Below are 144,179 nucleotides of genomic sequence, written 5' to 3'. Positions count from 1 at the left end.
TTGTGCACACATCCCCACAGCTATGATCCAAAATCTAGTGGAAAGCAGTTTCAGAAGCATGGAAACCGTTACATCAGAAAACAGGGAATAATGACCATGGTTTTGAAATGGGATGTTCTATACACAGGTGTGCACATACTTTTGGTAATATAGTGAATCTGCGTGAGTGGTGCACAAAAAAATTTTTTTTGCACACATCTCTAAATGAGAACAATTATGAACTGGAGTGATGTAGCTGAGGTTGAAGTATGGTCAGAACCAGAATTCACATACCATGCTTACACAGCTGATATTTCTGTATCTGTTTTTTCAGTGTTTCAGTGGTTGTAGTGTATTGTTCATGTTTAATTAAAAAAAAGGAAAGAAAGAAAAAAACTTGCCCACACGAGTTTAAATCCGAACACACATACGAAAATTTAAAGCATTAAACAGATACTGTGGCATCTTCCGATCCTCCCCTGTAATTTAGGACTCTGCTTCCAGCCACGGTCACTGTTGCCATGGTGCTGCTGAGTTATACTTTCCAATAACAATAAGAGAGGAGAGAGGGTGGTGTCTACAGAGAGATTTATAACTATGTGGAATGTTTGTGTGTGTGTGTGTGTGTGTGTGTGTGTGTTAGCAATCTGGCTAACATGGTAGCAGTGAACAGTGCAGTGTACAGTGATGGAAACCTACTCAGGCCACAGGCCTGCTGGTCAGTAAACAGCAAGGAAGGTGAAAAAATCTGAGCAGATAATACAGAGGAATGAGGGTGCTACTGAGCAGCAACACACAGTAAGTTAAAGTTAACTATAGAGCTAAGAAGCAAACAGTGCATTATGTGATAGCAAAGGCTAGGGATGCTAACCAGGGAAAACAAAAACACTGTATCACTATAAAAACACTCACTGAAGCAGAATAGATTATCGGAGGGTATTTCCAGCTTTGAAAAACAGGTGGTCACAAGCTGCTAGATGGATAGTTCCATACGCTGTAGGAGTGATGGCCTTAAGAAAGTGTTATTTACTGCAAATAAGTCACTTTGTGACTTTGTTGAAAGATCTGGCATTGTTATGTCCCCTAGCTGTTTGGAAGGGGGAACTACCTTTGCATGAAATATGCACATTAAAGTTGGCAGAGTGAAAAAACACCCCATATCTATTTGGTGTTAGCAATGAGAAACCTGAACTTTAGACAGGTTTCTATGACAAATGTTCAAAGACATGTATAAAGAAACAAAGATGGACAAACTAAGGAAGAGTGTAGATCTGCTAACTGTATCTGCTATCTGCTAAAAGTCCACTCTAGAAATAGCAGGCTAGAGACTCTTGAGCCATCTGTAAATCAGAAAAGCAGGGAATGGAAGGAGGTGTACATGCAAAATGGTTGGGGGAAAAAAAAGACCGAGCAGTGAGAGGTGCCAAGTAAAAGCCATGTATGGTCCCATAAACCAAGTCCAAACAGAGCAGCAAGGTTTTCACTGAGTGCTGCTGCTTTATGGGCTATCAGGATTGGCTGCTAGCCCTGGATCAAAGACAGAAAATAAACCACAAAGGAAAGCAGGACCCTCAGTCCTCTCCCCATAGCAATCATACAAGTATCCAGTGAAATATATTTATAGCTACTACAGGCCCTGTGTCTATTCCTTCCTATAAGTGTGCATGTGTGTGCGTGTGTGTGCATGTATGCATATCTGCATGTGCTTATGGGAGCCAAGACGTCAGCTTCTTCATTTGTTTTTATACTATATGCTTCTCATTAATCACAAGACATAACAGGAGATTATCCTGGACAGATGTAAACATTATGCTGAGATTTAAGACAAAACAGGCTCATGATGAAAGAAAAGACTGAACTTAGTCAAATCTGAGAATGACCACATCTCCCATAGCAGTAGGTGTATGATAAATTATATGGACAAAAACTGCAGTGCATTTATATTTGCAGAAGAAATATTGCCAATTGGTAATTGGTGTTTGAAAGGAGAAGCAATCTGATAAAGATTACGTTAAAGATAAAGAATGGTTGGTGTGGGGGGATTATTCTTGTCAGTGAGAGCAAGATGTAGGTGGGGTAGGAGACCAGAAGAGAGAGGAGTAAAGGAGGGAGGATGCCTTTAGGGATGGATCAGCCTGGTAAATATGTGCTTCATGAAATGACCAAGCCCTAATACCATCTCCCCCCCTCTCTCTCTCTCTCTCTCTCTCTCTCACACACACACACAGACATACTGTTCAGTTCATACTTGTCTCTTGTTCCTACTGAAAACAGTTAGTTTAGTTTGACACTGTGACTTGTTTTCATATAATTTTGTTTCTATATATTTTTGTATATTTAATCATTATTTATGGCTTAAATCACATTCTCCATGCTTTTAGATTTACTTTGTGTACAAGTGTCATGTGTTGGAAAAGTATTATGATAACATTTCTAGCTATGCTTAAATAAGAGTAGTAGAGATTCAGTGGATGAATGAGTGTGCCATTATTTCAGGAAGAACTCAGTTACCTGATAAATTATCTTTGAGTTAAAAGGGAAGATTAAGCACTCTAGCTCCATAACAAACTTTATCAGAGTGAACAATCAGAAAAGGCTAGTTACAAAAAAAACCTCCCCAGTGCTCTCTAATTCAGCTATTATTTTCTTCAAAAAGTATTTCTCCTTATAAAACTAACTAATTAACTGAAAACATCTGCTTATATTCAAATACTTAAATTAGGTATAGATAACCAGTTTCATTATTAAAAGTGATTTCTGGCAAACATGGCTATCAGGCAAAACTATGTCGAAATTAGAGTTTACTGCTGTTCTAATTCTACGACGTTGCTACAGTATTCCCCTCCCCTCACTGTATGAGTCAGTATGTGGAAACTCTGAATATTCTTGTGTCACTGTGCAAAGCTGTAAGTTGTTACACATTTCAGCATTCAGATTCTAGCTAAAGACATATAACCTGGGCAAACCAAGCCAGCTGTCACTTAAACGCAAACTCTTTTTGTCTATTTCTCCATTACGCTACCTTTGCTTTTGCCTTCCTTCACTTTGTCACTACTTTTCTTTTTCTTTGCTGCTCTCCTCTCCCAGTTTTCTACCACAAATTTAACTGTTGTAAGCCACTTTACCCCTCCATATTTTTCATATTACCCTTGGTACTTCATAAGAAATCTTGACTCAAAACACACTTCTGGGACACATTTTCTTTGCTTTCTAGTAAGAAACATTACTGTTGCTATGTCATAAATATGCATGATTGAGTCTCTAAACAAAGTGCATCAGATCAAATGAGTCATAATGCTTCCATGAAAGTGTGCATTTGGGGGTTTGTCTGAAATGGGTGTGGTAGAAGGAATGGTCAGGAGGATCAGAATATTTCTCACATGACAATGACAAAGTTCATGTCCAAGAGTTCCACATTCACTATATATTTCTCATATTTTCTTCTACCCCAAATAGAACCTGTAAATTGATTTAATTTAACTTAATAACAGTATTTTGCTTAGTTATACTTTGCTCTTTTCAACACTCACCAAAGGAATCACACCAAAAGATAATATGTTTATATACACATAATCCCAAACACTATTTCACAATTCTCACCTGGTAAATCATGACTTTAAAGTTCCTCCTCTTGAGAAGCTCATTCTCATTGCTCTCTAGCCGCTTTATCTGGCTGCCCTGCTTCTCCAGGTTACTGCGCACTGTCTTTACATTCACGCTCACTTTACGCACTTTCTCAAGCATCTTGTTCACCGAGTTGGCTGTGGTCGTGTGACTCTTGGTCAACTTGGTGAGCTCCCCCTCAATCCCAGTGACTGAGCGCTCCATCTCTTGCTGCCGGGCTTCCAGACCAGCCTGCGTCTGCTGAATCTGGTCCACTCTGCCAATGATCTTATCCAGCAAAGCCAAAATCATCACCCCATTCATCTGCCCATTGCCTTTGTCTTCCTCCTCTGCCTCCTCTTTCTCCACAACTTCCTTTGATTTGGCCTCTGTGGTTGCTTCTTCCTCATCATCAGAGGGAGGAAGGTTGAGCTCATCATCTGAGACCTCAGTGAGGGTCTTGTGTTGCTCAGTGTCTGGCTGCAGGCTGGCTAGTACTTCCATGACAACAGTTTCAAACCACAGGTAAAAGAATGGAGTACTGAAAGAGATAGGCTTTTCTGTGTTTTATGTGTCCTTGTATGTGCTCTGGAGATTACCTTGGGTTGCCTCCTCTTGATTGAACACTTTCTGCTGTTTTCCTGAGAAATACCACACTTGTCAGCTCTCACTCTGTGCTTTCAAGGCTCTGTGCAGCAGGAGTACAGAGACACAAATGGTTGAATGCTCTGGAATATCCTTCTAACAAATTTCCTTCTTTCCCCTCCCACTTTGTCTCTCTCCCTCTCCCTGCTTCTGCCTTTCTCTCTCTCTCTCTCTCTGTCTGTCTGTCTCTCTCTCTCTCTCTCTCTCTCTCTCTCTCTCTCTCTTTCTCACACACACACACACACTCTTATTTTCCCTCTTTCTCTCTTTCCTGCTCTCTTATATGCATAGTTTGCATATGTTTGTATATGTGTGTGTGTTTGTGTGAAAGCATTACTCCACCCAAGTGGTCTGGTATGGGGAAGCCAAATATAGGGATTTTTTTTTTAATCGTTAACATGGGTATGTGTAGACAGGAGCAGAGGCAGGCAGGCACAGACACAGCTTGGAGTGGAATGCGGTTCCAGAGTTACAGGGTTTATGAAACCCAAAGGGATTTTCCCATTTCCCCAGGATTTTTCCATATAGCACAGTAATTGAGGAGAAAGTTATGGGAAAGTCTGTACAGATTAACATAGTGATCTCTCTACAATCTACATACTTCTAGCATTTATAAGATATGTTTTTTGTACCAGAAAGCTTTAAACAATTAAGTGAAATTACTAATAAATCAGTATTATACAGTGGCCTCCACAAATATTGGCAACCTTGGTAAATATGAGCAAAGAAGGCTGTGAAAAATTGTCTTTATTGTTTAACCTTTTGCTCTTTTGTTAAAAAAAGATTCACAAAACTACTCTGGTCTCATGGATATCAGACAATTGCAAATAAAACACAGGTTTATCCAAAAAATATCTTTGTTAAATACAGGTGTGCAACAATTATTGGCACTCCTTTAGTCAATACTTTGTGCTACCTCCCTTTGCAGAGTTAACAGCTATGAGTCTTCTCCTATAATGCCTGATGAGGTTGGAGAATACATGGCAAGGGACCTGAGATCATTCCTTAACTACTGCAGTTCTCTAGCTATGATTCTTGGAGATTTTTTGGCCACTCAAACCATCCCCTTCACAGTATGTTGAGACAATATAGACACACGTGCTCTTCCAGGTTGATTCATAGCATTTCCAGTTGATTGGAACTTCTTAACTATTGCCCTGATGGTGAAAATGGGCATTTTCAATGCTTTTACTATATTCTTATAGCCACTTCCCATTTTGTGAAGCTCAACAACCTTTTGCCACACATCACAGCTATATTCCTTGGTCTTACCCATTGTTCTGAATGACTAAGGAAATTTTGCCTATGTGTTACCTCATATTTATACCCATGTGAAACCAGAAGTCATGGTTGAACAATTTCCTGTTCCTAGTCACCCAGGTGTACTAAAAAATGTTTTTAAATATGAATGGGAATATGCTTCAAATATATTTTCTCATATGAATTCATAGAGGTGCCACTAATTGTTGCACGCCTATCTTTAACAAAGTTTTTTTTTTTGGATGAACTTGTGTTTGCAATTGTTTGATATCCATGAGTGCAGAATATTTTTGTGAATTTTTGTGAGCAAAAGGTTAAACAATAAAGTGTCACGTATTACATGTAATGAAGGTTAGGAAGGATGCAAGTGCATATAAGAGCTTTTAATAAAGAGAGACAGGCAGACAAGTCCAAATCATAAGACAATAGCATGGTCAAAAACAGGGTCAGGCAACCAACAAACAGGCATAAACGAGGCAAGGCAAGTACCAAGAATGAGAAACCAGAAACAAGATCAAAGACCATGAATCAAAATGAGGAACAGGGTACAAATGCTTGGTATGGTGATAACACTCAATACTTCACAAAGTCATTGTGTTCAAACAGTCTCTTTATACTGTGGCTGTGAGTGCTGTGAATTTGATACAGGTGTGCGTGATTAAAATGAATGTGAGACTTCTGGGAATTGCAGTCCATGGCGGCCATTTTTGTAGGCCACAGTGCAGGATGGAAAAGGTAGTCACTGGCTTGCTGTAACATGACATGAAGACAATTTTTCACAGCCTTCTTTGCTCATATTTACCAAGGGTGCCAATATTAGGTGAGGGTGCTGTCCATATATGTAAGTAAGAACAAGGGCTGATAGGTAAATGCTCCCTTAATGTATTTATTTGTAAATTTCTACAAGTCACGTGTGATTGTGTATATTCATAAATATACATTCAAGCACAGCATCTGACACCAAAAAAGGAAGGGGAAAACAACTGAATACACACAAAGAGGTAAGTGATTAATTACTTTAATACCAATCCTTACAAATAGGGTGTGGACCACACGGAAAAAAAAAATTACATCATGAATATAGTCAAATTAATCAGAATTCTTGTTGGGTGGGACAAAACCACTGTGTAAACATTAAACATGTGAATAATGGAGCAATCCAATAACACATGACAGAATTATGTTAGGTTTTTATTGTTTATTTCTCAAATTTACAATAATTGCTAAAATAGATGTCTGTTTCTCACATTAACCATCGTGTCTACTGCAGTGGCAGCCGCAGTGAAGAAATATTTAAGATGGAGTGCTGCATGTAGTCTCTGCTGCAATTGGCCCTGTAATATTTGCAGAAAAAAGTTTCATCTATGTATACAGCAACAGAAAGTGTAGTTGCCACACATGTGCTGAGTAAATACAAGTTTGGGAAAACTCCAGGATGTTTTGCCTAATATTAGGTTCCACAGGGCATGCTATAACCAATTTAAAAACGAGACAAACACCAAGCAAAGAGGAGAAAACAAAAGGTGTCCTGAGAAACAGAAGTTTTGTTTTTAGTCTGACAAAAAAATCTCCTTACAATTATTGTAAGGGTTGTATTCTATCCATAGGCAGGTTAATCCATTGTCAAATGTTAACACTGTATATTTATGCTTAGGTTATGTTTGATATATTGGTACTATTTTACAGTTGGTTAATCCATCCATTTTATGCTTCACAGGGTCAAGGGGTGCCTGGAGCCTATCCCAGGGGTCTAGGGGAACGAGGCAGGGGATACCCATCGCAAGGTATCACACACTACAGAAAATTTGGAAATGCCAACCAGCCTACAACACGTCTTTGGACTGGGGTAAGAAACTGGAGTACCAGGAGGAAACTCCCAAAGCATGGGGAGAACACGCAAACTCCGCGCACACACAGGGCAGCGGCGGGAATTGCTGGAGGTGTGAGGCAAACATGCTAACCACTAAGCTACCATGCCCCCTTACATTTGGTTAATATATTGACATAATTATACTGACAGAAGGGAAGTTTTTAACTAAATTTTTTATTTATTTGTTTTTTCCCAAAGGTTTGGTTTTGTATTTTAATAAAGATCAAGTGTCACTTGAAATCAGTTAGAGACAAGAAGTCAGTGAAGAAAGCATATGTAAAGACTCACAAGAAGAACAGAGTTCTTCATCATATGAGCAAGACTTTCCTAACGAGCCTCACACCCTCTTCCAATCAGCTGCATCATACCATTTAAAAGTCTTTGCATAGTCAGCTGGTAAAACTAGATTGTCTGTTTTTCGAAACAGAGAAAATCTCCAGGCTAACACAGTGCCATAACTGTTCACTTACAGGCTTTCTTCCTAATGCAAAATGAAGACAATGCAAGACCACTGATTGGTCATTTTGTTTAGCTTACGGCATTTGCATGATTAGCTTTATGACATTATAAAGTTGAAAAAAGAAATAATAATTCAGAATGCCAACAATCACCACTACAATCAAAAAGAAGTGACGTATGAGCCAATTTTTACTCTATCCTGAGACTTGGCCCACCACATTCAGTCTCATGTTCAGAAGTAGTTATCATACAGCTGTCATCAATTAATCTATTCTGATTAGCCCTAAATAAAGACCAGCTGTTTCTGTAGGATTTTCTTGACCTCTTCTTGGTTTCATCTGACTGCTGAAGCCATGGTCCACAAAGATCATACAAAGCATGTATGGTATCTCATTTGTCAAAAGATATCAATCAGTAGAGGAGTATTAAAGATTTTACAAAACATTAGATTTACCATAGAACATTGTGAAGGGCATCATCAAGTGACGAAAATGGTGCACCACAGTGACATTACCAAGAACAGAACATCCCTCCAAAAGTTACAAAAGGACAAGACAAAAACTTTCCAGGGAGGCTTCCAAGAGACTTACAACAACATTAAAGGAGTTTTACAACTGGGTGTTCGTGTGAATGCTATTAAATCCTCACAGATTGGTATTTCAGACATTAGTTTGCTGAGAAAAGGATATAGCTAATTTACTGTCATGAAACAAAAGTTCGTGATTTGAGGACGTCTTTTCTGATTCTTGTACTTTTTTTGTACTTTCCTTGTAAATTTAAGACTTTAATCTTTTATACACTGAGTAAAGAATATGAAGCTGTAGTTCAATTTTTAACCTGAAAATTAGTTTTGATGACTATTTGCACTTTAATTTTGTATTTATTTACTTGAGATAGTTATTTGTGCTTCTACCACCACTGAAAGATAGTGCTTGAGTTCATTACTGAAATAACTTAAATAAATTTCATTATAGACTATAGCTTAATTACTTTTTATCAAATAATTTACAACTGACTTATCTGTAAGCAGTGTAACATCACCAACATTCCATAAATTGGCCTCTGGCTTTTTGAAGTTTCTTATTTTTTGGATGTGTGTGGAAGGCAGGAGAGGGGTACAGACAGAGAGAAAGACTGAGTGCCACCATTGAACCATAAGTCTAAATATACACACCTCTCATTACAGGGTCTGTGACACATTTTTCTTTATGAACTTTGTGCTGCTGCCACATGATTGGCTGATTAGATAACTGCATGAATATGCAGGTGTAAATGTGTTCCTAATAAAGTGAATGAGTGTATTTATCTAATTGCAGAAATAATATTTTTTTATGATGTTGCAAGTACAAACAAGGGTGGAAGGGTGTGGTGTTGCACTTACTAACATGTCAATGTGTGAACACTGAACAGACAAAAATTTGAGCCAAGATTTCCTAACTTGGTAAAGCCCTGGTCAATATCCAAGCCTGATCTCTTATCTAAATTCCACTATCCAAGCAACAGGAGAAAGATGAGTCAGTATCATTCAACTGTCATGACAGGGGGCGTTTGGTCTGGAGAAGGAGCCGGTTTTGGACCGGTCCCACCGGACCCTTCAGCCAAAGCCCAAGCCTGGTGAACGACCACGAGCTATTGTGTACAGATTCCACTATTACAGTGACTGTGTTGATATTTTACGCCGTGCGAGAGAGCTCCAGCAGATTAAAACGAGGGATTTGACCATCTCCGTTTTCCCTGACTACACAGCCAAGAAAGCCCGGGCCGGGGCCGCTTAACGAGGTTCGGCATCAACTTCGTGGTATTGAGGGAGCTCGCTATGGAATACTTCACCCAGCTTGGCTTCGCATTACATATAACGGTGTTCAGAAGGACTTTATTTCAGCGGAGGAAGCAGGAGACTACGTTAAACTCTTGATATCGGGGTGAACTGCATCACCTATATAGTGGAGTTTTTTTCACTTTTATTCTTTTTTTGCACTCGGCCTTCCAGCTCTACAGAATTCGGATTCTTATTGAAGATATTGTCGGTGCATTACTTCGTCTAGATTTTGTGGACTCACTCCTCTTAAATCGGTACTTTTAATTTTGTTTTCCTTTGTTTTGTTTTTTTTTTGTTGTTGTTTTTTTCTTCTCAATGAAATATTTGGGAAAGGGAAAGGAGGAGAGAAGAGAAAAGGTAAATGAATCACATGAAAATGAATCACATGTAAATGAATCACATAAATATGAATCACATGAAAATGAATCACATGTAAATGAATCATATGAAAATGAATATATAAATGAAAACACAACCTGTTATGACTCTGTATTGTTGTACATTCTATGAGCTTTGGGGAAAAAATGGTTCCTTAAGCTTTCTTCAGATGGTTAAGTGTTCTATTTCAGTTCTACTGACCGCCAGACGCGATGCTTTCAGCACCTTGATGTCCTTCACATGTACGTGCAGGTCACGTGTTTATATCAACAAAGTCACCTGTGACCTGGGTGATGTGTGCCTTTTGCCACAAAGGCACTAAAGGCATGTTCACCCTGGAAACGACCTCTTGTTATCTTCTCGCGTTGGTAAGCAGGTTTCAGGAGTGCTGGTAGTCTTGTAACCCGAAGTAGGGTTGGAGCTACGAACTTTCGTCCGCCAAAGACTGCGGTTGGCCTTTTTTGTGATCATTTAACTTCAGATAGTACGCTATCCTGCAAGAGGTAAGTGACTCCGTTTTCAACGCCATTTAGGAGTGGGCACGCTTTAATTCGGCAAGCGGCAGTTTACAGTTTGTGATCAGTTTGGTGTTTCTCGCCGTAACGCTGATACAACACTAAATAATTGAGGTCGGGTTGGAATCTCCTCCCATAATTTTCTGTTTATACGTATTGTGGAGTTATTCCCCACGATTTTCGGTTGTTTCATTTTTTGAAAGTGCGCTGTCGGTAAGCAACGCACCCTGATTGGGCTTCATTGAATTGTTTTTCATTCCCATGATTTAGTTCGGGAATTTGTTTGATTATTGGCTATAGTGTGAGCATGTTCGCTCTTAAGTGCACCATATTGCATCACAGTGCATAGTGATCATAGAGGGACTGTTATTTGTTTAATTCTCATGATTGGCTCATTGTCGGTAGGACAGGCTACATAACGCACCCTGAAGGGGGGTGATCACGTGAAACGCATAAAGGTAGATTCCCTAGCCCAGAAGGTTATGAGTTACCTTGGCTTCTGAGTTTGCAGAGATTAAGTCTATCCTCCTTAATCTGCAACCACCCAGTGCACAACCTGCTAGTGGTCCTGCTGCAGCTGCACCGCAGTCTCCTCCCAGGGTGCTGCCTCCAATACTGTCACCAGCCTTTGAGACCCAGGAGGAGGATGCACTCTTCACTATTGCCTCGGAGAGCCTAGTTATTGGGGGAGGTTATGACAAGGAGGGGGCAGGTGAGAGCTCCCATTCATCTCATCCCAATTCACAGGGGATGAGCCACAGTAGACTGAAGGGCTTGGAGACCAGTCAGACATCAGTCAGGCCGGTGGTAAAAATGGCCTTGGCACGTCTAGGGTTAGACGCAGCACCTATCCAGGTGACTCCTCAGAGCGCCTTTTTCAGGAAGACCTCTCAGTCCTCAGCTCTCTGTGTCCCACCCTCATCTCCATATATCGAGGAGCTGCAGAGGTGCTGGGCAGACCCCATTCGTTTCTCTCATCTACTGACAGACTGTAGAGCACTAGCTAATATGCAGGATGCATCCGACCATGGCCTTGACTGCATGCCCAATGTAGAGCTGGCCGTTGCTGCCCTTGTGCTATCACCTGGTGAAGCACTTTGGCCCGATGCACGCTGCCCCCGGCCACAGTGCCGGTTGACAGATGCCTTCATTGTCAGAAGCTATGACACAGCAGCACGTATGGGACATATTGAGAATTCCATGTCACACCTTATGCTGGCCCTGTCCCAGATATTGCAGGCTTCGGAAGTTGACCCTTCTGCCCAGAGCCTGAGTGACGCCTCTTTGCAGGCATTCGCCTATATGACCAGGGAGTTGGGGAGGCTAATGTCTTTGTTAACCCTCACCTGATGCCAAATATGGCTGGCCCAGTCTCCACTTTTGGAACTCTGCAGGAGAGCCCTCCACTCTCTCCCGGTTACTCCTGGGGAACTGTTCAGCCCAGCTGCACAGCAAGCCCCGGAGCGCAGCCTACAGGTTATACAGGCCAGACAACAGTTTGCTAGTCTGCGTTGTGAACACCCCGCTAGACAGAGACCCTCTAGGGCAACAAATACGTCTCAGTACATACCACAGCCGATTACCCAGCCGAGAGTACAATGCCCAGAAAGGTTTTGTCAGCCAACCCCCACCCAGCCCCCTCGCTTGGCACAGCGAGGCCAGACTTCGGGCCATCACCCCTCCAGAAATTATCAGGCATAAAGGAGTAGACAATGACTTTACCACTCCCCTGGTCGGGTGCTTCACCAGCCAGTACCTCAGATGCTGGGAAGAGCTTACGTCAGACCCCTGGGTTGTATCAACCCTGTCACAGAGCTACAACATTCAATTCAGACGCCAACCACCGAGGTTCCAGGGAGTCAAATTGACCTTAGTCAAGGACCCAAACAAGGCTCTGGCCCTACGCCAGGAGGTCTGGGCTCTCCTGAAGAAGAGTGCCATTGAGCAGTTAGACAGCTCTTTACAGAACAGTGGATTCTATTCCACTTATTTTATTATCGCAAAAAGAAAGACGCCATACCCCACCCCATACTGGATTTAAGACCTCTGAACACACACCTCAAGGTTTTCAAGTTTCACATGCTATGTACAGTGGATGTGCTGCAAGGCATCAGGCAGAACAAATGGTTTACAACCATCAACCTGAAAGACGCATATTTTCACGCTCGAATCGCGCCCCAGCACAGGCAATTCCTCTGTTTCGCCTTCGAGGGAAGGGCTTACCAATTTTGTGTGCTTCCCTTCGAGATTTCACTGGCACCAAGGGTCTTCACCAGGTGTGTAGTAGCGACACTGTCTCCATTACAGGCCAGGGGGATTCGAATTTTCCCATACCTGGATAACCAGTTGATCTGTTCCCAGTCAAGGGTAGATGCCCTCAGAGAATCAGCATCCCATGTTACCAAGCTAGGGCTTACAGTGAATTGTGGAAAGAGCTCTCTGATGCCGAGTCAGCGAAGACTGTTTATTCGCATCCAGTTGGACTCACGGTTGATGATGGCTACCCCCTCTCAACAAAGAGTCAACAACATCCTCCAGCTCATCAGTCACTTCAGAAGAGGCAGGGCTCTGGTCCTCAAAGAATTTCTGAGACTGCTAGGTATGCTCACAGCAGCCTCATCGGTGGTCCCTTTGAGCCTTCTGTTATTGTGGCCTCTCCAGATCTGGCGGAACGACTTCTGCTTGCATCCCACTCAACACAGGCACAAGCTGGTCAGAGTCACTGCCAGTTGCCTAAGGTGCCTACGCCCATGGAGGATAAGAGCATATTTTACCCAGGGGGTTCCCTTAGGCTGGCACAGCCCCCACCCTGGCGAATGGAAGCTGCACCCCGAAGTAGTGCAAGCGATCTGGCACAGATATGGTAGGGCAGAGGTGGACCTTTTCACCTCACTGTCAATGACACACTGTCCCCTTTGGTTTTCACTGGGGGAACCAACAAGTCCCTTGGGCCAAGATGCACTGACCCATGCGTTGCCAAATCGACTGCTGTATGCTTTCCCTCCACTACTGTTGATACTGCCCTCCCTAGACCGGATCCTCAGGGGCAATCACAAGGTGCTACTAGTAGCCCCCAAATGGCCAGGGAGGGTGTGGTTTCCAATATTACACAGATTACTGTACAGGTAGCCTTGGTGCTTGGTGAGGAGGGATCTCCTCTCATGGCTGGAGGGTCGAATCTGGCACCCGAACCCATCCCAGCTGCAACTTTGGGTCTGGCCTCTGAAGAGCCAGAGCCATTGCTGTGTGATCCAGCAGTTGTTCAGACCATACACAACTCCCGAGCACCTTCCACCAATGCATTGTACACTAACAGGTGGAAGCTCTTTTCTGAGTTGTGCCAAGCACAAAATCAGGAACCAACATGCTGTCCCATACCGGTAATCCTCAGCTTTCTCCAGTTCCATCTTGATGGAGGCCTTGCAGCCTTGACCTTGATCTCAGCCATGCATAATAGAGTAGATGGTGTGATGATTGGGTCCCACACTCTTGTGACCCGCTTCCTTAAAGGTGCTCAACAACTGAGACCTCCTCGACAAAACCCAGTATCCTCTTGGGACTTGCCTCTTATATTAGAGGCACTGTGTCAGCGTCCATTTGAACCTCTAGAGAGGTCAGAATTGAGGTGGCTGTCTATGAAAACAGCTTTCCTCTTAGCCATGGCATCGGCTAGACAAGTAGGTGAGTTGCACGCCTTATCAGTAAGCCAAGAGTGCCTACACTGTAGTTCTGGGAACACAGGGGTAACTTTATGGCTGAACCCTTCATTTCTCCCAAAGACCTTTTCTTTGTCTTATACGAACCAGCCCCTCAGTCTGTCAGCTTTTGAACCCCCAACTCAGGAGGATGAGCAAAGGGTTGAGTGTGAGTCTGTTGTGCCCAGTATGAGCACTAAAGTGTTATATCCAAACGACTGCTGAATTCCTGCTGTCAGATTCACTGTTTGTCTGCCATACTGGGCATAGGCAAGGTCACGCTTTGTCCAAGCAGCGTCTGTCAAAATGGATTGTAGAGGCTATCATTTATGCCTGTAAGGGCAGGGGTCTCTGGATCCCTCCTCAGGTTCAAAGTCACTCAACCAGGAGTGTGTCTACTTCATGGGCAGCCCTACGAGGGGTCCCTCTTTCAGATATTTGTGTAGCTGCATCATGGGCATCCACCTGCACATTTGCAAGATTTTATAGGGTGAATGTGATCTCGCACAACCCAGTGGCTACAGCCATTTTTACCCCGGCTTCACAGCCATTGTTAAGGGGCACGTAGCACTTCCCCATGACCTTGTTGGTATTAGTCATCCAGGTGCTGAAAGCACCGCCTCTCGCTGTCAGTAGAAATTATATAGAACAATGGTTACGTATGTAACCGCAGTCCTATGAATTTCAGATGCGATGTGATGATAAAACAATTATTGATGGATCTTTTTTTTTCTACTGAATAATTCGGCGAAACCCGGAAATGTGCCAAATCACCATAACTGCTGTGGCGATCCCTCTTGTCACATAATGTAGGCGCAGGACAGAAGCAAGTTCAGGTATGGCAGTTTAATCAAACAATAAGGAGTGCAAAGGATCAGGCAGAAAACAAAGTCCAAGGCAGACTAGGGTCAAACGATCTGGCAGACAGGCTAAACAAGGCAGAGTAGAGAATCGAGGTCAACAGGGTAAACAAAGTCTATAACCAGAAAAGCAAACACAAGATAAAGCTTGGAAATACGACAGAGACTAGGCAACTGAGCGTAATACTTCACAAAATCCTTGTGTAGAACCAGTCTCATAGGTGTGGTTGTGAGTGCTGTGAATACGATGCAGGTGTGCGTGATTAGAGTGAATGTGAGTGTTCTGGGAATTGCAGTCCATGGTGGCCATGTTTGTAGGCTACCGTGCAGAATGGAAACTGTAGTCACTGGTTTGCTGTGATATGACACTTCCTCTGAAAATAGTTATGTATGATTCCTTTGTAACTGAATTCCACAGCTTTTAAGTCTGTCGTTTTTGTGTAAACCGAGTTAGAACAGAGACTTGTCAAAAATGTGTTATAACTGTGACCGTTGTCCCCTACAATTTACCACTACAGTCACAAATCACTTGCCAAATTGGTTTATACAGAATTTCTTTTTTCTCACTGTGTGACCACTTGGTACTTTTAAAGCAAATTATTTTTAGTGATAAGGAATTTACTTCCAACATCTTTTATTAATAAAACAAATGGAAGCGATGTGGCAAGTGAACTGGAAGGTTACATTTGCCTGCAGATATCCCAGCATTGCAAAGAACCAAAAAGGAACCAGGAAAAGAAATGTGTGCCTGTAGCAGCATGCATACTTAGTATATTAGTATAGATTTCAGCATATTCTGAATCACTAATATAAAATAGTCTTCTGACCAACATCCTCCTGTTATGTGACCAATATAATCCTTCAAACAAAAAAAACATTTTGTTGTACCAAAATCACACAGATTTCATACAAAAATATAGAATTATGTACTAGCAGCTCTCATACAAAAATAATGTTTGTGGACTTCAGCATAATCTGAATAACTAGTAACATACAAAGCTGTCCTAATACACAAATAAATAATAAAGATTCTAAGACCTCTGACTTCAAACAAGCATAAACTGAGCAAAGAATTCAAACTGAGCATAGAATCCCTCAGACAAAAAAAAAAAAAACCCAAAACATTTTGCTATATACCACAATAAAAAACAGATCCAAACAGATCCAAAATCAGATCTTGGACCCTAAATCAACATCTGCAGAGAGCAAAGTGAATATGTTGAATGTTCCAGATCTGTTTATAGCATATTGATGTCAAAGCTAAACATTACAGAAAGCAGTTCTCATACAAAAAAAAAAGTAATAATTAAATCATGCCAATGCATTGCAGTGCAAATATAAGCTTAGCTAGTGAGTGCTAATGTGTAAGTTCTCGTGTAAGAACAGGAGCTGGTATACATGTGCAGACGCAAGTGTGCTCTGCTGTGCAGTTACTATATCTCCTACTGTAGAAAAGACCCTCTCTGCAGAGACACTGGTGCCAGGAATACACAAGTATATCTTGGCCAGCTTGGAAATCAGAGGAACCATTTTCTGATTCTTACTCCACCAGCTGAGAGGGTTCTCAGAGAGAGGGAGTAATGGAGCACTACAGTACTTGGTCACTTCCTCCTCAGCTCTGGCATAGACTTTAGCATCAGTAAAGGTCTACCCCAGCAGATTTTTGGTCTTTCCTCCTCTTCTACTCTCACCTCTTGCTATAGGTAAACATGAAGAAGAACAGGTAAACACAAGCCTGATCTTAAATCAATATATTCAATCCCAACCACATTTGAACAAAATTAACAAAACACAAAGGTACTTGTTCTATTCAATATGAAAAACCTTGTTATAGAATTAGTTACTGCTATTATTATTATTATTATTATTATTATTATTATTATTGCATGTCTTAAGCCCAGAGTGAAATTTTACATGAAGTAAAATGGACTAATTACCTCTAGTGATGTAGCCTCAGCCTCCACTCGCTCCTCCTCAGAAAGGAAAGCAAGGCCCTTGAATTGCAAGTCCAGAGCAGAGGTTGTGAAAAGAGTATTTCTCTCCTGCTCGCTAATGTATCTCTTGCTGAGATCCCCATTGATGGCCTGCTTTATCTCCTGGACTATTGATGACACTCCAATACTGTCCTTAGTGTCCTGCATGAGTTGAGCTTGCAAAGGAGTAATCAAACAGATGGTGAGGCTGCTCTCCTCTGACATGATAGTAGTTGCATCGTTCATTGGCTATAGGGCCTTGATAATATCCTCCTCATTTGAGACGTCTGCTTCACTGAGTGTGCAACAGCATGTTGGATGTGTTATCAATAACTAAAACTAAATATTTCTTAGTGATCTGCCATTCCTCTGCTACATTCTCTAACAGCTCAGCCATATTTGCACCCGTGTGGCTCTCATTCACTGCTCTTGTTTGGAGCACATGGGACACTAGCTGGCACTCATCGGTGATAAAATGCGCAGTTATTGTGACCTAAGATTCTGTGGCAATGGATGTCCACGCATCACATGTTATAGCTATCCTATCCGCTTCGGATTTGGTCTCATTGTAGAGTGTGGGGATCGCTGTATCAGTAAAATATCTTCGAGATGGGACGTTATATCTCAGCTCCAAAGTGTGCAACATAATGCAAAAGCCCTGGTTCTCAACACCTGAATATAGACGCAAATCCTTGGCAATAAAAGTTCCGATAGAGTTTGTAATTCACTTTGCCCTTTCCAAATTGGGTGGAAGCTTTGACATTGTTTGCTCAATGGTCCTCTGGTTGGCAGCAACTAAAACCGGGTGTTTTTCTTCCTCCTCTGGGTGGAAACGTGTAATATGGTTTTTTATGTTTGTTGTGTTTCAAAAATATTTTAGATTAGTTTGACACAATTTGCATATAGTGTGGCTCTTGTCCAGGTCTTTTTTCCCTTCAACTTCATAGAGGCCAAAATACTTCCATACACTAGTTTTTAATGCAGAGGGTGCTGGTCGGATTTCTCTCTCAGCCATCGTGTGTCACTGTTATGTGCACACCACAGACTGTATGGGCGCTGCACTTCTGCATTCCACCTTTTGCGTTCTGTCAACATTACGTTATCAATTAACGTTTAGAAAATCGATTTTGGACATTTGTGACATTGCGATGCATCTAAGAATTGAATTTTCCCCCCACCCTTAGTTGGCTGCTGGTAGGTGGAGGAGCAGTGATGGCTGGCTGCTGGTCTGTGATGGCTGGCTGCTGGTAGGTAGAAGAGCAGTGATGGCTGGCTGCTGGTAGGTAGAGGAGCAGTGATGGCTGGCTGCTGTTAGGTAGAGGGGCAGTGATGGCTGGCTGCTGTTAGGTAGAGGGGCAGTGATGGCTGGCTGCTGGTAGGTAGAGGAGCAGTGATGGCTGGGTGCTGGTAGGTGGAGGATTAGTGATGGCTGGGTGCTGGTAGGTGAAGGATTAGTGATGGCTGGGTGCTGGTAGGTGGAGGAGCAGTGACGGGTTGGTGCTGGTAGGTGAAGGATTAGTGATGGCTGGGTGCTGGTAGGTGGAGGAGAAGTGATGGCTGGGTGCTGCTAGTGTGGCTTCTTAGAGCAAATAGCAGGTCAGAACACAGACACATGGAGGCAGACGTTGGGAATAAGTGCTCCTTTATTTTACAAAAAAATAGTCAGTGTGTTGAGGAGAAGTGCACTGGTCGTGCGTGTGTAGGAACGGGGTGCGGTCTGCCTGCCATGGATCTCGGCATGCGGCAGCGTCAAGGCGGTGCCCAGAGCGATGGGAGCAGTGCTTAAGCGTCAGTGGAAACCATTTGGAAGCCGGGGAGCGCTGATTTCGTTGATGACTGACGTTGTCGTCTTCCTGGTCCGTGTCTAGACAGGAGACAGAGAAACGTGTTATTAGATTTCGCACAGTAGACACGGATTACCCCAGCATGCTCGCGGTGTCCTTTTATATCCTCCTGAGTTCTCCGGATGGTTGAAGTGCCACTGCTCCACTCATTAGCTGCCAGCCCTGTGTGCTTCTGCCGCTCCGCCTCACAGCCATGTGCTTTCGTGCTGTCCAAAACATTTAGGGTGCTGAAGTGGTGCTGTACTTCTCGCACCCTGCCGGCAGTTGTGTGAGGAGTGCGGCATCTTTGATGTGTGTGGGCTGTAGGCTGAGGATTAGTGATGGCTGAGTGCTGGTAGGTGGAGGAGAAGTGATGTTGGCTGGGTGCACTTGGAGCAATAGTGTTTCTATTGCAATGATTAATTGGTTTGATAGCGCCTTTGGAGCTGTTAGTTGGTTGCTGGATGTTGAAGTTTGGCTGCTGTTGGTCATTTTCATCATTTTGGATTGTCATTTCACATTTTTTGCCTCAATATTCAACCTCAGTCGTATGAATGTTTTAATCATTTTTTATTGTACTCCACAGCATGATAGAAGCCCATTGGAGTGTGTTTTCTCCAGGAAGACTATCATCATTTTGCTGTGTTGCAGTTTTGCATTTTTCACAGATGCTGGCAAACCTGATGACTTTGTGGACAATGTAGCCTGCAAGATGGAAGAGAATGCATTTCTCAGTTTTTGTGAGGTCAAGTGCTGTTCTGTTCACCGCCATCAGCTGTTCGACTCTGACTGATGGACTGACACTTTGCTCCAATGTGTCCAGGAAGTCTGCCAAAAAGCTGCTGTCATCTTCCTGGTAGCTCCCAGACCTGATGGTGGTGAGGAACTGCCCCACAGATGAGTCTCAGTGCATGATGGAATTCCACTGGAGTTGGTACAGGATTTTTAGACCTCACACAGCTGAATGTATTTTCAAGGAAGTCTTGTGTGAACCTTGATGTTAGCACAAACCTGTGTCCTCATGTCAGCATTTCCTCTTGTATGGCCAAAATTTATGTTGTTGCCATTATCATCCCTGTTTGAACAGGCTTCCAACCTCCCTTTTGACCGATCTTCATCCCACGGAACAGATGGATGATGTCCTGGAGGAAGGTGATGGCCTTTGCTCCATCTTGAGCCTGCTCAGGGCTGTAATTGTGTGGCAAGATGACATGACATCAAACCAGTGATCAACTTGCTCCAGGAACCATGCTGTTGTCAGTTAGGACAGAGGGAGATTTTCTTGCTGAAGCATGTATTTCAGCCCTGCACTTGTTGCCTTATACTGAATACATTGAGAGCAGGGCCAACCTTCATTTTATCAAAGTGACTTGGCTCGATGGCTGCAGCTGATAGATGGGGAGCTATTTTTAATGCCATCTCTTCTTGAAAGGCCAATAAGTCCTTAATAGGGACCACTGTAACCTCATTGGTGGATAGGTTCTCTTTGTTGACAACATATTCTGGAATTTTGAATGCCTGTCCACAGACAAGGGCACTTTTTAGATTGGTAGAATTGCCACTGTAATGATATGCCACTACTTGCCTCCACCGTGTTGTGTTTCCAGCCGACATAAACACAGAAGCATGTGTTACTACTCCTGTGTGACCTGGTAAAGTGACATCACCATACAATTTGCCTGTGAGCATGTGCTACTCAAAACTTGGAGTGATTGCTATTTCATCCAAGGACAACACACAGTCCCTTTCAAGGTCTGTAAATCCATCTACCTTCAGCTTTAGGAAATCAAAGATATCTGTCAACACTCCAGGCTCAAACTTAACACATTGCATCTTTCTTTGCAGGGTTCTGATTACTGGCAGGAGACTCTGCAATTCCTTGTAACCTGTTGGACTGGCTGCAAAGTGAATTTTTAATGTCTTCTTAATTGTGTCATTGCTCCATTTCATCCATTTTGTGCTTAGTGTCCCTAATGCCTTAATTTTGTCACTTGAAAAAGCTTTCTTTACATTTTTTCACCTTATTTTCATTGTCTTCTTGAGATCTGCATTTTCCTTCCTTATTCTTCTTAGTGCTCCCTTTGCTTTTTTGGTGACTTTTTTCTTGTCTCTTTAATTTTTGTAAAAGATCCAATTGACTGGCTGGTGGCTCACTGCAATGCTGACTGGGTAGTATCAGTAGTCTCTGTCTCTCCTCACTAATCATGTCCTCTCTTTCTTCACTGTCATTTTCCCTTCTCTCAGTGTCCTCATCACTTCTTTCCTCAATCTTTGAAACTGATATAGGCAGAAGACATGGTACTGCTAATTTTTAAATATTGAAAATAATAGATCACTTCAAAATAAGAAATATTACTACAATTAGCAAGAGTTCATATATGTTATACCTGTGTCACCTGTAACACTATAGCTGTGATCAGCAGAAATATGCTTTATTTTTATAGGTCCAGGGGTGCACAAAGAAAGTGGGAATAGCGTCTGGTCTCAGCCTAGTCTTGTCAGGCATTTTTGGTCCTGACAAACTGGTCTGCCTCAAAATGTTCCTGCAGACTGACCAGTTTACTTCCCTCACACAACTCCTTTTTGTCTACCCACATACTGTACATATCCTAGTGCTCCTGCTGATTTGAACCAACCATTTCTTTCTCCTCTCTGTGACAGTGGGTAAACCATGCATTCGTACTCCTTCTCTGACCGATTAGAGCATCCCCATGTAGCACAGCAAACCATGGTGGACACTATAGAAGGACAACATTGAGGAAAATACAGACAAAAGGCTTGACATGCTTTTCAGTTTATTAGAAATGTATATATAAATCCATTGCTGTAAATGAGTGCATAGCAAAAGTCATAATACATAAAATATACATGATTGTGTATGAACATGTGTTTTAAGTTGTTTTTAATTTGAATATATTATTTGTTAATGTAAATTTTATTAAGTGCAGGGGTGCATAAGAATTGTAAACAATAAGTTTCATTTCATTTTACATTTCACTTATTTGCAATGGATGTTCTATGACAACACACTTAACATGCTGCTGCTAGTCCATGATAGTCGCTGATAGTCACCTGTCGGTCTCCTGTCTCTTGTCCTATCTGAAAGTCATAAAGATAACATTAGTGATTGCCCTTGACTAACTTACAAGTTTAAGAACATAAAAAAATATTCATTTAAAACAACATCAACAAGATCTTTATCCACAGTATGTCAACAAGGCAGGTAATGCTAATTAACCACACTGATCCTCTAATATTAGTGGCTTTTGTTATTTTTTAAAACAACATTGATGTAATTGAATATGAATACTACATACGCAATGCATTTATTGGTTACTAATTACCAAAAATCTCAGTTCTGTCTCTCTAACTCTATGGATTCAAATAGCCCGCAAATATCTTCCTGGAACTATCTGACGTCTACATGAATCACGTGTTGATCAAGCATCACATGATTCCGGTGGCGCAACTCTCTCTCAAGGGCTCTGCTTCTGACTTCCATTTTTCCCCGCTTACACTTTTAGTACGCTTATTTCACTGAAATATGTCCAAAAGCATTGCAAGCCTGTGAACAGTGATTTTGCAAGCAAAACCAATGGTGTCAAGAACTGCAAAATGGACTGACCGCGTAGAAACAATCTGTATGTATATCTGGTCATTTCAGGAAATATTTTTCCTACGTACACAAGAAGTCATTTAGACATCTGCAACAGTTTATGTTTTACAGAACGGTTTGGATTGGTTCTACGCAGTCATTCCGTTTTGCAGCTTGCAATGCTTTTGGCCACATTTCAGAGAAAAAACATGCCAAATAGCTAAGTGTGGAAAAATGGAAGTCAAAAGAATCCAGATCATATGATCTGTATAAATATATATTTATTTTGTGTTAACATGAAGCTGCAGTTTCACACCATATGAATTACACTGACAAAAAAAAGTAAAATGCTGCACATCTTTTTTCTTAAGCATGAAACTTGATTTACACCTTTACAAAGCTTCACTTGCACATGCAAATTTAATTTATGCTTGCAATCTTATGTACACCTGCACAAATCTTACCCTGCACATGCAAACCTTTTTGACACCATTTTACCTTTGTAGTGGCGGATCCACATAAAAATATTCCAGAATGCAGGCGTGCTATATTTTATTTTAGATTAAGCTCTGCAAGGAAGTGTTTTTGACAGTTCTAGGATGGGGCCAGGATGTGGCAGCTTCCATCTTACTTTGATCCATCTTGGCCATATTTTCATCCAGGATGTAGCCTAGGAACTTAACTGAGGGCTTGTGAAATTCACGTTTTTCAAGTTTAACATACAGACTGTTTCTAGGAGCTTCTTTACTACTGCTCATACCTGGGTAATATGTTCTGCTTCTGATTTCAGAATTATGTTATCAATAAAGATGATCATGTAGGAATGTGAGATGTCTTGGAGTACCACATTAATGAATGAAACAGAGGGCATATAAAAGAGCATAGGGCATAACCAAATATTTGTACTGTGTTCGTGATGAATGCTATAAAATTCCCTCTTACATATCAGGGTGTAGGTACTCCATAGGTGAAGTCTAGTGAAGAACTTGGCTCTTCTTTCCTATACTATGGAAAATAGAACCAGTGGCAAGTGATTGTAACTTTGGCAACTTTTGACGGTGACAGCATTAAGCCCTCAATAATCGATACAATGTCTGAGTCCATTTTTCTTCTCCATGAAGAAGGTTGTTTTTCTAAGAAAGTTGATGGCACAGTCCCAAGATCAGTGTGGTGGCAGTTTCAATGCTTTGTACTTGCTGAACACTTCTGCATTGTTACAGTAAGGCTCAGGGATGGTCACTTCCATCTGGGTTTCAGGGCCCTTTACATCGGTGGAGTGACAGAAGAGACAAACAATGGTTAAAATTTTTTTTTCTCCAGGCCATGAACTAACCTTATTTCCAAGAGATCATCTGGGCATTAGTGGACAGCCAGGGAAAACCCTGAATAATGTGGTGGTTAGTTGATTTGGTATTCATAAATTAAAGTTTTTTGGTATGAAGTGCCCATGTGCATCTGGATAGGAACCATGCATTTGGAAACAAAATACATCCTGTGACGGCGGGCCGGCAGTACGATGCTCCCCACACAACAGCCGGCAATGCGCTGAAGAGGTGGCGATGCTTCAGTACCTTGCATATTGTAAACACACAGAGCTCACAAGGCTACAGGGCGAAGCGGCCAAAGCAAACACGGCTGGCAGGAGATAATCATGGCAGCTGCTCCTCACAGTCTAGGAGACGCCGGCAGTGCATAAATGGATGCTGCAGATTGCATGTGTGAATGATCCCATCTTTCTCTGTCCACCGCAGATGATGACCACGACGACGATGATGATGACGTCGACGAAACCGCTCTACAGTTTCCTTGCGGTATCCAACAGTGCCCATGCACCTTTTCCGTGCTCCTGGGCACTGCCCCAATGCTGCTGCCGCTGCCTAGCCATGCCTCTCGCCAGGAAAGCTACACTCTCTTCCCACACCACGCCTCCCCATACACTCCAACACCCTACCACCTTGACAAACATTAAAAGAGCCCTTTTTCCCGTCAGCCTCCTGTGTGTCTGTGTTCCATTCTGTTCGCAAAGCATTAGTGAAGATCCGAAACTTCCAATCAAAGCTTTAATAAGACTGGTTACCATCATGGGGTTGTGGTAGCCCTGGTAAGTGCTCTTCTAGTCATAAAAGTTAGAACTTGCTGGATTTTGTCCACATTCCTAGAGAAATGCGATGGGGCAATGGGATACTAGCACATTGCCTTAGAAATATCTTGCATCTTCAGACAAAGTGAGAGAAATGCACTGTGGATACACTTCTAGGTTGTGCTGTTGGAACATACCCATCTGTGTGGCTTGCATAAAAAGCAATACAATGGGTTCTGATTCCATTTTATTAAATTCAGCTGCATTTTAGGCCACTCTTTATTGACACAATGCAGCTTTACCAAAATCCGGATATAGATTTATGTTCATTAGATCCCTAAAGAGCAATTTCCTCAGTCAAAGCATACACAGCAGTGGCATAGTCAGGAATTAATTTCAGTGGGAATGTGGAAATATGCTTAATAACATCACCACATGATCTGAACAATTATATTGAGAGGTATGACATGAATTTGGATGGATGTCAGGCAGAAGCAGAAGCCATGGTACTTGACATATTTTTTCTTTAATTATTTAAGGCATGATCTACCATTAACAAATTTTTCCATACCATTAAAGAACTATTACAAAACATTTAATAGGTTTTTGTAATATTGTACATTGACTTGGCTTTATGGAGATTTTAAATTCATGTTTTCTTCAATAGTCTAATACATTTGCAGTAAGCAATGTGATTCAAGTTTAATATGTAGCATACAGTTCCCTCCAAAAGTATTAGAATGGCAAGACCAATTCTTTTGTTTTTGCTATACACTGAAGACATTTGTGTTTGAGATCAAATGACAAATAAGAAATAATGAGAATTTCAGCTTTCATTTCGTGATATTTACATTTAGATGTGGAAAACAACTTAGAACATTTTTAGATGAGTAAAGTATAGGAACAGATAGTCTTAAAGTAAATTAAAATAAGTGCTTGAAATTTTGTGAATTTTCTACAATTCTGCATAAATATTATCAGATTTTCATACAACATCAAAGTAGATAAAGAGAATCCAATTAACAAATGGGACAAATATATTATACTTGGCCATTTATTTATTGAGGGGAAATTATCCAATATTACATATCTGTGAGTGGCAAAAGTGATACTTGTGAACTTTTGCATTCAGTATCTGGGGTGAACCCTTTGTGCAGCAATAACTACAACTAAACATTTTCGGTAACTGTTGCTCAGTCCTGCACATCGGCTTGGAGGAATTTTAGCCCATTCCTCAGTACAGAACAACTTTAACTCTGGGATGTTGGTGGGTTTTCTCACATGAACTACTTGCTTCAGGTCCTTCCACAACATTTCTATTGGATTAAGATTTTTGGCTTTGGTTTTAGTAATGGCTTTGACTTGGCCATTCCAATATATTAACTTTATTCTTCTTTAACCATTCTTTGGTAGAACTACTTTTAGCAAGACAACAACCTTAAGCACACATGACCCACTTTGTCTTGGGATTCAGTTCATGGACAGATGTCCTGACTTTTTCCTTTAGAATTTGCTGGTATATTTCAGAATTCATTGTTCCGTCAATGATGGCAAGCCGTCCAGGCCCAGATGCAGAAAAACAGGCCCAAACCATGATATTACCACCACCACGTTTCACACATGGCATAAGATTCATATGCTAGAATGCAGTGTTTTCCTTTCTCCAAACACAACACTTCTCATTTAAACCAAAATTCTATTTTGGTCTCATCCATCCACAAAACATTTTTTCCAATAGCCTTCTGGCTTGTCCACATGATCTTTAGCAAACTGCAGATGGGTATCAATGTTATTCTTGGAGAGCAGTGGATTTCTCCTTGCAACCCTGCCATGCAAACTATTGTTATTCAGTGTTCTCCTGATGGTGGACTCATGAACATTTACATTAGCCAATGTGACAGAGGTCTTTAGTTGCTTAGAAGTTACCTCAGGTTCCTGGGAGTGATCTTTGTTTTTGACCACTCCTGGGGAGGGTAACAATGGTCTTGAATTTCCTTTGTACACAATCTGTCTGACTGTGGATTGGTGGAGTCCAGACTCTTTAAAGGTGGTTTTGTAACCTTTTCCAGCCTGATGGGCATCAACAGCTCTTTTTCTGAGGTCCTCAGAAACCTCCTTTGTTCATGCCATGATACACTTCCAGAAACATGTGTTGTGAAGATCAGACGAGCCTTGTTCTTTAAATAAAACAGGGTGGTCATTCACACCTGAAATGTCAAGTTCAATGATTTTTTCTCGTTTATTTAATTTGGTTCTCTTTGTTTACTTTTAGGACGTGTGAAAATCTGATGATGTTTTAGGTCATATTTATGCAGATATATATAGAAAATTCTAAAGGGTTAAACTTCCAAGCAACACTTTATCACTTAATATTTGGTTGGCCATTTCAGAAGCAGCCATACAAGCCCAAGCAATGACGCTACCTCCACCATGCTTGACTGATGAGTTTGTATGTTTTGAATCATGAGCAGATCCTCTCTTTCTCCACACTGTGGCTCATTAACCACTTTGGTAGAGGTTAATCTTGGTTCCAGAACTTATGTAGCTTATCCCTATATTTTTTTGCAAATTCCATTCTGGCCTTCCAATGCTAACCGCTTATGAGTGTTTTGTATCTTGTGGTATGCCCTCTAAATTTCCTCCCTTGGAGTATCTTCAAATGGTGAATTGTGATACCTTCACCCCTGCCCTGTGGAGATTGTTGGTGATGTCACTGAGTCTTGTTATTTTTTTTCTTCATAGCGCTCACAATGATTCTGTTATCAGCTGCTGTTGTATTTCATTGGCCGACCTGTTCAATGTCTGGTTGTTAGTATGCCAGTGCTTTCTTTTTCAGGACTTAACAAATTATTGTATTGGCTATGCCCAATGCTTGTGCAATGGCTCTGACCAATTTTCTTCAAAATGGCTAAATTTTTTTCCATCTTGGTTTATCCCTTTTAACAACAAATGCAGTCTTCGCAGGTGAAACCCAGGGATAAAACCAAGAATAGACATTCAGAGCTATTAATTGTTTAAACAGTCAGTCTAACAGGACACACTTGGACAACAAGAAACACCTGTCAGTCACATGTTCCAATATTTTTGCTCACTTGAAAAATGGGTAAGTTCAAACAAAAGGTTCCATATTGTTTAACACATCTAGATGTAAATACCATGAAAAGAAAAAAGCTGAAATTCTGATCTATTATCTCATGGTCATCTTTGCATAGCAAAAGTGTATGGCAAAAAAAGAAAAAGAAAGAAAATTAATTGGCCTTGCTGTTCCAATATTTTAGGAGGGAACTGTATGTGGAACACATTGGCCATTTCCAGAGTATTGGCCATTCAATTATTATAATTTCCTACAGTACAAAAGTATGAAAGTATGATTATCTGTAGAAGTCCATTTTAAAAATCATGTGGACTTGTGGAAACAATTTAATTGTGATTTAAAATATACCTATAATTATTTAGGTTGACAATACTCTCCCAATGTTCAGACAGCATTACTGCAGTCCTTAATAGGCTTAGTAAATCAAATACCTTTGACAGCTCCGCTGAACAAAATTAATATAAACCTGAAATCAAACCCAAAATCCCACAGTTGGCCACAGAAAGGTCAAAAATATGTTCTACAATACTGCTACAACAAAGTCTTTTCCAAATTTCGCTATCCAGAAAAATAAAAAGAAGCCAGCAACAGCCAATATCTATGTAGCTTTTCATACATATAAGAGGCAACAAACAATCTAATATAGGATATTTACAGAGACAGGGAAAGCCCACACAATCGTCAGAGAGTGTCTGGTTGCTATCAGTGGTGGTGCTATTTCTTACTTGGAATAATCTGATCACGTGGTTCATTCTCGTCGAACTAGTGACGTCACTGCCACCCGTTCACTAGTGAGTAGAGAGCGGGCAGACAGCGGTCCAGGACTGAACGCATCCTCCCTATAAGGGTAAGCAAATTTATATTTGGAAAAACAAACAAAAAACAGTCAAATTGGATATACCGTTTTGTCAGATCCGCCGAAATCCTCACCGTATGATGCATCTCACCGTTCACTCTCATTGCCCTGTACTACTAGCCTGTACATACATCAGAGATGAACCGTGTGAAACCTGAACCGTAATTCCGTTTGAATAAACTTAATCTAGCTGTTTAATTGAGCCTTTTTATTCCTGTTTTCAGACCGAACACTGTATTTGCATAAACTACTTGTATAGCGTCGTCATCTTTGGCATCCATCTACTTTTATTTATTTTTGTATTGCTGTGTATAATTAATTAGGGTTTATGTCTCTAATAGACATACTTTAGACGGGATACAAAACATATTGTACAACAGTGATATTCAGAATTTCATTACTTTTTCAGGATTTTTATATTCAGGATATTTTCAGGAAAACGGAAGCGAGCAATGGCGTCCTTGGAGCTTCAAGGACGCTGTGTATCACATGAGGATGCTGCAGTTTTGTGCTTGGATTATGGCTTTATCAGGAAACGTTAGCTTTCCTAATTGTTTAACTGTTTTTGTTCCACCTTTTTCGTTTTATGACGATTCTCCAACAGTAAGCACTGTTGTTTCATAATAGCAGATGTCATTTTTATGAAATTCTGACGATTAATTGTCATACACCTCGAGCTAACCAGAATGAACTATTGAATTGTGTTTGCTATTATATGCATGTGCTGTGATATGATAATGCACATACAGAATCTGTAAACAGTGAACAAATAATTAAATTTAATTACCATTTGGATTTTTAGGTTTATTATTATTTAACAAAAAGTATATAACAAAGCACACATCTAATAAATGGAATATATACCAGAAATGTAAGCAAAATGTAATAACCTAAATATACAGAGCCTACACAAAGTATTCACCCTCCAATGATTATTTATTTTTACTGTGTTGCAACATCAAATTTAAGTATATTAGTATGGCATTTTTTTTTTGTCTCTCTACAGAATTAACATTAAATAAATTATTTAGATAGAATTATCTATCCTCAGAATTATTTAAATGTAAAAAAGTAAACACTGCTTAATTGATTATTCACCCCCTCAGTTGTCTCTGATATGTCTATATGAGCATTACACATTCCTCAACATGCTTTTTCTATATCCCTTGCTTGCAATAACTGTACTACTGACATCACCAAACTGTTTCATTCTTCTTTTGTGATGTATTTCCAGGTTTGTACTGCAGTTGTTGTTTTTTTTTTTTCAGTTGTTTTTTTGTTTGGGGGATTTCTACCACCATTCTTCTCTTCAGGAGATGAAATGCATGCTCAACTGGGTTAAGGTCTGGTGATTGACTTGGCCAGTGTAAAACCTTCTGCTCTTTCCCCCTTATTATTTTCATCAATAATGATTAATGAGCCCATCCCAGAAACAGCCATGCAAGCCCAAGCCATGACACTACCTCTACTCTGCTTGATGTCTATATAAAATGCCCTCCACTAATAGTGGCACCCTTGGTAAATATGAGCAAAGAAGGCTATGAAAAATTGTCTTTATGTTTTAACATTTTGATCTTTTGTTTAAAAAATCATAAAAATACTCTACTCTCATTTATATCAAACATTTGCAAACAAAACACAGGCTTATCAAATCTTTGTTAAATATAGGTGTACTATAATTATTGGCACCGTTTTAGTCAATACTTTGTGCTACAGATGTGGCCATTAAAAATGAGCGAGAAAGAGAACGTGATCCTGCAGTACGCCATGGTACACTGCGTTATGTCACTCAGTCAGTCAGCGCTGGCGAAACAAGTCTGTTAGGTGGCAGTTGTGTCACATTCTTTGAGCGAGCAAACTGATTTCTAAAGGTGTAGTGAACATGACACTACATTACATTGAACAGTTAAATGAATACCTCATCTTGATTTACGATATGTTATTTAAAAGCTAAGGCTCTGATATTTGACCACTGTTTTATTATAGTGTTAATGTTATAGTGACAATAATTTCATAATTTCATTGAATAGTAATGGAGGCTAGCTGGTATGTCACTCCCCTGGCCTCAAGAGACACACTAGTGACCTACTATACAGTATGCTATAGGCTGTTCACTTTAGAGATTTCTTTAGCACGTCCGCCTCCCATATTGGTTGACGCTGGTTCGAGCCCCACTCGGGGCACGCAGATCGGCTACAAGAGCACATTTAAAAAATAAAAATGTAGTATTATGATACTGAGCTCATAATATATTGAGAATAAAGCCATAGCATTATGAAAACAAAGTATCATTTTGAGAATAACACATATTAATGGTAGAAAAATGCCATGATTATCACAAAGATAGAAAGCGGAGCCTGCAGCTTAATCAATACAAGAAATGGAATCTGACTTCAGGATTGTATGGAAGCCCTAAGTGGCCATGCATTATTAATTTTTTCTTTCTTGTTTTCTCGTGATCTTGACTTAATTTTCTCGTAATCTCGACATAACAAAAGTTGTTTTCTCGTGCTCTCGACTTTTTCTGTGTACTTGACCTACATTGTCCCGAAGTCAATGGGGTTTTTGAATGAGTTTTTGGTTAAATGCCTGAAATAAGGTCTGTGGTTAACACAATCTCAAGATATGTTCCTATTTTTTATACTATGACATAAAATGCACCAGTAATACCCCACTTGTGATTTTACGTTCTTGAAAAAGACGGTTGCTAACAAGTGGCTAAATGGTACTACAGAGGTTGTCAGGGACATTAAACGTCATCACGCCAAACAGGAAAACTCATCTACTTTAGCCTTGTTGTGCTTATACTCGTGCTTTTGCAAACGATTCCAACACAAACTTGTAGATTTTTCAGTTTACTGTATTTTCCAATTGTAGTGTTTTTTAAAAAAAAATATTGAAAGAGTTGTCAGAAGCGTAGCGGTGGTAATGTTGAAGTCATGCAATAGTGGTGTAGTTCATTTATAGCCTAACATTAGCTTTTGCTTCTGTCAATTGTATTTAGGCTTCAAAATTCATAAAAGGTCTGTTAATTTGTGAAGATTTCTTGATGAACAAAACATGTAAGAATCATAAACCTTTCTTGGGCACAGAGCTTATTGGGCACAGAGCTTATTTTCTGCATTAATCCAAAATCCAATGGAAAAATCCTATTGGCTTTTTGTTGAGGGAACCAGGGTGATGCTAACTTCTGGGGTGGCTACAAAAATATGTCCTCCCTGCAGGATTGACGACTTCCACATTAGTACCCCTCTCTCTTAATACAGAGATAAAGTCCATCTCTACAGCGGGCAGTTATTAAATTTATGATGGCGAAAGATGCAAGATACTATGCCAGATTATATTCCTAAGGTGCCTACATTGGCTGCCCACCCTGTGGTGTTGCAGGCTTTCTGCCCTCCTCCATTCCCCACACCGGAACAAGAGAGAATGCACCTGCTGTGTCCAGTAAGGGCTCTCTGTACTTACGTCCACCGCTCTGGCCAGTGGCATAAGTTGGAGCAGCTGCTGGTATGCTTTGGCGGCGACAGTAGAGGTGATGCTGTGTCAAAGCAGCGCATCTCTAATTGGATAGTGGAAGCAATCTCTATTGCTTATGAGGCGCGGTCTCGCTACGCCTCTGGGCATAAGGGCTCATTCCACTAGGGTGGTCGTCTCCGCGAAGGCTTTGTCCAAAGGGGTATCCTTACAGGATGTGTGTGCTGCTGCAGGGTGGTCTACGCCACACACATTCATTCGTTATTACAGCCTGAATATTCATTCCACCCCGGGCTCGAGTGTCTTGCAGTGACCCTTGGGCTTGGGTCTTTTTGAACATTCCGTACTCTCGGTATGACGGAGTGGGTATTCTCGTTCCCATAGTTTTAGGCTAAACCCAACGTCGAACTTCCCTTTGAAAGGGAACATCTGGGTTACGCATGTAACCCTGTTCCCTGAGCTTTGTTATACCAGGGTAGGTCTGTGAATTGCATCTTCGCTTCAGATAATAGCGGCTGATGGCGCGGTTCACAGGTGCCATATTTATATCACGCGATGCGCTTAACGTCACCTGATCATGGCAGGCCTATAAATAGGCATGATTTTACACAAGCTTCAGATGCCGGTCACGCGCGTGAGGCGCTCCCGTAGTGTTATGCTAAACGCAACATCTCGTTCCCTTCTCATGGAACAGGGTTACATGCGTAACCCAGACGTTTACCATTTATCACCTCTCAGGGACAAAGGACTCCCCACCCCACTCGCACCTGTGTAACATCAACTTAAAGACAAAAAGCACCCTGATTGTAAACATTGTACAACAGATTGTACAACATACATCTGTTATAAAAAACTAAATCAAGAATATGGTTCACAAGTTTTAATTTACTTTGGGTTTTCTGTAGACAACACAAGGTGAAAATTATTTATACAGGGTCAAAAATATACATACAGCACACCTAATATTTAGTTGAATGTCCCTTAGCAAGTTTCACCTCGAGCAGACGCTTTTGGTAGCAATCATCCAGCTTCTGGCAGAATTCTGGTTGGATATTTGACCGCTCATCTTTGCAGAATTGGTAAAGTTCATTTGTTGGGATCCTGGCCCTGACTCAAATTTTAAGCACAGTCCACAAATTTTCGATAGGGTTGAGATCAGGACTTCGGGAAGGCCATTCCAAAAGCTTAATGTTAGCCTGCTTTATCTATTCCACAACCAGCTTTGATGTGTGTTTGGGGTCACTGTCCTGTTGGAACACTCAATTGTTTCCAAGTTTCAACCATCTGGCTGATGGTTTGAGATTTTGCTGAATAATTCTATAGTAGTCCTCCTTCTTCATTATTCCATCCACTTTGTACAGTGCACCAATTCCACTGGCAGCAAAAGAGCCCCAGAGCATAATGCTACCACCACCATGCTTAACAGTTGGTACACCTTTACTACTCCAAACATACCTCTGGTCATTGTTGCCAAACATCTCAACTTTGTCTCATCTGACCTTAAAACTTTCCTCCAGAAGGCTTTTTCTTTGTTCATATGGACAGCCACAAATTTTAGACAGGCTTGAATGTGTCGATTCTGGAGCAGGGGCTTATTTCTTGTACAGCAACCTTTCAGTCCATGGTGATGTAAAACTCGCTTGACTGCAGACAGTGACACTGATGTTCCAGCAGCTTCCAATTCCTGGCAGGCCTGTACCTTGGTGGTGCCTGGGTTTTTCCTTTTTGGAACTTTCAGTACCACTGAATTAATAATCTAAGTGTTTGTATGTATATTTCTGAGCCGGTATGTATAATATTGAGCCTGTCTTGATTACAGAAAACCCCAAATTAACTAAAACTTGTGAGGGGACTGTCAGGGGACTGGGCCATGGCAGGACCTTGATTTTGTGGTCAGTAAACTATTTTTGTGATGATTTTGATATATGTTTTGGATCATTGTCCTGCTGGAAGATTCAGCCATGGCCCATTTTAAGCTTTCTGGCAGGGGCAGTCAAGTTTTCATTTAATATCTGTTCATATTAAGTCCATGATGCCATGTAGCCTAAAAATGTCTATGTCTTATGGCAGAAAAACAGCCCCAAAACATACACCAGCCACCACCAAGGAAATAATTTTCCATATGGCTACCTCTCTATGTGCACCAAAACCACCTCTGGTGTTTATTGCCAAAAATCTCTATTACTGGCCTGATGGTGGAAATGGGCATTTTCAATGCTTTTGCTATTTTATTATAGCCACTTCCCATTTTGTGATGCTCAACAACCTTGTGCCGCACATCACAGCTATATTCCTTGGTCTTACCCATTGTTATGAATGACTAAGAGAATGTGTTACCTCATATTTATACCCATGTGAAACAGGAAGTGTTGGTGGAATAATTTCCTGTTTCTAGTCACCCAGGTGTACTAAAAAATATAAAATATCAATGGGAATATACTTCAAATATATTTTTCTCATATGAATTCATAGGGGTGCCAATAGTACACATATATTTTACGAAGAATTTTTTTTGGATAAACCTGTGTTGTGTTTGCAATTGTTTGATATCCATGAGAGCAGAGTATTTTAGTGAATTTTTTTTAACAATATCAAAAGGTTAAACAATAATTCTTTTTTTTGCCAATATTAGACACACACACACACATCTTGAAGCTGTCACTATAAACAAAGGCTTCTCCACTAAGTATTAAATAAATTTCAGTTACTGTGTTCAGTACTTTTTCCTGTGTCATTCCGCTTTGAGCTTACAAAACATGTATGGTATCTCACTTGTCGAAAGATATAGATCAGTAGAGAGGCATAAAATAATTTCCAAAACATTAGATTGTGACATTACGAAGAACAAGACTGCCCTACAAAATTTACAAAAGGACAAGACAAAAACTTAGGAGGGAGGCTGCAAAGAGACCTGCAGTGCATCCGGAAAGTAATCACAGTGCTTCATTTTTCCCACATTTTGTTATGTTGCAGCCTTATTCCAAAATGGATTAAATTCATTATTTTCCTCAAATTTCTACAAATAATACCCCATAATGACAACATGAAAGAAGTTTGTTTGAAATCTTTGCAAATTTTCTAAAAATAAAAAACAAAAAAGCACATGTACATAAGTATTCACAGCCTTTGCCATGACACTCAGAATTGAGCTCAGGTGCATCCTGTTTCCACTGATCATCCTTGAGATGTTTCTACGACTGGATTAGAGTCCACCTGTGGTAATCATGAATAGCTTCAAATACTTGTCGATTTTAGTGCAAAACATTCAGGTATCTGCTAGTAAGTGAAGTGGGCTATGCACAGGAGATGCCTTCACAATTTGATGGATCTAGAATGTTTTTGCAAGAAAATATTGCCAAATCATTATGTGCCATGCTGATAGACCCAAGCTAAAAATCCAAGGTGCTTCAACAAAGTATTCGTCTAGGGGTGTGCACACTTATGCAACTATGTCATTGTACGTTTTTTCTTTTTCTTTTTTTTCCCATAAAAAGGCTTCTGATTGTCTTTCATTTTACTTGTATACTTTGCAATTTCAAAGGTGGGAAATAGGGATGCACCGAATGTTCAGCAACCGAAATTATTCGGCCGAAAATAGCAAAAAAAGCACTTTCGGTGTTTGGCCGAATAAGTGAAAAGGCCGAATAAATTTGACCGAACAATGACGTGTATGATGACGTGACCAAATAGCCTAGCAACCAGAGTGAGACACGCGAATGTCACGACCTCGATGAGGGGGCGCGCATGCACGAGCTACGTGCACGAGCTACGTGCTCTTCGGATGTTGACGGAAGTTTACTGTGGACACCTGCATTTGTTTTGTTTATGTTCCGGAGTATTCTGTCACGTCGTGAGACGTAAGGGAGTAGAGTATGGAAGCACGTAAAGACGTATTTATTTAATGGCGGGCAGACAAATCCAGATAGTAATCCAAAAAACGTAGTCAAGACAGGCAAAGGTTTCGGGCGAGCGGCAAACAGGCATAAACGGGGCAAAGCAAGAATCAAAGTTGCGGTCACAGAAAACAGGGTCAAAGCACAAAACAAGAAACATGAACTAGTACTATGGACAGGGAGCAGAAAAACCAGCTGGGACTAAATGAACTGATCTATAGTTTAAACTAACTAAATCTATCAAAGAACATAACATTAACAACGTATCTAACTATACAATATCTACTATAATACTCCGCGAGGTGTACAGGGACGCGAGCGGTATATATCCCCAATATAATCAGCCGTATAGAACCGAATAGAAACATTTTTTGCACTCTTGTCAATGCACTTTTTAATGCACTATTTGTTGTAGGCTACAGAGTGTTAAATTCTTTCAGCAGTCAGTTATAGGCTACTCAACATTGGCTATTCAAGGGGGGCTCAAAGGTAACCACATCAAAATATTTTTATTTTACTAATTTATTTATTTAAAGTTATATTGTGCCTTGTTGGTAGCCTATGCCTGCTGGAATGAAAAAAAAAAATTTCAGTGTTAAATAAATATTTTGAAATTGTAGTTTTTGTAATTGATTTTTTTCTTTGAAAAGCAGGACAAAATAGTGAAAAGCACATTTTGACTATTTAATTTATGCAGTGGTGAAAAAAATGGAAAAAACATGAAAAAACGTGTTCGGTATTCGGCCTTCAGCTTTCGGCCAAGTTTTTCATCATATTCGGTTTCGGCTTCGGCCAAGAATTTTCATTTCAGTGCATCCCTAGTGGGAAACGATCTGACATGATTTATCTTAATGTCATTTTTTACTTCGCAAAATCCTGCAGTTTTAACAGGGGTGTGTAGACTTTTTATATCCACTGTGTTGCTGTTAGTGTATTCCAATAAATTACATATAAGGGACAGAGTGGGTTACCCTACATCTTTCTGGAATTACATATACTATGCAGATTAAAAAGCCAAGAAAAAGCTCAAAGTCTCTTTCAAGTAAGTGTTCAAGCAAGTGCTAATTGGCAGCAACATTACACCCAGGTTTGGAGGTATGCATTTTAGTCAACGTGACTGGTGATGAGGAAGTCAGCCTGGGCCACATACCAATCATCAATGCTTGCATCACTTTGTTGGTGATTCATCGTATAAGGCACTATACACATATGCACACTGCCCAAGCATCGTGCACAGGTACTCAGATGATATTTTCACAAAGGCTAAAGAGCATCTAAAGAGACAGCACAGTTGAGCAGTATGTGGCTAGATTCATTGTGTGTGCTAGCCACACCATCCAAATGTGAGGATGGGTAGCATTTTGCTTGTCAAGCAAATTTGTGCAGGCTATTTTGTGAGGAAGCAGCTACTGCTAAGGATGCTTGGGTTGCTGAATGCAGCTGAAGCAGTAGCTCATTTATGGCTGCCAGAGATAAGGAGCTTTCAAAATTGGGTCATCAGCCTATGACTAAACCCCAAATAGAAAAGAGAAAAGTGCACCCTCAGCTCATTGAGAAAGGCATGGGCCTGAACTCTAATCTCTGGAAAGAGGTTAGTCTGAGAGCAGTACCCCATTGGAGGGAGTTAATAACCACAGAAACTTCCCTCACTGGCTGGCTGGAACACATCAATGAGCTGGAATGAGGGCAGTACACCTAGTCCTCAAATATTTCCTAATAGTGTTGAGACACTACAGTGTGCTACTCTGTTTGGACAATGTTGTGACAGTCAGGTATATCAACCACCAGGTTGGAATGAGGTCAGATGGATCACTTGCCAAAATGGGGTCACACATGATGGGGTGCCTTGGCAGCTTGCCCCTCAAAAAGATTTGTTGTCTTTGTTAGATGAAATGATTTGGCACCCTCAGCCAGGGCACATGCATCTATAGATATGGCTTCTCAGAAGGAAATGCAGATCATAGAATGTTATCCAGCAGTGCAGGAAATGTTATTAACCTCAAGTTCCATGAATGGCATGTGCTTCATCAAATGGATCCAGTGCAATGTCTACTGCTAAAAGTGTTAGCCTTCTGTAGGAATTTCTAAACAAGGTATCTTCTTCTACTCTGAAATGATATGTAGCAGCTATTACTGCTCATAGCAGTGCTAGAGATGGTATTTCACTAAGCATTCATAAATTAGTTGCAACCTTTCTGTAGGAATTGAGATGCCTCTGCCCATTGCACTGTCCAAAGACCCCACACTAGGACCTCCCCCATGTGTTTGTGTAACTGAGATCCTCCTCTTATGAGCCAATACAGCCAATCAGAAGTAACCCGAGTGGCTAAATCCAGGGTCCCTGTTCAAGGTCATATCTCACCACATTTGTGAATCAATTGATTGACCTTTCAGTGTTCCATGAAGGGGAACCACCTGAACGATCCTTGTTACGCCCAGTGTGTGCCTTATGGTATTATCTGAACCTGACAGCACCAAGTGCTCCCCTGGCTAAGCAGACTGGCCAGTGCATAGCCAAAAAACAGACCAGGTGTCAGGACCTTGCCATAACATGTCATTCCATGTGAAGCATAGGCAGTACTCATAGGAGCGTTTCTCTAGGAGGTCTGTGCCACTGCTACCTTTGTATCACCATGCACCACTTCCAAGTTCTGTAAGATCAATATCACCCATCGAGTGAGTGCGATGGTCATATCCAAAGTTCTTCCATTTAGTCTTAGGGTGAGTTGGTTCCTAATGACATACTGCTATAACTTATCCAGGTATTAAAACACTGCCCTTTGATGGTTAGGAGGAGTGAATACAAGATAACCACCAGGTGTCACAATTCTTGTCACTCGGAACCAGTGCAACCTCGTTGCAATGTGGTGAGAAGGTTCCAGGGAATGATGGCGTTTCACAAGTGTATTTTTAGATATCATGTGACTTTACGGTAAGGTCTTGGCACATGTGCGCACATGTAAGAGAAGGTGGCCAGGTGTAAAAACACCTCCTCCTGGCAGTTATCTTGTGTTCATAGAACCATGATAACATACTATCCCAACACTTTGGGCTGTAAATACACACAAAAAATTATCCTTCAAAACGTCAGCACATTTTCTTTAAAGGGGAGTGCAACAAATTAACAAAACTGCCATTATTTTATTAATTCTACATCTCCAAATAATGAATTAAAAGCATGTTAAAATACCCTACATCCCATGCACATATTACAATTTCCTGACCTCAGTTCAGTATCTCATATCCTCATTAAGTTGTGCCAACAAGTGATCCTCAGCATGCGATGTAAAAAATATGATGCAGCTGGATCAAGTTCTGTTTCATAACTTTCTGAATAATGAGCATGGGGTTTAGATCGTTAAATTATAACAAATGTGCATTGATTAATGTGATAATTACAACTAAGTGTATGTGAATGAGAAGATGACACACATTGAAATAAATCTCATAGGAATCGAGTATACTGTCAGTATATTGAGACAGTATATTGAATGATATATCTTTTCATTCACATACACTGCCTGGCCAAAAAAATGCCGCTGTGTGGATTTAAATAAGCAAATGCTTAAGAGACTTTGATTGGATCATTATTGCAGTGATTAATGTTTCAGCTTGCAACAATTCTTTTAACCCTAACTGATGCAGTGTGTAGCTTCTCATTTCTTAAACAACCATGTTGGAAGATGTATCCGGTCATCATGGAAAACATATTACCGTGTTTCAGAAGTGACAAATTATTGGCCTGCATCAAGCAAAGGAAACAACTAAGGAGATTGCTGAAATAGCTGCAATTGGGTTAAGAACTGTCCAGCACATTATTAAAACTTGGAAGGATAGTGGTGAACTGTCAAATTTGCAGAAGAAATGTGGTCGAAAATAAATTCCTTAATGATTGTGATCGGAGATCTTTAAAATGGTTGGTGTAGTCACATCATAAAAAATCTACAGTAGAACTCACAGCTATGTTTAATAGTGAACATAAGAGCATTTCCACATGCACAATGCGACGAGAACTTACACAATTGGGACTGCAGCTGTGTGGCCACAAGATAGCGACTTGTTAGTAAGGCTAATTGAAAAAAAAAAAAGACTTCCGTTTGCTAGGGAGCAAGATTAAGATTGGACTGTGGAGCAATGGAAAAAGATAATGTGGTCTGATGAGTCCAGGTTTACCCTATTCCAAAGCGATGGGTGTGTCAGGGTAAGAAGGGAAGTGAATAAAGTTGTACGCCCATCATGCATTATGGCGACTGTACAAGCCTCTGGTGGCAGTGTTATGATCTGGGTTTCCTTCAATTGGTCAGGTCTAGTATCAGCGACATAATGCGGCAATAAAATGAAGTCAGCTGAGTACCTGAATGTACTGAATGACCAGGTTTTGCCATCAATGCATTTTTCCTTTCCTGACGGCACAGGCATATTCAAGGATGACCATGCCAAGATTCATCAGGCTCAAGTTGTGAAAGAGTGGCTAAGGGAGCATGAGGAATCATTTTGGATCACACATGAATCACACATGAATTGGCCACCACAATACTGACCTTAACCCCACTGAAAGTTTTTGGGATGTGCTGGAGAAGACTTTACGGAGTGGTGGTTAAAATTGCCTCTTATTTTTATATTACTTTGTATTGCATTTGACAGCAAAAGGGGGGAAAAAAAACCCCTATTTCGTGTTCAGTCTGCATTTGCCATGATTTTGTGATTGCTTAAAGGGGAATGGTTGATTTTAAAAGTGGTAGTCTAGATGCTATAGAAAAACCCTGTCTTGACTGACGATTTGAGAAAAATCTGTAAGCCTTGAAGGCATAAATTGCTTGCAAATTGAAAAAAGTTACATAGGCTGGTGCTTAACCCATGTGTGAATATATGTAACTTGATAGAAATACACATTTGGATTCCCCTATTAGCAGATGACTCAGGCAGATGAGAAATGTTGTTTGATACTGCATACACACAAAGTAATGACAAAGTAAATAAATTTTTATCAATGATTACCACTACCGTGAACGTGCATGTGAATGCACTTGAGTATATACCTTGCATATGTGGGGAATGATCGCATGATTTCAAGGTCTGTGGGTAAACATGGGGCTGAAACAGACTCTATCTACTAATTTGGTTGAACAACAACTGAATGACCAATTTTATCAAATAAAATGTAAAATCTAATTTAATACTTTCTGTATGTGAATGCTAATAAACTTCCCAACAGCAATTTTTCTTTTCTCCCAGACTTTCTCCTCTGTGTTAGCGGTGGTCTCCAGGGCCTTATTTCTATTGGAGCATAATGGGAGAGCTATTCCGTAGTGAGGAGATGACCCTAGCCCAGCTCTTCCTGCAGTCTGAGGCTGCATATTGTTGTGTCAGTGAATTGGGGGAGCTGGGAATGGTACAGTTCAGAGATGTGAGTATTCAAATATTTAGTAGGGTCTATAGTAGAGATGGTGAAAACTGCTTATTTTTTATTGTTGAAATGTAAAGATATGCATTTCCTGAGGAAAATATTGTGCTTGCAAGGAGATGAAAGGAATTGATTTATAACTGCAAGCAGCTATTAAGGGCTTTCTGTCTCCACCCCTTAACCATGGATTAGGACAATTTAAAAGTTATGAGCAGCTTAACTAACATATGAATTTAACATCTCTTAGAGTGGATTTAGACAAAACTTCTTGGAATCCTTTAGGACAAGGTCGTTCGTTTACAAAGTTTGGACAAAATACATTACACTTTTCACTTCCAGTTTTGCGAGTTGACCATGAAATTCATTTTAGTGTTACGGAGAAACCGTCCATCATTTTTAAAAAATCTGAGAAACAACTTCTGTTGAGGTTTGTTTGACAAAATTTGTTGCAGAAGGAGCAAATAAACCATTTCTGTTAAAATGCAAAATGGCTAAATTCCAGCCTGTCTCATTGCTCTGTATCATGTCCTGAATTACAAAATTTCTGGAACAAAATTCTTCAGGTCTTTTCGGATATGTTGAACATGCATTTTTTTTTTAAAACCGGAGCCTACATTAATAGCATCCATTGAACTTGGCTTAACCCAAAGAATCACATTTCTTCAACATTCTGATGCAGAGTTATTATTGTAAATATATCTCCAAATTAGCCCTATTGGTGGCACTGTCTTGAGTGGTGTACACCGAAGTTGCTGTGAAGGTAACTGAGATTGTCCTCTATCACTATGCCAAATTTCATAAAAAGTGTGCAAAGCATTCTATGGGCTACCATAGACTACCTTAGGAAGTATAATAATAAATAAGAAACCATACCTTCGGTGCTTGGCTCCCTAATACTACTACTACTACTATTACTATGAATAATAACAACAACAACAACAACAATAATAATAGTAATAATAATAATAATAAATTTTGAATACTGTTATTTACTTGCAAGCACAGTAATAAGATTAATTATATTAAAATATTTTAATACAATACTTGCCTTACGAGTACAACCCCAATTCTGAAAAAGTTGGGACAGTATGAAAAATGCTAATAAGAACAAAGATTTGTAAATATACTTTGACTTGTGTTTAAACAAAAGATGTATAAAGACAAGGTATTTGATGTTCCCAAAGGGAACTTCGACGTTGCATTTAGCATAACAGTATGGGAACGCCTTGCGCGCGTGACCGGTATCTGAAGCTTGTGTAAAATCATGCCTCTACTTATAGGCCTGCCATGATCAGGTGACGTGGCAATTAAGCGCGTCGCATGATATATATATATATATATGGCACCTGTGAACCACGCCGCCAGCCTTATTATCTTCAGCGAGACTGCATGTCTGTTGTTTGTGTGACAAAAATGCTACATTTCTACTTGATATTTTCTCAAAATCTCTTAACTTTTCTATCCTTCTGTAGAGTTAAAGAGAGGTAAGTAATGAGCGAGAAAGAATTCAAGAAGTGTGTTACGGCTTGCTCCTGTTTCATCACGGGGAAAAGTGCACACTTTCTGGGTGATGTAAGCGGTGTAATATGCGATGGCAGCCTCGAGAGGCTGTGCATGGTAACACCTACATTAAACAGCGCGGCTCGCGACTCGTGATCTTCAAGAAGAAAAAACGAAAGAAGCCGAAGTGAGTCGGGTTTCAGAGCCTCATGGATCTGGGCCGGCCACTGCCGAGGCAGCCAGCCGTCTCAGGTTCGGGGGATCCCTTATATCCCTTATAGATCCCCACGATGTTGGATTATTCGGCCATTGTGGGATTGAACGGCATGGCTATTTAGCTATGCTCAAGCTGGTGGAGGCGCTTGTGAGCTACCTCTCTCCACCGACGGCAGGTAATTACGGGGGCTGGCTTGCATCCAAGCCATGTAAGGCCACCGTGGCATTGGTGGGCAAGCCTATGCAGTAGTAGTCTTACTTGTGGGTCACTGCAGACAATGACAGGGTTGCAGGCCTACCAAGCAGACCTGCTGAGTGAGCTCGACATATGGCGGCATTCAAAAAGCCAGTTCCTTCCCTGTTGTCTCGAGCTCAGCCGGGCATCCACGAGTGGAGCCTGGGCCAGCACTAGTGTGAGGGAGACCCAGAAGGCGAGTATGGCAGCCCGCCAACCCCTGCAGACAGCCAGGGGAACCGGTCGGCCACAGTCGCGGTCTGACACTAGGCCTGATCTGAGAATGGTCATAAAGGCCAAGCAGGCAAAGAAGAGCAGTCCTGAGGGGCCGTGGAGGGATGTATCTGGGGACATGAGGTTGTTAGGGCAGGTAGCCCCCAGTGCTACTGTAGGGCCACCCGTAGCCAAGGCGGTCCCTAAGTTTTCAGTGTTCTCTGGTCAGCGAGCTGTCACAGGACAACGAAAATCTGATGCTTTCCCTCCAATAGAATGTGGAATAGTTAACGTCACTAAAAGACCATCGGGCAGCGTGCAAACTACTGCCAAATGTGTTTCCATGGGTTCTGTCTACCGTAGAAAGGGTTACCGGGTCCAGTTTATAGCTCGACTCCCCCCCCCCCCCCCCCCGTTCACAGGTGTGCTCACCACAGCAGTCATCACAGACCAGAGCCCGACGTTAGCGCAGGAAGTAAGTTCCCTTTTGGACAATGGGGCCATAGAACATGTACCCCGTTCCCGAAGGGAGGGAGGTTTACAGCCATTATTTCCTGTTCCGCAAAAAAGTGGAAGTATGCGGCCAATTTTAGATCTGCGTCATCTGAACCGTACTCTTCGGACATACAGGTTCAGAGGCTGAAGCTCAAACTTATTGTGCCACAGATTCAGTTCGAGAACTGGTTTGTGGCGATAGATCTAAAAGGTGCATATTTCCACATTGGAATATCACTAGCTTTATCCCATCGCACCTTCACAAAGTGCATGGATGTCATTCTGGCTCCATTGGGACTCCAGGGCATCTGTGTACCAAACTACCTGGACGACTTGTTAATTCTAGCACGATCCAGGGAACTGGTGGTTCAACATCGAGATGTTGTTCTCGCCCACATGAAGAGCTTGGGGCTCAGGTTGAATCTCAGAAAAGTATACTTTCCCCGGTGCAGTGGACAACTTTTCTAGGGGTTATAGGATTCTACTGCGATGAGGGCGTTTCTATCCCCAACATGCGTAGTCAATCCTATCAACACTGAGCAAGATAAAGCTGGATCTTGGGAGACTTTTGGGGTGGAGTCCACACGTGTGGCCGAGCTCACATCTGTATGCTGCTCCCCCCGTCGCTCTGCTCCCCCAAGCTCTAGCGAGAGTTCGCCAAGACAGTCTGCTAGTAGCACCTTTTTGGCCAGCTCGAACATGATTCTGAGAGATAATATCCCTGCGAGATGGCACTCCTTGGGAGATTCCCGTCCGCAGGGATCCACTGTAGACCCAGTAAACTGCACAATAGCTACAGTCCTGGAGCTCCTACAAGAACATTTCTCAGCGGGGTGGGCTCCTTCTACAATCAGGGTTACGCGGCCGCCATTTCGGCCAGCAACGCCCCTGTTGATGGAGCCTCTGTGGGGCAACATCCTCTAACGTCGAGGTTCATGCATGGTGTCAGATGGCTGAGACCCATCTGCAGGCCCCGCATACCTTCCTGGGACCTTCTGTGGTCTTGGAAGGTCTGTCAGGTGCCCCATTTGAGAGCCTAGAGTGGATCTACTGTCTCAAGCCGGAGGGCTGATTTATCACCCTCGGCCAGAACTACGGAAACTGTGGGTCTGGCCCCTGAGGGGCACCAGCTCACAGATTCTGGTCTCACAACTGAGATTGTAGAAACCATGCTAAATGCTAGAGCACCATCCACAAGGAAACTGTATGCACTCAAGTGGCACCTTTTTGTCTTGTGGTGTGAGGAACGTCAGCTAGACCCAGTGAACTGCGCAATAGCTACAGTCCTGGAGTTCTTACAAGAATGTTTCTCAGCGGGCTGGGCTCCTTCTACAATCAGGGTTACTTGGCCGCCGTTTCAGCCAGCCATGCCCCTGTTGATGGAGTCGCTGTGGGGCAACATCCTCTAACTCTGAGGTTCATGCGTGGTGTCAGACGGCTGAGGCCCATCTGCAGGCTGCGCATACCTTCCTTGGACCTTCTGTGGTCCTGGAAGGTCTGTCGGGTGCCCTATTTGAGCCCTTAGAGGGGATCTACCATTTCTCAGCGGGGTGGGCCCTTCTACAATCAGGGTTACTTGGCCGCCGTTTCGGCCAGCCATGCCCCTGTTGATGGAGCCTCTGTGGGGCAACATCCTCTAACTTCGAGGTTCATGCGTGGTGTCAGACGGCTGAGGCCCATCTGCAGGCCACGCATAGCTTCCTGGGACCTTCTGTGGTCATGGAAGGTCTGTCGGGTGCCCCATTTGAGCCCTTGGGTACTATGGAAACTGTGGGTCTGGCCCCTGAGGGGCACCAGCTCATAGATTCTGGTTGCACAACTGAGGTGGTAGAGACCATGATAAACGCTATAGCACCATCCACAAGGAAATTGTATGCGCTCAAGTGGTGGCTTTTTGTCTTGTGGTGTGAGGAACGTCAGCTAGACCCAGTGAACTGCGCAATAGCTACAGTCCTGGAGTTCTTACAAGAACGTTTCTCAGCATGGTGGCTCCTTCTACAATCAGGGTTACGGGGCCGCCGTTTCGGCCAGCCATGCCCCTGTTAATGGAGCCTCTGTGGGGCAACATCCTCTAACTTCGAGGTTCATGCGTGGTGTCAGATAGCTGAGGCCTATCTGCAGGCCATGCATACCTTCCTGGGACCTTGCTGTGGTCTTGGAAGGTCTGTCAGGGGCCCCATTTGAGCCCTTAGAGTCAGTCTCTGAGAATCTGCTGACTTTAAAGTTAGCTCTTTTACTGGCCCTGACATCTCTCAAGCGAGTGGGAGGTCTACAAGCTCAATCTGTTGCCCCCTCCTGCCTTGACTTTACCCCTGGATTAGCCAAGGCCTTCCTGTATCCTAGGCTGGATTATATTCCTAAAGTGCCTACATCGGCTGCCCACCCTGTGGTGTTGCAGGCTTTCTGCCCTCCTCTGTTCCTCACACCCAAACAAGAGAGGATGCACCGGCTGTGTCCAGTAAGGGCTCTCTGTACTTATGTCCACTGCTCCGGCCAGTGGCGTAAGTCGGAGCAGCTACTGGTCTGCTTTGGCAGCGACAGGAAAAGTGATGCTGTGTCAAAGCAGCGCATCTCTACTTGGATAGTGGAAGCAATCTCTAGGGCTTACGACACGTCATGTCATGCCTCTGGGCATAAGAGCTCATTCCACTAGGGAGGTCGCCTCCTCGAAGGCTTTGTCCAAAGGGGTATCCTTGCAGGATGTGTGTGCGGCTGCAGGGTGGTCTACGCCACACACATTCATTCGTTATTACAGCCTGGATATTCATTCCACCCAGGGCTCGAATGTCTTGCAGTGACCCTTGGGCTTGTGTATTTTTGAACAGGCCATACCCTCGGTATGACGTAGTGGGTATTCCCGTTCCCATACTGTTATGCTAAATGCAATGTCGAAGTTCCCTTTGAAAGGGAACATCGGGGTTACGCATGTAACCCTGTTCCCTGAGAAGGGAACGAGACGTTACATAGCACTGTCATACCAGGGCAGGCCTGTGAATTGCATCTTCGCTTCAGATAATAGAGGCTGGCGGCGTGGTTCATAGGTGCCATATATATATCATGCGACGCGCTTAATTGCCACGTCACCTGATCATGGCAGGCATATAAGTAGAGGCATGATTTTACACAAGCTTCAGATACTGGTCATGCGCGCAAGGCGTTCCCATACTGTTATGCTAAATGCAACGTCTCGTTCCCTTCTCAGGGAACAGGGTTACATGCGTAACCCTGACCTTTTACCTAATCAACTGCATAGTTTTTTGAAGGTAAACGTTTATTTTGATACTGATGCATGCAACACGTTCCAAAAACGTTGGACAGGGGCAATTTAGGACTAGTAGTGATGTGACAAGTTGAAATAAGGTGATGTGAAACAGGTGAGGCAATCATCTAATCATAGTATATAAGGAGCTTCCAAACAAGGCCTATCCATCAAAAACAAGGAAGGGTTGAGGCTCACCAATCTGCCAACAGATGCATCAGTGAATAATCTAACACTTTGAGAACAACATTCCCCAGAGACAAATTGGTAGGCTTTTGGGCATTTCACCATCTACAGTGCACAATATAATTAAAAGATTCAAGGAATCCGGTCAAATCTCGGTACATAAAGGGCAAGGCCGAAAACCACTTCTGAATGCGTGTCATCTTCGATCCCTCAGACGTCACTGTCTTAAAAACCGTCATGAGTCTGTAATGGATATCCTGACATGGGCTCACGAATACTTTCATAAACCTTTGTCAGTCAACACCATTCGCCACTGCATCCACAGATGCAAGTTAAGGCTTTACCATGGAAAGCCGAAGCCATACATCAACACTGTCCAGAAGACCCGCTGACTTCTCTGGGCTCAGGCACATCTGAGATGGACAGTAGCACAGTGAAATCGTGTTTTGTGGTCCGCTGAGTCAACATTTCAAATATTGTTTTGGACAAAACAGCTGTTGTGTCAGAGAGAAATAGTTGGTATATATTATAACCTTAGTTTTGACAGGTATAGGTCAAAGGTCAAAAAGATACACATTCTAACTCTCTATATCTAGATCAAAGGTCATGATCATAAAAATATTTATAGTTATGTTAAATCTGGATCACATCCATTCGTTACCATACATGGTGCGGCCATGTGTTTTCCACCCCACACACGTTGCACACATGTTCTTTCTAACACTCTGTGGTAGGTCATAAAAATATATATAGTTATGTTAAATCTGGATCACATCCATTCGTTACCATACCTGGTACGGCCATGTGTTTTCCACCCCACACACGTTGCACACATGTTCTTTCTAACACTCTGTGGTAGGTCATAAAAATATATATAGTTATGTTAAATCTGGATCACATCCATTTGTTACCATACCTGGTACGGCCATGTGTTTTCCACCCCACACACGTTGCACACATGGTCCTTCTAACACTCTGTGGTAGGTCATAAAAATATGTATAGTTATGTTAAATCTGATTCCCATGCATTCCAGACACATATGTTCTCATACCTGGTACGGCCATGTGTTTTCCGCCCCACACACGTTGCACACATGGTCCTTCTAACACTCTGTGGTAGGTCATAAAAATATGTATAGTTATGTTAAATCTGATTCCCATGCATTCCAGACACATATGTTCTCATACCTGGTACGGCCATGTGTTTTCCGCCCCACACACGTTGCACACATGGTCCTTCTAACACTCTGTGGTAGGTCATAAAAATATATATAGTTATGTTAAATCTGGTTCACATCCATTCGTTACCATACATGGTGCGGCCATATGTTTTCCACCCCACACACGTTGCACACATGTTCTTTCTAACACTCTGTGGTAGGTCATAAAAATATATATAGTTATGTTAAATCTGGTTCACATCCATTCGTGACAGAAACGTTACCATACATGGTGCGGCCATGTGTTTTCCACCCCACACACGTTGCACACACATGTTCTTTCTTTTCACATAGAATATGAAACTCTCTGAGGTAGGTCATAAAAATATATATAGTTATGTTAAATCTGGTTCCCATCCATTCGTGACAGAAACGTTACCATACATGGTACGGCCATGTGTATCCCACATCCAAACAAAAATATGACACACACACACACGCACAAACACACACGTGCACGTACAGACAACGCATGCATACGAACCTGCTTATAAAAGTCGAGCATCCCTCTAGGTTTTATAATACTCTGTACTTAGAACAACGTGTGCGATCTTACAACATGGCTGATTGTCCTAACGCGCCGAAAAAAGCTCACCCTTTTTTGGGAAGAATAGAAAAAATGTTAGAACATGAAAAGATTCAATATTGGGTAATGTCAAACGGATGTACAGCCGGGTTTTTTTTCGATGCAGAAAAAGGAACCGTTTTACTTTTCAAGTTCTCGGTCCCGGGACACATCCACTGGAGCCGTGCTACAGAGAACGTGACTTTTAACAAAGGTGACTGGAAAAAGTTCAGAAAATGGTGCAAGGATTTTGACTACATTGTTAGAATGGACTTCTTTTCCCCGGATGCGTACAGACGTAAATGGAACAGTACGTCTCTTCAATGCAAATACTGTATCAGAGCAACAAATTTCTCCAAGAACCAAGTTTCACTGCACTGTGCTGCTGTATTAACCGGTGACAACGCCCCTGATAACAAAGAGAATTGTGAAGTGAGGTATGACCGAACCAGCTGGCACGATCTGCAGCGCTACTTCTGGCAAATCGATGAATTATTCGAAAAAACTGGAAGAGACAAAGAAATGATGCAAATAAAAGTAAGGCTAGAAGATGTCTTATTCTGAGATCGTCAATATACTATTCTTGATCAGAAACTCCACCTCCCCCCCCCCAAGACTCCTCCCCACACGCTATATCAATGAGGCTGATTACATATCGAGTCATAGTATTCTGGACGTCAACCAGCAATATGTCTTGTGAATTCAACCCCGTTTTCTACAACTCTGATGCAACCCTGTATGCTGATGATGATGATGATGATGATGATGATGATGATGTGACCAGTTCGGGTCTTGAAGACGGTGAAAACCTAGGAAAAAGAAATCTGACCTATCTGACAACGAACGATGAAGCCGACGGGTGTATAACCAACACTGTGCTAACCATCATACGTGCTGTTACGGGGGAACTGCTGGACAGAGTTATCCAACAAGATCTGAAGGACAACTGTCACGGCTGCGCGATCGATCACCCGAGTCAACTCCAACACGCGTGTTTGTTCGATCCTGAAGAGTACTATCTACACCTAAACACCTACAGATTGCTGAAAAAACTGTTTAAACCGTGGTTCAAATACACATTGGCAAGAGGTCTGAAACTGTATGGAATCAAACACACTCCTTCCCTGGAAAAAATTCAAGGCATCGCTGAAGCCACCGTGTGTGAATGGCGAGACGAGCCTCACATCAAAACCGTGCTGAACGAGGTCAAGGAGAAAACCAAAGACGTTTTCAACGAGCAAGTGTGCGAAGACGTCGTAGATTACTGGACCTTTCACTCATCTCTGGAACCTGCTGAAACGTCGCATACATGGGAAACTTCAAAACAAGCCACGTCTATTCTGACTGCGAGAAAAGTCTGAAGCCGACAAAAATGCTGAAGACATTCGTAATTAGCGTGTGTCCTTAACACATAGGTGTGTAACAAGTTTTTATATGTATTGCTGAAACATTTGAATGTAAACTAAACATGTATCTAAACCTGCGTGTGTTTAGAATGGAAAATGTTACTTTGATTGAATATGTAATACCTTACTCAAGTGTTCTGAGATAAATGCTTATTCTACACTGGTGTTTGATCATTCTTGCCTTGACACTCGAAATGACTGAACGATTGATGAAGAATATATATTATACACCGTCGGAACCTGGTTCATACGGTGGTGTTGAGAGTTTGCAAAGAGCTATTGTTGAGAAAATAGGTAAAAGAGCTAATGATACTGAAATAAAAAACTGGTTAGCAGAGCAGGATGCATACAGTCTACATAAACCAGTATCTACAAAGTTTAAAAGAAACAAGGTTTTTGTGAAGAACATCGATGAACAATGGCAAGCTGATTTAGTCGATATGAGCAACTTGTCAGAGAGTAACGACAATGCGAAATTTATGATCACGTGTATAGATATTTTATCCAAATATGCCTGGGTACGTGTGTTACGAAACAAGACCGGAATCGAAGTAACTAAGGCTTTTGAATCCATTCTAAATGAAGGTAGGGTCCCCAAAAAACTACAAACTGATCAAGGGAAGGAGTTTTTTAACAAAAATTTTCAAACATTAATGGAAAAACATGACATTATTCACTTGCTACGGGTACAGGGCAAAAAGCATCGGTGTGTGAAAGGTTCAACAGAATGCTAAAGACCAGGATGTGGAGATATTTTACCGCTTTTAACACGAGAAAATACATCGACGTAGTCCAGGATCTGATTCAAGCGTACAATCACAATTACCATTCCAGCATCAAAATGAAACCTGCCGAGGTCAACGAATCCAATTCCTTCAGAGTATTTAAAACCCTCTACGGACTGTTCACACCTAAATTAAAGAAACTAAATTTCAAGTTTAAAGTCGGTGATATCGTTAGAATTTCTCGTTTAAAAAGACAGTTTGAGAAAGGATACGAGCAAAACTTTACGGATGAATATTTTACAATCTCTGAACGTATACCGAGAGATCCCCCAGTATATAAATTACAAGACTATGATGGTGAAAAAATTGAGGGAACATTTTATGACCCCGAGTTACAAAAGATAATTATCGGTAAGGACAAGACGTTTAAAATTGAGAAAATCTTGTCTGAAAAGACCCGAAACCAGAAAAAAGTCTGCCTGGTGAAATGGGTGGGTTGGCCCGATAAATTTAATTCGTGGGTTCCGGTCGAAGACGTTGTTAACATAACAAAAGGATCACCGTGAACAAAACTGAAAACTATATTCATTAAACCATGGAAGAGTGTGGATTCTTTGTGACCCTTCCAAGCAACGCGTCTTTGGATATTTACCCTAATAATAAGATCGCGCACTACACTACTAAATTCGCCAAACCAATCGATTTGAACGGAATATGGGAAGTCTCGCTCGCAGAGGTTCAATATATCCAGAGTTGGTACTCGTTAACGGAGGAAGACAGTATGTGTCATATTATTCAGAGGGATGGAAAGAGAACACAAAACAGTAACTTTAATATCACTCCAGGATATTATAAAAATATCGGTGAAGTGGTTAGTGAAATCAACAACAACATAAAGAAATTGGAGCTCGGAATAGAGCTATTCTATAACCCTATGAAAAATAAAATACGCATCGTATCCCAAAAACATTTCGCGTTCAAAGCTAATGGAAAATTAGCATATATGCTCGGTATGAACCCCGGTGTTCCGATAACGGCCGAGGTTCCGTTGATGCGTACATATAACGGGTGAAAACAACAAAGTCGTCACAATTACTTATGATAAGCTGCATTACGTACCTCTCACCAAGAACCATATTACTGATATAGTAATCGAAGTCAAAACGGATCAGAACAAGTCTATACCTTTTAGTTACGGGAAATTTATTGCTAAACTACACTTTAGACCCGCTAAACATTCGTTCCGTATGTAAAAATGATGGATAGGGGCTACGTTCATCCGCAGACCTACGTGGATTATTATGTCCACCAGGCTGGAAATGGTCTTCCTGGGTTTCAAGGCGCCCCCACCATGTATGGGTCGGGGCTAGGAGGACTGTTCAAGGGTCTTTTTAGAATGGCGGTTCCGTTCCTCAAAAGGGGTTTTGCTATTGCAAAGCCTCATTTAAAAACAGCTGCTAAAGGGTTCGTAAGTGACGTATTCAGCAATATTATGAGCAAGACACAAGCTCAGAATCAAGACGGATCGGGGCTTGCGTTGATTGCGCGTAAAAAATCTAAAAGGCTCCCAGGGCGTCGACATGTGGTTCCTAATAAAAGACGTAAGGTTACTAAAATCAAGAACAGTGTGAAAAAGACCGAGCAGAGAGGCAACAGGCACCCTTACATCTCTCACAAGAGAAATCGGCTGAACATTTTATAACATCATGGCGTTCTTACACAGTCTATCCTCAGAGTGTACCAAGACAGAATTGGATATTTTCACATTACCTTTTACCCAAACGAGTATCGAAAAGTACACTTATGTCGAAATACCTCCACTTTCCACTCTTACGGACAACGGGCCCCTGGAGTTCTACGTGGCTGGAAACGGGGAGGATTACCTCGACTTGAACAACACTTTTTTACATCTGACCTGTAAAATCGTGGACCCCGACGGTTCCAATATAGCTAACGATGCAAAGGTTGGGGTCGTTAACTACCCCGTAGCCTCACTTTTTTCACAAGTGGATGTCATGCTCGGGGATCGTCTTATTTCTCAATCTAGCAGTACATACCCATACCGTGCTACCTTTGAAAGTCTTATCAACTATGGAAAAGATACACTGGAAACACAATTTTGCACCGGGCTATTCTACAAAGACACAGCGGGGCATATGGACGCCACAGACCCGGACGGACGAAACGAAGGCCTCAAAAAAAGGGCCAGTTTCAGTGCTGAAAGCAACACCTTCGACCTGATTGGACACATTCACTCGGATATATTTTTTCAGGATAAACTTTTACTGAACGGGATTGATTTGAGGATTAAAATGGTTCGCAGCAAAGCTGAATTCTGTTTGATGAAGGAAGGAAATGCAAATTTCAATCTGAAAATACTCAACGCTTCTCTTTTTGTGAAGAAAGTAACCGTCTCACCGTCTGTAAAAATCGGTCACGGACAAGCACTTCTCACCGCCACAGCCAAGTATCCGATCGAAAGAGTCTGTTTGAAGACCTTCAGTCTAGCTGCAGGGAGCCGCATTTGTTCACAAGAGAACCTTTTCCTCGGTCCCTTACCTAAAACCATTATCTTTGGGATGGTAGACAACGATGCCTTCAGCGGGTCGTACAATAAAAACCCTTTTAATTTTAAACATTGCGATGCAGAGTTTATCGCGCTGTACGTAGATGGTACGCAATATCCTGCAAAGCCGTTTCAGCCTGTTTTTCAGTCCGGTAACGTGGTCCGTGAATTCCATTCTTTAATTTTAGCATCAGGAAAGCAGCTGAAAGATCAGGCACTGTCGATAAACAGAGAAGAGTACCTGAATGGATATACTTTATTCGCTTTCAACCTGAATCCCGATGACGATTGTGGGCAACACTTGTCATTAATAAAATCGGGCAATATGCGATTGGAACTCAGATTTCGTCAACCACTTCCGATCACGGTGAATCTAATCGTGTACGCCAGTTTTGACAGCATTCTAGAAATAAACAATCGAAGAAACGTGCTCATCGATTACCAGTAACTCATGGATACCAGAGAACTAACGGAGGTTATGAGAAGTTGTCCTGAAATAGATAAAATATTTCATGGCGTGATGGCCTGTGACGAGCTACCTACAAGTACTCTGAGAAAGTTTCCAGCTTTATTCATCGTAAACACACATCCGAGACACATGCCGGGTGAGCACTGGCTAGCATTATGCCTTAATGATGAAAACACAGGAGAATTTTTTGACTCGTACGGAAACCCTCCAGACTACGAACTCTTTCCTCGATCGATTCATTATTTTTTGACTAAGGACTGTTGCAAAATAAAATATAACCCTGTACAAGTTCAAAACTTTACGTCGGTTTGCTGCGGGCAACACTGTGTGTTTTTTCTGTGTCACAAAGCTAAAGGTTATTCATTTAACCGTATTATGTCTATGTATAGCAAAGATTTAATTAGAAATGATAACACTGTTGTGTCATTCGTTAAAAAAATGTACCCTAGAGTAAATAAAAAGCATTCAATTACATGTGTACAATGTGTTAACTCTCTAGATATGTTTCATTTACATATGTAGTGGAATGTTAAATGACAATGCTTCACAAGAAAAATGTTAAACAAAAGTTATTTTATTGAAATAAAGGTTAACATGTCATAACATTCTTTGTCCCTCGTCATTTTCAAAAACCAAACCAGTCAGAACGGTTAAAAACGGGGGATTTTAAAACTGGCTCAGAATCGTAGTCTTTGCTTTTAGGTGGGGAAACAAGATGAGAGATATCTTTAGATCTTTTTATGTCAGATATTTTGCGTCGAACACCGCCATTAGGTATTGCTGAAAAGGGTATATTTAGGTTGGCTACTGTCTGTAAGAACTCTTTCCAACCTAAAGGCCTCCGTTCGTCGGATACTCGATGAGGGGCCATGAGATTTTTAAGCAAATCCACCATGTGAGATCCTTTGATGGTGTTTCCTTTAAAAATAAATTCACCGCTATCGTTCCACGCAGCCCCGGCTTTTAAAAGTTTTTCCATAACGTACGAAGCGTTTCTTTTGTTTCTAGCAGAAATGTTAGCGAGGACCTCTTGCACGATCTCGTCTTTGGGAGGTTCGGTCACCGCTGCTTCCGTTTTGCTTTCCGATATTTTAGGTAGAGACAGGGTCAATTGAGCGGTTTCCTGCTGTCCTACTTTAACTAAGTTTAAAAAATTTTGCAGCACAGACGCGTAGAGTTTCGCCTTATCGTATTCGTTCAGATCAGTTCTCGATAAAATACCACGTATTGCATCGTCCAAGTTGTTTTCAACAGTCTTTCTTATGGTTTCCTTCTCCGCGGCGATGTTTCTAAGTTTATCGATCTGATGTTGAGGGACTAAATACATTTTCTCAGCAGTCTCCATGTTAATTGTTGCGGGACGCGATTAAGCTGCTTATAAAAGGAATGGCTACACTGAGCAAAGGCAGAAGAAATCCTCCGGATTGATTAATAACTTTCCTTTTTCTTTCAACGGATGCTCTTTTATCAGCAAATAGTTTGATCCATTTTTTTTGTTTTTTTAAAACCCGATACTGTTTTGTCGTCAGTGGTATGTTTCCCCTGAGCACGTTTAAAGCTAGTTCACATATGCTCAGGATGAGATCTGTGGGCGCATCACGTAATATATCCTTTCTCCTTCGGGATGGAGACCTGTGTAATGAATTCAGCAACGGGAGGGTTTTTTTCAATCGCTCAGACATTTGTTGTCGATACTTTAAAGTTTTTTCTTCTTCTTCAGAACATACACAACCGGCTTCTCCCCAGGAAACAACCCTGAATGGAGACGAAGTTCTTCTGGCGTTTGTGCTTTCAGGTCAACAAATAAATACCCGTAAGGTCTAGAGACGGCATCGAGAAAGCATTCTAAAAAATACTTGCTGTTACCCGGATACATTTGACGAGCCAGTATGCTGATCTGTAATTTATCTCTAGGGTTTTTAAAAAGAACCATGTAGTTGGTGTTCAGGTTGATTGTTCTACTGGTCTTTCCTTGAAAAAACAAGTTTTGAACGAGGTAGATGACGCTCAGATTTCTGTGGTGTGTGTATTTTGTAAAAGCCTTTTCTACTTCGTCATTTTTACTGGCGGATTCCATCAAGTCATCGATTACCAACAAGTTTTTTTTATTTGGAGGAAATAGTTCGTCATCACACAAAGAATCAGAGATTCCTTGAAGAAAATTTATTTTTATTCTGGTCAATAATTCATCGTACATAGGCTGCCAACACGTATAACACCAGACAATGTTTTCCGGAACAACCGACATTGCCTCTTTACAGTTTTCCAACGACATTTTGATAAAAAAAGATTTTCCACTATTACTCGGTCCACATACGATACATGAAAAGGGAAGTTGCATCCTAGCGTCAAAAGCAGTCACGTTCATATTTTCCTTTACAAAACACATCAACAGAAACTATATACACATATATACAAGAATAGTCTTAATATCCATAAGGGAGAGTTGTAAAATCAGATAATAAAACACGCTTATCGTACACAACCCTGAACCTTTTCAACTGTGATTTGTTTCTCAAATGAAACCCCTTTTTATCTCTCACGATTTGGTTATGCGTGGTTACGGGATGACCTGTATGATCCGGATTTTTCACTCGCTCGTCCACCAGTTCTGTTAGTGATTTCAAATTGACAATTTCAGAATTGATACAATTTAAAGTAATGCCTTTAGCTTTCATGGTTGTTTTTCCTTTCATGGTTTTGTAACCGTAGGTTTTAGGACCTGCGCTTACAAATTCCACGATTTGATCGCCATCATCTAGTTCGCTGGTAAGACCACCCAAGTAATCGCTTAAGGGCGGCATCCAGTCACCTTCCTTACTTTTAAAAATGACGCTATCGGTGTCTGTGTACAAACAACGCTGATCCAATCGATCCATCAAATTGTACAGCTCAAGCCTAGGGTACGCTGTAGTGAAAATTCCGATGAATACATTAGCGTTTAGCGGTTTAATCAATCTCTCGTCTGCGTAAGGCCACTGTACCATCGCCACCTCCTCATTCAAAAAAGAGAACTGACTCACATTATAAATATCGGAGAACATGAACTGTAAAAACTTGGCAGGATCGCGAATTAAAGTCGTGTTTGATCTGTCTGGTCTTTGACGCATCTTACCCCACAACGAATTTAGTGCGAGTTTAGCCACGGATCTTTTGGCAGGATTAACAGTGATAAATTTCGGATCCAACGTAATCCCTTCGTTCTCCTTATATTTGCGAATGTACTCACGTTTAGATGATTCATCAACGACCCAGGACGGATAACCTGAACTTTCATGTTTGGTCTTGAGGAACATTTTAATATATCTCGTAAAAAGCTTATCAGACCTTTTAGGAAAGTGCCACACTTCAAACACTTTTAGAATTTTGTAACCTTTTTCGACGGCTTTCTCAATTTCGATAGATGCCCATGTAAGAGCTCTCTCCTGAGCCGTATGATCGCAATGTTTTAACTGATGTTCGGCACACGTTCTACATAGAGGAAAGAGGAGTTTGCTTTTTACACGAAAAGGTAGAACAGGTGCCCACAGACCCCTAGGTGGTAATACCTTTGCTCTAATGATACCAAAGTAATATTTCAGAGGTTGGAAGTCACGATAAATGATGATAGGGTGATCGATCGGGTATGTCTTTGTCTTATTTACGAATGGGTAAAGCGAGGTAAAGTCGAAATAATCGATTCTCTCACCGGGTTGAGCTACATAATGCAAGTTTAACGCGTTTGTTCGACCGCCGTAAAGAGCATCTCGCGGGTTTAAACGCTCAGGAAAGTCAAAGTCTTTTAGAAAATTTTGCACGAGATTGTCGTTTTTCTTCATTTCATTCCACTCGTGTTCCCACATCAGAGTGACTTGCAAATTGAGAGTGTCTTGCAAATTCTTAATTCTCTCCATCGATTTTTGATGGAAATCTCCGAAGGTTGCGTTTGATTTGGTAAGAGGATGCGGGGTCATTGAGGGAAAACACTTTTCACAGCCGTGATAAAAACACCCAAGAAACTCAAAAACCTAACGGTTTTCCCCTTCCTCACAGTAACCATCTACGTAATAGGTACCGAACCTGACTTCACCTTCATTCAACGCGTGGCGAATGGGTAGGTTTTGCGTTTTTGAAACATATTCGAGCCATTGTATGGAAGGTGTTGAGAAAGATTTCTGAGTGGTGATGTAATTATCAAGAGGTGGAATAGCTAAAGTGTCTTTACGCAGGAAGTTGGTTCTAAAGATTTTCATGCACACAGATGCGATCGTTATGCATTTAAAAGGATCGACCTTTGTACTATCCAGAATTTCTTGTCTGAAAGCTATACAACCCTTTCTCAAAATTTCTACGTCGTTCACACAGTATTCCGCCATCTCTTTCTTGAAATCAAAGACTTTGTCAGAAACCGTTCTGTACCACTTAAAGAATTCTTCTCTATCCTTAGGCATCATGCCATCTACACCGTAAAACTTAGGGTCAGGATACGGCCCTACGTAATCCTGATGTTCTACAGTGTTCCAGAAATGGGGAAAATAGCCTTTCTTGCTTTCCGAAAAACCCATGGCTTTTGGGATGCTACTCAATTTTCAATTTTCAACTATATATATTTTTATGACCTACCTCAGAGAGTTTCATATTCTATGTGAAAAGAAAGAACATGTGTGTGCAACGTGTGTGGGGTGGAAAACACATGGCCGCACCATGTATGGTAACGTTTCTGTCACGAATGGATGTGAACCAGATTTAACATAACTATATATATTTTTATGACCTACCACAGAGTGTTAGAAGGACCATGTGTGCAACGTGTGTGGGGCGGAAAACACATGGCCGTACCAGGTATGAGAACATATGTGTCTGGAATGCATGGGAATCAGATTTAACATAACTATACATATTTTTATGACCTACCACAGAGTGTTAGAAGGACCATGTGTGCAACGTGTGTGGGGTGGAAAACACATGGCCGTACCAGGTATGGTAACGAATGGATGTGATCCAGATTTAACATAACTATATATATTTTTATGACCTACCACAGAGTGTTAGAAAGAACATGTGTGCAACGTGTGTGGGGTGGAAAACACATGGCCGTACCAGGTATGGTAACGAATGGATGTGATCCAGATTTAACATAACTATAAATATTTTTATGATCATGACCTTTGATCTAGATATAGAGAGTTAGAATGTGTATCTTTTTGACCTTTGACCTATACCTGTCAAAACTAAGGTTACAATATATACCAACTATTTCTCTCTTGTGTCCACCGCACCAAAGAGGAAAAGGACCATCCAAGCTGTCTGTCATGGTATGGGTGTGTGTCAGTGTCCATGGCATGGGTAACTTGCAAATCTGTGAGGGCACCATTAATGCAGAAAGATATGTACACATTTTGGAGCAACATATGCTGCCATCCAGAAGTCGTCTTTTCCGGGGACATCCCTGCATTTTCCAGCACGACAATGCCAAACCATATTCTGCCCGGATTACGCATGGTAGCATAAGCAGAGAGTGCGGGAGGTAGCATAGGCTGCCTGCAGTCCTGACGTGTCTCTGATTGAGAATGTGTGGTGCATTATGAAGTGCAAAATAAGGCAACAAAGACCCCGTACAGTTGTGCAGCTGAAGAAATGCATAATGGATGAATGGGGAAAATTCTGCTTGCTAAACTTAATCAACTGGTGTCTTCAGTGCCCAAATGTTTAATAAGTGTTATTAAAAGAAAAGGTGATGTTACACAGTGGTAAACAGTTGACTGTCCCAACTTTTTTGGAGTGTGTTGCAGTCATCAGATTTGAAATGAGTGTAGATTTTCACAAATTAAATTTATAAAATAAAACATCAAATAATGTGTTAATAATGTGTTTTCAATATAGTACAAGGTGAAATTGAATTTTCAAATGATTCTTTTGGCATTTTCTTGCATTTTCCATACTGTCCCAACTTTTTTGGAATTGGTGTTGCATGAGTCTTTTCAATGCTCTCCTAGCCTTAAAAGCAAAGTAACTAACCATGTCATCAACCCCTTTTTTAGCTCAACCCCGATGTGAATGTGTTCCAGAGGAAGTTTGTGAATGAAGTGAGGCGCTGTGAGGAGATGGATAGAAAACTGCGTGAGTCACACACAACAACTTTACTGACACTCCAGTGCAAAGTTTGTAAAAGTGAAAATTGGTTGAGAGATTTTGAATAGTCCAGTGTATGGATATTTATTAGGGCTGCAACTAACGATTATTTTCATAATCGATTAGTTGGCTGATTATTTTTTCTGATTAATCGGATTGGGGCAAACTTTGAGTACCATTTTTTTTTTAGTTTATTTAAAATAAAATCCACATAATGAGTGTTACAAATATAAACTTCAGACTAAAACTTTACACAACTGTTTGTCCAATTATATTAGACTGAAAAGAACCCAATACACACAGACACATATATTATTAATTCAGGACTGTAGTTTAATTCAGTGCCTTTTTTGCATCCATAAAAAATAATGCATAAATATTTGTATATAATAATAACTACAGTCCTAATTTAATAATAAAAACTCACTTTCACTGCACCACGTGGTTTCTGTTACTCACTGTAGAGAAGTACCATAAGGAGTAAACACGCCCCGTGCCGTGTGCAGACCAACTAATCGATAATGAGATTAGTTGACGATGATTTCATAATCCATTATTATCGATTTTATCGTTTATTTGTTGCAGCTCTAATATTTATACTTGATTTTGAGGTGGACAATAGAAGTCTGTTCTAAGAACGTTAAGCCTTCTTGTGAAATTTTCACACAAAATGCCCAGAAATGAACTTTGTACACCTTTTTTACCTTGTCCTTGGGTAGGGACGTCAATTTACACAAATTACTATGATCGAATGTCATTTAAATTAATGATTATTAAGTTAAGTTAAGATAAATTAAGTAATCGATTAATTGTTAACCTTAATACAGCAAGATGCGTCTATTGCCATGTCACCGACATGACAGGCTGTGAAAATCCCACTCAAAAGGTCCGGGTTATGCAACCCTGTTCCCTGAGAAGGGAATGAGACATTGCGTGAGGTCCATTCTATGGGAAGCGCCCTCACACGTGACCGGTATCTGAAGCTTGTGTAACGTCATGCCTTGATGTCATGATCAGGTGATAAGGCAATTAAGCGCATCGTGTGATATAAAAACGGCACCTGTGAACTGCGTCATCAGCCTCTATTATCTGAAGTGAAGATGCAATTCACAGGCAGGCCCCAGTATGACAAAGCTATGCAACGTCTTGTTCACTTCTCAGAGAACAGGGTTACATGCCTAACCCAGACGTTCCCTTTCAAAAGGAACTCAACGTTGCTTGAGCTTCATGTTGTGGGAACTACAATACCCACTCCGTCGTACTGAGGGTATGGCCTGTATAAAAAGATCCTGCAAGACACTCGAACCCGGGGTGGAATGAATATCCAGGCTGTAATAATGAATGAATGTGTGTGTCGTAGACCACCCCGCTGCAGCACACACATCCTGTAAGGGTACCCCTTTGGACAAAGCCTTTGAGGAGGCGACACCCCTAGTGGAATGAGCCCTTATGCCCAGAGGCATAGAGAGATTGCGCACCTCATAAGCGATAGAGATTGCTTCCACTATCCAATTAGAGATGCGCTGCTTCGACAAAGCATCACCTCTACTGTCGCTGCCAAAGCAGACCAGCAGCTGCTCCAACTTACGCCACTGGCCATAACGATGGATGTAAGTAGAGAGAGCCTTTACTGGACACAGTAGGTGCGATTTCTCTTGTTCCGGTGGGAGGAACGGAGGAGGGCAGAAAGCCTGCAACACTATTGGCTTGGCAGCAGACGTAGGCACTTTAGGAATATAATCCAGCCTAGGATATAGGAAGGCCTTGGCTAATCCAGGGGTAAAGTCAAGGCAGGAAGGGGCAACCGAGAGAGCTTGTAAATCTCCTACTCGCTTGAGAGATGCCAGAGCCAGCAGAAGAGCTCCCTTTAGAGTCAGAAGCTTCTCTGAGGCTGACTCTAAGGGCTCAAATGGGGCACTTGACAGACCTTCTAGGACCACAGAAAGGTCCAGTAAGGTATGCGTGGTCTGCAGATGGGCCTCAGCTGCCTGACACCACGCATGAACCTCGAAGTTAGAGGATGTTGCCCCACAGAGGCGCCATCAACAGGGGCATGGCTGGCTGAAATGGTGGCCACGTAAACCCTGATTGTAGAAGGAGCCCACCCAGCTGAGAAACGTTCTTGTAAGAACTCCAGGACTGTAGCTATTGTGCAGTTCACTGGGTCTAGCTGTCGTTCCTCACACCATGACACAAAAAGTCACCACTTGAGCGCATACAATGGTGTATGGTGCTCTAGCTTTCAACATGGTCTCTGCAACCTCAGTTACGAGACCAGAATCTATGAGCTGGTGCCCCTCAGGGGCCAGGCCCACAGTTTCCATTTTTCCAGCCGAGGGTGATGAATCTCTAAAAGAGTGCCGTCCAGCAGGGATATTATGTCTGAGAACCATATTCGAGCTGGACAATAAGGTGCTACTACCAGCAGATGTAGACGGTCTTGGCGAACTCTCACTAGAACTTGTGGGAGCAGAGCGATCACGGGAAAAACTTACAGATGTGACCTTAGCCACATGTGCTCCATGGCGTCCAGCCCCAGTGGTGTGGGAGGAGTGAGGGCAAACCACAGCGGGCAGTGTGTTGTCTCCTCGGAGGCGAACACATCCACTTCCACTTGGTCGAACCTTCCCCATATGGACTCCACCAATTGTGGATGGAGCCTCCAATCCCTAAGCCTCAGCCCCTGCCTCAACAGGATGTCTGCCCCCACATTCCAGTTACCCAGAATGTACATTGCACTCACTGACAAAAACTTTTCCTCTACCCAGTGAAGAATTAATTGCACCTGACTGAACAGGGGGTGCGAACATAATCCTCCCTGGTGGTTGATATATGAGACCACCACTGTGTTGTCTGTCACAACTAACACATGGTGAACTCTCAATTGAAGAACAAAGAATTTCTGTGCTAGAAACATGGCTCGCATTTCTAGGCGATTTATATGCCACTCCATATGAGGGCCACTCCAGAGACCGTGAGCTGGACAGCCGTCTAAGACCACGGTCCAGCCCGTGAGGGAGGTGTCCATCATTACCGATTTGCGATAAGGAGACACCCCTAGAGTGTGACGCAAGGCTAGAAACTGAGGACACCTCCAAATTCTCAGAGCACATAGGCATCGCAGTGTGGCACTGATTACTCTGAGGTTTTGTCCTTGGATGAAACCCCCGACTTTTCAGCCACCACTGAAACGGTCTCCTGTGCAATAGGCCCAACGGTATGATGTTGGCTGCTGCTGCTGCCATAAGCCCCAATAGTCTGTCATAGAGACTGGAGGGGATGCCGAGATCCAGCTTTATCTTGCTCAATGTTGATTGGATTGACCCTACGCATGTTGGGGATAGAAATGCCCTTCCACTCCTATCTTTTTTGCAGACCAGGAAATAATGGCTGTAAAAACCTCCCTCCCTCAGAGAACGGGATACATGTTCTATAACCCCTTTGTCCAAGAGGGACTTCCTGCACTAACGTTGGGCTCTGCTCTGTGCTGACTACTGTGGTGAGCACACCTCTGAACCGGGGGGGTCGAGCTCTGAACTGGACCCGGTAACCCTTTTCTACAGTAGACAGAACCCATGGAGACACATTTGGCAGTAGTTTCCATGCTGCCAGATGGTCTTTAAGTGACGTTAACTTTTCCACATTTGAAAGGGAAGTTGAAAGGATCAGATTTTCGTTGCCCTGTGCCAGCTCGCTGTCCAGAGATGAGAGGAGAGGAGGCCCTACAGTCGTACTGGGGCTAACTGCCCTAACAACCTCATGTCCCCTGATATGTCCCTCCACTGCCCTTCAGGACCACTCCTCCTTTGTCTGCTTGGCCTTTATGACCATTCTCAGATCAGGCCTAGTAGCAGGCTGCGACTGTGACCACCCGTTTCCCCTGGCTGTCTGCGGGGGGAGGTGGCCGCCACACTCGCCTTCTGTGCCTACCTCGCACTAGCGCTGGACCGGGCTCTACTCGTGGATGCCCGGGTGAACTCAACACAACAGGGAAGGAACTGGCTGACTGCTGCCGTATGTCTGCTTGGTAGGCCTGCAACACAGCCATTGTATGCAGTGACCAACAAGCAAGACCCACTACTGCATAAGCTTTGCCCACCAACGATGCGGTGGCCTTACATGGCTTGGATGGCAAAGCCTGCCTCCCTAAATTACCTGCCATCGATGGAGAGATGTAGCTCGCAAGCACCTCTTCCACCTTCAGCATAGCTAAATAGCCATGCGGCTCATTCCCCACGATGGCCGGATAATCCTTGAGGGGTTATAAATACGGCTAGTGTGTTGTTTTCCTCAGAAGCATGATATTTCGTCATGCACTTCTGGAAAAAAGGGGGTTTTCTGTGGTGTGAGGGAGATTTATTTTCTCTGGGGAGTAAGTGCTCATCCAGCGTGCTGCGAGCCACTTTCTCTTCCCCCGGGCCAGTCTAGATTTAGTTTTTCAACTCCCCTGTCCATGGGGATGAGGACATTTTATGAAATGTTGAAAAATTGGTCCGTCTTAATGAGTTACAGAACATGTTGATGCTATTTTCCACAGGGTTTGTGGAGAAGGAGATTAAGAAAGCTAACATCCCCACTGTGGACACTGGTGAAAATCCAGAAGTACCATTTCCACGAGACATGATCGATCTTGAGGTCTATGTTTATTTTAATATTTTGCTACACTATTATGCACTGTGGGTATAAACATTTGAACATACTAAGAGGTTTTAATACTGATAATTAAAATAATAATAATAATTAAAAATTGTATGATAATTTTATACTGGGTATACCAATCAGTTTTCCAAATTCTTTTTGCATTTTATTTTGGATTTACAGGCAACTTTTGAGAAGCTGGAGAATGAACTGAAGGAAATCAACACCAACCAAGAGGCCCTGAAAAAGAATTTCCTGGAGCTGACTGAGTTAAAGCACATCCTAAGACGTACCCAGCAGTTCTTTGATGAGGTCTGGTCTTTGATTATTAGACCTATTTAATTATGGGTTTAGCATCAATATCAGATTATACAGGAAGAGAGATTTGCACTGGTGGTGCACACATGCTTTTGTCTGTCATGATCTGATATGCATGAAAGCATAGTGTAGCTACTGTTGCTTAATTTGCATGAAAAAGTTCTGTTAATGATGACCTGTGATTTTTCATTAGTAGCATGACATTGTTGCTTAGTAGACATATTCACATACTGGAAAGTGCACAATTGACTGGCTTCACTGAGTCATGCAAATGTTAACATTTGAATCTGATGAAAATTAGTCTATATCAAACATTTTCTTTCTGAAAAATGTACAAACCATAATGTTCATGTTTCTCAAACTGCTTCCACATTCATATTTACTGTTTACTTTTCTTTGAAGTTTGTGCGCACATCATTAAAGCTGAGCACTGTCAAGTATCGTGATGTAATGGAGATAAGGTAGGATGCAAGTGCAGTATGAACAGTTTTATTGAGAGACACGCAGGCAGGTAAATCCAAACAGTAATCCACAAACGTAATCCAGTAACATGCACAGTTCAGGCGATCGGCAAACAGGCATAAAGGGGCGAGGCAGTAATCAAGGTTGCGGTCACGGAAATACAGGGTCGAGAAACAAAACAAGAAACATGAACAATAGCGCGGGACTGGGAGCGGAGAAACCAGCGTGAACTAAACAGATGAATCTAAACATGAAACATGAAACATGAAACATGAACGGTGACTGTGGCTGTGGTTATCTATCATAAGGACTCTAAACTAATCTACTATAATATTCCATGCTGTGTGCTGGGAGGCGCGCGGTATATATACAAATATAATCAGCCTCGTAATGGCTGACGGCTGAGGGCAATTCAGACACACGTGAAACAACAACCAATGACAGAACGGGGAGGAGACATAACAGAAACATAAACAAATGCACGTGTCGAAATGTCACGATTGTCAACAAGGGAAAAGCAGGTGCTTGCGCACCTGCTCGTGCACGTGCGCTCACATGCTCCACAGCACGCTGCTTAAAGGGGAACTCGTGACAAGCACTGCCTGTTTTTTTTATTTTTTAAAATTTCAACCTGAGAGGAACAGAGAAACAACATATAACTTGTTTCACTTCCTTTTGGTCCAGACCATCAAGGCAGTTTCCACAGGAACTAGTAGAGTTGTCCCAGTTGCTTATTTCCTTGCAAAGTACTAATATACAGTGGCCCCAAAAAGTATTTGGACACTTCGGCCACAATTACAAATGTATGAATTTCACTGCATTAGAAAACAATGTGAAATCAAATGGCATTTGTTTTAAAGAAAGATACCACAAGTACACCTTTCAAGCAAAACATTTCCCAAAAAGAGAAATATTAAAATAATTTATATTATTCAGTGGGGCATGATGGCTTAGCACATTTGTCTTGCACCTCTGGGGTTGGGGGTTTGAATCCCACCTCTGACCTGTGTGCGCTGAGTTTGCATTTTCTTCCTGCGCTTCAGCGGTTTTCTCCGGTTTCCTCCCCCAATCGTACGATAAGCGTTAAATGGATGGATAGATGGATACTTTTCAAAATCAGACAAAAAAGTAGTACAGTGTTTTAATATTTACAGTGCTATGAAAAAGTATTTTCTCAAATCCTGATTTCTTCTGTTTTGTGTACATCTCATACAAAATTGTTTCAGAAATCTAAAAAAACAAAATCAAAGGTAAAACAAAGGCAACCTGAGTAAACACAAAATACAGTTTTTAAATGATAGTTATTTATTGAAGCAACAAAGTTATCCAATACCAACTGGGCCTGTGTGAAAATGTATTTGCCCTGTAGTTACTAATTCCCAAAATATATGAAACTGCATTCATAATGGGGTTCAGCTGGACTAGACGCAACCAGGCCTGATTACTGCAAACCCTGTTCAATGAAATCAACACTTAAATAGAACTTTTTCAACAGCGTGAAGTTGGTTAAAAGGTTCTAGGATTCCAAAGAGCCACAATGAGAGCCAATATCTCCAAAGGAAAAAAAAAACTTGGCACAGTAGTAAACCTTCCCAGAATTGGGCTTCTGTCGTCCAAGAGCACAGCAACATGAGAATCCAGGAAGTCAGAAAAGCTCCAAGGACAACATCAAAGGAACTACAGGCCTCTCTTGCATCAATAAAGGTCACTGTTCATGATTCCACTACCAGAAAGACACTGGACAACAATGGCATCCATGGAAGACTGCGAGATGAAAACCACTGCTAACCCAGAAGAACATTAGGGCTTGTCTGAATTTTGCCAAAACACACCTTGATGATCCTCAAACCTTTTGGGAGGTTCTGCGGATTGATAAGTCGAAAGTGGAACTGTTTGGAAGACAGGGGTCCCATTACATCTGCTGTAAACCAAAACAATGAATTCCGCAGAAAGAACATCATACCTACGGTCAAGCATGGTGATGGCAGTGTGATGATGTGGGGATGCTTTGCTGCTTCAGGGCCTGGGCAACTTGCAATAATTGAGGGAAACATAAATTCTGCTCTCTACCAGAAAATCCTAAAGGAGAATTTCTGGTCCTCAGTCCAAAAAATTTTAACTCAAGCGCAACTGGAGTATGCAGCAAGACAATGATACAAAGCATAGGAGTAAGTCTACCTCTGAATGACTCAAAAAAGCAAAATTAAGGTTTTGGAATGGCCCAGTTAAAGTCCTGACTTGAACCACTGAGATGCTGTGGCAAGACCTTAAATGGACAGTTCATGGTAAAAAAAAAAACCCTCCAGTTTGGCTGAACTAAAGCAGTTCCCTTTCAAAAAGAACTACATTTTGCATGAGCTTCATGCAGTGGGAATGCCTCATCGCGTGTCCAGTATCTGAAGCCTGTGTAAAATCACGGCAATTTATTGCTTGCCGTGGTCAAGTGACGTGGCATTTCACACATTGAATGACCATAACACGGCACCTGTAAGCTTATTTGTCTTCAGCGAAGATGCATGTCTGTGGTCTGTATGTCTGTTGTCTCTATGTGCAATAATCCATTTATCCACTCATGTATATCAAGAAGGTGTTACACATCTGTATATATTCAACTGTTTGAGGTGTCCATAGTGTACATATTACCATTAGATACTTAGATACTTTATTTCAATTCTATTCCTATTTAATGTGTATTCTTTCCTATCTGTTTCTTGTGTAACTGAGCTGCTGTAGTGAGGGAATTTCCCCAGTGTGGGATCAATAAATGTTATCTTATCTTATCTTATCTCATATAATTCCCTCTTCTGTCACTACGCTGTTGAAGCAGAATGAGTCAGAGAGAATTAAGAGAGTTTGTTATTCCCTACTCTAAAAAGAAAAAAGATATATATTACAGAGGGGGTGGACACATTGTCTGTGTGAAGTGTATACGAGTGGGGCATGCTGCAGCAGCCCTTGAGGGGGCTGACTATATTCATTGTGAACACTTCACAATGAAAGGTTCAGCTCTCAGCTCTCTCACTTCTCAGTTGAAGCGAGATGGGTTTCAGAACCTCAGCCGTTGTCGAGGCAGCCAGCCGGCTCAGATCCCGCATGGATCTGGAGAAGAGACCAGAGATGAACGCTGCTCTCTTGCTCTTCCCTCCAGATCCGACTCTCCATTTTTGGATAACTCTCGTGTTGAGCATTCTTCAACAAAAGATTTTTGCTTTCTCTAGCTCTTCTTCAGAAGGACCTTTGCCGCAGATGTGCTATCCTCTCCAATGATCATATTGTGAGTGTTTGGAGAAAGAATTGGCAATGTGAATCAGATGTGCTATTACTCTGATGAGAGTGTTAAAGTTAGAGAATCTGCTAAATCTCTCAGAGATCCATGTGAACTTGGGAACTTCAGTAAGGTTCGAACACACTTGTGGGCATATTTCAGAATCTGAGGTTGGATCCACAAGCTCAAATGATTCTTGTGGTTCAGACCAAAGCTGAGAATTATGCAAGAAGTGTGGGCCTGTGAGCCATGAACTGGCTCCAGGATTCGTTGAATTCTGTTGTTCACGTGGATATAAAACCTCTGTGTTTGATTATGGATGTAGCCTAGTATTACTTTACTGTCTGTATGATACAAAATGATCAAAGGTAATCTCTTCCACAATCAACTCTGCAATTGTCACTGCTAATACAGCAGCACACAACTCCAGTATTGGGAAAGTAATGTCTGGCTGTGGTGCTAATTTGGATTTCCCAAATAAGAAGTTAACATCTGTGTGACCATATTGATCTGTCACCTTCAGGTATCCTACAGCAACAATGGCTCTGGCTGATGCATCAGCAATAACACAAAGTTCTTTACTATTCTATTTCTCCGACATCAGACAGAGGAATGGATGTGCAAACACATGGTATTTGAAGCTCTGTCAAATCTTGAAGAGAATTTTTCCATTTTCTCCACTCGAACTCCCTCTGGCAAAGGGGAATCCCATCCCTCACCTTGTTTGATTAGTTACCTCAACAATAACCTCCCTTGTATAGTAACAGGTGCAAGGAATCCAAGAGGTTCATACAAGCCATTCATGGTAGATCGGACTCCTCTCCAAGTGAAAGGCTTGTCATTGTCTGAACCATGAAACATGAAAGACTCTGTTGTAACATTCCAGGACACACCAAGGCTATGCAGGATGAGAAGGCCTTCAGCGAAAAGTTGCAGATCTTTAATGCCCTCAGCATGATCTTCCACCGAAAAGGCTTTAGTCACATTTGGACAGTTAGAGATAATCTTGTGCAGTTTAAGTTTAGACACTGCAAGCATCTCTTGTGTACGTTTGAGAATTTCGATCGCCTCTGCTTCTGTGGTGCATGATTTCAGCATGTCATCAAGATAGAGCTCCTTTTCCACCAGCTTTCTGGTGTCACTTCTGAAACTCTCTTCGTGTTCTTTGGCTGCTCTCCATAGACCATAGATAGCCACTGCTGGTGATGGGCTATTCCCGAAAACATGCACACGCATTCTGCAATCTACAATTTCGCCGTTAAGATCATTGTTTCTGTACCACATGAATCTAAGATAATCCCTATGGTCCTCCTTAACCAGAAAACAGTGAAATATGTGTTGTATGTTACAAGCTGTTTACGGAATCTTATCAGGACCCCTAGCAGGCTGTTATTCAAATCAGGGCCTGTGAGAAGTACATTGTTCAGTGAAACCCCATCATATGGTGCACTTGAATCGAAGACGATTCGAATTTTGTCAGGTTTCTTAGGATGATACACCTCAAACAGCAGCAAGTACCACACTTCCTGGCCTTGCTGAAGAGATGGTGCAATCTCTGCATGCTCATTTTTTAGCAAGTTAGCCATAAAATCCGGGAAATGTGCTTTCATTTGCCGTCGCTTGTTCAGCGTGTTTCGCGGCATTAGAAGCAATTTGACTGTGTAGTCTTTGTTGTTGATCTGTACGTGCTTTTGCTACTGAACAAACAAAATTCACAAAAACTGAGAACGGTGGAAAAGCAACATGATATTCTTGTTTATATTTGGATCCAAATGACATCCACTTTTCTTGAATGTTACATGGAAGTTTCTCCACAATAGGTCCAAATATGCCAAAAAGTGTCCAAATATGCCAGACCTGGTAAGTATCCTACAAGCTTAGCAGCTTCTAGTTCTGAGAGGATGTCTCCTAAATCTCAAAGCTTTCGTGGGTCTTTGTTTGTTACTCTGGGGAAGTTTTCGAGTTTGGCAAAAAGAGCATGTTCAATTGCTTCTGGAGTACCATATATTTCCTCAAGTTTCTGGCATGTCATTATCAGCGCAGCTGACGAGTTTCTGATATAACAGCTTTATTATATAGTGCCTTTAAAGCAGCTTCTCAAGGCACTTTACACAATAAGAAAATATCAAGAAAATAAAAAAAACACAGATAAAAACGTCTGGGTTACACATTTATCCCTGTTCCCTGAGAAGGGAACGAGACGTTGCGTTTAGCATAACAGTATGGGAGCGCCTCTCCCGTGCGACCGGCATCTGAAGCTTGTGTAAAATCATGCCTATTTATAGGCCTGCCGTGATCAGGTGATGTTGCAATTAAGCGCATCTTGTGATATATATATGGCACCTGTGAACCGCGCCGTCAGCCTTATTATCTTCAGCGAGACTGCTTGTCGGTTGTTTGTGTAAAGAAACAAAAAGATGCTTAATTTCCTCTCTATCTTTTCTCAAAATCTCTGGACTTTTCTATCCCTTTAAAAAAAGAGAAGATAAAAAGGAATGAGCGAGAGAGAAAAATATGAGTGAGAGAATTCAGTAGTGTTATCCCTTGCTCCCATTTCATCACGGGGAGTAGTGCACACTTTCTGTGTGAAGTTTCTAGGGTTGGAGCATGCGATGGCAGCCCTTCAGAGGTCTGAATGTGCATTATAACGCCTACATTAGGCAGCTCTGCTCGCGACTTGCTCTGTTCTCGGAAGCCGAAGTGAGTTGGGTTTCAGAGCCTCGCGGATCTGGGCTGACCGCTGCCGAGGCAGCTCGCCGCCTCAGGTCTGGGGGGGTCTCTTTATGGATCCAGAAGAGGAGCCGGAGACAAGCGCTGCTCTATCTCTTGCTTTGTCGTCCGGCTCTCCGCTGGATTTTGGAGCTCACGTCGCGACTCCTCCTTCCGCTATGGAAAGCAAAAAAAGCAAAAAAGCACACACATAAATAATAGTTATAATACCTCTCTGACTCCGAGGAGGCAGAAGGGTGTACTAAAAACTGAGAGCAGCATATAAAGAGCTGCTTGAAGTGATTACTAAGGCTGGATGAGCATTTTTCTAAAAAAACAAACAAAAAAACATCCTCAGTGAAAGTAAATTCCTCACACTACAGAAAACTCCCCTTTCTTCCAGAAGTGCATGAGAAAATATCAGGCTTCTGGGGGAAAACCATGCATAAGCCATATTTATAACCCCAGGATGTCGGATTATTCGGCCATTGTGGGGAATGAATGGCATGGCTATTTAGCTATGCTGAGGGTGGAGGAGGGGCTTGCGAGCTACCTCTCTCCATCGACGGCAGGTAATTTATGTCTTTAATTTATTTATTCATTTTCATGTGGTTCATTTACATGTGATTCATTTACATGTGATTCATTTATGTATGATTCATTTTCATGAGATTCATATAGATGAGATTCATATTCAAGTGATACATTTTCATGTGATTCATTTACATTTGATTCATTTTCATGAGATTCATTTTCATGTGATTCATATTCAAGTGATACATTTTCATGTGATTCATTTATGTATGATTCATTTACATGTGATTCATTTACTAATTTGCTTCTCTTTAAATCCAGTTTTAGACTGTGATATTACAAAGGTCTTTCCAGATTATTACTTGCTACACTGTATGAGATAGCCCCAGTAAAATTGCCTGAATTCTATAATATAATTTGTTCACCATGTTAGGTTTAAATCCTCTAAAAACAGATTCGCAATTAAATAACATTACATCCTTCAAAGCATTGGCATGTTCTGCTTACTCTCACAATCCTCCAAACACCCACACCCAAAGTCTCCATAAACAAATGAGACAGCAGTGTATCCTACAAAAACCGAATGTTGTCCACAATGTGAAAACAACTCGGAGAGTAAGCTGAACTAACCAACAAAATTACCAAGACAAAAAGTTCCAGTAAGAGAAAAAGCCCCTACTGACTTCAAGTCTGATAAACAGTCTGCACACAATAATACATATAATGTCCTTACCTTTTAAAGACTTGTAACAAATAATATAACAGTGTAGCAAGTAAAGCCGAGGAGATAACACTAATAAAATTAAATAAACAGAAACTCTAACCCGGTCAGAGCATCAAAACAGAGAAGCACATTAATACAGAAGTCAATTTTAAGAGGAGTAAGTCCACAAAATCTAGGTGGAGTAATGCAACGACAATATCCATCCGTCTTCAACCGCTTACTCCTTTTCAGGGTCACGGGAAACCTGGAGCCTATCCCAGGAAGCATCGGGCACAAGGCGGGGTACACCCTGGACAGGGTGCCAGTCCATCGCAGGGAACGACAATATCTTCAATAAAAATCCGAATTCTGTAGAGCTGGATGGCCGAGTGCAAAAAATAAAAATAATAGAAGAGCAAAAAAGACTCCGCTGTGTAGATGATTCAGTTCAACCCAATATCAAGAGTTTAACGTAGTCTCCTGCTTCCTCCGCTGAAATAAAGTCCTTCTGAACACCGTTATATGTAATGTGAAGCCGAGCCGGATGAAGTATTCCATAGCGAGCACCCTCAATACCACGAAGTTGACGCCGAACCTCATTAAATGTGGCCCGGGCCCGGGCTGTCTTGGCTGTGTAGTCAGGGAAAACGGAGATGGTCAAATCCCTCACTTTAATCCGCTGGATCTCTCTCACACGGCGTAAAATGTCAACACAGTCACTGTGATAGTGGAATCTGCACACAGTAGCTCGTGGTCGTTCACCAGGCTTGGGCTTCAGCTGAAGGGTCCGGTGGGACCAGTCCAAAACCGGCTCCTTCTCCAGACCAAACGCTTCTTTTAACAAGGCCGCTACAACAGCAGTTGTACAGGTGTCAGTGCCCTCTGGAACTCCCACTATCCTAACGTTATTGCGCCGTGACCTCGACTCCAAATCCTCACATTTATTCCCTAATTGAGTCACGGTCGCAGTGAGAGACTCGATAGTAGTCTTCATGTGAGCTATGTCATCGGTGCAACCGGAGAGAGCGTGCTCCATTTCCCCAACAGTACCTTTCAGTGTTGATATGGTAGCCTCGGTAGCAACTTTATCACTAGCCAGCTGTGTCTTCACGGCCTGCAGGTCAAGCTGGATAGTAGACAGCGCACCCCCGAGAGTCTCCTGGAGCTTCTGGAGCTCCTTTTTAAAAATATTGGCGATGTCTTTCCTCAGTAAAGCCAGCAGCTCAAGCCTGAGTGCGGTGAAGTCAGGGTCACCGCTCGGCGATGCGGATACAGGGGGAGAAGAGGACTCGCTCGCGGCACGCACACTTGGCCTCAGTCATGTCTGAATGCTACCACGGGTTTTCGTGTTCTTTCCAGACATTTTAACATACCATGAAGTTAAAATTGCAAACAAGGAAACAGAGTAGAATAAGTCAAAATATATTGTATGACCGAAAAGCACAAATTAATTACAATTTTAATCGAAATCAGCAGGAGCCTCCAACTTTGGGTCCTACTCCATCGAATTCTGAATTCTGAATCCGACGGCAGGTAATTTAGGGGGGCTGGCTTTGCCATCCAAGCCAACGTGAAAGCCACCGTGGCATCGGTGGGCAAGGCCTATGCAGTAGTAGTCTTTCTAGTGGGTCACTGCAGACAATGACAGTGTTGCAGGCCTACCAAGCAGACCTGCTGAGAGACATAGAAGGTGAGTATGGCAGCCCGCCAACCCCTGCAGATAGCCAGGGGAACCGGGCGGCCACAGTCGCTGCCTGCTACTAGGCCTGATCTGAGAATGGTCATAAAGGCCAAGCAAACAAAAAGGAGCGGTCCTGAGGGGACGGGGATGAATCAGGGGACATGAGGTTGTTAGGACAATTATCCCCCAGTGCTACTGCAGGGCCTCCCCTAGTCACGGCTGTACCAAGTTTTCAGTGTTTTCTGGTCAGCAAGCTGTCACAGGGCAACGAAAATCTGATTCTTTACCTCCAATAGAATGTGGAATAGTTAACGTCAATAAAAGACTGTCTGGCAGTGTGGAAACTACTGCCAAATGTGTCTCCAGGGGTTCTGTCTACCGTAGAAAAGGGTTACCGGGTCCAGTTTAGAGCTCAACCCCCCCGGTTCAGAGGTGTGCTCACCACAGTAGTCAGCACAGACCAGAGCCTGACATTAGCACAGGAAATAAGATCCCTCTTGGACAAAGGGGCCATAGAACATGTACCCCGTTCCCTGAGGGAAGGAGGTTTTTACAGCCATTATTTCCTGGTCCACAAAAAATAGAGGAATATGCAGCCAATTTTAGATCTGCATCATCTGAACTGTACTCTTCGGCCATACAGGTTCAAGATGCTGACACCCAAACTTATCATTCCACAGATTCAGTTTGAGGACTGGTTTGTGATGATGGATCTAAAAGGTGCATATTTCCACATAGAAATATCATTAGCTTTATCGCCTCGCACCTTCACAAAGTGCATGGATGTCATTCTGGCTCCATTGTGATTCCAGGGCATCCGTGTACTAAACTACATGGACGACTGGTTAATTCTAGCACGATCCAGGGAACTGGTGGTTCAACATTGAGATGTTGTTCTCGCCCACATGAAGAGCTTAGGGCTCAGGTTGAACCTCAGAAAAGTATGCTTTCTCCAGTGCAGTGGACAACTTTTCTAGGGGTTATAAGGATTCTACTACGATGAGGGCATTTCTATCCCCAACATGCATCGGGTCAATCCTATCAACATTGAGCAAGATAAAGCTGGATCTTGGCATCCCCTCCAGTGTCTATGGGAGACTACTGGAGCTTATGGCAGCAGCAGCTAACGTCATACCATTGGGCCTATTGCACAGGAGACCGTTTCAGTGGTGGCTGAGAAGTTGGGGGTTCCAAGGAGGAAACCTCTGAGAGTAATCAGTGTCACGCGGCGATGCCTACATGCTCTGAGAATTTGAGTGTCCCCAGTTTCTAGCCTTGGGTCACACTCTAGGGGTGTCTCCTTAGTGCAAGACGGTAATGATGGACACCTCCCTCACGGGCTGGAGCGCAGACTTAGACAGCTGTCCAGCTCACGGTCTCTGGAGCGGCCCTCATCTGGAGCGGCATATAAATTGCCTAGAAATGTGGGCCATATTTCTAGCACTGAAATTCCTTCTTCCTCAATTGAGAGGTCACCATGTGTTTACAGACAACACAGCAGTCGTCTCATATATTGACCACTAGGGAGGATTATATCCGTGCCCCCTGTTCAGGCAGGGGCAACTAATTCTTCTCTGGGCAGAGAGAAAGTTTGTCAGTGAGTGCAATGTACATTCTGGGAATATGGGGGCAGACATCCTGTTGAGGCAGGGGCTGAGGCCCAGGAATTGGTGGCTCCATCCACAAGTGGTGGAGTCCATATGGTGGAGGTTTAGCCAAGCAGGACCGCATGTGTTTGCCTCAGAGGAGACAACACACTGCCTGTTGTGGTTCACTCTCACTCCTCCCACACAATTAGGGCTGCATGCCATGGTGCACAAGTGGCCGTGGTCACATCTGTACGCTTTTCCCCAAATCGCTCTGCTCCCACAAGTTCTAGCGAGAGTTCACCAAGACAGTCTACCTCTGCTGCTAGTAGCACCTTATTGGCCAGCTTGAATATAGTTCTCAGAGATAATATCCCTGCTAGATGGCACTCCTTGGGATCCACTGTAGACCCAGTGAACTGCGCAATAGCTACAGTCCTGGAGTTCTTACAAGAACGTTTCTTAGCGGGGTGGACTCTTTCTACAATCAGGGTTATGTGGCCGCCATTTCGGCCAGCCACGCCCCTGTTGATGGAGCCTCTGTGGGGCAACATCCTCTAACTTCGTGGTTTATGCATGGTGTCAGGTGGCTGAGGCCCATCTGCAGGCCACGCATACCTTCCTGGGACCTTCTGTGATCCTGGAAGTTCTGTCAGGTGCCTCATTTGAGCCCTTAGAGTCAGCTCTTTTGCTGGCCCTGACATCTCTCAAGCGAGTGGGAGATCTACAGGCTCTCTCAGTTGCCCCTTCCTGCCTTGACGTTACCCCTGGATTAGCCAAGGCCTTCCTGTATTCTATGCCGGATTATATTCCTAGAGTGCCTACATCTGCTGCCCAGCCTGTTGTGTTGCAGGCTTTCTGCCCTCCTCTGTTCCTCCCACTGGAATAAGAGAGAATGCACCTGCTGTGTCCAGTAAGGGCTCTCTGTACTTACGTCCACCGCTCCGGCCAGTGGCGTAAGTTGGAGCAGCTGCTGGTCTGCTTGGCGGCGACAGTAGAGGTGATGCTGTGTCAAAGCAGCGCATTTCTAATTGGATAGTGGAAGCAATCTCTATCGCTTATGAGGCGCGCATTCTCGCTATGCCTCTGGGCATAAGGGCTCATTCCACTCGGGGGGTTGCCTCCTCGAAGGCTTTGTCCAAAGGGGTATCCTTACAGGATGTGTGTGCTGCTGCAGTGTGGTCTACACCACACAGGTTCATTCAATATTACAGCCTGGATATTCATTCTACCCTGGGCTCGAGTGTCTTGCAGTGACCCTCGGGCTTGGGTCTTTTTGAACAGGCCGTACCCTTGGTATGATGGATTGGGTATTCTCGTTCCTATAGTGTTATGCTAAACGCAATGTGGAGTTCCCTTTGAAAGGGAACGTCTGGGTTACGCATGTAACCTTGTTCCCTGAGAAGGGAACGAGACGTTGCGTAGCTTTCTCATACCATGGTATGCCAGTGAATTGCGTCTTCACTTCAGATAATAGAGCCTGACGGCGCAGTTCACACATGCGGTTCATATATATATCACGCGATGTGCTTAATTGCCACATCACCTGATCATGGCAGGCCTATAAATAGGCATGATTTTACACTAGCTTCACATGCCGGTCGCGTGCAAGGGCGCTCCCATAGTGTTATGCTAAACGCAACGTCTCGTTCCCTTCTCAAGGAACAGGGTTACATACGTAAACCAGACATTCTTCTGCAGGGTAAAGATCCAAGGCAGAAATAGCACCTTGGAAAGATGATTTCCATGCCCAATAATTTTGAGCCCAATGACATGAGCTGCGTGGGAGCTAGATACTTTGTGTGGTCATAGGTAATGGACAAGGAATCTTTTTTTTTATCTTTAATTACTTTGCATTTGGTAGTGATAAAGTGTAGACTGCGTTTTGATGGCATTTTGAGACATGTCTGCACCAAAGTCCATGTTTTGTGAACTAAATGGTAAGGCCTTGAAATCCGACTCACTTTTAATTAGACTAATGAAGTGAGAAGCTTGAAGTGGTGGTTGCATTTCATTTCCTCCACTAGAGGGCAGTGCAGCACTATTAACCTTATATTGTATTTTCACATAATCCACTGTTCGACTTTGTCTGTCCTCAATGGGCACAGGAACTGATACGCTACTGGTTGCGCTATGTTTCGTTTCTAACAATGCTTCCTCCAGTATCCGAGCTTCTGCTAAAGCAGCATCCTTTTCTTTTTCCTCTTGCAAAGCCTCCAGGGTCGCTTGAAGACATGCCTGTTCAACTTTCAATTCTAATTCCCTTTTAGCGTATGCTGCTTGCACGGCTTCTGTTTTTGCTCTTGCCTTGAAAACAGCTATGCTGGAACCTGAGTGACAACTGGATGCTTTTGAAGAACATGTGCTGACAGAGTGCACAGCTGCGCCTTTATGATCTGCTGAATCTGTCCGACCTTCTGCCATGTTTATATGAGGCTTGATCATATGCAGAAAAATCAGCTTGATGTGATATAGTCTTTGGAATGTCTAAAGCTTAATTCCACACAATGCTTGAGTCCTTCTCAGTCTGTTATATTAATGTTTTTTCACTGTACTGGCCTTGTTAGACTTCTTTGGCCTCTAACTACTGTCCAGTAACTTAAACAGAGACTCAAAAAACATCACTGTTGCACTGTGGTGCAATTACATGTATGAGGATGAGGTCGAGCTGTTTGCCGGGCATGTCGAAATGATTTGCAATGGTGGTTGAATAATTCTGATTGCAACTGTGTGTGTGTGTGTGTGTGTATATATATATATATATATATATATATATATATATATATATATATATATATATATATATACACACACACACACACACACAGTGGGGGGAAATGCGTATTGAACGTGTCAACATTTTTTTCAGTAAATATATTTCCAATGAGGTAATTCACATGAAATTTTCACCAGATTTTGGTATTAACTCAAGAAATCCACAGATATAAAGAAATCCAAACATTAAAGTCCATAAATGAAGTCATGTGTAATAAAGAGGAATGAAAAAGTGGAGAAACCTTTGTTTGTAATGACAGCTTCAGGACACTTCCTGTATGAAGAAATTAATCGGCCGCAGTATCCACGTGTGATTTAGCCCATTCTTCTAAACATATTGTCTTTAAATCTTGAAGATTCCCGGGGGCTCTCTTGTGAACCTTGATCTTTAGCTCTTTCCACAAATGTTCAATCAAAAAAAAACAGTCAGGTGATTGACTGTGCCATTCTAACACCTTGATTTTTTTTCTCTGAAACCAGTTGAGAGTTTCATTTGCTGTATGCTTTGGATCGTTGTCCTGCTGTAAGGTCCACCCATGTCTCATCTTCATGAGATGGCAGCAGACTCTTGTTGAGAATCTCCCTGTTAAGGAATTCATCGTTTCTTCAATTGTATAAAGTCTGCCAGTACCATGCGATGAAAAACATCCCCACACCATGATGCTTCCACCTCCAAACTTCACTGTTGGTGTAGTGTTTTTAGGGTGATGTGCAGTGTCATTTCTCTCCAAACATGGCATGTATTATGACGGACAAAAAGTTAAATTTTGCTCTTGTCTGACCAGACTACTCTCCCAGTATTTCACAGGCTTGTCCAAATGAGTTGTAGCAAACTTTAAATGAGCTTCGACATGCCTTTTCATTAGTAATTGCAGGGTGAGCGTACATAGAGGCTATGGCGATGGAGTGCATTGCTTATTGTTTTCTCACTGACGATGGTACCTGCTGTGTCCAAGTGTTTCTGGAGCTCTTTCAAAGTGGCCTTTGGCTCTTGGGCTACTCTTCTGACTTTTCTTCTGACTCCCTGGTCAGAAATCTTGTTGAGGAGCTTCTGTGCATGGCCGGTTGATGAAAGAGTAATGTTACTTCCATTTGCGGATAATGGCCCCAATGGTGTGTACTGGAAGATTCATAAGTTTTGAAATACGTCTTGCATTCGTTTCCATCAATGTGTTTTGCAGCAATAAGGTTGTGAAGGTCTAGGGAGAGCTCTTTGATTTTACCCATCATGAGATGTTTCTTGTGTGACACCTTGGTAACGAAAAGCTTTTTTATAGACCATCAATTTACTAACCCAATTGATATTAATTTGCACAGATAGGAGGTATAATTACGTTCTAACTACTTATGGATTTCAGCTGGTTCCATGCCTTGCCTTGGAGAACTGCTTTTTCTTAGTGTGTTCAATACTTTTTTCCTGTGTCATTCCATTTTATTACACATAGCTTTATTTATGGACTTTAATGTTGTGAATTCATTATATTTGTGGATTTCTTGAGTTAATACTGATGTCTGGTGAAAATTTCATGTGAATAACCTCATTGGAAATATATTTACTGAAAAAAATGTTGACTGTGTGTGTGTGTGTGTGTGTGTGTGTGTGTATATATATATATATATATATATATGTATATATATATATATATATATATATATATATATATATATATATATATGTATATATGTATGTGTATATATATATATATATATATATATATGTATATATATATATATATATATATGTATATATACACACACAAAATGTGCAAAAGTCTTAGCCACCTACTCATTCATGCAGTTATCTAATCAGTCAATTGTTTGGCAGCAGTGCAATGCATAAAATCATAGAGATATGGGCCAGCAGCTTCGGCTAGTGTTCACATCTGTCATAGCACAGCAAACCAGTGACTACATTTCCCTTCCTGCACTGCGGCCTACTTTGCGAAGTATACGCTCAGTTGCTTAGTCTCTGGGGTTATTCCAAGCCTTATTAGGGCCCGAGCACTGCTGGTGCAAAGCCCTATTGGATCTGCTCCGTTTATTATTATTATTATTATTATTATTGTTATTATTATTATTCTTTTCCGAAATGAATTGCATTTTAGAGGGCCTAAACATACCCGAAATCTCACGAAACTTTGCAGACATGTCAGAACCGGTGAAAATTTACATCTGATAGGGGTTGCAGAATTGACTGTGGCAAAATGGCCTGACAGTGCCACCCACAAAATTTCACCGATGTGCGCCTCGCGCTACGTTTCACCTCCATGTACGAAATTCGGTAAACATGTGTAAGATGCCAATACGTACAAAAACTCCTCTTGAACCTATGCCATAAACTCAACAGGAAGTCAATCATTTTGATTTTTCTCTTAAATTTTTTTGCCATTTCCAGGCCTCGTACTTTAACGAACTCCTCCTAGAGATTTCTTCAAATTAGCATCATATTTATCAGTCTCATTTAAATGTACAGATGATGGTAAATTGCGAAGCTTTTGAGTTTTCGCTGCACGGCATGGGTGTGGCAGTCTCACAAATTTCAATGTTTCGCCATGAAAAAGGAAGTTGTTATAACTCAAACATAGAATGTCTGATCTGCTCCAAACTTCACGTCTTTGATAAAACTCCTGGCCTGAAGACATCTACATGCCAATGTTCAGTAATTGTCATAGCGCCACCTGCTGGCAGCAGGAATTGATAGATTTTACATTGTAATACACTCCTAACAACATGTAAGTGCTAAAAAGTGCTAAAAAACTTGAATGCCATTCCCCTGGCAGAGCAGCCCCAACGTGCACCTGGGTGCGAGGGCCCGTTCATCACTGCTTGCAGCTTTAATATTGTGTTTGTTTTTCTGGTTTTGGACTTTGTTTACTCTGTTGACCTCAGTTCTCTACCTTGCCTAGTTTATGCCTGTTTGCCTGATCATTTGACCCTTGCTTGCCAATGTACCTTGATTTCTGCCTGATCCTTTGGACTTGTTATTTTATTAAACCACCATACCTGCAATTGCTTCCGCCTCAGCCTACATTATGTGACAGAATACTTTGCCACACTATGGATGCAGCAGTAAGAAGGAGGAGACATCATGCCAAGGTAATGAGGAACACCCTACCAAGACTCAACTCTGTCAAGCTTCCTCAATGGGTTGCCATGGATCCCCCAGAGCCATATGATGGATTTTTTGGCTACCCTGTGTATTTTTTGTTTGACTGCCAATTGCATTTTTTGAGCCTGGGTCACCCCAAGTGTGACCAGAGGCAGTGGCTAGGGTTCATACTCTTCTGGCTTGTTGGCCAAGTGTGCCAGTGTGCGGAGCGTCTGGCCCATACAGATTCTAAGGGTCTACACAATGTAACTCAGATTGTGGGACTATTTATAAAGGAGTTTGGGATTCCAGAGTACGCCCTCAACCTGGAAGAGTGTTTGTGGAAGGCCTCATAGATAAACCTGGCATGGTGTTCACCACCTATTATGAGCAGGCAAAATGGGTGACCTCCTCCCCAAAGCTCCTGCCTAAGACTCACTATGTGGTCTCAGCAGCCATCAAAGTGGCGACCTCTTCCCCACAGCTCCAACTTGAGACCCACGAGTTGGTCTCAGCAGCCGAGCTCCAGTCTGATATACATGAGACGACCTCTCAAGCTAAGTTCCTGTCTGAGGTAGAAGAGACGACCTCTCAATCCAAGTTTCTGTCCGAGGTCGAAAAGACGACCTCTCAATCCAAGTTCCTGTCCAAGGTAGGTGAGACGACCTCTCAAGCGAAGTTCCTGTCTGAGGTTGAAGAGATGGCCCCCCAATACAAGTTTCTGTCCGAGGTCGAAAAGACGACCTCTCAATCCAAGTTCCTGTCCGAGGTCGATGATACGACCTCCCACGCCAAGTTCCAGCTTTGATGAGGTTGATGAGGTGACCTCCCAAGACCGGTTCCATTCTGAGATCGATGATGTGACCTCCCAAGCCAACTTCCGGTCTGAGATCGATGAGGTGACCTCCCACACCAAGTTTCTTTCCGAGATCGACGATGGGACCTTCCAAACCACGTTCAGTCCGAGATCAACAATGGTACCTTCCATGCCACGTTCAGTCCGAGATCGATGATGGGACCTTCCACACCACGTTCCAGTCCGAGATCGATGATGGGACCTTCCACGCCACATTCCAGTCCGAGATCGACGATGGGACCTTCCACACCACGTTCCAGTCCGAGATCGATGAGGCGACCACATTATGTTCACGCCTGAGACGGTGGACTCAACCAACCAAGTTCTCCTCATGCCTGAAGCCGAAGTCAAGACCAACCAAGTTATGCTCACGCCAGAGTCTGTTGACACGACCAACCAAGTTCTCCTCATGCCTGAAACTGATGTCATGACCAACCAGGTTCTGCTCACGCCTGAAGTCGAAGTCACGACCAACCTTGTTCTGCTCACGCCTGAAGCTGATGTCACGACCAACCTTGTTCTGCTCACTCCTGAAACCGACGTCACGACCAACCAAGATTTGCTTATGCCCAAGTCTGCTGGCATGGACAAGCAAGTTCTGATCATGCCCGAGTCTGCTGGAATGGACAAGCAAGTTCTGATCATGCCCGAGTCTGCTGGAACGGACTAGCAAATTCTGATCACACCCGAGTCTGCTGACACGGACCACCAAGTTCTGATCACGCCCGAGTCTGCTGACACAGACAACTGAGTTCAGCTGGCTGAGTCGGTGAAGAACGCCGAGGACATCGCTCCGCCGAGGACGTTGCTCCACACCAAGTCAAGCCCCCGTTTAAAGCTGATGACACAACTTCCCAAGCCTGGGTCTTGCCTAATGACCCCGGCGAACCAGCCCCAGCCCCATGTCTGCTCCTTGAGGAACCTGCTACATGTTGGACAATGCCTGAATTGGAACCTGAGGGGCTGTGTGAACATTTTGCCCAGAGGGCCAGTACCACTAGGCGTGGGAGTGTATTTTCGCCAAAAAGTCTTAGGCACCTACTCATTCATGCAATTATATAATCAGCCAATTGTTTGGCAGCAGTGCAATGCATACAATCATACAGAGACGGGCCCGCAGCTTTGGCTAATGTTCACATCTGTTATATCACAGCAAACCAGTGACTAAATTTCCCATCCTGCACTGTGGCATACAAACATGGCCGCCATCATGGACCGCAATTCCCAGAACACTCATTCATTCTAATCACGCACACCTGCAGCCAATCTCTCACACAACAGTGCTTGTTCACAATAGCTTTGCGAAGTATATGCTCAGTTGCTTAGTCTGTCGTTATTCCAAGCCCTATATCGTGTGTGTTTTTCTGGTTTTGGACTTTGTTTACTCTGTTGACCTCGATTCTCTGCCTTGCCTAGTTTATGCCTGTTTGCCTGATCGTTTGACCCTTGCCTGCCAATATATCTTGATTTCTGCCTGAACCTTTGGACTTGTTATTTTTATTAAACTGACATACCTGCAGTTGCTTTCGTCTCAGCCTACATTACACAACAATATCAGCCATAAGAATTGGGAAAAATGTGATCTCGCTGATTTTGACTGTGGCATAATTGTTGGTCGTAGATGGAATGGTTTGAGCATTTCTATACCTCTTGTTATCCTGGGATTTTCATGCACAGCAGTCTCTATAGTTCACTGAGAATGTTGCAATAAGGGAAAAACAGAAGACCACATTGGGTCCCACTTCTGTCAGCTAAGAATAGAAAGCTAAGGTTGCAGTGGGCACGTGCTCACTAAACTGGACAATTGAAGGCTGGAAAAATGTAGATTGGTCTGATGAATTTCGATTTCTGCTCAGGCACACAGAGAGTAGGGTCAGAATTTGATGCCAACAGCATGACTCCATGGACCCAATCTGACATGTGTCAACAGTCCAGGCTGGTGGAGGTGGTGTAATGGAGTCGGTGATGTTTTCTTGGAACACTTTGTGCCCGTTAATACCAATCAATCATTGCTTAAATGGCATAGCCTTTCTGAGTCTTGTTGCTGACCATGTATATCCCTTCATGGCCACAATTTACCTATGGTGATAATGCACCTTGTCACAAAGCAAAAGTAGTCTCAAACTGCTTTCATGGACATGATAATGTGTTCAAAGTTCTTCAACGGTCTTCCTAGTCACTGGATATGAATCCAACAGAGCACTTTTAGGATGTGGTAGAATGGGAGATTCGCAGCATGAAAGTGCACCAGGAAAATCTGCAGGAATTGCATGATGCATGTCAACATGGACCAGAATCACAAAGGAATGTTTCCAACATCGCGGAATCCATGCCACGAAGAATTGAGGCTGTTTTGCCACAAAGAATTGAGGCTGTTTGTTTCCCAGTATAAGTATAATTTTCCTAATAGTGTCAGTGAGTGTATATTGTGACATAGCATTCAGATAACCATATGAGCGCTAAATTGTGTTTATTGTCATTATTACAAGATGGAAGACCCCAACCTGCTGGAGGAGACTTCATCTCTGTTGGATCCCAGTGAGGCTGGAAGAGGGGCCCCACTGCGGCTTGGGTAAGTCTTCTTTAATGTACAATGTGGTCAAGGTCATAGTACCTAATGTTATTGTTTCTTAATTTCCTATCTGTCAAAAATTTATCTGAACATTGTGTAATGCAGATTGGCTCTGCAGGTTTGTTGCTGGTGTAATAAGCCGTGAACGGATACCCACTTTTGAGCGGATGCTTTGGAGGGTTTGTCGTGGGAATGTGTTTTTACGACTGGCTGAGATTGAGGACCCCCTTGAGGACCCCACAACAGTGAGCACTATCACTCCATTCAATCATTTATACTTTTGTCTCTATACACTAATGTTCTAATATATAGAGACTAAGTCTATATTGGATGGTCATTATGGCCACTTGTTTTGTACCACAATACTTGATAATCTGATGAAATTGTAATGCTTATAGCTGTAATTTATTTGTCTTACAGGGAGATCAAGTTCATAAGTCAGTGTTCATCATCTTTTTCCAAGGGGACCAACTCAAAAACCGTGTGAAGAAGATCTGCGAGGGGTAAGTAACCATTTTCCAAGACAGCTAAGATTATGTATTGATTTTGTTGACGTGTAATAATAGATATTCCTTTGAGTCTTCTTTTAAATTTTCTTGTGTCATCTCAATGAGTTTATCCTTTCTACTGTGACTCTCGAGTTTGCCAAAAACAAGAGTAATAATTAGAGATGCACCGATACCAAAGTTCTCAGCCGATACCAATAACCGATTATTCAGAGTGTTATCGGCCAATACCTATAGTTCTGTCTTTTATGCCTTCTTTTAAATTAATAATAAGTAATTCCACAATTCTAAAAGAAATGCAAATACAAACTGTATTCTCTCCATTTCAACAAGTTGTTTCACAGTAACTGGTCTCAAACAGAAAACACATTACTCTAATTAACATTAACACATTAACTAAATTCTGAAGATTAAAGTAAGATTTCTTAACTTTTTGAATGTTATTAATTCATATTCACATGACTGAATTCTAAAAAAAACCTCCTGTTAGGCTTCACACACACTCACCACAAACATTTCTTCTTCATCATTCAACATCAAACTGGTAATATATAGGCCTAATATAAACTTTTTTTTTGATTATATTAACTCATTAACATTAACAGCATATGAAACATACTACTCTACAAATATATTTTTCTGTGCAATATATATATACTAGTTTTTTGTCACTGATCTTCATGTAAATCTTTCAATGGTGTACTGGCCCTTTAATTCAGCATGAGCAGCGCGCAGGGTGGAGAGGGGGAATTAGACTCAACACCACTTCACTGCTGCTCACTTCTGGTGTAAAATTTTTAGGCAGTGCAGAGCTTACAGAGCTTACAAACTGCAGTTTTGTCGTTATTCCACACAAGAGACATCATCTTTACACACAGCACGAAATAATTGCGTTTCCCGCCCTCTTTTGATTGACAGGATATAATCGGCCCTGATCATCGGATGTTTTTAAACTATCAGCTGATAGTCGATAGCGTGAAAAATAGCTTTTATCGTCCGATACATCGGTGCATCTCTAGTAATAATATAATGCTTAATGATAATCTAAATGTTATGGATGGACTATGTACCTCCGATAGCTAAGAATGATAATTAATTCCATACAGCTGAATGATTCCAAATTTTATCATCAGTCATACAGACCAACTTGCAAGAAAGGAAGGAACTCCAGCTAATATCATGACAGAAAATTTCAATTAAAACAAAAATATCATCATAAAGTACATTATCCCATACCTTGATAATTCCTGACTTAAGTACAGTAGCTGCCATTAGAGCAGCACCTTGATGCTTGTGTGACACTAGTGAAAGAAACAGAAAATCATTTTTGTTTTTGAGGTCAGCTAGTGGAACAAGGTTTATTTTTACACTACAAATGAGAATACCAGATGAGGATGGGTTCCCTTCTGAGTCGGGTTCCTCTCAAGGTTTCTTCCTCTTAAAACATCTTAGGGAGTTTTTCCTTGCCACCGTCGCCACTCAGTGGCTTGCTCAGTTGGGATAAATTCGCACCTTTAATATCTGTATACCATGTTGATATTTCTGTAAAGCTGCTTTGAGACAATGTCTATTGTAAAAAGCGCTATACAAATAAAATTGAATTGAATTGAAATAGAATACAAATGAGAGAAGAATGTGAGTTTTAAATTGTACTGCAGTAGTGAAAACCTGCAAAGGCAAACAATGTACAGTCCCCTCTGAAACTATTGGAGTGGCAACGCCATGTATTTCTCTGTAAATTGGCAGAAAAAAATGTTCCTGTAAACTTCCGAATTCATTCCTCTGCTACCATCATGAGTTATATCTTCAACAAAGATTAGTGAGCCTGTTCCAGAAGCAGCCATGCAACCCCAAGCCATGACACTACCGCCACCATGTTTAGCAGCTGAGCTTGTATGTTTTGGATCATGAGCAGATCTTTTCTTTCTCCACACTTTGACCTTTCCATCAGTTTGGTAGAGGTTAATGTTGGTTCCAGAACTTTTGTGGCTCTTATTTGTGTGTGATGAGTGTTTTTCATCTTGTGGTATGGCCTCTAAATTTCAGCTGTCAAAGTCTTTGAACGGTGGATTGTGATACCTTCATCCCTGCCCTGTGGAGGTTTTTGGTGATGACACTGACTGTTGTTTTTGGGGCTTTCTCTCACAGTGTTTGTCATCAGCTGCCATTGTTTTCCTTAGCCAATCCCTCTGGTGTCTGTTACACAGTACACCAGTGGTTTCTTTCATTTTCAGGACATTCCAAATTGTTGTATTGGCTATGCCCAATGTTTGTTCAATGTCTCAGATAGATGTTCCCTCTTTTCTCAGCTTCAAAATGGCTTGCTATTCTCCTATAGACAGCTCTCTGATCTTCATGTTGGCTTATCCTTTTTAACGTCAAAACTCACATGTGAAACTGAAGGCTAACACCTAGATGTTCAGAGTTATTTATTGTTTAAACCAGTGGTCACCAGAACCGTTCTTGAGTATATACCTTCCTAAAGGCTTTAACTCCAACCATAGTCATGCTCACCTGACCATCTAATCATTGCCTTAAGAAGTTCTTGATCAACTAAAACAGGTGTGTTGGAGATGCAACCTGCAAGAAGGTAGATCTCACGGAAGAGGGTTGGTGACCACTGGTTTAAACAATCAATCTAACAGGATGCACCTGGGTTACAGGAAACACTTGCCAGTCACATTTTCACTCTGCTAAAAATTTGTTGGTCTGATACAAAATATGCTATGTTGTGTTGTTTAACACATCTACATATACAACCCCAATTCTGAAAAAAGTTGGGACAGTATGGAAAATTTAAAAAAATAGAAAAAACAAACAAAAAGAGTAATTTGAAAATTCAGTTCACCCTGACCTATAATAATAATAATAATAAACTTTCTTTTTATATAGTGCCTTTAAAGTAGTTTCTCAAGGCACTTTACACAATAAGAAAATTTCAAGAAAATAATAAAAAAAAAAGATAAAAACGTCTGGGTTACGCATGTAACCCTGTTCCCTGAGAAGGGAACGAGACGTTGCGTTTAGCATAACAGTACGGGAGTGCCTCTCGCGTGTGACCAGCATCTGAAGCTTGTGTAAAATCATGCCTATTTATAGGCCTGCCATGATCAGGTGACATGGTAATTAAGCACGTCGCGTGATATAAATATGGCACCTGTGAATCAGCCTCTATTATCTGAAGCGAAGACGCAATTCACAGGCCTGGCCTGGTATGACAAAGCTACGCAACGTCTCATTCCCTTCTCAGGGAACAGGGTTACATGCGTAACCCAGACATTCCCTTTCAAAGGGAACTCGACGTTGTGTTTAGCATAACACAGTGGGAACGAGAATACCCACTCTGTCATACCGAGGCTACGGCCGGTTCAAAAAGACCCAAGCCCGAGGGTCACTGCAAGACACTCGAGCCCGGGGTGGAATGAATATCCAGGCTGTAATAATGAATGAATGTGTGTGGCGTAGACCACCCTGCAGCAGCACACACATCCTGTAAGGATACCCCTTTGGAGAAAGCCTTCAAGGAGGCGACCATCCTAGTGGAATGAGCCCCTATGCCCAGAGGCGTAGCGAGACCGTGCGGCTCATGAGCAATAGAGATTGCTTCCACTATCCAATTAGAGATGTGCTGCTTTGACACAGCATCACCTCTACTGTCGCTGCCAAAGCAGACCAGCAGCTGCTCCAACTTATGCCACTGGCCGGAGCGGTGGACGTAAGTACAGAGAGCCCTTACTGGACACACCAGTTGCATCCTCTCTTGTGCCGGTGTGAGGAACAGAGGATAGCAGAAAGCCTGCAACACCACAGGGTGGGCAGCCGATGTAGGCACCTTAGAAATATAATCCGGCCTAGGATAAAGGAAGGCATTGGCTAATCCAGGGGCAAAATCAAGGCAGGAAGCGGCAACAGAGAGAGCTTGTAGATCTCCTACTCGCTTGAAGGCTGTCAGGGCCAGCAGAAGAGCTACCTTTAGAGTCAGAAGCTTCTCAGAGGCTGACACTAAGGGCTCAAATCGGGCCCCTGACAGACCTTCCAGGACCACAGAAAGGTCCCAGTAAGGTATGCGCGGCCTGCAGGTGGGCCTCAGCCACCTGACACCATGCATGAACCTCGAAGTTAGAGGATGTTGCCCTACAGAGGCTCCATCAACAGGGGTGTGGCTGGCCAAAATGGCGGCCATGTAAACCTTGATTGTAGAAGGAGCCAACCCCGCTGAGAAATGTTCTTGTAAGAACTCCGGGACTGTAGCTATTGCGCAGTTCACTGGGTCCACAGTGGGTCCCTGTGGATGGGAATTTCCCAAGGAGTGCCATCTAGCAGGAATATTATCTCTGAGATCCATGTTCAATCTGGCCAATAAGGTGCTACTAGGAGCAGACGTAGACTGTCTTGGCGAACTCTTGCTAGAACTTGTGGGAGCAGAGCGATAGGGGGAAAAACGTACAGATGTGACCTCGGCCACATGTGCACCATGGCGTCCAGCCCTAATTGTGCGGGAGGAGTGAGGGCGAACCACAGTGGGCAGTGTGTTGTCTCCTCGTAGGCGAACACATGCAGTCCCGCTTGGCCAAACCTCCACCATATGGACTCCACCACTTGTGGATGGAGCCACCAATTCCTGGGCCTCGATCCCTGCCTCAACAGGATGTCTGCTCCCATATTCCCAGAATGTACATTGCACTCACTGATAAACTTTCCCTCTGCCCAGAGAAGAATTATTTGCCCCTGCCTGAACAGGGGGCGCAGACATAATCCCCCTCGGTGGTCAATATATGAGACGACCGCTGTGTTGTCTGTAAACACATGGTGACCTCTTTTTTTGAGGAAGAAGGAATTTCAGTGCTAGTCCAGAGACCGTGAGCTGGACAGCTGTCTAAGACCATGCTCCAACCCGTGAGAGAGGTGTCTGTAATTACCATCCAAGGCTAGAAACTGGGGACACTCAAATTCTCAGATCACGTAGGCATTGCCATGTGACACTGAGTAATCTCAGAGGTTTCGTCATTGGACGAAACCCCCAACTTCTCAGCCACCACTGAACGGTCTCCTGTGCAATAGGCCCATATGCTCCAATAGTCTCCTAAGATCCAGGTTTATCTTGCCCAGTGTTGATAGGATTGACCTTACTCATGTTGGGGATAGAAACGCCCTCATCGTAGTAGAATCCTTATATCCCCTAGAAAAGTTGTCCACTGCACTGGGGAAAGCATACTTTTTTGAGGTTCAACCTGAGCCCTAAGCTCTTCATGTGGGCGAGAACAACATCTCAATGTTGAACCGTCAGTTCCCTGGATCGTGCTAGAATTAACCAGTTGTCCAGGTAGTTTAGTACACGGATGCCCTGGAGTCACAATGGAGCCAGAATGACATCCATGCACTTTGTGAAAGTGCGAGGGGATAAAGCTAACGATACTTCTATGTGGAAACATGCACCTTTTAGATCTATCGTCACAAACCAGTCCTCAAACTGAATCTGTGGAACGATAAGTTTGGGCGTCAGCATCTTGAACCTGTGTGTCCGAAGAGTACAGTTCAGATGATGCAGATCTAAAATTGGCTAAAATCCTCCCTCATTGAACGGGGTACATGTTTTATGGCCCCTTTGACTTCCTGTGCTAATGTCGGGCTCTGGTCTGTGCTGACTACTGTGGTGAGCACACCTCTGAACCAGGGGGTCGAGCTCTAAACTGTACCCGGTAACCCTTTTCTACGGTAGACAGAACCCATGGAGACACATTTGGCAGTAGTTTCCATGCTGCCAGACGGTCTTTTAGTGACGTTAACTATTCCACATTCTATTACAGGGAAAGCATCCGATTTTTGTTGCCCTGTGAGTGCTCGCTGACCAGAGAACACTGAAAACTTGGGACAGCCTTGGCTAGGGGAGGCCCTAAAGTAGCACTGAGGGCTAACGGCCCTAACAACATCATGTCCCCTGATGCGTCCCTCCATGGCCCCTCAGGACCGCTCTTCTTTGCCTGCTTGGCCTTTATGACCATTCTCAGATCAGGCCTAGTAGCAGGCCGTGACTGTGGCCGCCCGGTTCCCCTGGCTGTCTGCGGGGGTTGGCGAACTGCCATACTCACCCTAGTGAGCCTCACACTAGTGCTGGTCCAGGCTCCACTCTTGGATGCCCGGGTGAACTCGACACAACAGGGAAGGAACTGGCTGAATGCCGCCATATGTCGAGCTCACTCAGCAGGTCTGCTTGGTAGGCCTGCAACACTGTCATTGTCATCAGTGACCCACAAGCAAGTCTACTACCGCGTAGACCTTGCCCACCAATGCCACGGTGGCCTTCCACAGTGGCTTGGATGGCAAAGCCGGCCCCCTGAATTACCTGGCGTCGATGGCGAGAGGTAGCTCGCAAGTGCCTCCTCCACCTTCAGCATAGCTAAATAGCCATGCTGTTCATTCCCCACAATGGCCGAATAATCCAACATCGTGGGTTTATAAATATGGCTTATGCATGGTTTTCCCCCAGAAGCCTGATATTTTCTCATGCACTTCTGGAAGAAAGGGGAGTTTTCTATAGTGTGAGGGATTTACTTTCACTGGGGAGAAAAGGCTCATCCAGCCTTAGTAATCACTTCAAGCAGCTCTTTACATGCTTCTCTCAGTTTTTAGCACAGCTTTCTGGCTCCTCGGAGTCAGAGAGGAATTATTACTATTATTTTTGTGTGTGTTTTTTTTCTTTTGTTTTCCCTTTTGGCTTTCCATAGTAGAAGGAGGAGTCACGACGTGAGCTCCAAAATCCAGCGGAGAGCTGGATATATATATATATATATATATATATATATATATATATATATATATATATATATAAATTATATATTAGTGTTTGTGCATTACTTTTTATGGATGCACAAAAAGCACTGAATTCTACCTTCCTAGCAATCCTTGGTTGATTGGTAGAACCTGTCATTCTCCAGGGATTGGTTCAAATACCACTGGTACAAATACCAGGTTCAATTACATTTTATTGTTGGTGTGACATTTAATTTGATTCTCTGAATGATCTTTTGTTTATTTTATCCATCAGTGCAACACTTGAACTTACCACTCATAGGTTTTTGCAAAGTATCATTTCATTTGTAAATAAATTTCAAATAAATCCATCAATGAATGATCGTCAGCTCAGCTAACTTGATATTTGTGAATGCACGTGAATAACCAAATTGATTAATTTTAAAACATCTCATTTGAATATATTTTGATACATTTAGCAAATATATATATATATATTATTATTTAAACATTTAAAAAACTTTCCTATGAACCCCCTGCAATTACACCACTGACCACTAGGGGTCCGCGGAAACACTGCACTAGATGGTAGAGTATGCAGTGCACAGTGTTAGTGTACAGTACATCATTTGAGACACAACTTATTTACTCTCCGAAGCGTGTTTTCGGAACAGAAGTAATGTAATGAGTAAATGTTCCGTGCGCAGACCAACTAATCGATAATGAGATTCGTTGACAACGATTTTCATAATCGATTTTATCGATTAGTTGTTGCAGCTCTACTTGCATCTGTGGATGTAGTGGCAAATGGTGTTGACAGACAAAAGTTTACAAAAGTATTCCTGAGTCCATGTCAGGATATCCATTACGGTCATGATGGTTTTAAGACAGTGATGTCTGAGGGATCTGAGATCACACACATTCAGAAGTGGTTTTCGGCCTTGCCCTTTACGTACGGAGATTTGACCGAATTCCTAGAATCTTTTAATTATATTGTGCATTGTTGAAGGTGAAATGCCCAAAATCCTACCAATTTATCTTTGGGGAATTTGTGGTCGAATTTGTCATTGTTCTCAGAGTGTTGGATTAATCGCTGACGCATCTGTTGGCAGATTGGCGAGCCCCGACCCATCCTTACTCTTGAAGGACTAGGCCTTTTTTGGAGACTCCTTATATACTATGTTTAGACGATTGCCTCACCTGTTTATTTCAACTTGTCACATCGCCATTAGTCCTAAATTGGTTCTGTCCCAACTTTTTTGGAACTTGTTGCATGCATGCATCAGTTGTAATGTTTTGTTGCGGTAACAGTATAATATAAAGTCAAGATCACCTTCTAAGATTTAAAGGACTGATTAATTTGAGTTTTTAAGCTGTGAAAATGATCATGACTACGTTTACATGGAGAACAATAATCTAATTATTGACCTTACTCGGAATAAGACAATATTGTGATTAAGGTGTTTACATGAGTTGCTTTTAGAATCTTCCTTTCATGTTCCTGTTTTACATGTTATAGGACATAGATCAATTAATGGCACACGTCATTACGTCCCCACACCACGCCGTCCGACGTTCCACCAGAATTTCACGTATCAACATGCAGTTTGTCTTCGTTATAACATTGAGTGTCTTTCTATGGTTGACCATTCTCCCTAGTTATTATGTTAAGGTGTGCAGTGGCTGGTGATGCAGTTTGAAAATTGGGGTATGACAACAGGAAAAAAGGCTTCTGGAGTTGCTCTTTAAGGCTAAAAGAGAAATTCCATTGTGTTTATTAGTGCACTTTCTTATTAAATGTTCTACAAATATCTATATTACTTACTACATCTTTCACCTATCTTTAATCATGAATTTATTTGTCAGGTTCCGTGCATCCCTGTACCCTTGTCCTGAAACCCCACAGGAGAGGAAGGAGATGGCATCTGGTGTCAGCACCCGCATTGATGACCTGCAGATGGTATATCTAATCTCTGTGGATCTAATTTTTCTTTACCACTAAATTTTTATGAAACCAAATTAACAGGGGCCTGTTGCCCCAGCTGAAAGTCAGGGTGGAAAGTTGGTTCTAAACCATACATTGATAGTAGTTTAAAACTAGGTGTGTTATAACTAGTAGTGAGAATAATGATCATAAATAAAAACTTTGAGGCATAGATTTACATAGTACTTCAACTGTCAGTTATGAACACAATCCTACATAAGCAGTAAACATTACACCCATAACTGACACACAGGGAAGTATATTTAACCTCAGATAAAGGACCAAAATCAAAAGTATTGAGCTTTCCAATAAAGTGGTGACTCAGTTTATCTGACTTTTATTTGTATTTTATACTGGAGTGTGCTTCTTCTATGCCTGTAAACTTAAACTGCATTTGACTATGCAGAACCACAATGTAATATTACATGTATGGTAAACTTTTAAAATATTTTGTGTTGCATTCTCCCATGCCAATACCTTAATTAAATAACATATTGTACTTCCTGAGGACAGAGCTCACAACACTGGCTGATAAAAAAATAAAATAAAAAAATTGCTTATTTGTAGTTATATAATGCCCTCCTGTTTAAGTGTTATATTACAAAGACTGTATTCTTGTAAGGTGTCAGTGTCCAATGTTCATTTACCATGCCCACCTACATAAAGAGATCCTCCTAAAAAATACAAAGAAAGTAAATGGATTCGTTCATTTGAAAGCTCTTTTTACTCTACAAATGGCAGTATTGTACACTTAGAACAGAATCACCCAGCAATTTTTTTTTCCTGTAAAATTAAATACAGCAGCCATTTGTGTTCACACTAAGCTATGAGGATGCTTAAACATTACACTAATGTGGTGCTGGTCATAACGCTTCAACACAACACGGGTGGATACCAGAGAAAGACATGCTGCTGTTAAGTATTGTTGTGGCCATAAACACTGTATAATATAACATAAAGATCACCTTCTAGGAATTAAAGAACTCACTAATTTGAGTTTTGTTTAGCTATGAAAATGTCCAAAATACACATCTTCATCTTCTACCAGTAAGTAAATAGCATAGAGTGTCTTCCTATAGTTGACCCTGCTCCCTAGTTATTATAAGGTGTGCAGTGGATGATAATGCAGAGGTGTTTGAAAATGTGGCAAAGACAATAGGAAAATGGAGTTGCTCTTTAAGACTAAAAGTTATTAAAGAATTTTGAGTATTTTATTTTATAGTTCGACTAGGAACTTTAAAGGAGCCAGACTCAAAGAGGAAAGCCATCCTTTTCTGGACAGCATGGGGTACTGGGAATATCTTAAGTTTATGAGGAATTACATATGAGTGCTTGGGTCATTCAGAGGATAGACAAATAGTATGCATTGTTTTATACATATGCAGCATGTTAGATATGGGAGCATTTTGAATATGAATTTAGATATGAGCATATTGTGAGGAAGTGGGAAGTGCATGCCCTTGGAGTGTACAGCTGAGCTTAATTATTGCTGGGTTAAAAAACATTCAAGTGTCAATAAGCAATAAAGCAGGTGGAATCAAGGTATTAAATTCTGAAATGGTCAAAGACATTAAAACATAGCATAGAGATTTTTCTCAAAAATCAGCAGGACTCAACATCCAGCCTTTGATGTTATATCCACATTCCGAAAACTTACTACATTGTTGAATATAGTTTGACTACTGATGTGCATACAGTTGTGGTTGTCTGTGGTTGTGTATCATCTGCAAAGCAATAAAAGCTAGTACCCTGATTTCCAGTAGGGGGAAAAATCTGTGGTTTCACAATTGAGGTGAACTTTACTTTTGTTTGCAAATAGAATTCACTATTTACGTATTGCACAAATTGTCAAAGTGACAGCGGCCACTTAAACTGTGGCATGGTTGTTGGTGCCAGATGGGCTGGTTTGAGTATTTTAGACTGTTGAGCTCTTGGGAATTTCACACACAACAGTTTCTAGAGTTTACACAGAATGGATGTATGCGGTTCGTCTGCATGCTGAAACACCTTGTTGATGAGAGATCAGAGGAGAGTGCAGACTGGTCTGAGCTGACAGGAAGTCTATAGTAAATGAAATAAGCACTCTTTACAACCATGGTGGGCAGAAAAGCATCTTAGAATGCACAACACATCAAACATTTACAGCATTTGGCAGACACCCTTTTCCAGAGTGACTTACATTTATAGAAGGGATTTATTTAAAATTTCACTATCCATTGTCACACAGATGAAGATGGGTTCCCCTTTGAGTCTGGTTCCATTCAAGATTTCTACCTCATAGCATCTCAGGGAGTTTTTCCTTGCCACCTTGCCCATTAGGGATAAATTCAAACATTAAAATTTATATCCTGAATGTATTTATTTCTGTAATGCTGCTTTGTGGCAATTGTTAAAAGCGCTATACAAACAAAATTGAATTGATCTCATATATACAACTGAGCAATTGAAGGTTAAGGGCCATGCTCAAGGGCTCAGCAGTGATAGGGTTGTGGCTTGAACTTATAACCTTCCAATCAGTAAGACAGCATCTTAACCACTGAGCCACCATTGCCCTTAGGGATGAGGTGGATAAGGAAAATTTGAGGTGGATGGGCTACAACAGCAGAAGACCTCATCAGGTTCCACTCCTGTCAGCCAAGAAAAAGAATCTGAGGCTATCATGGGCACAGACTCACTGAAACTGGACAGTTGAAGACTGGAAAAAGACCAAGTGATTTGTTTTCTAATCTTCAACTGTCCAGTTTGGGTCAGTCTGTGACCATGATAGCCCCAGATTCCTGTTCTTGGCTGAGAGGAGTGGAGCCCAATGTGGTCTCCTGCTGTTGTAGCCAATTCACCTCAAGGTTTGTTGTTTGTGCATGCTGAGATACTTTTCTGCTCACCATGGTTGAAAGAGTGATTATATGAGTTACTGCATCTTTACTGGCAGCTCAAAACAATCTGACCATTTTCCTCTGACTTCTCTAATCAACAAGGCATTTCCACCCACAGAACTGTACCACTCCGTGTAAGTCTCTAGAGATGGTTGTGTGTGAAAATCCCACAAGATCAGCAGTTTCTGAAATATTCAAACCAGCCTATCTGGTACCAACAACCATGCCATTATCAAAGTCACATATTCGGCACTACACTGTCACTTACAGTGCCTGTTGTCCTGTTTTAGTAGTTACTGTATTGTCCAGTGTTGCTAGCACACGTCTGTACGTGCACTTTGTGTAAAATGTGTAGATCTTATTTAGTTCTGTGTCATCTCATATGGTTAGTGTGTTGTTTTATGTAGCACCATGGTCCTGGAGGAACATTGTTTCGTTTCACTGTCTACTACTTTTCGTGTCGAGGTTCCACTTCATATTAACTTCGCCTAGTAGGCGACTGGCTGACTTGTGCTCTTAGTCTGTTTAGTGCCCTCCATATTGGCCACGATTGTTTGTGCCCGGGCAGCAGGTCTTCGGCAGGTCGCACATAGGGGTCGGGCGGGGGGCACTTGTCCTGCCAGAACGAGCAGTGTGCCTTGGATGAGTTGCCCGACAGAGGGCTTGTGCACCTCATGAAACTCTTGCGACTCCTTATGCGGGCAGGCGGTGTTTGTGCAGCGGGTGTCGCGGGTCTTGCTCCTGCTTCCGATTCTCGACGGCACAGGCAACCTCTCTCCGGATCTCTGGGGGAGCGACTCCAGCTAGTGGGTACAGCTTGTTGAGTGGGGTCGGCTTGAGGCATCCGGTTATGATGTGGCAGGTGCCCTTCAGCGCAGCGGTCACCTGGTGATGTGTGCAGAGCGGTGCCAGACCGGGCAGGCGAACTTGCCAGCGGAGAAGCACAGCATCAGGCCACTGGTGCACACAGTGTGAGCCGTTGCACCCTAGCTGGTTGACATCAGCCTTCGTAGCAGGTTGTTGCGCGAGTTAACCTTTTGCCGGGTGTTAAAGCAGTGAGCTTTGTACGTGAGTACCCTGTCCAGTGTGATCCCCAGATATCATGGGTGAGGGCAGTGCTCGATCGCTACACCATTCTAGGTGACACTCGGGGCTCTCCTCGCTTGGTGGTTGTGTAGGTGAAATGCGCAAGTCTGCATCTTTGAGGGGTTAGGCCTGAGGCAATTGGTTAGATGTTTCAAGGCCACAGACAAGGTCGACTCTACCTCTTTGAAAAAACTGCTCTGCACTGCTAAGGCCAAATCGTCTGCATGCAAGAAACATTGTATCTGGGGCGGGCTGGATTGGTCATTCGTGTAGATATTGAACAGAGTCGGGGCCAGGACTCTACCCTGTGGAAGACCATTTTTCTGACATCGCCAGCGACTCTTCCCCATGTGGAGATGGACTTGGAATCTGCGGTTGTGGAGCAGCTCGTTGAGAATTTTCATGAAGCCTCTATCCTTGGTAGTATTTGCGACTTTCGTAAGCAGTCCCTTGATGTTGACCGTGTTGTAGGCAGCAGATAGGTAGACAAATGCCATGCCCGTAATCATACCGACTTCGAAGCCATCCTCAATAAACTGTGTCAGCTTCAGTGTCTGGCTCGTGCAGGACTTCCCGGGTCGGAACCCAGCCTGTTCAGGTATGAGTTGGGGCTCGACTATGGGGGCCAGCCGGTTGAGCAAGAGACACTCAAACAGCTTATAGGTGTGGCAGAGAAGAGATATTGGTCAGTAGCTTTTGGCATCCGTGGGGCATTTCAGCAATTCAATGACCTTTGATTTTCTCCATACTCTTGGTATTCTAAGCATTGTTAGGCAGTCATTGAAAAGTGCCAGGAGCCATGATGTTGCCACTGGACCAAGATTCTTGATCTGCGCTACAGTAAGATTATCAACACCAGCTGCCTTTCCATTTTTCAGAAGTTTCACTGCAGTGATAACTTCAAACAGTCTGAACAGTTTACTTATTTTGCTGCTGTCTTCCTGTGCTTCCACTACTATCAACTCTAGGTAGTTGGTGTGGTGCTTTACCGCTGACCTGGCTGGCTCGCGACTGGTCACTGGCTCGCGACCTGATTAGCAGTGACTTGTCCAGGGCTGCAGGGCTACGTGACTTGTCCGTAGCTGCAGGGCGGTAGCCCGTTAGCCAGTGGAGGGTGGAACAGGCTTTTTTGCTGATTTGTGTCATGTCAGTGTTCGCGACTGTGTCTTCCCATTTTTTCCTATGGCTCGTGGACAGCTCTTGCATCAGCTCGGCGCCAGTCTGTATGGTTTCCTCGGAGAAGGGGTCACTCTCGTACAAGGCCTCGTACGTTTTATGAAGTCCTGATGCATCTGCGTTAAGCCCAGGGACGCAGTGTGTGCAGCAGCCTTTCGGTATGGTTTGACGTGACCCGGTTCGAATGATTTTAATGAATTCATCGTAGTTCGACGCCACAGGGAAAGAGTACAAAGTTTCTGGTTGATACCCTCTGCGAATCGAGTCCAGTCTGCTTTACCAAAGTTAAACCACCGCCGGAAGGAAACCTTAATAGGTTGTACTACAGCTTGCACCCGATACATGATGGGCCTGTGCTGTGTTTTTGGGATGGGTTTGCAGACGGACTTCGAGCACTTCAGGCTGATGTTCTCGCTGACGAATATGAGGTCAGGGTTGTAGCCGCGTCGCCATCATCCGCTGTTGAAGGATGCAGGTAGCTTCGGGTTATGGAGGAGAGTGAATCTGTTGGCCTCCACCCATGCTTCAATCGCTTCACCGTCGGAGTTGGTAGCTCCACGTCGTGTTGTGGCTATTGAAGTATCCACCAATCAGTCTAATCCGTTGGTCGTCCGAATTGCTCTTGTCCCAGGGTATGAAAGGTTGGGCAGGTGGTTTGTACACGGATGAGATTATGCAGGTACCGACGTCCACAGTGATAAGAAGATGTAACTGTGATGTCTGGTTTGGTGTAGATCGCACTTCCATGTTTTGGGTGTGGAATTTCAGCTACTACTGTCAGTCCGGGTATCTGCGGCCTAATTTGGCTGGAGTCACGATGGGACTCCTGGACGCATAGGATATTGCATTGCGTCTCGCGGCACATTTCTGAAAGGAGTAGCGCTTTGTCTTCTGAGAAACCCTCTATATTAATATGAAATGACAATAAAACCACTTGAACTTGCTCACATTTTTTCCCCATTCTGATGCTAGTTGTGAATATTAACTAAAGGTGTACAGGTGTACTATTAAAGTGGACAGTGAGTGTAAAGTGTCAAATGCTATACAAAGATCAAGAGACACAGCCCTGACCAATAATTAATCAGCACTGTCTTGTTGCTGCTTTGCTTATTTTGTATGTTCTTCTAGCCAATCCACTGTAGCTGATTATGTTCTTCTGTGCTGGATCTGATACAAATATGTCATATGTTGTTTAATGCAGGTGCTGAATCAAACTGAGGATCATCGGCAGAGAGTTCTTCAGGCTGCTGCTAAAACTCTGCGTGTGTGGTTCATCAAAGTGAGGAAGATGAAGGCCATCTATCACACACTGAACCTCTGCAACATTGATGTCACTCAGAAATGTTTGATTGCAGAAGTGTGGTGCCCTGTCTCTGACCTGGACTCTATACAGTTTGCCTTGCGGAGGGGCACGGTGAGGAAGCAAACTTTAATTGGTGTTCATATTAAGCTGCTTTTATCAAGTTTTCTGAACAGTTTTCATATAACTTTATATCTTTTTCATCCATTAGTGTTATGTTTATGCATGATCAATTTCAGCCAGGATGGCATGATGATGAAGCAGGTAGTATTGCTGTCTTACAGCTCCAGGGTCCTGTGTTCAATCCTGAGCTTGGTTTACTGTCTGCACTGCTAAGTTTCACATTCTCCCTATGCTTGTGTGGGTTTCCTCCAGGTTATGTGTTCCCTTTCAAAGGGAACTCAATCTTGCGTGAGCTACATGCTGTGGGAAGCGCCCTCGCGCATGACCAGTATCTGAAGCTTGTGTAACATCATGCCTATTTATAGGCCTGCCGTAATCAGGTGACATGACAATGATATAAAAACAGCACCTGTGAACCGCGCCGTCGTTTGTGTAACGCTCACAAAAAGAATCTTTATTTCCTCTTTTCAATAAAAGAAAGAAAAATGTCTTTCTTTTGTAAAAGGACAGAAAAATAGAGAGAGAGAAAAAAGTATAAGTGAGAGAGAATTCAGGAAATGTGTTACGCTTCGCTCCCGTTTCATCAAGGGGGTGCGGTTTGCGTGGGGTTGGGGACACGTTCTGTGTGAATTGTCTATGGGTTCAGTACGCTAGGGCAGCCCTCGAGAGGTCTGACTGTGTACATCGTTAATGCCTTTTACAATTAGGCAGCTCTGCTCGTGACTCACTCTCTTCTCGGCCGAAGGGAGTTGGGTTTTAGAGCCTTGCGGATCTGGGCTGGCTGCTGCCAAGGCAGCCAGCCGGTTCAGGTTCTGGGGAACTTGTATGGATCTGGAAGAGGAACTTGGCACAAGCGCTGCTCTATCTCTTTCTCTGTTTTCTGGGTCCGACTCACCGCTGGATTTTGGAGCTCACATCGTGATTCTTCCTTCCGCTATGGAAAGCCAAAAAAAAATATTTCCTCTCTGACTCCGAGGAGCCAGAAGGGTGTTCTAAAATCTGAGAATAGCGCTCAAGCATATAAAGAGCTGTTTGAAGTGATTACTAAGGCTGGATGAGGTTTTTTTTTTCTTCCCAGTGATAATAAATCTCCCTCACTCTGCAGAAAACTTTTTTCCAGAAGCGAATGACAAAATATCATGCTTCTGGGGAAAACCATACATAAGCCGTATTTATAACACGCGATGTCTGATTATTCGGCAATCGTGGGGAATGAATGGCATGGCTACATAGCATGTAAGGCCACCGCGGCGTTGGTGGGCAAGGTCTGTGCTGTAGTGGGTCCTGCTTGTGGGTCACTGCATGCAATGGCAATGTTACAGGCCTACCAGACAGACCTGCTGAGTGAGCTCGACATACGGTGGCATTCAGCCAGTTCCTTCCCTGTTGTGTCAAGTTCACCAGCGCTAGTGCGAGGGAGGCACAGAAGGGGAGTGTGGTGGCCCGCCTTCCCCAACAGACAGCCAGGGGAACCGGGTGGCCACAGTCACAGCCTACTACTAGGCCTGATCTGAGAATGGTCACAAAGGCCAAGCAGACAAAGGAGGAGCAGTCCTGATGGGCCGTGGAGGGACGTATTAGGGGACATGAGGTTGTTAGGGCTGTTGGCCCCCATTACAAATGTAGGGCCACCCCTAGCCAAGGCTGTCCTAAGTTTTCAGTGTTCTCTGGTCAGCGAGATGTCACAGGGCAACCAAAATATGCATATTTCCACATAGAAATATTGCCCAGTCACAGGAAGTCCCCTGTGTCCCTTGCATTTGGAGGCAACACATACCAATATTGGGTTCTTTCCTTCAGGCTAGCTTTATCACCTCACACCTTCACAAAGTGCATGGATGTCATTCTGGCTCCATTGCGACTCCAGGGCATCCATGTACTAAACTACCTGGACGACTGGTTAATTCTAGCACGATCCAGGGAACTGGCAAATCAACATTGAGATGTTGTTCTCGCCCACATGAAGAGCTTAGACGGCTGTCCAGCTCATGGTCGCTGGAGCGGCCCGCATCTGGAGTGGCATATAAATCGTCTAGAAATGTGGGCCATGTTTCTAGCACTGAAATTCTTTCTTCCTCAATTGAGAGGTCACCATGTGTTAGTTGTGACAGACAACACAGCGGTGGTCTCACATTTCAAACACCAGGGAGGATTATGTTCGCATCCCCTGTTCAGGCAGATGCAACTAATTCTTCTCTGGGCACAGGGAAAGTTTTTGTCAGTGAGTGCAATGTACATTCTGGGCAACTGGAATGTGGGGGCAGACGTCCGGTTGAGGAAGAGGCTGAGGCCCAGGGATTGGAGGCTCCATCCACAAATCCATATCCACCATATGGCGAAGGTTCGGCCAAGCGGAAGTGGATATATTTGCCTCCGAGGTGACAACACACTGCCTGCTCTGGTTTGCCTTCACTCCTCCCACACCATTAGGGCTGGATGCCATGGTGCACATGTGGCCAAGGGCACATCTGTACATTTTTTCTGCTCCCACAAATTCTAGCGAGAGTTTACCAAGACTGTCTACGTCTGCTGCTAGTAGCACCTTATTGGCCAGCTTGAATATGTTTCTCAGAGATAATATCCCTGCTGGACGGCACTCCTTGGGAGATTCCCATCCGTAGGGTTCTACTGTCTCATGCCAGAGGGCTGCGGTCTATGCCACACACATTCATTCGATATTACAGCCTGGATATACATTCCACCCCAGGCTTGAGTGTCTTGCAGTAACCCTTGGGCTCTGACCTTTTTATACAGGCCATACCCTAGGGTTAGTGGGTGACTGAGTGGGTATTGTTGTTCCCACAGCAATGTAGCTCACGCAACATTGAGTTCCCTTTGAAAGGTTACACATGTAACCCTGTTCCCTGAGAAGGGAACGAGATGTTGCGTAGCTTTGTCATACTGGGGCATGCCTGTGAATTGCGTCTTCACTTCAGTTAATAGAGGCTGGTGGCGTAGTTCACAGGTGCTGTTGTTATATCACGCGACGTGCTTAATTGCCACATCACCTGATCACGGCAGGCCTATAAATAGGCATGATGTTCAGAAGCTTCAGATACTGGTCACGTGCGAGGACGCTTCCCACAGCACATAGCTCACGCAACTTCTCGTTCACTTCTCCGATAACAGGGTTACATTTGTAACCCAGACGATTTCCTCTCTCCTCGAGAAAATGCTAGTTATGTGTGTAACTGTGGCTCTGTGAACACCAGATAACCGCTAGGGGCTGGATACCTTCTTGTGCCTCTGAGAGGATATCCTGAGTTAACTGACTGTCCTGCTTCATTAGGTAGAACCATAGTCAACAATAAGTTGTTTCTGCATCAGGAAAGAGGTCTACCTGTTCCCTTCCAAACTTCTCCCAGATCTGGGACACCACCTCTGAGTGTGGATTCCACTCTCATGAGCATATTTGCTGCCTTGACAGTGCACCTGCTAGACAATTGTGCAGTCCTTATAACTGGTAAGTCCACTCTCAGTGAAGCTAATTGTGTGTGGACCCATTTGCCTTCCTTGCCAGGTGAAGAGCGACCTCATTCCACCTTGCTAACTGATTTATCCAACAGTCGCACTATCATGCAGTAAGACTAGCACGTGGCAGTGCTTTAGATCAAGTGGGAAAATTTGAGGTCTAGATAGACTGCCATAAATTCCAGCTGATTGATGTTTCCTGTCCTCACAAGGTTTTTGCAATATCCAGTGATGATTATTGCTGATTATATTTTATTAGCAGACCTGCCAAACTTTACACATTTTGCATAGGAACTTCAGAATTTTAACTTCAGAGTATGCTAGTGTTCGAGAGTAAAGGTTAAGGTTTAGGTGCACTGCATTATTGGTATTGTAGTTTTGGGGGTGGGGCTCTGAGTGTATGTGAGCTACAGGTAGACAGTATCTATCCCTTTTTGGTGTTTTAGTCTCCCTTTTTTATCTGTGGAAGTAAACTGACAGCCATTCTGCAGCGCTCTCTTATAATTCATCACTGTGAAGGGATAAGACCTGAAAATATGGAAATTAGCCCAGAGTTGCGGAAAGTTTAGTGCACTCTGGCCTTGGATCTCTCTGACAACAGAGGCTTCCCAGAGCAGGAAAGGTAACACTAGTACAACTAGTACAATGATCAATCAAAAATACACCAACTCTGCCACTGGTCCCTTCAGCCCTGGTACAAATTTTAAATGCTGGCATCTTCAGAAAACTAGATCTGCTCAGTGCTTATAATCTTATCTGAATCAGAGAAGGCAATGACTAGAAAACTGCTTTTAGCACCAATACTGGCCGCTATGAGTACTGTGTAATGCTGTATGGGCTTTCTTGCATGCCATCAATGTTCCATTATCTGATCAACAATGTCTTCTGGGACATGCTGGGAAAATTTGCAATCACTTATATAGTGATTTTGATATATTCCCCTTCCATAGACTGTAAAATAAGTCACGTCAAACAAGTCCTAACCCACCTACTCCAGAATATGTCAAGGGGGAGAAGTGTGAGTTTCATATGTCTAAGGTTTTGTTTCTGGCATATGTTATCAGTGGGTGCTCATGGACAATAACAAGGTTATGGCTGTCAGAGAATGGCCTCTCCTCACCACAGTCAAGGAATTGCAGTCAGCGTTTTTTAGACATTGCTAAATTCTACTCTCAAATGCTCAAAAAACACCAAGGCCAACTCCATCTCATGCTTTTACCCCGCAAACCCCAAAGACACTAGTGAGGGATGCATTCTCACAGGAGATTGATTGGGAAATAGCCCAAACCCGAAATCAGCAGGTGCCAGTTTCATGCCCCACTGGAAAGGCAGCCTATGTGCTGCCTGTCCTGAGTGACAAACTCATCACTTAGCACTTCATAAAGAACCTTAGTCATGATTTCTTCCCTGGGACATGTATGCCCAAAACTGCCTAAGGTATTCCTCCACCCCCCAACCTCACCCTGTTCCCTTGAGATCTCGGCTACCAACTCTGTGTTTCCATGGAACGCTATCCCACAGGTCCCCCCATTGTAGGCAAATGATTTAGGCAGAGTGAGTAAGTGTGGGAAAGCATGTACCAATAGTCTGAAGAGAGATGTTAAGTTGAAACACTGCAGTATGAGCCTGGGGAGCAAATGTGGCTCTCCACCAAGGACATTTAAACTACATAAGGTTGCAGAAAACTGACCCACTGGTAAATTGGACTATTCAAGATACTGCAAAGAATCAAGAGGTAACAAGCTGGAACTGCCACGTCACTGCTGCCTAGCCCCATCATTCCTGAAACCTGTCACCCCAGATCCTCTAGCAGAAGGTGTCGCTCCAACAAAACACTTAGCACCTCTACACATTAAGGGACAACCTGCCTACTTTATCAAAGAAATCTTAAACGCTCATCTCAAGAATGGTAAGCTCCAATTCTTGATCAAGTGGAAAGGGTAAGGACGAACAACATCAAGCACACCTGGACTCAATCACTCACACACACACACACACACTATAAATATGGACTTCAAACATGCACACAACACAAAGTATCACTCAATGTATTTTGCCTGATGTACCTAGCCTTTGTTTACTGCGTTCGACATTCTCGCTCTTTGTGTTCTGGTTTCACAATTCTGGCTTTGCCCTGTATATGTCTGACTTTCTGCCTGTTTTTGACTGTTTTTTGCCTTACAATATGGATTTGTTTGTCTGTCTGCTTTAAATAAAGCATACATCTGCAACTGTATTAATCTCTGCCACCTGGCATTTTGTTTTAATTGAATGTCTAGTCTTACATTTTTTAAATTTATGGTGGTTTGCATATTTAATTATTTTTCATATTTAATATTCCTTTAATTGATGCCATTAATATGAAATGAATAAGTTGCTCACAATTTTTATTATATGTGTGTAAAGTTGAAATTATTAAGGTATTTAAACTTGACAGTGTAATCCATGTACAGTGGATAAGTGATGTAAAAAATTAATTAAACAAAGTTAATCATGTCATTTTTTTTTCACCTTTAATGTCATACAGGCCAAACGTTTGTGGACACCTGTCTATAACACTCATGTGCTTTTTGAACATATTCCAGATTTAGTTCATAATTTGCTGACATAAAAACCACCACTCTTCTGGGAAGGCATTCTAGTAGATTTTGACATGGCTGTTGAGATTTGCCCATTTGGCCATAACAGCATTAGTGATAGGCATTGATGTTGGGCAAGGAGGCCTGGGATATGGTCAGTGTTCCAAATCATCCCATAGTTGTTTAGTGGGGTTTAGGTCAGGGCTCTGTGCAGGCTACTTGAATTTTTCCACTCAAACTTTGGTAGACCAGGTTTTTATGGAACTCACATTGTACACAGGGGCAGTGTCATGCTGGAACAGATTTGGGCTAGGCCCCTTAGTTTTCCTTAATTAAGGGAAATTGTAATGCTACAGTATGCAAAAAACATGGTATACAATTGTGTGCTTCCAGCTCTGTGGCAACAGTTTAGGGAAGGCCCACATATTGGTGTCAAAAAACTTTTGGCCATATAGTGTAGCAACCAACATTTTATGGAAAACAAAGACAAATGAAAACTTACAATAACCTGGTTGCACAAGTATGCACACACCTTAATTGATAATTAATTTGTTAAAGCATCTTGTGCTTGTAATGCAGTACTCATTGATTGTCACGTAATTCCTTCTCAGTACGCTTCAGTGTGGATCCCAGCATGAATGCCTGAATGCCTTTTTTATTGTCACTATACACATGTACAATGAAATTAAGAGCCACTCCTTTTTTGTTCCGTGCCAACATGTACATTAAATAAACAAGAAGAATAAACCAGATAAATAAGATAAATAAACAAGATAAATAAACAAGATATTGGGGCGGATGGGGGAGGTACTATGAAATGCACAGTTTTGAGACACTATATACATATGCTGTGAACTCAGTACATGTATGTGTTTAGAATGGTAATAGCTTTTGGGAAAAAACTATTCTTAAATCTATTAGTCCTTGTTTTGATGCACCTGTAACATCTCCCTGAGGGCAACAGATTGAACAGATCAAAGCCAGGGTGAGAGCTGTCCTTAATGATGGTGTTTCCTCTGCTGAGGCAACGGGAGGTGTAAATATCCATCAGGGAGAGGAGAGGGCAGCCAATGATCTTCTGTGCTGCTCTTACTACTCTCTGAAGCCTCTCCCTGTCTGCTGCGGTGCAGCTACCATACCATACCGTGATACAGTACGTCAGCAGGCTCTCGACGGACGAGCGGTAGAAGATAAGCAGCAGATTGGGGTCCAGATTGTACCTCCTGAGAACCCTCAGGAAGTGTAGCCGCGTTTGAGCCTTCTTGATAACCGCTGTGATGTTGTCCGTCCAGGAGATGTCTGCAGAGATGAGGACGCCAAGAAACCGGAAGGTGTGGACCCTCTCCACACACTCACCATTAATGAAAAGGGGGGCCAGCTCAGTGTTGTGCTTCCTGAAGTCTACAATGAGTTCCTTGGTTTTCTTGGTGTTTAGAGCCAGATTGTTCTTTGAACACCAGGCTGCCAAGTTTAGGACTTCCTCTCTGTAGGCTACCTCATCTCCTTTTGAGATGAGTCCGACCACTGTGGTGTCGTCAGCAAACTTGATGATAAGATTATTGTTGTGGACTGGACTACAGTTGTATGTGTAGAGACAGTACAGGAGGGGGCTCAGCACACAGCCCTGTGGAGAACCTGTGCTCAACGTGCGAGTGGAGGAGAGGTGGGGTCCGAGTCTCACTGTCTGAGACCGGTTGGTGAGAAAGTCCTTTATCCAGGCACATGTGGGGTGGGGGGGGAGGCCAAGAGTGACCAATTTGGTGATGAGAACGTCCGGAATGATTGTATTAAAAGCCGAACTGTAATCCACAAAAAGCATCCGGACGTAGCTCTGTTGCTGCTCTAGATGTCTCAACACGTAGTGGACAGCTACGGCGATAGCATCTTCTGTGGATCTGTTTGTGCGATATGCAAACTGATAAGGATCGAAGTCTGGGGGGAGGTAGTCCTTGATGTGCTGGAGAACCAATCTCTCAAAGCACTTCATGATAACTGGAGTGAGGGCCACAGGACGATAATCATTTAGGCTAGTGGTGGGCGAACATGCTTCCATGACTTTTGTTTTGTTTTGACCTCCATGTGTATTTCTTTTAATATGTGAATCCCCCAGGAGGAGCTGGAATCTGTCGCTGGGGATAGGGAGGTCTGGTCTGCCCTACTTAGTATGCTGCCACCGCAACCCTCACCAGGACAAGCGGTGTAGAAATTGGACGGATGGATGGATGGATCTGCTTCAGTCTTGTCATTTGCTAATTGTCCTAGTTTGTCATTGTGTTCACCTGTTTGTAGCTGTTTGTTCCTTATTTCCCCTGTTTCCGAGTTTCCTGGTGCTGACCTCTGCCTGTTTTTTGATTCATGTTCATGGATATGTCTTTATTTCTGCCTGCCTGTGTATTGACCCATGCCGTTTTAACGATATTATTAGGACTGCCCTTGATAAACACGTCCCTCAGGGAATTCTATCCTGCCTCTTCACCACCTCACTGCACAGTTGTAATATAAGGTAGGCGGAAACAGATGCAAATGCAGAGTGAGTTTATTTTAAAATGCACCAGCTAACAAATCTAAATTGGTAGGCAAAGTCATAATCCAAAAACAGGCAATAGTTCAGGCGATGTGTAAACCATACAGAAAGGGCAAAACCAGAAAGAAAAAACCTGGGAGAGAGCAAGATCATAATCCAGATAAAAAGTGTAGAGCAAATGGCTTGGTAAGTCGGGTATAAACACACTGAGCATTACTTTGCAACGAGTGAGTCAAACTGAAGTCCTTATTTACTGTGAAAGGTGAACGTGAAAGTGACAAAGTCTGTTGTGTAGTCCATGTAGTTGCAGGTGTAGTCCATGGAGGCCATACTGGTAGGTCACTGTGTGTTCTAGGAAATCGATTTCTCTGAGACTGTGGGAATTGACCTGACAACAGTAAATTGATTGCTTTATCAGCCTTATGGTTTTGAAGAAAGAAACCTGAGGTGTTTGGATTGAGATCACATCAATTCAAAATCCACTTTTCCAACAAATACTGTAATTCACTACAGAGCTCTCAATTGTGGACTACTCTTTCTTTCCTCGGCTGTAGGCAGCCGGCTGAATAGGTTCCTTTTGTTGGCTTTTTATTGCCACTCAAATCTGCATTCATTTCAGGTGGAGCTGGAGCCAACCCAAGGAACACTGGGTACAAGGCAGGAGAATTCACCTCAGATGGGACATTAGTGCATGCACACACATCTTCACACATAGGGGCATACAGGTATCTGCCTGCCTATGTTTTTGGACAATGCAAGGGAACCAGAGAACCCTAAAGAAACCCACGTGAGCACAGGGAGAACATGACAAACTCTACATAGACAGTAACCCAAGCTCAGGATCGAACCAGGGACCCTGGAGCTATGAGGTGGCAACATACCCAATTCATGCCATTCTGCCCTAGGAGCAATGCATACTAATAAATAATTTTAATGTATATAAAGGGGATTTTTTTAATGAAACATTATGTTTAAACTTTATTACCAGTTGTTTAAATCTTATACTGTGTGTATGAGAGTCTCTGTTATTAACCTTGCAGGAGAGGAGTGGATCTACTGTTCCTTCCATCTTGAATAGAATGCAGACCAAACAGACTCCACCCACCTACAACAAGACAAACAAATTCACCTCTGGTTTCCAGAACATTGTGGATGCTTATGGAATAGGAACCTACAGAGAGATTAACCCAGGCACTATGCACCTATTGACATTAACAGTATATTAGGCAAAGTTGGTCAAAATATTTGTTTTAATCAGTTTATTGGGGATTCTTTGACATTATGATATAAAAATAGCCACTTTCACAAAGCTACAAATAAACTGGAAAAAAAGACTAATTTCCTATGTAGACTGTACTAATCTTGTATTGTTGTTTTTGCACTGTAGCACCCTACACCATCATCACCTTTCCTTTTCTGTTTGCTGTGATGTTTGGGGACATGGGTCATGGTGTGCTGATGACCTGTGCCGCCCTCTACCTTGTCATCAGAGAGAGTCGCCTACTTGCACAAAAGCGTGACAATGAGGTTTGAGTTTTTGGCTCAATTATCATTGATTCTCATTGCATTATCATCATCTTTGTATAAGCTTAGAGTATTATTTTGGTAGTGTAGTATTTTACTTTTTAGTTAATTTTAGGAACTTTTCTAAATGATTTGAGGTTCTTATCTTGATTAATGTATTTATTATTATAAGTTCCTGTTTGCATTACTTTATATCCCATAATTATGCATAACATATTTTGTGCCTAATTACTAGGTGAAGACATTTTGGTACTAATGAACATGTCAAATTTTATCCAACTAAAGCTGACTTTCTATCTCTTTTTCTCTCATTCTGTCCTGCTTTTCATGTAGATGTTTAACATGGTGTTTGCAGGCCGGTATATAATCCTTTTAATGGGCATATTTTCCATCTACACTGGAATGATCTACAATGACTGCTTCTCCAAATCGCTCAACATGTTTGGCTCTGGGTGGAGCATCAAGCCCATGTTTGGCTCCAAAGGAGGAAACTGGTCGTAAGTTTATTAGTAACAAATAGGGTTAGACAAGGATATCAGCAATTAATTAGAAATATTATGAGCACTCGGATGTAAGTTTCTAATTCATGAAATTTCTAGCAACCTCTTAGGCATCACAAAGTGAGGACTGAGTGATTGGCTATCCAGAAGACTTTGTCAATCTTCTTGAAACATAAGTTGATAGAAATGCTACAGCAGTTATTGTTGCTATTAATTACATACACTATATGGCCAAAAGTTTATGAACCTGACCGTCACAGCTATATGGTGGAACACAATTGTACAGGATGTCTTCTTATACTGTAGTATTGAAGTTTCCTTCCCCTAGAACCAATGGGCCCAAATATGTTCCAGCATGACAATGCCTCTGTGCACAAAGCGAGGTATATTAAGACATGGTTTTGCAAGGTTAGTGTGGAAGAACTTGAGTGGCCTGCACAGAGCCCTGACATCAACCCCACTGAAAACACCTTTGGGATGGCTTGGAATGCTGACTGCACATCAGGCCTTCTCACCCAACATCAGTATCTGACCTCAATAATGCTCTTCAAGTCAAGTGGGTTTTATTGTTGTTCCTCTATATATCTTACCTAAATTGGAACAAAATATAATTTTTCCAGGACCATGGTGCAACACATAACAATACAGTATTACAGTATTGTTATTGTATTACAGCAATACTGCATAAAGTGCAAATACACAACAGTGTGAGATTGGGCAGAAGAATAAATACTCAGAACAATGAACACACAGGATAGTAGATACACATCTCTCAGAGGTAGTTTATCTGGTTTTCAGTAGCGTGCACACCTCTGCAGTCATCAACGGTTTCTGCTTTGCATGTGTGGTAATGATTTTTCAAGGAAGTCACATCATCTATGCACTTATTGATGTAGCCAGTCACTAATGCTATGCATTCATTCAAATCTTTGTGCTCAGGTTCTCAGGTTCTCACTTGTTTCAGAACTAGTTTGGCTTGTTTCAGAAGTGGTCTGTATGCTGAGATTAGCATAACAGATATATGGTCCAAGCAGGCAAGGTAGGGTGGGGTACAGCCTTGTATGCACTTTGAATATTGGTGAAACAAGGTTTAGAGTGTTTGTTCCACAGGTTGCAAAACCAACATGCTTGTTGAATTTTGGCAGCACTGATTTCAGGTTTGATTAAAGTCCCCAGCGAAAATGAAAAATCTGTTGGGGTGCACTATCTGTAGGTTACTGATAGTCCCATAGAGTTTAGTGCTTTAGCACTTCCCTTGCATTAGTGCCACCACCACAGGTATTATGGCCAGCACTTTACAGTCATAAACTCCACCAGCAACAAACAGTAGCTTAAGACAGCTACAGCATTCCTGCACCTTTTGTTGTTTGTGTAAACACACATACCACTACCGTGAGTCTTACCAGACAGTGCTGCTATCCTGTTGGTGCAATGTGTGCTTAGCCTGGCTAGCTGAAAGACTGCATCTGGAATGCTGTCATTGAGCAATGTTTCCTTAAGTATAAAAACACCGCATTCCCTGAGTTCACACTGGGTAGGTACCTATAGTCTGAGAAATTCCAGTTTATTGTTGAGAGAAGTAATATTGTAGAGGAGAATAGATGGTAGAGCCGGGAGGCTAGGATTAGCCTTTAGCCCAGCACAGATGCCCACTCATTTGCCACAATTCCGTTCTCTCACACACCATTTCCAGCGCTCTCTAACCCTGCGGCCTGGTTTGCGTAGCAGCCCGAGGTTGTGTGCTAAAGTGTTGCCATATTGGTTAAAAAAATAGCTGAATGGGCAGAAATCCCCACAGGCATGTTCCAAATCTAGTGGAAAGCTTTACCAGATGAGTGGAGGTTATTATAATAGCAAAGAGGGGACTAAATCTGGAATGAGATTTTAAAAAAGCATATACAAGTGTGATGGTCAGGTGTCCACAAACCTTTGCCATATAGTGGAGACAAGCCATAGTTTGGTGAAGAAATTAATTTGCTACCTTTACTTTAATTAAAAAGGTAAGAGTGGCTAAAACCTGTCATGTAGACCATTTTATTTTCCAAAGAATTCATGTGTAATCGTCACTTTTCTGTGTGTAGATTTGAGACTCTTGATGGAAATCCAGTATTGCAACTTGACCCAGTTGTACCAGGAGTATTTGGTGGGCCATATCCCCTGGGTATTGACCCAGTAAGCCACACAAATACAATAAAAACATTATTTTACCACTAAACATAGAGTGAAGGGTTGCGCATCAATCTAATTCTTTCTGTTGGTCTTCACTGCTAGATCTGGAACATTGCCACAAACAAGTTAACCTTCCTGAACTCATTTAAAATGAAGATGTCAGTCATTCTAGGGGTGATTCACATGTTATTTGGAGTCACTCTTTCTCTCATCAATCATCTGTGAGTATAGTGTGTGTGTGTGTGAGAGAGAGAGAGATAGAGATTATAAGAATTCCATTATATATCAATATATATTATACTACCATTTTATTACATTGATTATAATGTATGTTTGAATGTTGCCCTGTGTGTTTCCAGGTACTTTAAGAAGCCTCTGAACATCTTCCTAGGATTTATCCCTGAAATTGTGTTCATGAGCTGCCTGTTTGGGTATCTGATCTTGCTGATCTTCTATAAGTGGACAGCTTATGATGGAACCACTTCTAAAGATGCTCCAAGCCTCCTTATTGCCTTTATCAACATGTGTCTGTTTAACTACAATGATCCGACTAATAAAGCTCTGTACAGAGGACAGGTGAAAAATATTTTCACATGCATTTCATATACCTGATTCCTCCACACATGTATTCACTTGTAAATGTCCCTAAATGGCTTAGTTACCATTTGTCCACAAAATATTTCTTACATATTTAATGTATTGTACCCATTAATGGCTTCCATGTCACAGTGTAGCAACTACTGTGTTATCATGCTATCACTATTCCTGTTGGTAATCTCAATGCCTAGATGTATACTTAAGAGTACAAGGCCATTTTTGTCAGGAGCATTGCAATGGGAATATGTGTTAAAGACAAATGTTTCACTAATAAGTTCTTATTTATCCCTATGGTACATATCTTGTGTACATATGATCTTGCATATCTGCCAATATATTACATGTAATTTTCTTTAGATGGGTATCCAGTGTCTGTTGGTGGTTATTGCTATGAGCTGTGTTCCCTGTATGTTGGTGGTGAAGACCATGGTTCTACGTCGTCAGCATCTGTGGAAAAAGCACTTGGTATGTTCACATCTTCCGATTACCTTTCAGACCTTGTGCTGGTATTAAACTCAGTGTTGCTGCAATGAACAAATCAATTTAGATCACTGAATACCTGGCTTTGTTAGTATCTTGGATAAGACAGAATATTCAAATTTCACTAATACTATACTACTATAAAGTGTGCAATTTTAGGACTATAGAAATCCACAACTTAGTGTGTAATTGTTTTTTTCAGAATTTCTGTAAAAGTTATTCTCACTAAAGTCCATGTGAAAGTAAATTAATTACAATACAGTGTTGTGGAAAAAGTATTATGGAAAAAGTATCCTGATATCTTCTATATTTTTGTCAGATCTATTGCAAAATCTACACAAATAAGACAAGAAAATTTGATTAACTTCTTGTTGTTTTTTTTGGTTAGTTTTTTTTTAAAAAAGGGTTAGCCTTTAGCCTAGCACAGATTCCCACTTGCCTGCTGCACTTCGGCTTCCTTGCATGCCATTTCTGGCACTTAAATTATTAAATTATTATTAAACAAAATACCATTTTTAAATGATCATTTCATTCATTGATGGAAAAAGGTTATCCAAAACCAACATGCCCTGTGGAAAAAGTAATTCCTCCTTTAGTTACTTAATCAACCAATTAACCAAATTTAATTAATATTTGGGTTTAGTTAGACTAGACACTGCGAGGCTTGATTACTAACAGCCCTGTTGAATCATCACTTAAATAGAACCTTTCCAGCAATGTGAGGTAGGCTGAAAGGTCTAAACAAACAACTGTGATCAAAAGAAGTACCAGAAGAGATAAGAAAGAAAGTTATTGAAATATATTAGTCTGAAAAAGGGTACAAAGCCATTTCTAATTCTCTGGGACTCCAGCAAACCACAGTGATAGCTATTATCTCCCAATGGAGAAAACTTGAAACAGTGGTGAATCTTTGGAGATGTGGATGGCCTACTAAAATTCCACCGAGAGCACTGGTGACTCATCCAGGAACTCACACAGAGAACCCCAACAAACATCTAAGCACCTGAAGGCCTCATTTACCACAGATATGGTCAGTGTTCATGATTCCACAATTATAAAGAGACTGGGCAAAAATAATATCCATAGGAGAGTCCAAGGCAAAACCATTGCTAACCAAGTGGAACATAATGGCTCATTTCACATTTGCCAAAAAACACCTTGATGACCCCCAAGCCTTTTGGGATAATGTTCTGTGGACTGATTATTTGAAAGTAGAACTTTTTGGAAGACATGGTTCCTCTTACATCTGGCTTAAAGCTAAGACCGCATTCAACATTAAGAACATCATTTCAACATGGTGGTGGTAGTGTGCTGATGTTGCTGACGGAACCATGAATTCTGCTCTCTACCTGTCACATTAACAGGGTGGAGACGGTGCAGTTAAGAGATTTATTAAGAGGCAGGCAGACAAATACAAAGTAGCAAAAATGTAGTCAAAAACAAGCACAGGGTCAGGTGATGACCAAACAGGCAAAACTAGGCATAGACAAGAATCACAAAACACAGAGGCAAGAGCAGGATCAAAAACCATGGAACAACAAAGAACAAAGGATCGGTAGAGTTTGGGCAGCAAACTCTGATACAAAACTTCGCCCTGAACAAAGACACATGAGGTGTTTAAATACTAAATGTAATCAAAGGGGATAACACAGAACAGCTGAGACACATTAGGAAACAACCAATGACATTACAGGGGTGGATAAAAGACAGAAACCAAAACAAACACACGTGAAACAGTAAACAAAGTAAATGTCAAAATCCCAGAAGTGCACACTGTCGTGCTTCGGGCTGCTGAGCATGCTGCTCGCTCTGCCACTCAGTGAAAGGGAAATCTCTGACACTAACAGAAAGTCCTGAGAGAGAATAACCAGTCATCAGTCCATGATCTGAAGCTATGAGGTCAAATGTACAACAATAGACAAACATAGCGCAAATCAGCAAATACTTTTTCACAGCACTGTAAAAAAAAAAGAAAAGAACACCAAGCCAAAACCCCCCCAAAAAAAGATAAAAAAAAGGAAAAAAGAACCCCACAGAACTCCCCCAGAAGTGAACTGGTCATATAAAATACTCAGTACTATGGAAGGGTTAGCTATCCTATACACAGGCACACCAATTCACACACACCAAAAAGAGCATGTGGCATGCTGTGAGCCATTCAGACTTTGTTGGGTTTTGTATTTAGTCCCAGATGAGGGAGGCAAGCCCTGCTCAGAAAGTAGAAACTTTAGAGCAAGCAGGCACCAGCTCATCCACCGGACTCACTCAACAGGGCACACAGAAGTTTGGGGGAGTCCGGGTCGGGAATGGACCCACTGAGGATGAAGCTGAGATCATTGAGCACGACCAGCTATCCCAGCATTCTGATGACGCAGATGAGGTGGGTGGAACTTGTGGCTGCTGCTGAGTCGTAATAATGACTGAACTGGTGTACCATAAGCAACTGTAGAGATAAAATTGCCATATTAGAGGCAGTATTTAGTGATATTTTTGGAAGCTCTACAGATTGATCCAGAATTTTTAGCACAATTAAGGAAAATATGCAAAATATCTTGGACCACTCCATACTACAGAGCATTTCAACCTCAGTGATATTCTTAGATTAATGGTTTGTCCTTTTCACATGAGACAACAGCTTTTCAACAAGTCTTAACCTCCTGGCAGACACAACTAGGTTTAAAATATCCTGGTACTTAGCCTTCCAAGAATTCCTGATGTCATCAATCTTAACAAGGGCCTTTGGACCAATAATTGCAAAATAACCCCAATACAATGATACAGTCAATTATCCACCACCATATTTACAGTTTAGCATACACTCTTATTCAGAGTGATTTTGTGAAAAGTGCTTTGTAGTATCTATCAAAAACACATTCTTATGCTAGTTTACTAGGTTATAAACTAAGAATACCATCAAGCAAAATATAATATTTTACAGAGGGAATTCTTGTATGAATCTCCCATTTATTGCCAAACATGGTGATGGTGTGCATGGAAAATAAATTTGAATTAGGTCTTATAGGGGCACGGCACGTTCTAACTGCCCCCTGCTGTAGCCTTCACTATTTGAGGTACCAACAAGACAGTAAGGCATTACTATAATCTAACCTAGAGGTAACAAAAGCATAGATTTTCTGCATCGTGTAGTGACATTATATTTCTTATCTTAACAATATTTCTGAGATGAAAGAAGGCTATTTTAGTAATATTATCTACATGAGCTTCAAATGAAAGACTGGAGTCCATAATCACACCAAGGTCTTTTACTGCTGCACATGATGAAACAGAAAGGCCATCCAGAGTTACTGTGTAATCAGAACGCTTACTTCTAGCTAGTGGTCCTAGTCCAAGTACTTATGTCTTCTCAGAATTAAGTAAAAGGAAGTTAATAAGCATCCAGTCTCTAATGTCCTTTATACATTCATCAACTTTATTAAGCTGATGTCTGTAATCTGGCTTTGCTGAAACATACAACCATGTGTCATCTGCATAACAATGGAAGCTAATACCATGTTTACGAATAATTTTACCAAAAGGTAAAAAAAACAGAGATGTGGGCCTAAAGCAGAGCCTTTCGCAACACCAAACGTTATTTCAGCATGCGAGGAGTCATCATTTATATCTACAAACTGATAACAATCAGTCAAATAAGAAATAACATTTTCTAGTCTATCAATGAGAATAGTATGATCAGTGGTATCAAAAGCTGCACTAAGGTCAAGCAAGACATGCAAGGAGACACAACAATGATCAGAGGCCTGTAGTAGGTCATTTAGCACTTTAACCAGTGCTGTTTCTGTGCTATGATGTGGCCTAAATCCTGTCTGATAGAATTCATGAATGTTATTCCAATGTAGGTATGAGCAGCTGCTTTGCTACAACCTTTTCTAAGATCTTAGAGATAAAGCGGAGATTTGATATTGGTGTATAGTTGAACAAGCTAATCATTGATCTGATATTGTTATATTATTATCTGCAGAGTTAGTTATAAGACTGCAACAACAGAGTGAGGAGTTTTATAGGACAATTAGGGAACTATAATTTTGAGAAGAAAAATTAAACTTCCTGTTATTCTGGATCAGGGCATTTTCCTTCATAACTAGTGGAGTTTTCTGTTTGCAAGTTTCCTTCCAAGTAGGGCTGTGATGGTGGCCATGACCTGCGGTAGTTTCACATCACATGCCATGTTAATGTTTCTGCTTGATTGGGCACTAAGACAAGTACAAAGTACAACATTTTGTATATTATAAGTGTAATAATAATAACAGTTGAAATATTAATTGGTAATAATAGCCTACCATATAGCAGGAGATTTTATGTTAATATACAAATTACGTAATCATAATCAAATGCCTTATATGCTATTGTCTGTTAGTTTGGTTTGTTTGAGCATGGCAAAATCCAGTTAGGTGAAGTCTGCAATTTCACTTCAGGTTCTGCCACTGTGATGGATCTTGTTGGGAAACCAAATGTTATATTGGTGATCTGGGAACATTTTGGATTTGTGCCTAATGGGAGTGGTGAACCAATAAATTTGGATGAAGCCATATGTTGGCTTTATGGAAAAAAAAAGAAGTGTTAAACAGGCAAACACTAGCCTACAAATCTCAGGTGCCATTTCCAGGCATGTCACCCACCCGCGTTTTATAAAGTTTTATAGGCTTGTAGTATACTACACTTGTAAAAGAAATTCGTCAGAGAAAGGTGTGATTGTGTTCCCTTTCAAAGGGAACTCCACTTTTCTGTTTAGCATAACACTATGGGGGAGCGCCCTCGCGCACGACTGGCATCTGAAGCTTGTGTAAAATCATGCCTATTTATAGGCCTGCCGTGATCAGATGACGTGGCAATTAAGCGCCACGTGATATATATGGCACCTGTGAACCGCGCTATCAGCCTTATTATCTTCAGCGAGACTGCATGTCAGTTGTTTGTGTAAAGAAACAAAAAGATGCTTCATTTCCTCTCTATCTTTTCTCAAAATCTCTGGACTTTTCTATCCCTTTAAAAAAAAGAGAAGAAAAAAAAGGAATGAGCGAGAGAGAAAAATATGAGTGAGAGAATTCAGGAAGCGTGTTATGCCTTGCTCCTGTTTCATCACGGGGAGTAGTGCACACTTTCTGTGTGAAGTGTCTAAATGTGGAGTATGCGACGGCAGCCCTCGAGAGCCCTGATCACGCATTGCCCATGACTCGCTCTCTTCTCGGAAGCTGAAGCGAGTTGGGTTTCAGAGGCTCGCGGATCTGGGCCGGCCACTGCTGAGGCAGCTAGCCGTCTCAGGTCCGGGGGATCTCTTATGGATCCGGAAGAGGAGCCGGAGACATGCGCTGCTCTGCCTCTTGCACTGTCTTCCGGGTCCGGCTCTCCGCTGGATTTTGAAGCTTGCATCATGACTCCTCCTTCTGCTATGGAAAGTCAAAAAAAAACACACACACACAACAAATAATAGTAATAATTCCTCTCTGACTCAGAGGAGCCAGAAGGATGTGCTAAAAACTGAGAGCAGGATATAAAGAGCTGCTTTAAGTGATTACTAAGGCTGGATGAGGTTTTTTCTCCCCATTGAAAGTAAATCCCTCACACTGCAGAAAACTCCCCTTTCTTCCAGAAGTCCATGACAAAATATCAGGCTTCTGGGAGACAACCATGCATAAGTCGTATTTATTATAACCCACAATGTAGAATTATTCATCCATTGTGGGGAATGAACGGCATGGCTATTTAGCTATGCTGAAGGTGGAGGAGGCACTTGCGAGCTACCTCTCTCCATCGACGGCAGGTATTTTAGGGGGGCCGGCTTTGCCATCCAAGTCACTGTGTAAGGCCACCGTGGCATTGGTGGGCAAGGCCTATGCAGTAGAAGTCTTGCTTGTGGGTCACTGCAGACAATGACAGTGTTGCAGGCCTACCAAGCAGACCTGCTGAGTGAGCTTGACATATGGCGGCATTCAGCCAGTTCCTTCCCTGTAGTGTCGAGTTCATGGAGCCCGGGCCAGCACTAGTGCGAGGGAGACACAGAAGGCGAGTATGGCAGCTCGCCAACCCCCGCAGACAGCCAGGGGTGGCCACAGTCGCGGCCTGCTACTAGGCCTGATCTGAGAATGGTCATAAAGGCCAAGCAGACAAAGAGGAGCGGTCCTGAGGGGCCGTGGAGGGACGTATCAGGGGACATGAGGTTGTTAGGGCAGTTAGCCCGAAGTGCTACTGTAGGGCCTCCCCTAGCCAAGGTGGTCCCCAAGTTTTCAGTGTTCTCTGGTCAGCGAGATGTCACAGGGTAACGAAAATCTGATGCTTTCCCTCCCATAGAATGTGGAATAGTTAACGTCACTAAAAGACCGTCTGGCAGTGTGGAAACTACTGCCAAATGTGTCTCCATGGGTTCTGTCTACCATAGAAAAGGGTTACTGGGTCCAGTTTAGAGCGCGACCCCCCCGGGTTCAGAGGTGTGCTCACCACAGTAGTCAGCACAGTCCAGAGCCCAATGTTAGCAGAGGAAGTAAGATCCCTCTTGGACAAAGGGGCCGTAGAACATGTACCCCATTCCCTGAGGGAGGGAGATGTTTACAGCCGTTATTTCCTGGTCCGCAAAAAATAGAGGAGTACGCGGCCAATTTTAGATCTGCGTCATCTGAACTGTATTCTTTGGACATACAGGTTCAAGATGCTGACGCCCAAACTTATCGTTCCACAGATTCAGTTTGAGGACTGGTTTGTGATGATAGATCTAAAAGGTGCATTTTTCCACATAGAAGTATCGTTAGCTTTATCCCCTCGCACTTTCACAAAGTGCATGGGTGTCATTCTGGCTCCATTGTGACTCCAGGGCATCCATGTACTAAACTACTTGGACGACTGGTTAATTCTAGCACGATCCAGGGAACTGGCGGTTCAACGTCGATATGTTGCTCTCGCCCACATGAAGAGCTTAGGGCTCATGTTGAACCTCAGAAAAGTATGCTTTCCCCAGTGCAGTGGACAACTTTTCTAGGGGTTATAAGGATTCTACTATGATGAGGGCATTTCTATCCCCAACATGAATCGGGTCAATCCTATCAACATTGAGCAAGATAAAGCTGGATCTTGGCATCCCCTCCAGTCTATATGGGAGACTATTGGAGCCTATGGCGGCAGCAGCCAACGTCATACCATTGGGCCTATTGCACGGGAGACCATTTCAGTGGTGGCTGAGAAGTTGGGGGTTTTGTCCAAGGACGAAACCTCTGAAAGTAATCAGTGTCACGTGGCGATACCTACATGCTCTGAGAATTTGAGCGTCCCCGGTTTCTAGCCTTGGGTAAGACTCTAGGGGTGTCTCCTTAGCACAAGATGGTAATGACAGACAGCTCCCTCACAGGCTGGAGCGCGGTCTTAGACTGCTGTCTCTGGAGCGGCCCTCATCTGGAGCGGCATATAAATTGCCTAGAAATGTGGGCCATATTTCTAGCATTGAAATTCCTTCTTCCTCAATTGAGAGGTCAACCTGTGTTTACAGACAACACAGCGGTGGTCTCATATATTGACCACCAGGGAGGATTATGTCCACGCCCCCTGTTCAGGCAGGCACAACTAATTCTTCTCTGAGCAGAGGGAACGTTTTGTCAGTGAGTTTAATGTACATTCTGGGCAACTGGAATGGGGCAGACATCTGTTTGAGGCAGGGGCTGAGGCCCAGGAATTGGAGGCTCCATCCACAAGTGGTGGAGTCCATATGGCGGAGGTTTGGCCAAGCGGGACTGCATGTGTTCGCCTCTGAGGAGACAACACACTGCCTGCTGTGGTTTGCCCTCACTCCTCATGTGGCTGAGGTCACATTTGTACGTTTTTCCCCCTATCGCTCTGCTCCCACAAGTTCTAGCGAGAGTTCGCCAAGACAGTCTACATCTGCTGCTAGTAGCACCTTATTGGCCAGCTCGAATATGGTTCTCAGAGATAATAGCCCTTCTAGATGGCACTCCTTGGGAGATTCCCATCCGCAGGGATCCACTGTAGACCCAGTGAACTGCGCAATAGCAGGGTGGACTCCTTCTACAATCAGGGTTTACGTGGCTGCCATTTAGGTCAGCCACGCACCTGTTGTTGGAGCCTCTGTGGGGCAACATCCTCTCACTTCGAGGTTTATGCGTGATGTTAGGTGGCTGAGGCCCATCTGCAGGCCGCGCATACCTTCCTGGGAGCGTCTGTGGTCCTGGAAGGTCTGTTAGGTGCCCCATTTGAGCCCTTAGAGTCAGCCTCTGAGAAGCCTCTGACTCTAAAGGTAGCTCTTCTGCTGGCCCTGACACCTCTCAAGCGAGTAGGAGATCTACAAGCTCTCTCAGTTGCCCCTTCCTGCCTTGACTTTTTTACACCGGATTTGCCAAGGCCTTCCTGTATCCAAGGCCAGATTCCAAAGGTGCCTACATCTGCTGCCCAGCCTGTGGTGTTGCAGGCTTTCTGTCCTCCTCTGTTCCTCACACCAGAACAAGAGAGAATGCACCTGCTGTGTCCAGGAAGGGCTCTCTGTACTTAGGTCCACCGCTTCAGCCAGTGGCGTAAGTCGGAGCAGCCGCTGGTCTGCTTGACGGCGACAGTAGAGGTGATGCTGTGTCAAAGCAGCGCATCTCTAATTGGATAGTGGAAGCAATCTCTATCGCTTATGAGGCGCGCGGTCTCGCTACGCCTCCGTGCATAAGGGCTCATTCCACTAGAGGGGTTGCCTCCTTGAACGCTTTGTCCAAAGGGGTATCCTTACAGGATGTGTGTGCTGCTGCAGTGTGGTCTACACCACACAGGTTCATTCAATATTACAGCCTGGATATTCATTCCACCCCGGGCTCAAGTGTCTTGCAGTGACTCTCGGGCTTGGGTCTTTTTGAACAGGCCGTACCCTCGGTATGATGGATTGGGTATTCTTGTTCCTATAGTGTTATGCTAAACGCAATGTGGAGTTCCCTTTGAAAGGGAACGTCTGGGTTACGCATGTAACCCTGTTCCCCAGCAACAGCTGCACAGGTCAGACATTAATTTCGACACGAAAGGGGTTCTTTGGTCTGTCAGGATGTCTTTCGGGATCCCACACGGCTGAACAGGAGCACCAGTTCCTTAGCGATGTTGCGGGAGGTGACTTTACATAGCGGCACCACCTCGGGGTACCTGGTGGCGTAGTCCACGATGACCAGTATGTATTCATGACCCCGGGCGGATTTTGGGAGCGACCTGACAAGGTCCATGTCGATCTTCTCGAAGGGGATGCCTATGATGGGAAGTGGGATAAGGGGCACTGGTGGGGTTTCCTTGGGGACGTGTGTTGGTACTGGGGGCATTGTTGGCAGAAGGTCCAGACCTCTGCATCCATCCCTGGCCAGACAAGAGGTCCTTCAGTTTTTCCAGGGTGTTTCGTGCCCCCAGGTGGGCCCCAAGCGGATGGGCATGGGCCAGGTGCATCAAGGTTTGGGTCCTTGTCTTGGGGACTACCAAGAGATCCACGATTCCCCTCTGTGGCTGGTCTGGTGGTAAAGCAGGCCTCCCCTGACTAGAAAGTAGGCGGCAGGGAGCCTCTGGTCCACCCCTTCGATCTGATGCACCTGGGCTCGGCAATGCTTCAGGCGGTCGTCCTCCTTCTGCTCCCACCCGAAGTTCCCCTGCCGGTTCACCTGTTGGAAGACAGACGACATTGGGTTAGGGTGTGTGTGCGGCTCACCTTCTGCCATGGTGTCCTCCTTGCCTCGAGCCATGTAGGCCTGCCGCACTCGTGCTTCCTGGGGGCGCTTTTGGTGGGTCCAGTGTGTGGAGGGCACACCCTGCCGGCCAGGATTTCTGGGCCTTCTTTGGCGTCCCCCGGTCCGGCTCTGCTGGCATTTGGGCCGGCATGGCAGGACCCTTCTAGGCAGTCTAGGGGTTTGCTGTCCATTCCTGCCGAGCTCCAGGGTGGTCAAGGTGAGTTCCAGGGCGGTTTTCAGCTCCTTGGGCATTCCGGGAGCCTGCATCCCCATGGCCTGGCGTTCTGTGGGCGGTGGAGTTCTTAGGAACCGATCCATGGCCACCTTCTCTGACACCTTGGTGGCGGTGTACTGGTCTGGTTGAAGCCACCTCTTGGTGATGCACAGGAGGGTGTCCATCTGTCCGCGTGGCTTGGCTCCAGGCCTGTAGCTCCATTGGTGGAACTCCACCGCTGCCTGGTGGGGGGTTCGCCCACACCATGCTAGGATCTCCCTCTCTACTTCCCCATAGTCTGCTGCTTCCTCTGGAGAGAGGGCGTAGTACACTGAGCGCTTCTCCGGAGAGCAGCGGACTGAGGATGGGTGGCCACTCTTCGGTGTCCCAGTCCTCTTGGTGGGTGACCCGTTCTAAGGCCTCTAGGTAGGCATTGATGTCGTCCTCCGTGGTCAGGCGGGGAAGAAGGTGCCGGGCTTCTTGGCCGGTGTCAGGGAGAGGTGTGGCGGCCGCAGGGGTCATTGTTCTCTGGGCCAGAAGCTCCCGGGTTGCGACCTGCAGGCTTTGGACGAGCTGCTGCATCACAACCTGCTGCTGGAGGCTGGTCTCCATTAGGTGCTGCAGCATGGGATCCAGTTTTTTCCTCCCCGATGTGGCTGTTGTGTTTTTTTTTTGTTGTTTTTTTTTAAATTGGTGGGTCTGTGCTCATACCCACATCCTCCACCAGTGTAGCGAGCCTAGACAGCGGTGGGCTGAGCATGGACACAGAAGAGGCCGTTTCTGAGGTAAACATGCAGAGTTTGTTTTAGTTCAGTGAGGGTGTGGGGTGCAAAGGAGGTGCAGTGGGGTGAAGTGCTCGGGCGCCGGTGTCATCCACGAGGCTGCCGGGGCCGTGCTGGGGGCTTTCTGAGCAGCTGAGATCCCGTTCTGCAGTCAGACAGCACCGCGGGTGCAGCCAGGGGGTGAAATCCTCCTTTCCCTCTGAACTCTCTGCAAGAGACACAAAACAGATTATCATGCATACCTCGGGGGCCCTCTCTCCCTTTGCTAGCGGAGGATGGCCCTTTTATACTCTCCCGTTTGCTGCTGGATGGTGGAGAGTTGCCGCGCTGATCATCAGCCGCCAGCTGTGTGCATGTCGGCGGGCACGCCCCACAGCCATCCGCTCTCTGGCTATCCAAAACATTGGTGGTGCTGAAGCGGAGCTGTCTCTTCAGCACCATAGCAGCAGTCGCGGGAGGAGCGCTCTTTCCCTTTTGTGCGCCAGCCGCCAGCCTGTCGCCACTGTGTGTGTGTGTGTGTGTTTGTGTATATATATATATATATATATACACATATATATACACACACACACACACAGTATCTCACAAAAGTGAGTACACCCCTCACATTTTTGTAAATATTTGATTATGTCTTTTAATGTGACAACACTGAAGAAATAACACTTTGCTACAATGTAAAGTAGTGAGTGTACAGCTTGTATATCAGTGTAAATTTGCTGTACCCTCAAAATAACTCAACACACAGCTATTAATGTCTAAACCACTGGCAACAAAAGTGAGTACCTAGCTTCGACCTGGGACAGGAACTTGGTGTGAGCCGAGCCTGGGTTGGCCAACTCTTGACCTGGGACAGTAATGGATCTAGGGAGGTCATCTCTTCGACCTGGGACAGGAACTTGGCATGAGCAGAGCTGGGGTTGGCCGTCTCTTCAATCTGGGACAGAAACATGACTTGGGAGGTCACCTCGTTGACCTCTAGCAGGAACTTGACCTGATGCTGGAGTTCTGGAGCTGAGACCCCTCATGGGTCTCAGGCTGAAACTCTGGGGCTGAGGTCGCCACACTGACCTCTGGCTGAAGCTCTGGAGCTGAGACCTCCTCATGGGTCTCAGGCTGAAACTCTGGGGTTGAGGTCACTGGTTGAGGCCTCTGGCTGGAGCTCTGAGGTCACCATGTTGACCTCTGGCTGGAGCTCAGCATGTGAGACCTTATCGTGGGTCTCAAGCTGGAGCTCTGAGGTCACCACGTTGATCTTGGGCTGGAGCTCAGCATGCAAGACCGCTTCGTGGGTCTCAAGCTAGAACTCTGAGGTCACCACATTAACCTCTGGCTGGAGCTCAGTATGCGAGACCTCCTCGTGGGTCTCAAGCTGGAGCTCTGAGGTTGCCACATTGACCTCGGGCTGTAGTTCCGCAGGGGCTTTCTTGTGTACCTGTCTGTGCTTACGCCAGCTGCTCTTGAAGCATTCCTTTGAGCAAAAAAATGATTCCTGAAGACCTAGTTTCTTACATGTGGGACATTGTAGCGGAGTCTCTTTCCAGCAGCGCTCAGTCATGCATCTCGGAGGAACCTCCCCCACGTTGGCAGGAACCTGAAGTGGAGCTGTGGAGGCTGCCCTGTCAGTCCCCTCATAATAGATGTGGAATGGCAGGTCAGCCTTGTTTGCCACATTGACTCCCCTCAACATTTGTTACATAAACTGAGTACTTTTCTCCAGTCCCCGGGATCCCATGGCTGTTAGACGGTGCGCCCACTGGTGGGTTGGGCCATAAAACTGGGACACCATGAACCTTATCCATTGCCTCTTGCTGGGCTTGGTGTCCGTTAGACTCAAGAAATATGTCTCTTAGTCAACCAGAAAATAGTCAGGGTAGCCAAAAAACCCATCAAACCGATCTGGGAGAGTCGCGAAAGTCTCTTGCGGAAACTGGATCGAATCCAAGGCGGTCCCAATCCAAATTGATTGTGTTGCGTGCTTGATACGTGCCTCGAAGTTTCAGTGTCATATGTAACCTAACTAGCACAAATAATAATAAGGGCATTTTGAAGGGAAAGAACTTTTAGGGACAGACACAATACCCTAGCTTTTCATGATGACCATCAAAGATATAGATTTTCAGCAGATGGTATAGTTTATCTAGTTCTGCTTCTTGAGCCACCCATAAAAAAATTTGACATGCAGAAGCCATGCTTTTACTGTACTGCAAGGAGTATGCATTGCTTTCTGGACCTTTCTGAGTGGTAGCCTACATATTTTTATGTGGTGGCATTATCGCACCTGTCCTAAAATATTTTCATAAATTGATTTTTAAAAAATATATTTAATTAAAACAATTTACACTTATATTAAATTAAATTACATGAAATATGTTGGTTATAAGTTTTCAATCTGTTTATTGTCATTTTGAGCCTATAAAAGTAAACTTACACATTTACACAATCAGCAATGCTCCTGAGCTTTGGCAGCCACAACAGTGTTGCTTTTCACAGTTACTGTAGGTTTAAATTCCTCATATTTCCACATAATTTCTTGCTCTTTAAATGGAAGCATGCTCACCGGCTTTTTTCCATCTTGAACGCTATTGGCTGTTTTCTGGCTTTGATGTGCATGTGCATGCTGCAAACCTTGATTTAGGGTAAAAACCTTGGTTGACTGAGAAAGTTGATAACCAGCATCATGAAAGCTTTTAACCTTAATTAACCCAAGTTGGATTTGTTTGGTTTGTTCAACTTGCTTCTTGAAAAAGCTCTCTGGTTGTCAAGCTTTTGTTGTTTCCGTGTTTGTGTGTTGCTGTGTGTTTAGCTTTGTATCTCTAGTTCAGGTTTTTGGTCCTTGTTTTCAGTGTTTTTGTTGTTTTGTTTGTGCCGTTCACTAATAAATCTACACTTGCATCCACCACTCCCGACTCCTCGTTCCTGACCATCCCTAACACTGAAATTTTTTTCTATGGTGTTGACAGTGAAATATGTTAAAATAATACTGTATGTTGATAAGACAAGTAAAAATAAGATAATCTTGTATGTGCTCATATATTTGTTTCCCTCCCCTCTCTCTATCTATCTATATGTATTTCTATCTACCTATCCACCTCGTGTGTGTATGTGTGTGTGTGTGTGTATATATATATATGTGTATATATATATATATATATATATGTATATATATATATATATATATATATATATATATATATATATAGATATATAGATAGATAGATAGATAGATAGATAGATAATGTATGTATGTATGTATGTATGTATATGTGTGACATTCTGGAATACAACCAAGCCGGATTTAATAAAGCAGTCTCATGCAGATCTTTGCTCTAGAGCAGAGCATGGAATTCACGTGCTCTCTCTCATACACACATTCCTTTCCCGTCTCTCTCTCTCTCTCTCTCTCTCACACACACACACACAACTCTTTTGTCTGTCCCTATTTTAGAATTAGTTTCATAGAAAAGAATATACACCAATTAATTATGCATTTTAGAAAATGCTTAAACATGTTGCCTTGTGGTGGTTATTACTTCGATATTGCAAGAAGCCAAATTATTAACTAATTATTATTCTTAGCTAAAATTGAGGTTTTAATCATTTTGACTCGTATAAAGGTTGGTCATTTTAATTTCTAATTAAAATTGTAAACTTAAAAGTGGATTCAACTAATGAGACTGATCATTTTGAAAATTATTAGTTGTTTTTTTTTTGGGTTTTTTTTGCTGTTATGTACCTTGAATTTCCAATGCTTACTGTATAAACAGAACAATTTCCCCTACAGCAGATTTAAGTACATTGTGTTTTAAATATACTCTATATAATGTATAAAAATACTGTGTATATATAACTATATGATCTGCTCAGATTCAGCCAAATGTTTAGATCATTAGATGCTGCTTCACAGTGTAGATGGATAATAACCTGAAGCATTCTTTGAAATCAACCCAATACATTTTTAAGGCAAAGAAGTAGAATGTTCTGCAATGGCCAAGTCAGTCACCTGATCTGAATCCAATTTAGCATGCATTTTACTTGCTGAAGGCAAAATGACCCAAGAACAAGCAGGAACTATATACAGCTGCAGCTGATGAAACCCAGCATCTGGTGATATCTATGGGTTCCAGACAGTCACCGACTGCAACAGATATGCAACCAAGTACCAAAAATGAAAGTTTAACTTATGATTGTTAGTATATACACTAACATAGATGTTCTAGAATTATACAGTTTTTTGGCAAACTAATAGGGTCTTCATGTTTTTGAGACTTAACAATGGGCTATGTCTTGTGTTAAATCATCTGTATTAACTCTCTCTATTAATATCTGTATTAAACCTCTCTTGTTTGTTGACTTTGACACAGATACAGAACTGCTAGAAAATTTGTGAACCCTTTACAATTGCCTGTATTTCTGCATAAATTTGACCTGAAATGTGATCAGACCTTCATCTATGTTCTAAAACTATATACAGAAAAGCCAATTAAAGAAAAGATACAAACACACACACACACACACACACACACGTAATGTATGCAGATGTGTGTGTGTATGCGCTTTCATGGATATCAAACAATTGCAAACATAACACAGGTTTATTTAAAAAAAAATCTCCCCTATGAATTGATATGAGAAAAATATATTTTAAGTATATTCCCATTGATATTTTTAAAAAAAAAAAAAAAGTTTGTACATCTGGCAGACAAGGAACAGGAAATTGTTCAATCATGACTTCCTGTTTCACAGGGGTATAAATATGAGGTAACACATAGGCCAAATTTCCTTAATCACTCATAACAATGGGTAAGTCCAAGGAATATAGCTGTGATGTGTGGCAAAAGATTGTTCCAAAAAAAATTGGGAAGTGGCTATAAGAAAATAGCAAAAGCATTGAAAAATGCGAATTTCCATGATCAGGGCAATAATTAAGTAGTTCTACTCAACTGAAAATGTTATGAATCAACCTGGAAGAGGATATGTGCCTATATTGTCTCAATGCATTGTGAAGAGGATGGTTAGAGTTGCCAAAAAATCCAAGGATTGAAGCTGGAGAATTGCAGAATTTAGTTGCGTCTTGGGGTCAGAAAGTCACATTTTGAATGACTTTTTTTTGCCTCTGATACTGTTCTGATCTCTCAACCCTAGACTGTTGTTCATGCTGTATATTGACTTATGTTTTGGATTTGTCTGCCTTCCTAATAAATTGCCCTTTTATCTGCACTAATATCCAGCTCCAAGTCTGTATCATAACAAATTACTTCAGCAGGAGGATACAGCATGCAGCAGGAGAATTCCGACAAACCATTATGGTGCATGGACAGCTACTGGGAGAGCAGCAGCAGTGTCTGGAAGAATTGGACATCAATCTTCATCTCCTGTCTCAAACCATCACTGCCAGAACTGCGCCTGGTGTTCCAGCTCCTGAAACTCCTGGTTCCACCTTCCGAGCACCTGTGCCAATACCGGAGAAATTTCCCGGCAAGTCAATCCATCATTATGTAAGGGATTTCTTTTGCAATGTTCCTTATATGTCGTCTGTCATGGAGGTATGTCTGTCACTGAAAGAATTGCATGCTCCATGAACTTGCTCATGGACAAAATGTTAAAGTGGGCTACTGCTGTATGGCAGCTTGGAGGCGAGCCGACAGCTTCCTATACTCAGTTCACCACTATGTTACGCTGAGCTTTCAACCACTTGCCTGAGAACAAGGAGGTGGGTGAACGCCTTCTCACACTACGCCAAGGTAGTTTCTGAGTTTGCTCTAGAATTTCACACCATTGCAGTTGGGAGTGGATGGAACGATGCTGCCCTTAAAGCCGTGTATAACCAGTGTCTTACCACTCATGCATTTACCATGCTAGTTATTGGGCGGCTCTGGCTCAGGTGGTAGAGCGGGTTGTCTACTAATCGTAGGGTTGGCGGTGCTGGCTCAAATTTAGCCTATTACCCAAAGACACTTAAAATTCAACATAGAAGCAAATACTCACATCTGTGAACCCAGTTGGAGATAGAAAAAAAGACACCAGCCGTGAGTGAGAAGAAGCAAGGGTCCAGATTTATTGGTTCCATTCCACCACACGAGATTTGATTCCCAGCCCACATGACTCCACATGCCGAAGAGTCGTTGAGCAAGACACTGAACCCCAAGTTACTCCCGATGGTAAGTTAGCGCCTTGCATGGCAACTCTGCTACCATTGGTGTGTGAGTGTGTGTGTGAATGGGTGAATGAGAGTGTAAAGCGCTTTGGATAAAAGCGCTATATAAGTGCGCCATTTACCATTTAATTATAGAACACTCAGATACTCCCCTTGTATTCAAAACACTATTTGACTCCGGGGTGGCAGGCGGCTTCATAGACAAGGAGACTGTTCGTCAGCTTGGCTCCCCACGGAACCACTGCCCATCAGGATCCAAGCCATCGATGGAGGACCCATCAGAGAGGGCCTGATCACCCACCGCACTAAACTGTTACATCTCCAAGTCAGCGCCTTCCATTATGAGTACATCCAGCAGTGGTGTTGGATGTTGTAGGTGATGGTGTTGTAGGTGAACACCAGCCAGTGTTCACCTAACCCCCGAGTATCAGGACCTGAGGGAGGTCTTCAGCATGATAAAGGCCAGTGGCCTCCCTCCATATCGACCTACTTTCTGGCATGACTCCACCCCATGGTCGGATTTACCCCTTATCAGTTGTGGAACAGAAAGCTATGCATTGACTATCAGGGGTTCAACCAGTTTTGGGTGAAGTACCCATATCCCCTCCCAATAGTTCCCTCAGCCCTGAAACAGCTGAGAACAGCCAAATACTTCACCAATTTGGACCTCTGCAATGCATATGATCTGGTACGGATATGGGAGGGACGAGCGCTTCAGTACTGCCACCGGCCACTATGCATATCTTGTCAAGCCATATGGGCTTTCTAGCATCCCCTCAGTCTTCCAGTGTCTAATAAAAGGTGCTGAGAGACATGCTGGGACAATTTGTGATTGCATACATCGATGTCATTCTCGTTTATTCCCCTACATACGAGACCTATGTTAACTACATATGCCAAGTTCTGAAAAAGCTTCTGGACCATCAGCTGTACGTAAAGGGGGAGAAGTGTGAGTTCCAGCAGTGCACCATCTCTTTTCGGGGCTACGTTATCAGTCCCGAAGGGGCATCTATGGATGAGACCAAGGTAGCGGCAGTAGTGCAGTGGCCCACTCTGTCAAGGAGTTTCAACGTTTCCTTTGCTTTGCCAATTTCTATCAGTGCTTCATTCGGGGCTTCAGTACCATTGCTCTCCTGCTCATGTCCCTCCTACAAGTAGGCCTCAGAAGTGTGAATTGGAATCCTGATGCTGAACGAGCCTCGTCCCAGTTGAAAGCAGCCTTCACCACAGCCCCCATCCTCAAGCACCCTGATCCCTCTTGACCCTTTACAGTCAAGGTGGATGCCTCAGAGACCAGAGTGGGGGCCATCCTATCTCAGCATTTCAGGGAGAGACCCAAGCTCCATCCAGTAGCATTCTTCTCCAAGAAACCACAGCCAAACGGAACTACAATGTGGGTGATTGTGAGCTACTGGCCATTACATTGGCATTGGAGGGGAAGAATACCCATTTAGTGTATTCATGGACCATAAGAACCTGGAGTACCTATGCACGGCCAAGCGTCTGAATCCCAGACAAGCCCACTGGTCATTGTTCTTTGCAAAGTTCAATTTTACCCTCTCCTACAGACCAGGTTCTAAGAATGTCAAAGCTGATGCGCTGTCTCTCATGTACTCTGCCAATCCCCAATCCAGTCAGATGGAGCTGATCCTGCCCCCTTCATGTATGGTGGGGGCCATCCAGTGGCAGTTGGATCACATCCTGGCCCGAGTTCCTCGCCACCAAGTACCTACTGCTTGTCCTCTGAACAAACTCTTTGTCCCGTGCTCATTACGTACCCAGTATGTCACATGGGCTCACACTTCCACTGGCATGGGCCACCCAGGGATTCAGCACACCAACCACTTGCTGAGGGTCAGGTACTGGTGGCCACACATGTTCAGAGATATACATCAAATAGTGACCTCATGCACCATATGTGCCTAGGCCAAAGTTCCCAGAACCCTGCTAGCAGGTAAACTAATGTTGTTGCCCACACCCCAGTGCTCCTGGTCACACATAGTACTGGACTTCATCACAGACCTATCTAGCTCCTCTGGTAACATCTTGGTAGTCATAGACTGGTTTTCCAAGTCAATGCGCCTCACAGTTGACTCCCTTTCACTGCGCACTGGGTTATCGGCCACCCCTGTTTCCATGGAACACCACTCCCACCGACTCGCCTGTGGTGGGTGAATGGTGCCATCATAGCAAGCAGGTGTGGGGAAACACACAAAGATTGCAACGAGTGGCTCAAGCCTCCTTCCTCTGTTAGGTTAAAATGCAACACAGACTCCATTTCCCAGCATACACCGTGGCCTACAAACACAGCTGCCCCGGACTCCACTTCCCACAACACATTCACACTCCCACGCACACAGTCACCGGACATTTAATGACAAACACCTGTTCTAAATTACACACTCATCACTGTGCACTATATAAACCTCCTTTTGTCTCAGTCTTACCGTGAAGTAATAGTGCAGTTTCCTTCGTGTTCTGTCATTACCAAGCTGTTTATTTTTTTCTTTGCTCCCTATATTTGATCTTTGCCTTTGCCCATGTTTTGGATTATTGTTTTGCCTCTGATACTGTGTTTGCTGATTGCTCGACCCTGGACTGTAATTCATGCTGTATTTTGCCTAATGTTTTGGATTTGTCTGCCTTCCTAATAAACTTCCATTTTACTTGCATTTGCATCCTGCATTTATCCATCATGCATTTAAATGCATTTGCATTTGTATCATGACATAGGAGCAGACTCAGAGCTATTATCTTGACAAAGGGACATAGTACAAAGTATTGACTAAAAGGGTGCCAATAGTTGTTGCACACCTATATTTAACAAATATTTTTTATGATAAACCTGAGTTTTTGTTTGTAATTGTTTGATATCCATGAGAGCAGAGTATTTTTGTGAATTCTTTTAACAAAAGGTTAAATAATAGACAATTTTTCACAGCCTTTTTTGCTCATATTTACCAAGGGTGCCAATATTAGTGGAGGGCACTGTGTGTGTTTCTGATTACAAAACTGGTGGCTTCCTTGGATGAACTGCTCTTTTTAGGTCCTTTCACAATATTTCTATTAAGTTAAGGGCTGGACTTTGACTCGGCCATTCCAAAATGTTACATTTCTTATGCTTTTACAATTTCTTTGTAGACTTACAGTATCTCACAAAAGTGAGTACACCCCTCACATTTTTGTAAATATTTGATTATATCTTTTCATGTGACAACACTGAAGAAATGACACTTTGCTACAATCTAAAGTAGTGAGTGTACAGCTTGTATAACAGTGTACATTTGCTGTCCCCTCAAAATAACTCAACACACATCCACTAATGTCTAAACCGCTGGCAACAAAAGTGAGTACACCCCTAAATTAAAATGTCCAAATTGGGCCCAAAGTGTCAATATTTTGTGTGGCCACCATTATTTTCCAGCACTGCCTTAACCCTCTTGGGCATGGAGTTCACCAGGGCTTCACAGGTTGCCACTGGAGTCCTCTTCCACTCCTCCATGATGACACCACGTAGCAGGTGGATGTTAGAGATCTTGTGCTCCTCCACCTTCCATTTGACGATGCCCCACAGATGCTCAATAGGGTTTAGGTCTGGAGACATGCTTGGCCTGGAGACATCACCTTCATCCTCAGCTTCTTTTGCAAGGCAGTGGTCGTCTTGGAGTTGTGTTTGGGGTCGTTATCATGCTGGAATACTGCATACTGATCATGCTCTGCTTCAGTATGTCACAGTACATGTTGGCATTCATGGTTCCCTCAATGAACTGTAGCTCCCCAGTGCCAGCAGCACTCATGCAGCCCCAGACCATGACACTCCCACCACCATGATTGACTGTAGGCAAGACACACTTGTCTTTGTACTCCTCACCTGGTTGCCGCCACACACGCTTGACACCATCTGAACCAAATAAGTTTATCTTGGTCTCATCAGACCACAGGACATGGTTCCAGTAATCCATGTCCTTAGTTTGCTTGTCTTCAGCAAACTGTTTGCGGGCTTTCTTGTGCATCATCTTTAGACAAGGCTTCCTTCTGGGACGACAGCCATGCAGACCAATTTGATGCAGTGTGCGGCGTATGGTCTGAGCACTGACAGGCTGACCCCCCCACCCCTTCAACCTCTGCAGCAATGCTGGCAGCACTCATATGTCTATTTCCCAAAGACAACCTCTGGATATGACGCTGAGCACGTGCACTCAACTTCTTTGGTCGACCATGGCGAGGCCTGTTCTGAGTGGAACCTGTCCTGTTAAACCATTGTATGGTCTTGGCCACCATGCTGCAGGGTCTTGGCAATCTTCTTATAGCCTAGCCCATCTTTATGTAGAGCAACAGTTATTTTTTTCAGATCCTCAGAGAGTTCTTTGCCATGAGGTACCATGTTGAACTTCCAGTGACCAGTATGAGGGAGTGTGAGAGCATTGACACCAAATTTAACACACCTGCTCCCCATTCACACCTGAGACTTTGTAACACTAACAAGTCACATGACACCGGGGAGGGGAAATGGCTAATTGGGCCCAATTTGGACATTTTCACTTAGGGGTGTACTCACTTTTGTTGCCAGCAGTTTAGACATTAATGGCTGTGTGTTGAGTTATTTTGAGGGGAAAGCACTGTTACACAAGCTGTACACTCACTACTTTACATTGTAGCAAAATGTCATTTCTTCAGTGTTATCACATGAAAAGATATAATCAAATATTTACAAAAATCTTAGGGGTGTACTCACTTTTGTGAGATAGTGTATTTGTGTGCTTGGGGTTGTTGTCTTGTTGCTTGACCCACTTGCGATTAAGCTTCAGTTCATGGACAGATACCCTGACATTCTTCTGTAAAACTTGCTTTCTGAGGTCTTCCGCAATCTCCTTTGATCAAGGCATGGCACACTACCATGAACCTGTTTGGTGAAGACCAGACTTTGATCATGAAGACCCAAGCTTATGTTCTTGAAACATGGGAGGGCCAGTTAAACTCGTGCCTGATTGCCATGCCCTTGATTGAAACACCTAACTTCAATTACCCATTTAAATTAACTCATAATCCTCGAGGTTCACAGTTTTCCCAGCAAAGAAATGGAAAAAATTGTGGCATTTGTTTAGATGGATTGTCTTTATCTAGTTTTAGGATGTGGATGAAGATCTGATCACATTTCAGAACAAATTTATTCAGAAATACAGAAAATTGTAAAGGCTTCACAAACTTCATAGCAGAACTGTATGTGTACCACCTGGAGGGTGTTCTTGATCTGATCAACTGTTGTGAAGGGGTTTTTCTTAAACAGGGACAGAATTCTTCTCTTGTTTTCTGTGGTCTTTTGGATCTTTGAGGTTCCTGAGCTCATCAGTGCATTCTTTCTTTTTAAGAAAGTACCAAATAGGTGATTTGGCTTTTGGTTTTTCAGGCAAATGCCACAATTAAATCAACTATAAACCTTTTATCTGCTTACTTGTTAGCAAAATAATAAGGGAATAACACACATCTGGCCATGGAGCAGCTGAGCAGCCAATTGACCATTTATTTTTGGTCCCTTAAAAAGGGTTGGAACCACCTTTAAAACTGATGAAATTCCTACACCATTCACCCGATTTGGATTTAAATACCCTCAAATTAAAGTTGAGTACTTTTAGTTTATATTCATTACTGAATTTCAGCTCCAATATACTGTGGTATACAGCTAATAAAACAAAAATGTTGTCATTCCCGCAATCCAGCATTCCTGTCTGCCCCACTGTAGCACCAGTTTTCATCATTAATAATAACTATCTAATGCAAACCCTTCATATTAATATTCTCATCTTTTACCAATCATGTGGCAGGAGTGCAATGCATAAAATTATGCAGATATAGGTCAAGAGCTCCACTTAATGTTCACCATCTGGTACCAACAATCATGCTATGGTTAAAGTCACAGAGAGAACTTTTTACCCCATTCTAATGTTTGATGTAAACATTAACTGAAACCTTTAACCTATATCTGCATGATTTTATGCATTGTGCTGCTGCCACATGATTGGTTATTGGATAACTGCATAACCTAACAGGTTTACAGGTGTTAAAGTGACCAGTGAGTGTTTCTTGGTTTTATATAAATAATGTAATGCATGCATAACGGACTATCCACAACCAATGGAGAAAAAGCACAAGTAAATAATAATAATAATAATAATAAAAAATCCTGGAGTAGACTTTCTAAACTACCTAATCACTTCCATTTCTGCTTCTGTTCAAGCACTCGGAAGAAGAACCGGTAAGTGTAAGTGTGTGTGTGTAATTTCTTGGTTGGCAATTTTGCATAATTGATGTGATGTGCATATGAAATATGATTTTAAAAAACTGTCTTGGTTAATCAGAGCAGAGATTATATACTATAGCCTAACTTTTTTTCACTCTAAAATACTACTTTACAGAAGTCTTATACTACATGGTGCATTAGATAATAAAAAGTGCATTGTGTTATTCACTTCTAAGGGAGGACTGCTTTGTTTAACTGGTTGCTGTGGGGGTTAGTTCAGGAAGGAGAGTGTTCACTTGTTATCTATGACAGCTCTATTGTTTTCAGAAGAAATGACTCATTGTAACTTACTCAGTGAGAGGATATGATGATGGAAAATTATGAGCAGGTCTAGCATGCTCACTTCTTGCATGCTCGATATTCTTTGAGTGTATTCTGCACATAATCTTTACAGAGTGGGGAGAGAATTAAAAAAAGGCAATTATGTTTTAATATTATTTTTGTCCAACCATAAACCACAGAGGTTTAGTACATTTTCTTTTTTTTACTGTCTATAAAAAGACCAAGGATTCTGGTATTAGTGAATCTGTATAGTACCTATCATTCCCAATAATGTGTCCTCCTCTTTCTCTCTGCAGTTTAACTTTGGGGATGTAGCAGTCCACCAGGCCATCCACACCATTGAATACTGTCTTGGTTGTATTTCTAACACTGCCTCCTACTTGCGTCTCTGGGCCCTTAGCCTGGCCCATGCACGTGAGTACTCACACAAACATGCACACACGCCTCATAAATGCAAGCATATATACAGGTATTCCTCTCTCTCTCTCTCTCTCTCTCTCTCTCTCTCTCTCTCTCTCTCTCTCAGAACTGTCGGAGGTGCTATGGGGAATGGTGATGCACATGGGCCTGGCCTCCACGAGTGGTGGTGGATTCTTTGGCTTGTCTGTTATTTTCCCAGCCTTTGCCACACTTACAGTGTGTATTCTGCTTGTTATGGAGGGCCTGTCTGCATTCCTACATGCTCTGCGACTGCACTGGTATTTCTCAAAATTCCAAAGCATAAGCACATAACCTTATGAATACATACTGCACATTAGGGTGTAGGGTTATGGCTAAAAACTGGGAAAACTGGTATAGTGTTCATTATTTTGCAGTCTAAAGCAGAATTAATTCCAAGATACTGCACAGAGTCTTCAGTTACAACCCCAATTAAAAAAAAAAGTTGGGACGCTGTGTAAAATGTAAATAAAAACAGAATGAAATGATTTGCAAATCTCAGAAACCCATGTTATTCACAATAGAACATAGAAAACATATCAAATGTTTAAACTGAGGAAATGTACCATTTTAAGAAAAAAGTTCATTTTGAATTTGATTGCAGCAACATGTCTCAAATGTTTGGACGGGGCAATAAAAGGCTGGAAAAGTAAGTGTTAATAAAAATAAACAGCTGGAGGTTAATTGGCAACAGGTCAGTAATATGATTGGGTATTAAACGAGTATCTTGGAGAGGAAGAGTCTTTCAGAAGTAAAGATGGGCAGAGATTCACCAATCTGCTAAAAAAAAAAAAAAACAACTGTGTCTACAATTTATGGAACAATTTCAGAATAATGTTCCTCAATTTCAAATTGTGAAGACTATGAATGTCATCATTTACAGTAAATCTCATTAAAAGATTCTGAGAATCTGGAGAAATCTCTGTGCTTAAGGGACAAGGGGGAAAATCAATATTTCATGCCCATGATCTTTGGGCCCATCACGTGGCCCTGCATTAAAAGCAGGCATAATTCTGTAATGGAAATCACTGCATGGGCTCAGAAACACTTCCATAACTCATTGTCTGTGAACACAGTTTGCAATGCCATCCACAAATGCTGGTTAAAGCTCTATTATGCAAAGAAGAAGCCATATGTGAATATGATCCTGAAACACTGCGGCCAAAGCTCATTTAAAATGGACTGAGGCAAAGTGGAAAACTGTTCTGTGGTCAGATGAATCAAAATTTTAAATTCTTTTTGGAAACCATGGATGCCAAGTCCTCTAAACTAAAGAAGACTAAAGAGGAGAGGGAGCATCTGGCTTTTTGTTAGCGCTCAGTTCAAAAGCCTGCATCTCTGATGGTATGGGGTGCATTAGTGCCTATGAAATGGGCAGCTTGCACATCTAGAAAGACACCATCAATGCTGAAAGGTATATTCAGGTTTTAGAGCAACAAATGCTTCCATCCAGATTCCATCCCATCTTTACTTCTGAGAGACTTGGCCTCTTGAAGATACTCCTTTTATACCAAATCATGTTACTGACCTGTGGCCAATTAACCTAATTAGTTGCAAAATGTTCCTCCAGCTGTTTCCTTTTAGTAACACTTACTTTTCCAGCCTTTTGTTGCCCCTCTCCCAACTTTTTTTTTAGATGTGTTGCTGCCATCAAATTCAAAATTACCTTATTTTTTTATTAAAATGATACATTTCCTCAGTTGAAACATTTTATATGTTTTCTATGTTCTATTGTGAATAACATATGGGTTTAGGAGATTTGCAAATCATTGCAATCTGTTTTAATTTACATTTTATACAGAATCCCAATTTTTGTGGAATAGGGTTTGTAGTTAAAGTTGTTCGGTTAGATATGTAATGCTGTGATGTAGTATAAGATCATAATGTTCTCACTCTGAGTGTTTGGGTAAACTTGCTTGGGTATAAGGCAACCTGGGCAGACCTGTTTTCCATCACCTTTCCTCCATAAGCAAAAGCACACAATATACAAATAAGCATCCATTAAAATTAAAAATATAGTATGACTATATGGAACACCAAATATATTTAACTAAATCATGTTTGTTTTGACTATGCTGACCTGCATACATAACTCATTAGATGTCACAATTATTGCAGAGTGGTAGAACATAGACATCCTGTACAGGTGTAACTGTTTGGGCTTATTTGCACCATTAAAGTAACTATTAGGAGGATTCCAGAAAAATATTACTAACTTTCCTCTTTGGGACATAGATTATCAGCTAGCCATGAACAGAACCACCGACAAAATCAGAAGCCTCTGGGGTAAAAAAATATACATACATATATACAGTATCTCACAAAAGTGAATACACCCCTCACATTTTTGTAAATATTTGATTATATCTTTTCATGTGACAACACTGAAGAAATGACACTGTGCTACAATGTAAAGTAGTGAGTGTACAGCTTGTGTAACAGTGTAAATTTGCTGTCCCCTCAAAATAACTCAACACACAGCCATTAATGTCTAAACCACTGGTAACAAAAGTGAGTACACCCCTAAGTGAAAATGTCCAAATTGGGCCCAATTAGCCATTTTCCCTCCCCGGTGTCACGTGACTTGTTAGTGTTACAAAGTCTCAGGTGTGAATGGGGAGCAGGTGTATTAAATTTGGTGTCATCGCTCTCACACTCCCTCATACTGGTCACTGGAATTTCAACAAGGCACCTCATGGCAAAGAACTCTCTGAGGATCTGAAAAAAAAAATTGTTGCTCTACATAAAGATGGCCTAGGCCATAAGAATATTGCCAAGACCCTGACACTGAGCTGCAGCACGGTAGCCAAGACTGTACAGTGGTTTAACAGGGCAGGTTCCACTCAGAACAGGCCTTGCCATGGTCAACCAAAGATGTTGAGTGCATGTGCTCAGCGTCATATCCATAGGTTGTCTTTGGGAAATAGACGTATAAGTGCTGCAAGCATTGCTGCAGAGGTTGAAGGGGTGGGGGGTCAGCCTGTCAGTGCTCAGACCATACGCCGCACACTGCATCAAATTGGTCTGCATGGCTGTTGTCCCAGAAGGAAGCCTCTTCTAAAGATGATGCACAAGAAAGCCCGCAAACAGTTTGCTGAAGACAAGCAGACTAAGGACATGGATTACTGGAACCATGTCCTGTGGTCTGATGAGACCAAGATAACCTTATTTGGTTCAGATGGTGTCAAGCGTGTGTGGCGGCAACCAGGTGAGGAGTACAAAGACAAGTGTATCTTGCCTACAGTCAAGCATGGTGGTGGGAGTGTCATGGTCTGGGGCTGCATGAGTGCTGCCGGCACTGGGGAGCTACAGTTCATTGAGGGAACCATAATTGCCAACATGTACTGTGACATACTGAAGCAGAGCATGATCAGTATGCAGTATTCCAGCATGACAACGACCCCAAACACACCTCCAAGATGACCACTGCCTTGCTAAAGAAGCTGATGGTGAAGGTGATGGACTGGCCAAGCATGTCTCCAGACCTAACCCCTATTGAGCATCTGTGGGGCATCCTCAAATGGAAGGTGGAGGAGTACAAGGTCTCTAACATCCACCAGCTCCGTGATGTCGTCATGGAGGAGTGGAAGAGGACTCCAGTGGCAACCTGTGAAGCTCTGGTGAACTCCATGCCCAAGAGGGTTAAGGCAGTGCTGGAAAATAATGGTGGCCACACAAAATATTGACACTTTGGTCCCAATTTGGGCATTTTCATTTAGGGGTGTACTCACTTTTGTTGCCAGCAGTTTAGACATTAATGGCTGTGTGTTGAGTTATTTTGAGGGGACAGCAAATTTACACTGTTATACAAGCTGTACACTCACTACTTTAGATTGTAGCAAAGTGTCATTTCTTCAGTGTTGTCACATGAAAAGATATAATCAAATATTTACAAAAATGTGAGGGGTGTACTCACTTTTCTGAGATAGAGATTATATATATATATATATATATATATATATATATATATATATATATATATATATATATATATATATATATATTATATATATAATAATAATAAAGATTCCTTTTCAATACTCACTCTTTCCAAAATATCTAGTCCTGTGTTATGATAATCTGTAGGTGCTCCTCTGATATATTTCATAATATATGTATAAAAAGTATATTTTGTGTGTGTGTGTGTGTGTGTGTGTAATCTCCAAAAATGGCTAATGATAGACTGCTCTTCTTTATAAGGACAGCATACTGAGACCACACAGAGCACTACATGCCCCTTTTTAAAATGGCTTTGCCAGAATGAGGCAAATATTCGTAGCTACTGTGTTCATAAACATTTAGCTTAGATTACTTGTTTAATTGGGCATAATGTGTGTGGGTTTTTTTTTTGTTGTTGTTTTTCCCCCTTTTTCCTCAGAATAAATTTGTCATGAAAACTAAGGTATTTTGAATCATTTGAGTTTTGTAACACCTGTTTGTCCTCATTCAGGGTGGAATTCCAGAACAAGTTCTACACAGGTCAGGGCTTCAAGTTTGTGCCCTTCTCATTTGACAGCATCCTGGAGGGCCGCTTCGAAGAGTAAAACCACTGTTCACACTCCCGACAGACTGCAAGCCTTCATAGCATTCCCTTTTGCATGGATTTGATCCTTATATTCCTATATCAAGAGAGCTTTTCTTGTGAATTGTGTGTAACCTTCGATTTTCCAAATGGCCACTAGAAAACTATTGTGTTGGGTATTTTATGTCATGTTCTTAGCAGATTTACATTAATTGTTTCTAGAAACATCAATGTTCAGTGTTTATCTAAGACCCTTGAGTAAAATATGTGCGATGTATGATATTATTAAGCACAGTGACAGCAGTAGATCTAATGTTGCTAATATTATGAACTACAATATTTTGACATCATATCTTGGGGCCATAATCAGACTCAGTGGTTTAAGTGCAAAAGTTCTTAAACATCTACATAGGGAAAGTTACTCATTTTCAGAGACAAGTGCTGCAACTGCTTTAAATCGATTTTCTGGGCTCCCTCTTCAAAATATTAAAATCATCTGCATGTAGTTCACACCTCTGAGC

At 42.6% G+C, this 144,179-nt stretch overlaps 2 protein-coding genes across 5 annotated transcripts in view; one reads left to right on the top strand and one right to left on the bottom strand.

Annotated features, from left to right (window-relative positions):
* cavin1b (caveolae associated protein 1b) overlaps positions 1-4,345 on the bottom strand; it is a 20,094-nt gene extending 15,749 nt beyond the window's left edge. Inside the window, exon 1 of the mRNA XM_053611632.1 lies at positions 3,580-4,345. Coding sequence (XP_053467607.1) covers positions 3,580-4,086 — 507 coding nt within the window. The 5' untranslated portion in view covers positions 4,087-4,345. The remainder of the gene's footprint in view (positions 1-3,579) is intronic.
* A 23,995-nt stretch (positions 4,346-28,340) lies between these two features.
* Positions 28,341-143,792, top strand: atp6v0a1b (ATPase H+ transporting V0 subunit a1b). Of its 4 annotated transcripts, XM_053611266.1 has the most exons (22): positions 28,341-28,495; positions 28,914-29,107; positions 41,110-41,281; positions 60,354-60,432; positions 64,982-65,079; positions 65,266-65,394; positions 85,549-85,631; positions 85,750-85,876; positions 86,052-86,134; positions 94,754-94,847; positions 101,208-101,420; positions 111,044-111,194; positions 111,391-111,530; positions 111,861-112,024; positions 114,109-114,199; positions 114,299-114,417; positions 114,556-114,772; positions 115,151-115,258; positions 117,459-117,653; positions 138,995-139,112; positions 139,225-139,396; positions 143,587-143,792. In XM_053611266.1, the coding sequence occupies exons 3-22, from the start codon at positions 41,165-41,167 to the stop codon at positions 143,678-143,680; spliced, it is 2,592 nt and encodes an 863-aa protein (XP_053467241.1). In that variant the 5' UTR covers positions 28,341-28,495; positions 28,914-29,107; positions 41,110-41,164; the 3' UTR covers positions 143,681-143,792. The 4 variants fall into 4 exon arrangements, with proteins under 4 accessions (XP_053467241.1, XP_053467243.1, XP_053467240.1 ...); XM_053611268.1 differs by lacking the exon at positions 28,914-29,107 and having other exon boundaries at positions 117,546-117,653; XM_053611265.1 differs by lacking the exon at positions 28,914-29,107.
* Positions 143,793-144,179: the final 387 nt, after the last annotated feature.

Source organism: Ictalurus furcatus, chromosome 23, assembly GCF_023375685.1.
Source record: "Ictalurus furcatus strain D&B chromosome 23, Billie_1.0, whole genome shotgun sequence".
NCBI lineage: Eukaryota > Metazoa > Chordata > Actinopteri > Siluriformes > Ictaluridae > Ictalurus > Ictalurus furcatus.
The sequence above is the reverse complement of the archived record's forward strand: the minus strand, read 5'-3'. Positions and strand labels throughout refer to the sequence as shown.

What these genes read in the sequence shown, in the direction of transcription:
- atp6v0a1b (XM_053611265.1), top strand. Translation starts at nt 41,165, where the DNA reads ATGGGAGAGCTATTCCGTAGTGAGGAGATGACCCTAGCCCAGCTCTTC. An exon ending in GTGAAGAAGATCTGCGAGGG is followed by an intron (nt 86,135 to 94,753) that starts GTAAGTAACCAT and finishes TTTATTTGTCAG; the next exon opens with GTTCCGTGCATCCCTGTACC. An exon ending in ATTCTGATGACGCAGATGAG is followed by an intron (nt 117,654 to 138,994) that starts GTGGGTGGAACT and finishes TTCTCTCTGCAG; the next exon opens with TTTAACTTTGGGGATGTAGC.